The 133,921-nt window shown below is 64.8% G+C and overlaps 5 protein-coding genes and 3 long non-coding RNA genes across 20 annotated transcripts; 6 read left to right on the top strand and 2 right to left on the bottom strand.

Moving 5' to 3' along the window:
• Positions 1-9,799: 9,799 nt before the first annotated feature.
• On the top strand, positions 9,800-12,311 carry PSMG3 (proteasome assembly chaperone 3). 2 transcript variants are annotated; one of them, XM_058711155.1, is made up of 3 exons: positions 9,800-9,931; positions 10,974-11,213; positions 11,798-12,311. In XM_058711155.1, the coding sequence occupies exons 1-3, from the start codon at positions 9,896-9,898 to the stop codon at positions 11,948-11,950; spliced, it is 429 nt and encodes a 142-aa protein (XP_058567138.1). In that variant the 5' UTR covers positions 9,800-9,895; the 3' UTR covers positions 11,951-12,311. The 2 variants fall into 2 exon arrangements, with proteins under 2 accessions (XP_058567138.1, XP_058567139.1); XM_058711156.1 differs by lacking the exon at positions 9,800-9,931 and adding an exon at positions 10,684-10,740.
• A 2,723-nt stretch (positions 12,312-15,034) lies between these two features.
• Positions 15,035-26,967, top strand: TMEM184A (transmembrane protein 184A). Of its 3 annotated transcripts, none has more exons than XM_058711145.1 (9): positions 15,035-15,912; positions 20,497-20,697; positions 22,837-23,002; positions 23,397-23,487; positions 23,597-23,672; positions 23,754-23,845; positions 24,601-24,770; positions 25,323-25,517; positions 26,162-26,967. In XM_058711145.1, exons 1-9 carry the CDS (start codon positions 15,907-15,909, stop codon positions 26,395-26,397), a joined length of 1,233 nt encoding a protein of 410 aa, XP_058567128.1. In that variant the 5' UTR covers positions 15,035-15,906; the 3' UTR covers positions 26,398-26,967. The 3 variants fall into 3 exon arrangements, with proteins under 3 accessions (XP_058567128.1, XP_058567130.1, XP_058567129.1); XM_058711147.1 differs by lacking the exon at positions 15,035-15,912 and adding an exon at positions 19,429-19,581; XM_058711146.1 differs by lacking the exon at positions 15,035-15,912 and adding an exon at positions 19,639-19,900.
• Positions 26,968-31,586: 4,619 nt separating this feature from the next.
• Positions 31,587-41,905, bottom strand: MAFK (MAF bZIP transcription factor K). 7 transcript variants are annotated; one of them, XM_058711149.1, is made up of 3 exons: positions 41,705-41,905; positions 33,578-33,657; positions 31,587-32,052 (listed from the first exon to the last, which is right to left on the bottom strand). In XM_058711149.1, exons 2-3 carry the CDS (start codon positions 33,611-33,613, stop codon positions 31,618-31,620), a joined length of 471 nt encoding a protein of 156 aa, XP_058567132.1. In that variant the 5' UTR covers positions 33,614-33,657; positions 41,705-41,905; the 3' UTR covers positions 31,587-31,617. The 7 variants fall into 7 exon arrangements, with proteins under 7 accessions (XP_058567132.1, XP_058567135.1, XP_058567131.1 ...); XM_058711152.1 differs by lacking the exon at positions 41,705-41,905 and adding an exon at positions 40,307-40,952; XM_058711148.1 differs by lacking the exon at positions 41,705-41,905 and adding an exon at positions 37,574-37,970.
• LOC131501277 (uncharacterized) lies at positions 38,011-40,149 on the top strand. Its single transcript, XR_009256735.1, has 2 exons — positions 38,011-39,423; positions 39,525-40,149. It is a non-coding gene; the product is annotated as an uncharacterized LOC131501277 (long non-coding RNA).
• On the top strand, positions 40,986-46,980 carry LOC131501275 (uncharacterized). Its single transcript, XR_009256733.1, has 2 exons — positions 40,986-41,127; positions 43,251-46,980. It is a non-coding gene; the product is annotated as an uncharacterized LOC131501275 (long non-coding RNA).
• Positions 46,981-53,674: 6,694 nt separating this feature from the next.
• Positions 53,675-64,342, bottom strand: LOC131501276 (uncharacterized). Its single transcript, XR_009256734.1, has 4 exons — positions 64,185-64,342; positions 59,703-59,827; positions 58,999-59,315; positions 53,675-54,658 (listed from the first exon to the last, which is right to left on the bottom strand). It is a non-coding gene; the product is annotated as an uncharacterized LOC131501276 (long non-coding RNA).
• A 42-nt stretch (positions 64,343-64,384) lies between these two features.
• INTS1 (integrator complex subunit 1) lies at positions 64,385-94,360 on the top strand. The gene is made up of 47 exons (XM_058711144.1): positions 64,385-64,704; positions 65,248-65,538; positions 67,831-68,027; positions 68,114-68,251; positions 68,516-68,675; positions 68,831-68,936; positions 69,049-69,235; positions 69,331-69,476; positions 69,572-69,713; positions 70,606-70,782; positions 71,307-71,415; positions 72,024-72,144; positions 72,498-72,575; positions 73,130-73,287; positions 73,829-73,925; positions 76,962-77,053; positions 77,218-77,278; positions 78,202-78,399; positions 78,651-78,780; positions 79,047-79,226; positions 79,312-79,461; positions 79,873-80,052; positions 80,156-80,260; positions 81,290-81,457; positions 81,542-81,653; positions 82,662-82,823; positions 83,512-83,658; positions 83,991-84,089; positions 84,327-84,451; positions 85,110-85,364; positions 85,860-86,019; positions 86,283-86,423; positions 86,658-86,823; positions 86,949-87,072; positions 87,743-87,873; positions 88,390-88,477; positions 88,562-88,788; positions 88,879-89,002; positions 89,808-89,941; positions 90,327-90,519; positions 91,118-91,245; positions 91,578-91,690; positions 92,289-92,402; positions 93,312-93,382; positions 93,685-93,776; positions 93,928-94,037; positions 94,133-94,360. Exons 1-47 carry the CDS (start codon positions 64,647-64,649, stop codon positions 94,246-94,248), a joined length of 6,561 nt encoding a protein of 2,186 aa, XP_058567127.1. The 5' UTR covers positions 64,385-64,646; the 3' UTR covers positions 94,249-94,360.
• Positions 94,361-104,029: 9,669 nt separating this feature from the next.
• Positions 104,030-123,721, top strand: MICALL2 (MICAL like 2). 4 transcript variants are annotated; one of them, XM_058710169.1, is made up of 18 exons: positions 104,236-104,375; positions 110,452-110,535; positions 110,897-110,945; positions 112,780-112,921; positions 113,797-113,984; positions 114,795-114,910; positions 115,292-116,068; positions 117,647-117,903; positions 118,917-119,010; positions 119,730-119,890; positions 120,257-120,430; positions 120,911-120,975; positions 121,055-121,175; positions 121,265-121,355; positions 121,479-121,552; positions 122,270-122,384; positions 123,107-123,153; positions 123,503-123,721. In XM_058710169.1, exons 4-18 carry the CDS (start codon positions 112,837-112,839, stop codon positions 123,595-123,597), a joined length of 2,460 nt encoding a protein of 819 aa, XP_058566152.1. In that variant the 5' UTR covers positions 104,236-104,375; positions 110,452-110,535; positions 110,897-110,945; positions 112,780-112,836; the 3' UTR covers positions 123,598-123,721. The 4 variants fall into 4 exon arrangements, with proteins under 4 accessions (XP_058566154.1, XP_058566151.1, XP_058566155.1 ...); XM_058710171.1 differs by lacking the exon at positions 110,452-110,535 and having other exon boundaries at positions 104,030-104,375; positions 115,892-116,068; XM_058710168.1 differs by lacking the exon at positions 110,452-110,535 and having other exon boundaries at positions 104,030-104,375.
• The last annotated feature ends 10,200 nt before the right edge of the window (positions 123,722-133,921 follow it).

The following is a 133,921-nucleotide window of genomic DNA, read 5'->3' as shown; positions in this document are numbered from 1 at the left end:
ACTTGACCACAGGCGGCCACCATCGGAGCTGAGACCAGAGCCAGGTCTCCAGACCCTCGGCTCAGGGCCCCTCCCCCCAGCCCGCCACCCCCTCCCCAGGCAGGAAGGAGCCTGGATGTTCGGAGAAGCACAAGGGGGCCCCGGGCAGGAGTGGCCGACCCCTAATGAAGCCATCTCACCGCCGTAACAAAGACCTCGTGTGCCTCCAACGACACTTAGCAAATCCAGGCACAAATAAATAACCCAAGTCAAATTGAATTAACCTTCAACTGATCAGCACAGCTAAACAAATTATCCCGAGGCCGAACGAGATTAAAAGGCCTGGCGCAGACTGGGGTCGTGCGGCGGGAGGGTTCATTGGGCTTAACGAGTTTAAGCCCAACCCCTGTGTTCTTTTCTCTGGTTCCAGGGCACCGTGCTCCCAGAGTGCAGCCTTTCGGGGGGCCGTGGCCCCTGGGGGGCTGCAGAGGGAAACCAGAGTGGGAGATGTCCCCTAGTTTGCAAGAGGCTGCTGCCAGCCCTGCCTCCCTCCGCTCACTAGAGGGCAGGAGAGGTTCTTCTGACCCTCCATGGGGAGGCAGGAGCCAGGAAGGTGAGCGGCCCGCCTTCGAATGCCCCAGGCACCGCTGCACCCCCAGAGCCCCGGGAGTGGGTACACATGCGGTCCGTCCACACCTGGGCACGCGATTCAGCCTTAAAAACGAAGGAAGTTCTGGCACCTGCTCCAACATGGGCGGACCCTGCAGACACCACGGTGAGTGACACGATCCAGACACGGGAGGACACACACTGGGACCCACTCACTCGAGGTCCCGGGGTCGTCAGACTCACGGACACGGGAGGACGCGCACTGGGACCCACTCCCACGAGGTCCCGGGGTCGTCAGACTCAGGGACACGGGAGGACGTGCACTGGGACCCACCCCCACGAGGCCCTGGGTCGTCAGACTCACGGACACAGGAGGACGCGCACTGGGACCCACCCCCACGAGGTCCCGGGGTCGTCAGACTCAGGGACACGGGAGGACGCGCACTGGGACCCACCCCCACGAGGCCCCGGGTCGTCAGACTCACGGACACAGGAGGACGCGCACTGGGACCCACCCCCACGAGGTCCCGGGGTCGTCAGACTCACAGACACGGGAGGACGCGCACTGGGACCCACCCCCACGAGGTCCCGGGGTCGTCAGACTCAGGGACACGGGAGGACGCACACTGGGACCCACTCCCACGAGGCCCCGGGTCGTCAGACTCATACACACGGAGGAGACGGTGGGGCCAGGGCTGGCGGAGCAGGTGTGGGTCCGTGCGTAACGGGACAGAGTCTCAGTGTGGGGAGATGGGACGTTCTGGAGCCGGACGGTGGGGCGGCCGCACAGCAGCGTGAATGTGCTCGGTGCCCCTGAGCTGCTCACTTAGAAGTGGTTGAAATGGTAAGTTTTAGATTTATTTTACCACAATTAAAAATTACCAAAAAACAGTGTGTGGCCCGTGAGCCAAGAAAGACAGGTGGGTAAGAGCGAAGGCAGCAGGAGGCGAGGGGCCGCGGGGGCTTGTCCGCTGGGGACGGAGGGCATGGTGGGGCCGCGGGGAGGGGGACCGTGGGGGAGACGCCGCAGGCAGGGGCTCTAGGCGAGGCGGGGGCGGCAGTGACCGATGTGCACGGAGAGGGGGAACGGGAGCAGGGCTGACCCCGTAGGGCGCTGGGTCCCCTGAACCTCCACCTACACACCTGGGTACCTGATCCCTTTTCCCTGTGGCTACCGGGAAGGTCAAGGCTAATCTTGAGGCCCAATAATCGTGACCGTGGGGAAGGCAGAGGCCAGCGTGCACCCACTTTGCTTTCATTATGGCCGTGACTGTCTGGTGCAGCCTACGATTCCTGCTCCTGATATCGGGTGCTCACGGTTCGGCCTGAATTTTAACCCTACTAACTGTGCGCACCTGACGCCCCCTGGAGGATCACAGCGGGCCTGCGCCCTCTCGCTACCCTTAGCGCCCAGTGGCACCGGGTCTGGCCCTCAGGACGGGCTCCGTGGGTGCCCGTGACATAAATTACACCTTCAAGACCTTTGTTATTAGGTGACTGTACCGCTGGGGAAGAGAGACATCCAGATGAGAGAGAGACAGAGGCAGACAGAGACAGAGAGAAGGGGAGCAAGAGGTCCAGACGGGAACAGAGACAGAGTGACAGAGAGGGAGGTGGCTCCCGGCAGGATCAAGGGCGCGTGGGCGGGAAACGCCTGAGGAAGCAGCGGCCCCTCATCCCCCGTGGGGAGCGAGGACGAGGACGACAGGGCAGGACGACCTCACATCCTTTACTCACACAGGCTCCGCGGGCCAGAGCGTTCTGTGGCCTCTGCTGCCCCCTAGTGGTGCTAACCGGTAGCACAGGCTCCCCCCGCCACGGCCTTCCCCGGGTCTGGGGCGGCAGCCCTCCCTCCCGCCCTTTCCCTGCCAACAAGCGACCCAAACCCCTGCTGGATTCAACTCGGAGCTGCGGGTGCGTCTACAGGACGCAGGTTTCCCTGCTACGAGGGCCGGAAGTACACATCCCTCCCCGCCTTCTTTCCCGGCTATAAGAACAAAACTGCTGGCGATAAGAGTACGAAGAGCACATCCGTATGTGAACGTGGGAAGTCCCACCCAATCTACACCCGCTGCCGTCCCAGAATGACCTCCAGGACAGTGTCACGCTGGGCCCTGCGTGTCCAGGGCCTCTGGGGCCGCCGCACCCTGTCCTCCCCCACGGCTGCGTTCCTAGGGACCCCTTCCTCCTTGCAGCCCCCTTCGAAATGACTACCTGCCCTGTCCTTGGGGGTGGCGGCGTGCCTGTGTCACCTGACACTCCTGCACCTGCAGCTATGGGCCCCTTTTCTGTCTCGTCTCTGCATCCAGAGAGCCCGCCAACCAGCTCCGAGCAGGAGGTGCTCATCAGGACCACAACACCTGTCTCTCCTGCACAGATAGATGGACGGGGTGGACAGACGCATGGATGGGTGGGCAGGTGGTCAGATGGACAGACGGGCGGGCAGATGGACAGACAGGTGGGCAGATGGACAGATGGATGAACAGGTGGATGGATGGGTGGGCAGATGGACAAATGGACAGGTGGGCAGATGGACAGATGGGCGAACAAACAGACGGGTGGACAGGCGGACAGACACACGGATGGGTGGACAGGCAGACGAATGGATGGATGGACGGGCAGACCGATGGACAGATGGGTGGACAGACGCACGGACAGGTGGACAGGCAGACAGATGGATGGACAGGTGGTCAGATGGACCGATGAGTGGACAGATGGACAGGTGGACAGGTGAACAACTGGGCAGATGGATGGACGAGTGGACAGATGGACAGGTGGACAGACGGGTGGGCAGATGGGTGGACAGATGGACAGATGGGTGGGCAGATGGGCGGATTGGTGGGCGGATGGAAGGGTGGGCAGATGGACAGATGGTGGATGGATGGGTGGGCAGATGGATAGACAAATGGATAGGTGGGCAGATGGACAGATGGGCGAACAAACAGACGGGTGGACAGGTGGACAGACACACGGATGGGTGGACAGGCAGACGAATGGATGGATGGACGGGCAGACCGATGGACAGATGGGTGGACAGACGCATGGACAGGTGGACAGGGAGACGGATGGACAGGTGGTCAGATGGACCGGTGAGTGGACAGATGGACAGGTGGACAGAGGGACAGGTGAGGAGATGGACAAACAGGTGGGCACATGGGTGGACAGATGGACAGACGGGCGGGTGACAACAGTACTTTCAGAGCACAAGGAGGCGGACACCAGAGCTGTGTGGGTGGCACTACCTGGGCGGGACACAGCAGCGCAGGTGTGGGCGGGAGCCCAGTGCACCAGAGCTCTAAGTTCGCCAAGCGGGAGCCCGCCCTGGGCCCGAGGTGGGATTCCCCATCAGCGCCGCTGGCCGGGGGTGGCGTCTGTCTGCCCGGATTATTTACTCACTCTTTTTTACGTGCAGCCCCTGAAGTCCCCTCTCGAGGCACGGTTTCACGCGCGCAGACAAATGCAGTCACGGAAGCGCGGCCGCGGTCAAGCCACAGACGTCCCGCCGTCCCCACCGGAGCCTGAGCTGCCCCTGACCCCCAGCTCTGCAACCGCTGATCTGCTCCCTGTGCCTGGAACCCGGCCTTTCCCGGAACACCGGATGCGTGCAGTCACCTGCCGTGGAGACTTTGTGCTTGGCTTCTCTCACTCGGCGCCCGGCCTCTGAGATCCCTCGGCGCTCTGCACGTACCGCTAAGCAGTTTATTCCTTCTGAACACAGGGGAGCGTCCCATCGCCACCCGGCACCACTTTGTGGGTTCGGGGAAACATTCGGGTTGCTTCCACTCTACAGAAAGCCTCTGTCAACGGTCCTGTGCCGGTTGTGTGAACCAAGCCTCATTTCTCCTGGCTGAGCTCCTAGGGACGGCCCTGTGTGGTCACGTGGCAGGTGTATGTTTGTGTGTTTATAAGCCTCCGCGAACCTGCCTCCCAGGGGCCCCGAACCGTCCTGCGTTCCCACCAGCAGGGCAGGAATGTTCCAGGGTGTTGCGGGTCCTTCTCCACCGTGCCTTCGGGGCTTGTTTGGTCTCGAACAGTCTAGTAGGACTTAGTAACATCTCGCGGCGGTGATCAGTTCCTCTTGGACACACAAAACCACAGACACCTGGATGCAAACATCCTCAGAACGCCGAGTCCAGCCTCCCAAAGGAACACAGACAGCGCTGGCACAAGTCCCGGCCCCAGTGACCGCCGGGTCTCAATTCCTCCAAAGGAAGCACACTGAGCACCGCCCACGGGAGGCCCTGGCGTTCCTGGAAAGCTCCAGTGGTCAGAAAGTCCTCGAGCCGTGACCCATGTGCCTTCTTGGAGCCTCCACGTGGCACAGCCCCCAGACACAGGACGGCTGGGCAAAGCGAGGCCGCCTCCCGCCTTCCCAGCCCGTTCTGCCCCGTCCCTGCCGGGACAGAATCTGCCCAGGCCCTCCCTGCCACTGCTCCTCTGGGCTGCCTCTTCCTCTGCGGACCCTCCCCGCTCCCCGTGCTGCGTGAGCTAAGAGTGGGTGGGAGGCACCTGGGGGCCACCTGGCCAATTTGCCCATTTAACAGATGAGGGTTTGTAGGTGGAGGCCCAGGGAGGGGAAGGGAGTTGTCTAAGGCCACAGGTTAGTGCCAGAGCCCCGGGGCAGGGCTCGAGATCCCTGGCTCCATCCTGCCCCTCTGCCCCCTCCCGCTCCGCGCCCACCCGGGCCCCTCAATCCAAAGCTTCGCACGCCAACTTGAATTTGATCCGATTCAACAAGCACGTTTTCAGGCCCCCTGACGCGCAGCACTGGCGGGAGCAAGGACGAGCCTCCGTGCACGCTGGCAAGATTGGCCGCGGGTTCAACGCGGGGCGACGAGACCGTGTCTTCGCCAGGGGAAATAACTTCTTAAAATATTGAAAGAAAGGCTTTCAGAAATTGTACACGGATTAAGGTTTCATTTATTAAAGAACTAAACAAACGCGTGCCAGGCAGTTTTCCGGATTTCTAATGAGGGCGGAAAGGCTCGCTCCTCGAACGAAAACGTTGCGATATCTGAGCTCGACTCAGTTCGGCAGAAAACAGAGCAACGTGCTGAACTCTCGGTTCTGTGCCGTGATGGAATCGGGTCCAAAAACAAGGGATTTTCTTTGTGTTTACTGTGCGGTGTTAAATAAAAACACTCCCGTCAACACGAAACTCCAAAGCTGGGGACTTCCTTAGGCCAGACAGCCCCTGCCGGCCCTGGCTGAGCCGAGGCTACACCCAACAGGGAACACCACCGGCCTCTGCAGGAAAATAACGATTTTACTTCTTACCCTGTGCTGCAGGCATTTCAGAAATGGTCTTTAAATGCTCCCTGGGAAGAAGATTTATTCCCTTTCCAAAGGAACCGCTCCCTGGATCCTTATAAACTGGACTCAGTTTTAATGGTATTCATTAATTTCCCTCGGGAAAAATTTGAATTTCACACAGACCCGGGGCTTTGTTTTTGTAATAAAATATATGCGATTTTCAATTGGTTGCCTTTAATCTTTTTTTTCTCCAAAGGCCTCAGCGGCATGTTTCTTATATCCTGCCTCCACTTGGATAATCCTGGTTTGGAAAAAATTAATTGTTCATTGTTTTTCTAGATAACCGGGTGCCGCTAAAGGTAATTTCCGTCTTATAGAGAGCCCTAATTAGAATCGCTTCCATTTCTGTGCTGTTTGTTCAAGGGTGTCTGTGACCGTCATGCTAGGGACACTGTGCCGTACCGGCAACGGCCCCGGGTCGCCGTCGGGCCTCCCAGCTGGGGCACCAAGAGGGCAGTGATAAGCTGGAGTTGAACGCCAGGGCCCATTGGGCAGAGCGTCCCCAGCCGTGGCTGCAAGGCTGCCAAACGGAGAAAGGGCCACAGACAGCCTCGAAGGTGGCCGTGCCCACGTGCCTGTACATTGGTGTCTTGACAAACCACGGCCAGCTTCTCCGCCACCTCGGCCTTTCTCCGGGGACGGGATCGTGGCACGAGGGCCTCACGGCCCCGGCGTTGACAAAGCCCATGTAGATATCCCCAGACCTGTCTCAGGAGGCATCAGGGGACCGGGGAGATGGGCTAACGCTGTCACCCTTCCGCATCAGCGCCCCCCAAGCACCAGCAGTGCGGGGAGCTCGGAGCCACCGACCACGTGAGGTGCCGTGGATGTGGTGTCACCAGCTGATTCCAGTGATCCGTGAAGGGAAGGAAACCTTGCACACCTGTGCGTGTCAGGCCCTGCCCCGGGCCCTCCTGCCACAGGGCCTCGTTTCACCCTCCCAATGACTGGCACGTCTGGAAGGAACAAAACCCTGCCACGCGTGGACGAGCCTTCACAGCACGGTGCTGGGCAAAAGGACCCGGCTGTGAAAGGCCACGTGGAATACGAGTCCCCTTGCGGGAAATGTCCCACCTGGCCAATCTGCAGGAACACAAAGTAGGTGAGTGGTTTCCAGGGGCGGGTTCTAGGTGTTTCATGACCTCCAAGATGATTTCTTCTTTGATGCGCATCGCTGGGAAGTATTTTCTAACTCTCGAGCACACGGGGAGCTGTTTTTACATTAACTGCTTTTCAAACAGTGACTGGTGCAAGGACGGGCACGTGAGCCAGGCTGGTGATTTCACTGGCACGCAGGGACGGCAGCCTCGGAGCCGTCCACGGAGCCCATCTGTTCCCCTTGGGGGCAAGAGACGGTTTCACATGGCGTCTGCCACCTGCCTGAAGGAATCCTAACGGACACATCCGCCCTCTGCGTCCCCGGGCCCTCGTGGGAGACTGGCCGAGACCGTGAGAGGAACAGTCATCTATACTGATAACACGGCTCCACCTACGACCACGTCTCCCCAGAACCCGGAGGCTCTGCGGGACCCTTGCTGGGGCAGACCCTGGGGGCAGCAGGTTGGAGAGCCTCCCACAGGTTCAAGGGTGGCCAGAAGCACCTCACCTCAAACGAGAGGCCCTCTGAGTCCCAAAGACTGGTGTGCACTGAGGCTGTTCCTTGCCCGGCATGGAGCAGCGGGATGGTACTTACTTAAGGATGGGAGAACAGGTGGTTAATAATAAATGAGAGGGGCGCCTGGGTGGCTTGGTCGGTGGCTTGAGCGTCCGACTTCGGCTCAGGTCATGATCTCGCGGTCCGTGAGTTCGAGCCCCGTGTTGGGCTCTGTGCTGACAGCTCAAAGCCTGGAGCCTGTTTCAGATTCTGTGTCTCCCTCTCTCTCTGCCCCTCCCCTGTTCATGCTCTGTCTCTCTCTGTCTCAAAAATAAATAGACGTTAAAAAAAATTTAAAAAAATAATAAACGAGATGAATAATACGTAAATATATAAATAAAGTCATAGCTAACTTCATAAAGCTCCAGGGGATCCGTGCACACGAACCTCGCTCAATCCTAGGAGGCAGGCACAAGTGTCAGCCCCATTTTTAAGCTGAGAAACTGAGGCGGACAGGGAAAGTTGCTCAAAAGCACAAAGTGAGTAAGGGCCAAGGAGGCAGACTCTGCGGCCCGAGGTCTTGCCCATTCCGGGGTCCTGAGCGTGGACAGTTCAGGACCTCGTGCTGGCAGGCTGCGGAGGGAGCAGAATCATCCTAACACAGAAAGTTTCACTAATGAATTGACCCTTTACAAAACTGGGCTCCACTTAAATACCCCTCCCAGTGTGGTTCCCGAACCCCTCTGTCTCCCCCAACTCTCTCTCACGCACACGCATGACGTTGAAAGTCCTGGGAACCCGGCTGTGAAGCTGTGGACGGACGGCACAAGTCAATTGCACAGTCAGTTGCAAATCTCAGGAACAACCCAAGATTCCAGAAAGCCCGTGAATGGGATACTAGGGGAGGTTCTGATGGCTCCCAGAGCTGCCAGTAAGTGCGGGAGGGCCTGGCGGTGCCCTGGAGGCTGCGACAGGACAGGACGGCACTCCAACAAGGAGTGACTTACGGAAGGATTAGGAGAGGCTCTTGGGGAAATTGAATGGGCCCCTGCACAGCACGGCAAACCAATCCTCTGCATAACAGAGCTGGGAACATCGCTACCAAGCAATTAGTTGGAAAAATCAGGGCCCCGCCAAATCAACACCGATTCTTTGCTCGTTCTACACATTAATGTACAATTGCGTTCACAACCTAAAACTCCTTGAAGAGAAGGCGAATTCAAGACATTTCCCACTTTCCCCATTTTTCAAGATAAATTCTCTTTTGCCCCATTATGGACCCTATTACTACTTGCTTCTTGTTTTAAGTGAACTCCCCTAAGGGACCTTTCTTTCCAGTTCAATTATGGCCTTAAACTGGAGAACAGTCAGCGGCAGGCAATGAGGTCATCCCCCATTATCCTAGGTGCAGAAGTTCTTCCCACACGTCCACTTGGGCCGCCAGGAAGCCCCTCCGTTTACTTCGTATGCAGTTCGTATCCAAGATCCAGACCAAAAAAACAGCCAACTGACGAGCACGTAAGCATTTGCTTAACAGCGTTAACACTTTGTTCTTCCACATCTTTTATAGAGGTGAGAACTTGGAGTTGGGTTTTTCCCCCGCGGGGCAGGGGGGCGGGGGAGGATATCAGACTTGTGTCCATTTGCCTACAGAGAGAGGCTGCATGAACAGGTGAATAACAGTGAATGGGTGAATGGACCTTTTGAAGGCTTCCCATGGCAAAGCAATGCCCCTGCGATTTGCTTTTGGGGTGTGCGTGGGTGAACGTGCATTTAAATTTAGACCCAACAAAAACACTCTCCTGAGAAACTGATATCCTTCCCCCTTTTGGAATATGGGAACCTTGAAAGTCAAAATCTTTCCCTCTGTGACCTGGCTGCAAGAAAGCTCAAAAACAGATTTCCTTTTGATTTTTATTTCTATTTTGATAACGTTTTGTATACATGCTTTTTATGTTAAGCCACCAGAAGTTGTTTTCAAGGTGTATGCTTCATTTGACTTGACCTGGATTGTACAGGAGTCAACAAATCGGGAGAAAAAGGAAAGATTAGGGATGCTGACATTTCCTAGGGGACTCAGTGACGTGGGCCCACTAGACGGAGGGGACACGCTCCCTGACCCCGCCGGCAGGGCAATGGACAGTAAGTATGGGGTTCTGAAGAGACGTTAGTCCCCTGAGAAAAAGTCTCGAGGCTCTAATCGAATCACTGCAGTACCGGTCAGTGCGCGACTCCCCCACCCTGCCAAGAAAACTTCCAGCTTGGGGAAAAAGAGGAGTGGCGGGGGCTCTCAGAGATCCTGGGGAGGGGCCAGAATTCACCCGGCCACAGGGGCCACATTGGTCCCTCCTCTTCCCCTATACCCGGGCATTCGAGCCCTGAGACCAGTACTCAAGGGTGATGCAGGCCTTACCGGCTCTCCGACCGCGGCCTCGGGTAAGGTCCCCGAACCAGAACGGCCTGCTTACGCGACAGGGATGACAGCGCTCTACCACGTGGCGCTAAGACTCCGGAGTTACCGCACAGGCAGCACTTAGCACAATGCCCGGCACCCACTGCGGCCTCGTGGATGCTGGCCTCGGGGAGTGGGGGGCAGATGGGCCTTTGATAGGCCGCCAGCATCCCCGGAGGGCTGGGGACCCCCTGAGAGTGGGGTGGAGGGTCCGCTCCATCCCCGGAGACCGCCCCCGCTGAACACCCTCCCGACCCCGCCGACCCCCCCCCCCCCGCCCCCACAGACCGCCCCGAGCCCCGCCGACCGCCTCCGCGGCGCCCCCACCCTGACCCGGGCCTCGCCGAGGGGCCTCCGCGCCGCCCCGCCCGGCCAGGGTCAGCAGGACGCCCCGGCTCGGGACTGGGACGCCCGCGGGCCACACTCGGAGCCCTTGACGGCCCGCTCTCGGCGTCGGCTCCTCTCCCACAGCCCCCCGCCCCCGGCCGCCACGCGGGTCCCGCAGCCCACAGCCAGGCGAGCCCCGACCGCCGAGCCGCAGGGCTCCCCCGGGACGGCCGAGGACGCGCAGCCGGAGCCCCGCAGGCCGAGGGCCGCAGCCCCCTGCCCCGAACACGCGGCCCCTCTCGGGAGCGCGGAACCCGGCGGCTCCGGGACGCGCAGGGAGGCCCGCGCGGGACCGGAAGCCCGCAGCCGCACTTCCGGCGGGCGCGCGGGGGCGAGCGGGCGGCCGCCCCCCTTGCCCCCCCCCCCCCCCCCGTCGCCCGCGGGCGTCACTTCCGGGCGCGGCGCGGTGAGCGCGGGCGGCACGGCGGGTGGGACGGGTCGGCGGGAGCGCGGTCCCCTGCTCGAGCCCGGGAGCGGCGCCGGTCCTCGCCCGCCGCCTGCCCGTGTGCGTCTGCGGGCGGCGCCCCGGCTCCAGGGGAAGCCGGTGGCCGCGCGGACCCTCACCTGCCAGGGCGCGTGCGCGCGGCCGTCGGCGCGCCGCGGGGACGCGGTCTGATTCACTTATCCGTTCTAACGTAGAAGTGCCCCGGAGGAGACCCCGCCATGGAAGGCAAACCTCTGCTGATGTCCCGACAGAGGACGGAAGTGGTGTGCGGGGTCCCCACCCAGGTGGTGTGCACGGCCTTCAGCAGTCACATCCTGGTGCTGGTGACCCAGTTCGGGAAGATGGGCACCCTGGTCTCCCTGGAACCCAGCGACGTGGCCGGTGACATCGGCAAGCCGGTGCTCACCACTAGAGTCCTTCTGGGGCAGGACGAGGTATAGTGGCCGGGAAGGGGTCCCCACGCTGGGCGCGGGGGGGTGGGGGAGCGGGGACCGCGTCTGTGGCTCCGTTTTGTCAGTAGGCAAGTCCCCCTTGCCCCCCTTCCCCCCAGCAGCGACAGCCTTTCCTGGTGCCCGTGCTTGGTGGCTGCCTTTCCCAGCCCGTCGGGACTTTATCCAGCAGACGAGCAGAGACACTGATTTTGTAGTGAGGGTGCCTCGCCTTCATCTTGACCCTGTCACCGCGGCCTGGAGGAGCGAGTGGCTGTTCCTGTTCGGTCTGAAAGATGGCCTGGCAGATTGTACAGACCCCTGCCCCCTAGCCTGGCAGACTCGTCTTTTGGGAGTCCTAGATTAGAGACAGCCAGCAGGCACCCGGGCATCAGAAGGCACCGAGAAAATAAGTATAATGGTGCGTGTTTAGCATTTTGTGTAGGACCGGAATGTTCTGGAGCCTCCTCGAACCCTCAACTGCTGCCGCATCACACCGGGTGGGGGTCTGAGGCTGGTGCAGAAGCCAGGTGGGTTCCTACGGGAAAAGAGACTCGCGGTTCAGATGGTTTCTGTCGTTCCTTCACCAGCCTCTCATCCACGTCTTTGCAAAGAACCTGGTGACGTTTGTGTCTCAAGAAGCGGGAAACAGAGCGGTGCTCCTGGCCATGGCCATGAAGGACAGGAGTGTGGAGGGGCTGAAGGCCCTGAAGGAGGTGATCCAGGCCTGCCAGGTGTGGTGACCACGCCTGCTCCTCGGCGCGGCCAAAGGGAGACCCCGACATGCTCTCGATTCGGAGGCCCTCCCCTGGCCGGTCCGCAGGAGGAACTGTCTGGCCTGGGTCCCCGGAGCCGGAAGAAATACACACACCTCAGGCGGACTCTTGATTGGTTGGGTCGCTGAGTTACCCGCGGTCCGGTGGGAGCACAGCCGTGCAATGTGTCTTGGGGGGCTTGTGAATGGTTCTCAGCAGGGTCCGGGTAGTGGCGTTTATTTGAGAGGCGAAAGAGGAGTCATCAGGTAAGAGTCCTGGTCCTCCACACGCGGGGGCAACTGTTGGAGGACGGCTGTTTCTAATAAAAATAAACGCGTACCCTAAGCGACTTCACCATCCTTCTTAGAAGTACTGAGAAGTTTCAGTCACGTGGCGCGAGTTCGGTTCCGGGTGCGTCTGGCGGGAGGAAACCTCGTTCGGCAGGAAACACAGTGTAGTTCACACTCTGCACACGCTCACCCCACTCCTCTTCCTCTGACTTCGCTGAGCGCGTTCGCGTTGCTGGGCAGCCGTTAACTTCCCTTCTGCGAACACTCCCCACGGTCCTGCTGGGCGGCAGTCGCTGCGAGGGTGTGGGGCACAGACCCCAGCCTCAGGAGCCGGGGAGCTGTTCATGTCACCCCACGGGCCTGGGGCCAGCCACGGTAGGGCCGCAGGCCGCTGAGTGCCCAGGGAGGGAATCCTGAATGCTGGGGGAAGGCTGCACAAAGGCCAGGAAACAGAAGTCCAGCATGGGAGGGCACGGCTGAGCCCGGGCCCCAGGGCCCCAGGGCGTTGGGGCTGGCAGAGCCCGAGGGTGGGGAGGGGGCCAATGGCAGGAGCCTCTGGTGCTGAATGCTGAGGCCTCTGAGGCCTTGGGGCTTGAGTCAGGCGGGTTTGCCTTTTGGAAATCATCCCAGGAAGCACCTCCACAGGCGGGCGGAGCTACGGGGTGGGGCCTTTGTGCGGCTGGGCCTCTGGGAGGGCATCTTGGGACCCACGGGGCTCCCCTCGTCCCCCTCCGGCCACAAGGGCACGTCACTGGCCACACCAGAAGCTGGCAGGTTAGATGTTCTGCCGTGTGAGTCTGTCCCACAAGCTAGAAGCTCGCGGGAGAGCGAGCGAGGGCTCAGGATCTGCAGGCAGAAACCAGCGGGGATCCCTGTGCGCCCAGGATGGCCTTCTGGGGTTGGGGTGGGGGGGGGGGGGATTCTGAAACAGAAAGTCTTAACCTGAGAAACCCTCCAGGGCGGGCAGTGGAAAGACGGGGCCGAAGCCTCCGGACCAGCGTGAGTTTGCCGAGGGTGGGGCAGAGGGAAACCTCGAGGGCTCTTTCCCTCGGCAGACGCTGCCCATGCAGGGCACAGACTGGCCGAGGGAATCCGACCAGACTTCCTGGAGGCGGCACCGACTCCTAAGCGGGGAAGGCGCTTCACTCACCTGCTGCTACGGGGAGCCTGAGTGACCAAGGTCCCTCCGCCCCCTCCTGGTGCCTGCACCTGTCAGGGACACGGGGGGGGGGGGGGGGGGGGAACTGAGGCAGGCCCATCCCTGGGAGACACGGGACTCCTTTGTGGCCGGCTTTGCCCCCCTTCCTGGTCTCGGGCAGCCGTGTCCCCAGCCTGACCCCCAGAGCAGGAGCAGGGGCCTGGTGTCCTCAGGTCAGCACTTGGGACCAGTGGTTACCCCACGCCTGTCAGTGTCTGCCCTGTGGAGTCATGACTTGTCCCGTTTAACAAGCAGGGAACCTGAGGCTTGGGCAGGGTCCCGTCTGAGCCCGGGTTTCGGATCTGCAGCCTCTGGCTTTCTGTTTGGTCCCTAAATGCACAGCAGCAGGACTCACACACGTGCTGCTTGGCACCGTGGCCAGGCTCTGGGGCCCACCCTTCTGAGCCCTCACTCACACTGGAGGGAGGTCGCCACCCTGGTCACCCACGTGTGCCAGAGGGGGAAACCGAGGCGGGGTCACGTGGCCGCCCTGAGACGAGGCAGGGGCGCGCTGGCGGACGCGGGCTGGGGACACGGGGCGGTGCCGGCCCTCGGCCGCCCATCTGGACGGTGGACGTGTAATGGAAACCAGGCCCCCAGCACCTTCCTCAAGTCATCGACAGCGGCCCGAAGCTCGTAAGACACAGACCGACACTCGAGGCTCCCGGCCCGGAAGCCGCCCTGCCGTGCAAATGCAGGCACGTGACTCTGCCCTTTGCCGCGGCCGCGCCCTCCCGGCTGCGACGATTCTGGGGGAGAGGGACGCACTCGACAGAGACCGCGAAGCCTCGGTTTCCGCAGGCGGGGCTGTGTGCTCCGCGGACGTGGACGCGGGTGGCGCTTACCCAGCGGTCAGACTGCAGTTCGGCCTTGCAGTGATTTGTGGCCCAGCGTGAATCATGATCTTCGTTTCGGGCCAGTTTGCCAGCCCCTGCAGCCCAGACTGCCAGACGAGGCTCCTTTGTCAAGGCCGTGCCCTTGGTCGACAGGGCGCGATCTGGCCGGCCCAGCGCCACTGAGCTGCACGTGGAGACCCCCGGGCCCCTCCCTCGCACGCCCCCCCTGTTCCTTAGAGGACGTGGGGGCGTGGTTCCAGCTCCGAGCCAAGGGCAGGCAGGTGCCCTTGGGGGTCAAGAGAAGCCAGGGAGGGCGGCCGCTGTCTGCTGTCACCCCGAGCTGCTTATCCAGGGCTTTGACAGAGCCCCGGTCCCCCCTAAACCAGGTAGGACAACTAACTGGGGGAATCAGACGCCGCTCGCGAGACCGGCTCTTCCGTTAACGCCCCGCAGTGAAGTTGGAAACCAGGAGGGGGGCACGCGGTTAAGTGGCCAAGACGATGCCCGTGAAATCCGAGGGCCCTGAGTGCCCAGGGGACGACGGCAGGGAGGCGCTCTGCCCCGCGGTCTGCTAGTGCACATCCCAACAGGAAGCACGCAGACGCGGTCGCGGGGGGTGAGGACTTGCTCATGGGAAGCGAGGACGCATCAATCCCTGAGGTCTGTGACAGGATGGGAGGCCCCGAAGCCCCCGGGACGGGGTGCAGGGGGGCTTTCGGGAGGAAGCCCACGTCTGGGGACATTTTGATGGGGACCATGTCTCTGTGGGCCCCAGGAAGCCCAGGCCAGAGGCCAGAGAGCCGGGGGCCGATAGTCTTAGGGGTCCACGTCTCTGGAGGAGGTGTGCTGGGACCCCTGCGCTGGGCTGCTCAGGGACAGGAGCCCATCCGTTGTGAAGGCAGGTGGGGACCCCGCGGGCCACCTCGATTCCTGGGCCTTGCGATCTGGCGGGCCAAAGTAGGGAGGCAGCTGGAAGGAGGGGAGGGGGAGAGACGCTGAGAGAAACAGGGGTCTCCGAGAAACCACAGGAAGTCCCAGGCCGCGCTGGCTCCCGGGCTGTGCAGGCCCCACGCTCAACCTGCACACGACCTGGGAGCACACGGACCCCTGAGCCCCCTTTGCAGCCGGGAAGACCAAGGCTCAGGGCTGTGCAGGTGAAGCCAGTGGGACTGGGGCCACAGCATCACCCCATTTAACCCCCACTGCACCAGAGGAGGTGGGCGTCAGACTCCTGCCCACACAGACTAGCGATGCAGCCACGGGGGTCAGTGGTCCCAACGAGATCCACACCCAGATGGCAGGGACCTTGAGGCCAGCTTGTGGCCCCCGCTGGACGGTGGCAGGGCAGAGCAGAGGGTGTGGCCCCGGGCGGCACCCCAGCAGGCAGGGCCGGTCCGGCAAGGTGGGCAGGCAGCAAGGAGGAGTTTTCTGGGTCCAGGAAAAGGCCAGGACTTCCCCAGAAGCAACAGCGTCTCAGACCGACCCTGGCTGCCGTGGGGAGGAATCGTGGAGGTCCGGAGGCCTCACCGTGAGGCTGGACATCCCGGCCACCCCTCCCCGGCCTGGGGCCCCGCCACCGAGCTGCTCGAGGGGCCCGGCCGGACAGCCGAGGGAGCCGCCATGGAGGTGAGCTGTGGGCCCCAGTTCACGGGAGGGGTGAGGGGTCCAGGCCGGGGTCCCATTCACTCCAGTGGGGCAGGGGCTCTCAGAGAAAAACGCCCACACCTTGAAATTCTGGGAGTCCCAGCGTCTGTGCCCCACTCCTTCTCCCCTCAAGAGGACAGGGCCCGGCCAGGCCCCAGGATGCCACCTGGTAGCCAGAAAGGGTCCTCAGGCCAGCACCCCACCCCAGCCCCGCATAGAGACGGAGGAGGGCCTCCAGGTACACACCCAGGACAGCCAGCTACCTCTGGGGCAACAGGCAGGTACAGGCAGGCCCTGGGCACACACGGCTTCTCTCTGGGGACGGAGGCGGCACAGAGGAGGGGGCCGCCAGGGAATGCGCAGGAAGGACGGGGGAGCCCCAGAGGAAGGGAGGGAGGCCCCCAGATCCCACGCTGGGGTCCGTCCCCCGGGGCTGACTGGCCCAGATGACGAGAGAAGCCTACGGCAGGCGACCTGGCTGGCAGGACAGCAGGACTGAGACGGCCGTCCTGGGCTGTCTTGGGCTCCAGCGGCCTGTGGCCACCTCCAAGAGAAACAGGTGGCAGGGAGCCCGGGGCACGCGGGGGCTCCAAACACAGAGGGAACCGAGGTTCAGAGAGAACCAGGGTCTGCCCAAGGTCACGGACACAGAGAGCCGCGCATCAGAGTCCCACCCCGGTGCGTCTGACCCAGGGCCCTGGCCCAGGTCAGGAGCCAGCGTCCTGGAGCCTCCCTGCCCACCCAAGTGTGTAAGGGGGCCCGGAATGAGAGCTGGAAGGACCCGCCACCCCCATCCCTCCGTGGCCCAGAGGGAGGGAAAAGTGGCTCGGGGCCCCGGCTAGTAGGTCCCTTCCACAGCCAGAGTGATAGGGCCACAGAGGCCCCACCGCTGCCCCACTTCTCCCAGCTCCCACACAAGTGGCTTAAAGGCCCGAGCACCCAGGACCCTTGGCTGCCAGGGGCCCCAGTCCAGTCACCCCGGGCCCCAGGCCACGGTGGGTATTAGTTGAGTCAACGGCCGCGTGGGCTGTAAGAAAAGCTCGTGGCAAACCCTGTCTGCCACTCCCCGGGCGCCAGCAGGGGAGGGCCCCCGGGAGAGTCAGAAGACTCCGACGGGGCCACCCTGGGGGGAGCGAGGTGTCTCGATGCCCCCACCGCCGTGCCCCAGCCCTGCCTCTGCCTGCCCAGGGGTGGGGGTGGCGGGCAGGGAAGGGGCCGCGAGCCTTCAGTGATGTCCCCAGGTGGCGGCCCGTCTGAGAAGGGGGCTGGCCTGGCAGGGCAGGTGAGGAAGGAGGTCCAGGGCCAGCAGGAAGGCCAAGGAGGCACGGGCCGTGGGTCATCAGCGGTGAAGGGCAGGTGTGGGGATGAGGGCTCCCAGGTCTCAGCCGCCCCACAGCCCAGCCAGGACCTGCCGGGAGTCCAGGCACCTGGTCACTGTAGACAGGGGTCAGAGGCCCCGGCTGCCCGGATCTGGGCAGGCAGGTCTGTCCTGTGACAGGCTCGGTCAGCGTCCAGCCCCAGGCAGGGAAATCAGGCCTGGCCGGCCCACCACCTCTCCTGAGTGTGCGTGGACCGTGACACCCGCGGCCAGGGGTGGGGCCACATTCAAACAGCCCCACGGGCAGCCAGGTGGCTGAGGAATCAGCCGTCCTGGCCCCCACGCCCCCAGGGCCGAACCCCAGCCCCCACCCGGCTCCTTCCCCTGCCGCCCTCCCACGCCCCACCCACCCAGGCTCCTTCTCTCCAGGGAGAGCCCTGGGGCCGGACCCTTTCCCTGAACTGAGAGCAGGCCGAGGGGGGTTGTCCCAGGCCCCCACTGACGGCAGGTGTACGACAGGCCGTACCCCAAGGAGCGGCGGGAGAACTCAGACTCGTCCGCACAGATGAGAAGGCAAAGGCCCAGGGGGGTGAAGGTCTCTGCTAAGGTGACCGCCCAGGGCATGGGCAGAACAAGGCCCTGAGGGCCGGGGCTGCCCCCTGAGCGACAGGTCAGGACCCGGAGAAGGAGGGGAGGGGATGACCCCCACCTCGCAGGGTCCCAGGCTTCTAAAGGGCACGCATGGCTGGCGCTGGTAGGAAGGCCCCTGAGTACAGCCATTTCCCAGAGTGTGCAGGAGGAGGCCCTGGAGTGGGGACCCCTGGAGGCCTTCCTGGAGGCAGTGGCTGAACAAGAAAACTTGAGGGCAGACCTGGCCTCCGCCATCAGAGCGGGGGTGGCCTTGGGCAGAAGAGGATCCCGGACGCCTTGCCCCCACCTGCTGCTGTGCCCCACAGCGTTTCTGCCTTTGAGAAGGCGGCGCGTGGAAAGTCCCTCCGTCTGGGTCCAGGGTCCAGGCCTCGAGCCTCCCCAAAGCCAGGCCCTTCAGTGCCCTCCCAGAGGCCTGGGCCTGCTGACTCCAGCTAGGAAGTCCTTCTGACATCTAACCACAGTGCCCCTGCTGCATTCCCAGTCACTCCAGCAGCAGCCTGGGAAGGATGTAGGCCTGTTTCCCCGCCTGTAGCACGAGTGGGTTCCCCAGGCCCCTGCCAGCCCCGTCCATGTCCCAGAAGCTGAGTCTTCTCCCTCGAGGATCCCCAAGCTATTGTCACCAGGGGCGATGATGGGTGCTACCTCCAGAATTGCCCCATAAAGATGACAGCCACGTCCACGGCCGGCAGCACCACCCTGCACACAGCGACGGACGCTCCTGCGGGTCCCGGGGCACCGGCTGGGAGCTGGCATCGAGGGATCAGGGCACACCAGACTGCCTACCCCCCACGTCCGGGGATGGGCACGGCAGCCCCTGTGCAGGGGGTGGGGGGGGCAGCACAAAGCCAACAGGTGGACAGAAGTGCAGGTGGGATTTGAAGAGGAGACAGGACCGAGTGGGTGACATGCGAGCCTGCGGGACGAGGGGACGGCTGGGAGAAAGGTCGGTGTGGAAGGTTCCAGGCAGTGCTCAGAGGAGGCCCGCTGGGGGTGATGCGGAGTGGGGGGCAGACTCAGGCAAGGCCTGTCCTCGGGGGGGCTCCCCCGGGGCTGGTGTGTGCAGGGGTGGGGCCGCAGACACGCGGATGAACCTCTCTGAGCCCCCCACCCCTACATCTAAAAGGGAACGGTAATTCCAACAATTCAGCCCTTGACCCCATCGCCCAGGTCTGCGGGGAGCATTAGGTGGCACAGAGGACACGGACGGGGTGTCCCCATCACGGGCACAGAGCAGGCACTTGGTCCTGGTACCCACGGCCCCAGCATGAACGCGTCTGCGACCAGAGCATGGCCCCGACCCCGACGCCCCCTCCGGAGACACAGCAGAGACAGCTGTTCCCCAGAGGGCCTCTGGGCTCAGGGTTGAGCCCAGGGCAGCAGAAGCCAGGCCCCCCAGCGAGCCCAGTGACCTGTCTGTCCCCCTCCACCCCTCCACCCTGGAGTGTTTCCAGCATACCTGTGGGGGACAGGGTGAGATTCTCACAACGCAAATTCACCCATCCTTGAAGCAAACCGTTTCACCGCATTGAGTGCAGCGGCCTGCCTACCTCGGTCCACAACTTTGTCATTGCCCCACACGGAAACCCGTGGCCCCATGCAGCCCACGCCCACCCCACCCACCGAGACCCCTCCTGGCCGCCTGGGGCCCGGGCAGGAGCCACCTGACTGGCTGGCACAGGCAGGTGAGGGCACCTGGCGGCCTGTAGGATCCTGGGAGCCAGCTGCCGCGGGCCAAGATAGAATGTCAACTGTGGGGGGAGGGGACAGGCCTCAGCTCCTCCCACTCCTGCTGGGCCCCTCCCTGCAGGCAGCAGCTCAGGTGGGCTACCCTGAAGAGGAGGCTGAGGCCGCCCCTCCCCAAGCCCAATACGGCCTCCAGATAGCAGCCCTTCCCCACCCCCGTGGGGCTGCCACCAGGGCCACGTGGCCACACAAATGACCAGCCAGGCTTCCCTGGAGGCCGGGCCTCCCAGGGCCGGGCCTGAGCTTCCTGCCTGAGAGGTAGGCGCTGGGTCGCTACGGTGGGGCCGGAGGGAGGGGGAGAGGCCCGGGAAGGCCTGGGTGGGAGAGGGGGAGGTGCCCGGTGCCCCAGCTGGCCGGCAAGCAGCTGGAGAACTGGCATCCGGGGCCGGCGAGCGGGCTCGGGGCAGAGAATGGCCCCGCAGCAAAGCTGGGCACCCCGACAGTCCGGCAGGTTCCGGGGAGCCGGTGGGTGCCGGGCCGAACTCCCCATCGGCTGCCGCGAGCAGTGCTGTCCGACTCCACCCCGGGCAGCCAGGGCAACGGGGGCTCCCCCACTTTCCCAGACACCTCCGGCCCCTAACGTGTGGGGTCCCCGCAAACCCGAGCAGTGGAGGCGGGCACCACCCCAGGGAAGGAGGGCGTCCCGGGCCCAGGCCTTGGAGCCGAGTTCCTGTGCACGGAGCTGCCCAGGGCTGCCCGGGGTCAGGGGAGCGGGCCAGCCGGTCAGACTCCGGCTCCGCCTGCGGTGACGGCTGCCCCCTCCCTGCCCCCGCTCCCTCCTCCCCGGGCTGCTCCCAGCTGCCTGGGCCCACCTTTGCCCTCGCTCCTCCCCGCATCCTCTCTCACCTCTGCAGATGACTAACGCCTCGGGGCTCCTGGGAACATGGCCACGGCCCAGCCCCGGGCCGGCTGTGCCCCCCGTGCCCGCCGGGCCGCAGATGGACCGCATGGGGAACAGCTCCCAGGGCGCCTCCCGGCTCTTCCTCACCACCGCGCTGGCCCGCGGCATCTCGGGGGTCTTTGTGTGGACCGCCCTGGTGCTCACCTGCCACCAGGTAAACCCTCCCCTCTGCGTCTCTGGGTCCCCGCTCTCCGTGGGATGTGGTCCTGGCTGGCCCTGCTGGCATCTGGGACCTCCAGCCATGAGCTTGGGGCAGACATCAGAGGCGGCAGCAGGCCAGGGCACAGGGGCAGGGGAGGGGGTCTGGTCCAGAACGTGGCGTGTGGGAGCCAGGGATGGGAGGTCTGTGCCAGGGACAGAGCTGGGCTGGGAGGACAGGGGGTAGGGGGGCCGCCCCCTCAGATTCAGGGAAGCAGAGGAGCCCCCGGCCCCAGGCGGTGACAACCCCCAGCAGACAAGGCAGCCCCCCCAGAGGGGGAATGGCCACGCCCAGCAGCGAGGAAGAGCGGGCGCGGGCAGCAGGTCTTGGGCCTGAGCGCAGGGGCGGGGCAGTGGAGAACGGACATTCGGGGAGGCACCGGGGCGACAGCGAGGTGGGAGGCCAGGGAGCCGGCCGTCTGGGTAGAGGGCACTCAGGACGCAGAAGAGCGGAGTTTGGCTTTCAGCCTGGGGGGTGTGGGAGCCAGAGAAGGCGGTGGGGGGGTGGCTGGGGGGCGGGGGGCAGTGCCGAGAGCAGAGCTGGCCTGCAGGGTAGTGCAGCCGGCATTGGGGGAGGAAACAACTGGCGGGGGCTCCGGGCCAGCAGGCGGGGGGGGGGGGGGTGGCCCAGAGGCCTCCAAAGCACAGAGGGGTGAGCAGACTCCCATCTCGATGAGAGCTGCCTGCTGTGTGGCCTCAAATCACCACAATACATGATAGACACAAGGGTGTGATGGGGGCCAGTGGAGCACAGTGCAGCTGAGAGCGGCAGGGGCCATCAGGGAGGACAGCCTGGAGGAGGCAGTGTTTGCACGGCCCCTGGACAGGTAGACCGCACGGGAGGGTGGTGCCTACTCCTCGGTGGAGGAACGGTGTTGGGTCTTGGGGAGGCTGTGATTTATAGAGCAGAGAGCAGCAGAGTCCTGGGTCCGGGTGTCCGGGTCTCTGCTTCGCCGTCTGCGTAACCCTAACCTTCTGCAGCGCTGGCAACTGTGTGTGTGTGTGTGTGTGTGTGTGTGTGTGTGTGCGCGCGCGCGCGCGCGCGCTTCCTGGGTCCCCACCGCCTAGACAGGGCAGTCAGGGACCCCCCCTCCCCACCATGGAACGCAGCTCCCGTCCCCGCCCACACTGCCAGGCCCCCGTAGCTCAAGGGCAGCTAGACTCTGCCCTTCCAGAAACCAGAAGGACAGAGGGAGACGCAGCCTCTCGCTTTAAAGACGGGAAGGCAAGGCCGGAGAACACGGGGAGTACTTGCCAAGGCCACCCAGCCGGGCAGCGCCAGCACCGGGCAGAATCCACGGCTCCTACTGGCTGGTCATGCCGGGCCCCTCCCACTGCGCCAGCTGGGAGTGAGGGACTGATAAGGAGCCTGTCCCCCGCCCCCGCCACTCCCTGCGGGGTCCGCATGGGGCTCCACACACAGCCTCCCCGTCAACTGCCCTCTCTCCGCCTGGCACTCAACGGCACCTCCTCTGGGAAGCCTTCCAGAGGTGCTGTGGGACCACAGCCAGCCCTGTATACCCAGCGCCCTGGTGCATCTTCCTCGTCAAGACCCCGTCACTGGTTTTTCACGTCCTCACAGACGACGTGGAAAATCCGGAAAGGTTTATCGATAAACAGTGATCACCGTCGTGGAAAGACAGGGATCTTTCCTTCTGGGTCTGCCCTGCGTTTCCAAGGCGTGCGGGGCCGTCCTTGGTTTGTCTTCTGGTGTTTACTCGGCACCTGCTGGAGCACGTCCCCGCGTGGGCATCTCGGGACGCCCCCTCCGCTGGCTGTGTGGGGCTCCTCTGGGGCAGCCTGGCCCCTCGGCCGCGTATCCGCTCCGAGGGACAAATCCCGGAAACGGGTCAGGGCCCCGGCCCCGGCGACGGCCCGCCACGCTGAAATGCCAAACTGCCCGCCCAGGGGCCACGGACGGCCCCTCCCCCAGGGAAATTCTCCTTGGACGAGTGAACACACGAGTGCGTGCGTGCGTGCGTGCGTGCGCGTGTCCGCTGAGAAGGGGCCGCCGCGCCTGGCGAAGTCCTCGCTGCTGCCTCCCACCGCCCCTCTGGCCCGTCGCGCCCACGCCTCCCTGGCTCTGTCCGCCCAGATCTACCTGCACCTGCGCTCCTACACGGTCCCCAACGAGCAGCGCTACATCATTCGCCTGCTCTTCATCGTGCCCATCTACGCCTTCGACTCCTGGCTCAGCCTCCTCCTCCTGGGGGGCCACCAGCACTACGTCTACTTCGCCTCGGTGCGTGACTGCTATGAAGGTGAGCGCCCCCTGGCTCCGGGGAGGGCCCGAGGGACGCACAGCCGGCTCCGGAACCCCACCCTCCCGGGCCGGGAACCCCACCCTAGGGGGCGGGGAACGGCTCGGTCCAGCCCGGTCCAGCCCGGTCCAGCCCTGCGGGAACCGGCCGCCTGACGCCTGACGGTCAGGATTCGGGATGCGAGGGCGGGGTCCAGGCCCTGGGTGGGGCATCGCTGCCTCAGTGACCGATGAGGGCTCCGCCCGCCCTGGGGTCACCGGGGATGGCGTGGGCTCCCAAAGCTGAGTGAGGGTCCTGGGCGTGGGCACACAGGGGGTCAGAAAGCCCTCCTGCAGCCGGGCGTCCCCGGGGAGCCCAGGCTCACTGCCGCCCACCCTGCCCTGCCCCTCTGCAGCCTTTGTCATTTACAGCTTCCTGAGCCTCTGTTTCCAGTACCTGGGGGGCGAGAGCGCCATCATGGCCGAGATTCGGGGGAAGCCCATCCGGTAAGCCTCTCGCCCCGGAGCCCACGGGGGTCCCTCCACGCCCAGGGCAGCAGGGAGGGTCTGGGGACGCGTCCTCCCGGAGCCCTGCTTCAGGGACTGGTCACCCCAGGTCAAGCTGCATCTACGGCACCTGCTGCCTCCAGGGCATGTCCTACTCCATCGGCTTCCTTCGCTTCTGCAAGCAGGTGAGTGGGGGTCTTGCCTGCCTCTGCCCTCCCCTCCCAGCCACCGCCCTGAGCGCCCCCACGCTCCCCTCCCCCACCCAGGCCACACTGCAGTTCTGCATCGTGAAGCCCATCATGGCCGTGGTCACCATTGTCCTGCAGGCGTTCGGCAAATACCACGATGGGGACTTCAAGTAAGGCCAGGCCGATGTGCCTGCGGGGAGGGGGCGGGCCCGGCCTGGTGGGGGCACCGTGCTGGGCGGAGGCAGGCAGGGCCTGGGGGAGGGCTCAGCCCAGGGCCAAGTCCCCATGTGAACGGACAGGCCTCGCCCTCCTCTCGGGAACCCGCCAGGGCAAGGCCGTAGCAGGCAGACCCACGTGTGCCAAGGACCCCAGGACCTCGCAGCCTGCAGCCGGCCCACCCGGAGGAGAACGAGGCGGGGGGGGGGGTTAAGGCACTCAGGCGCGGGGCGCCGCCGGGGACCTCCCTGGTACCAGGAGCCCTGTGCCAGGTCCACGCCCACGCCAGCCCGTGCACACCCACAGGCACACACAGACCCAGCTCACATGCTTATGCGCACACAACACTGACTTGTGCACGTGAACACACACCCACAGGTCACACCAACATGCACACACATGTTCACATACACCCACCCGTGTGTCCACGAGGTGGAGGCCCGCTCCCGCAGGCCATGCCCAGGTGGACAGAGGAAGAGAGACACGGGGTTTCACAGGGAGAAAGGCTACCTCCTCACTGCTGTGGGGGGCACCCCAGCTCCCTCGCTGTTGCCCTTGGGTACCGTCCGCCCGCCACGCAGGGAAGGTCCAGGTCTGGGTCACTGTCGGTGCCCAGGCTGGAGCGCCTGGACCAGTGATACGGCTGAGACTGTGGGGAGGGCACGGGGCAGGGTCCTGCCCTGACCCCCGACCCCTGCTCTGGCCCCAGCATCCACAGTGGCTACCTCTACATCACCCTGGTCTACAACGTCTCTGTCAGCCTGGCCCTCTACGCCCTGTTCCTTTTCTACTTGGCCACGAGGGAGCTCCTGCAGCCCTTCGAGCCTGTCCTCAAGTTCTTCACCATCAAGGCCGTCATCTTCCTCTCTTTCTGGCAGGGTGGGTGCGCTGTTGGGGCAGGGGCTGGAGCCCAGAGCCTGTCCCAACCCCATCTCCGCCCCGGTTCCCCGGGTGCCCTTAGGCCTGGCCTCAGTCTCTCTGGTTGTAGCACAGGTCAGTACTACCGCTCCCTCAGCCAGAAGCCACACAGCCCCTGGCGCAGGGGAGACATCGAGTCCCTGTCCAGTAGGTCTGGCCTGTGGTGGATGGAACGGACAGGCAGAGGCCCTGGGCCAGGCTGGGGACACTCCCAGACCCCACTCTGCAGAGGCGGGGGTGGGGGTGGGGGGGTAAGTGTCAGGCGGGCCCCAGCTCTGGGACCAGGGAGGTCAGGGCAGACGCTTGGGGAGTGCCCAGATGGCCACCGTGCTGAGACCCTGGCTTTGGAGGCACCCCTCCCCGTGAATGTCAGCCACCCCCCAACCCCCACCGTGGGACAGGACCACACGGATGGGATGTCCCAGGGCCTGACCCTCGTCCCCTCTGCAGATCCCGCTGAGCTCACAAGGCCCGTGTAGGGCGGGTGCCTGAGCGGCTGTCACCACCCCCCAGGGATGCTGCTGGCCATCCTGGAGAAGTGCGGGGTCATCCCTGAGGCCCAGGTCATCGACGGGAGCAAGGTAGGGGCCGGCACGCTGGCCGCGGGCTACCAGAACTTCATCATCTGCATCGAGATGCTGTTTGCCTCCATCGCCCTGCGCTACGCCTTCACCGTCCAGGTCTATGCCGAGAAGGAGAGCTCGCCAGGTACGCGGGCCCCACGGGGGGTGGGGGTGTGCCGAGGGCCTGCAGACGGGCCCAGGCAGCCCCGCCTGCCTCTGGCCGCACCACATCTCTGTCCCGCCCTCCTGCACGGGCCCAGGGGATGTCAGCAACACGGCCAGGGAGACAGCCCCATCGGAGGCTAGACGGGTGCGGCGTCTGCTCCTGGCCCAGGGGCAGCGAGGTGCACGGTTCCGAGCTCGGGGTGAAATGGCTGGACGGGACGTCTGGGCCCCAGGGCCCCGGGCATCCCTAGCGAACGACGCTCAGCGGCAGAGATGGCCTGTGGCCGCTCCAGCAGCCTAAAGTGACAAGTGTGAAGGGCTCACTGTAGGCCGGAGAGAAGACAGGAGCCAGCCTGGGCGGCTTCCCCCTGTGGCCCCTGGGGAGTCCCGGCTGGGACAGTCCCAGGGTAGAGGAGCCAGGCTGGGATTCAGAGGTCCTGAAGTGCCCCCTACTGGCCGAGCCCGGGGCCCGGGGATGCCAGACCCCAGCCCTGGGCAGCCCCGAGGCCGGTGGGGGCAGGGCCGTGTCCCCAGGGCCCAGGCCCCGGATGGGGGGCGGCTGGGGGGTGGGGGGGGAACAGCTCCAGAGCGCCCTGGCCCCACCCACGTGCTGTCTGCCCCCAGCCCCCGAGGCACCCATGCACAGCATCTCCAGCGGCCTCAAGGAGACCATGAGCCCACAGGACATCGTGCAGGACGCCGTCCACAACTTCTCACCCGCCTATCAGCACTACACCCAGCAGGCCACTCACGAGGCCCCGAGCCCTGGTGCCCACCCCAGTGTGGCCGGAGGCTCTGGCGGCCTCAGGAAGAGTCGCAACGTGGAGAAGAGAATGCTGATCCCCGCAGAGGACCTGTAGGAGGGCCACGGGGGTCCCCGGCCGCCTGCCTGGACCAGGCTGCCCAGGCCTCTGGGAAAGCACAGGGCCCCTCACCCTCTTGCCAAAGGTGAAGCCCCTCCTGGGAGCCCTGATGCCAGGCCGGTGGCACCACTTCCCAGCCTTCCTCCCGCCAGCAGGCCCGTGGCCCCAGGAGAGGGCGCCTGAGTTTATCTGACGAACCAGGAACCCACCGGGCTCGCCTGGCCGTCGTGGGGCTGTCGTGAGGCAGGCACTGGCAGGGCAGGGGCGGATGGACGGACCTCACTCTGGGCCCTGGGAGAGCGAGGCAGCCCCACCCTGAGGGCGCTGGAGCTGTAGGCGCTACGGGCCAGTGGGGGCAGGGGACTGGGCTGGGCAGAGGTGCTTTGCACCCCCTCCAGCCCTGGGGATTCCTGAAAAGCCCCCACCCGGGCAAGGCGTGCCTGATGAGGCTCTGGGAGGCGCCCAGGGCCACCTGCACAGAACCTTCACCCTGGGCAGCCCGCGAAGCGTGTGGGGCTCCTGGGGGCATCACCTATTTATACATAAACAGCCTGCGTTTTCTAGTGACTCCCGTGGCCTCTGTTCCTGCAGGGTTGGCACCCGGTGGGTGGTCACGGGAGCCCCACTGTGCTAAGTCTGGGTGTCGGGGCAAGCGTCCCGGGCGACGCTCAGAGCAGGGCAAAGAGCTCACGCATGGATGGAGAGCCCTGCCCTGTGGCCCCGAGAGACCCAGGGTCGTGCTCACCTTCCTCCATAAGATGGGCCTCCTGCCAGCCCCGCCCTCGGTGGGTGGATGAAGGCCACGGACGCAAGCCCGGAGAGGGCACAGGGCGCAGACCTGGAGCCTGCCTTCCTTCATCCTTCTCTCTTCCTGTGCGCCAGGCCAGCACCCTGAGAGACACAGGCCCTGCCTTCCAGAAGCTGTGACATGCCCGAGCGGCCTGGGAAACATGAAAGAGGGGCCAGAGGCAGCCAGTGGGGTGGGGAGGCCTCCGGGAAGGCCTGTGTCTGGGAGGGGGTGTGGGCAGGGGCCCGCGGGTGTGGGGAGCCAGGGCCGCCGGCAGGGCAAGAGCGGCCTGGTGGGCGCCACCCAGTGACAACTTCCCGACCCGTCACCGGGGAAAGAGGGAAAGGCGCTGAGGGTCCAGAGACCCCGCAGGGCAGGAGTCAACTACCAGCATGGGCTCACCCCACGGCCTCCTTGCTCCCTAGGCCTGGAGACACGGGACTCAAGGCCACAGCCTCTCCAAGGGCCCGGATGGGCTGCCCGACAAGATAGGCCAGGCTGCCTCCCCGAGCGAGGCCCCCACCCGCCTTATCATGCCCTCTGCAGTTGGCGGACCAGAGTCCGCCCAGCTCGGGCCCCACAGGCTGCAGTCAGCAGGTTTGGGGACAGGCGTGGCGCCTCCTGCAGAGACCTGTGGACCACGGCTGGAGGCTGTCTGGAGGAGGCGAGACACGGTGCCAGCCCCACCATGAGCGAAGGAGGGGGCTGCCCTAGAGGCCCGTGCCTGGGAAGGGCCACCCCTTTAGGGCCCAAGGTGCCTAAGGCTATGTGCACAGGGTAAGTGGGCCAAGACCCCCTTCAAAAGACCAGACGCACTGCGGGCTCCTGGCTGCAGGGGCGCCCTCGGGCCAGGCCTGTGCACTGGGGGCAGCCTGGTCAGCTTGGCACTTTGGGGTGAGGGGAGTCCACGTTTACCGAGCACCCACTGTGGGACCACTTAGTCTTCACGACAGCCGCAGGGAAGGTGACGAAGGCCCAGAGAGGTTAAGCCACTTGCCTGAGGTCAGAGCCGGCAGGAGGCAGACCAGCTTCCCAAAGGCCAGCTCTCCCACCTGTCCAGCCCCTACAGACACCTCTGCCCAGACCAGACCCCGCTTCTCCTGGACACCCACAGGGGAGCACAGAGCCTCAAGGTCAAAGCCGCTGCAACCCCCTCACTGGCCTCGTCTGCCAGGGGGGAGCTTGGGTGCTCTGGAGGAGGAGCGGAAGGAGGCACGTCTCACCACCTAGGACAGCAGGGCCGGCTTCCGGTTCTGGGCCCCACCGCACAGGGCCAGGAGCGGCCGGCTTATCTAACTTATCCTGGCCTCCGTGCTCTTATGTGGGAAATGACCCCGACAATCCAACACCAAGGAGGCAGGCTGGAGACGTGGGTGGCCAGGGCGGGGCAAAGGGGTACCTCTTACTTCCCAGGGGCCCGGAACAGGGCTGGGGTCCATGCCTCCCCAGCTCATACCCACAAGCTTGCTGCCAGCTGCGGTCACCTGGCCGCCCCAGGGCTCTCGCAGGAGGCACAGGCCGGGCTTCGGGGGCGTCTGGCTTAGCCGTGGGCCATGGTGACCCCATCGTGCTGGCACACTCGGCCCCCTGCCGAGTTCACAGAAGGGAGCGCTCGGCTAGAAAGGGGAGGGAACGGGCCCTCCGTCACTCAGAGGTTAAAGCCAAGGCGCTGAAGCACCCTGCCCACAAGTGACTGCAGGAGCCACCCTGTCAGCTCAGGCAGAGGTGTGGCAGGAGGGCTGGCGGGGCTTGGAGACCCTAAGGCCGCACCCACCAGCCCGCCCTCCGTCAGCAGCTAAGGCTGAGCTCGGACACGTCTACCCCTTGGAGGAACAGTGGGAATGGAAGACCGGTGAGGAGGGGACAGCGTCCCCAGAGGATGGGCCCTCCACTCCACTTACTTTAGGCCACCAGGCAGGGCACCTCGCTGCCCACCCCGGGCAGGACGTCTTTCTCCCCACCTCCAGTAAGACCTGGCCTGAGACGGGGGCACAGGCCACCGGGGGGGTGGGAGGGAGCAGCCCCAGCTGGAGAGGGAGGGCTGCCTAAGGGCTGGGGGGCTCCTGGTCTCGGTGGATGGGACCCTCAGGAACGGTGCCCACCATTCAGAAGGCCAGCTGGCAAGCTCTACCAGCCTGACCCCCTGCACGCACCGTGGCTGACCGGACGGACCCCGCAGCCAAGGAGACCCATCGCAGGGGAGGGCGACCGGGTCGGGGGCTGGGATGGGGGGGGTGCAGCGGCCCAGCACATTCACGGCCCCTGCACTCGAGGACTCGGCCCAAAGCACCAATCACAAGACCAGGCGGGTCTGAAACCAGAAAACTCTTTATTGCAAAGGTACAAAAGCGTCACAGCAGAGATGTACAGCAATAAATTAGGTGGTGGCCGTGAGGGGACAGGGCAGGCGCAGGGCACGTGTCATACGGACAAGGACCACGACGTGGGGTCTCTTCTCAATAATTTATACCATGATAAAAGCAGCACAAAAATAAATATTGAAATGGAATAGCTGAGTGACCAAGGCCAGGAAATGGGAGGCCTTGCCCCCTGGGAGGACAGAGTCTGCCTCCCTCGGGAAGGACCCCGAGTCTGAAGCACAAGAATCAGGAAAACAAACCCAAGGAACAGAGATCCTTGCCTTTTAAATAAAACAAATCCATATATTAAAACGGGGACAATGAAATCTCAACGAGCTGAAAGGAAAGGCACGAGAGAATGCTCCGGTCTTCCTTCCCCGGCCCCTGGTCCCCAGGAGCGGGCAGGCATGGCGAGGTGCCCCGGGCGGTGACAGAAGCCCCCTCCGGGCAGGGGCGGGGGCGGGGGGGGGGGAGCGGGGGAGAGGGCATGCAGGGCGCCAGCACTCCCGAGGGCAGCAGGCAGCGGCGACAGCCCCCGGCCCCCACCCCCCTACTCCAACCGCAGCTCTGCTCGATTAGGGATTTACAGTAAAAACAGGAAAAAAGTTACGAAAAATCTGTACGATAAAATGTGTATATAATTTTATATATATATATACTTTTCTCTCTTTTAAATATTTCCCCGTGGTCCTTATTGATATCCAATGTGGATTACCTACCATGGCTATGGTATCGACAGCTTTTTTTTTTTAATTTTTTTTTTTTTACACACTGGGCCTTTTGCTCCTTAAGGATCCAGCACGCCCCAGACCCCTCACCTTCCCCCAGGACAAGGCCAAGGCCGAGGCCGCACGGCAGTGCGGCCGGAGAGACCCAGACGTCTTCCGTAGGGAGCTCTCCGGCGTCTGTCCCGCCCAGTCTGCCTCTTCCTGCACAGGGGCCTTGCAGCTCGCTGGGGGTCTCCCTAGGTGGCGGGGGACAGGCCAAGAGGAAGCCGGGAGCCCCAGCAAAGGTCACCGAGGTCATCAGGGGCTCCAAGCGTCAGAAAGAAAGAGCAGGTAAAAGTTTCAGGCGAGGAATAAGCACCAAGGTGGCCGCGTCCCCTTGTCCTCTGCACCGACAGACCACCCAGGAGCCCCCACAAGGCTGGTCCTGGCCCGGTGCCTAGCGTCACCTCCTTGGCCATCACACCCTCCTCACCCTCGGACTCCACCGGTCACTCTGGCAGGGGGACCACAGCCCACTCCCGAGGCCGCCGCCGACTTCCCACCTGCCCGGCAGGGATAGCTCCACTTCCGCCTCGGAGCCTGCCGGCCCTCCCTGCGCAGGGCTCCCGGCCAGCTCCCCGCAGCGGACCTCCCCGGGGTCGCTCCAACAGAGGGGAAATTCCCGAGTCCTCGTGCAACTCTGCACGTGTACCCCGGAGGCCCCCAAGGGACCACCCGGACCCACCCGCTCCTCCGAGGCCCCGTGCCGCCGGCACGCGGGTGTCACGGCAGGCGCGCTCCCGGGCGCGCGCGCGCGCGGTCCTAGAGCAGCACCCCCTCCCTCTGCCTCGCGGGGCGCGGGCCTCTGGTGGGGCTGAAGCAGGGTCAGGGTGCTGTTCGTCACCGGGGACAAACGGCTCCTCCCCAGGCACCCAGAGCTCAGTCAGGGCAGGGAGGGGGTGCCCGCACCGGCCGCTGGACCACGACAGGCCACTCTCGGGAGGGGTGGCAGACAGAGCCCCTCCCATCCGGGCCACAGGGCCGGCGACCTTCTGAGGACCTTCCCTCCATACGCCCCGGCGCCCCCTGGCGCAAGACACGCGCCCCCGGGGACCTTCTGGAGAGCGCCGGCGCCGGCGGGGCCCGGGGGAGGGCCGGCTGTGCGCGTGCGTGCGTGCGCGTGCGTGAAGGCGTGCGGCCCGCGGGCTCGCCAGACCCCATCTGCGGCCGCACCCTCGGCCTCGTCCCCGCCGGGAGTCTGCGCTTCGACTGGGGCGTTAAGGGGTCCATGCGACGCGGACCCTCCGGCGGGCACCCCCCCCCCCCGCCCCGCCCCGCCCGCCCCCCTCCCGGCGGCGGGCCACTAGGAGGCGGCCGAGAAGGGCACGGAGGCGGAGGAGACGTCGGCGGACTTGACGATGGTGATGACGCTGGTGGTGGCCACCTTGGTGGGGGCGACGGGCCCGCGGGCCACGGTGCGGGCGAAGGTCTGCAGGGCCTCGTACTTGGAGCGCAGCGCGTCGAGCTCCAGCCTCATGCTGCTGTTCTCCCGCGCCAGCTTCTCCACCTCCTGCTGCAGCTCCACCCGCTGCCGCTCCAGCTCCTCCTTCTGCGTCACGCGCTTGATGCGGCAGCTGGCCGCGTAGCCGCGGTTCTTGAGCGTGCGCCGGCGCTGCTTCAGGCGGGCCACCTCCTCCTTGGTGAGGCCCCGCAGGTGCTGGTTCAGCTCCCGCACCGACATGGACACCAGCTCGTCATCGCTGAGCACCGGGGCGTTCTCGCCCGCCTCCTTCTTGACCTGCGGGGGCCGCGCGGCAGGGCGGTCAGCGCGGAGGAGGGGGTGGCGGGAAGGGCCCCGGAGGGTGGCCCGGCGTCTGCCCGGGAACGGAGGCCGCGTGGACGAGAGCCCGGTTCCGGGCAGCAGGAACACCCGGAGGCACCCTCTCTGCCTCCCAAGCCGGCCCTCACGCCTCCGTCGGGGCGGGGGCCCTCCTGACGTCACGCCCGCGGCAGAACGCGGGTGGCTCCCTGACGGGGAGCCCCGCTACGCCTGCCTGTCACCTGGTTACCACCTGCCGTCCAGAACCTGCGAGGCTGTGGCCCACCCGTGCGCAGCCCTCTGTGAGTCTCCAGTGCCTGGTGCGGGGGTGACGCAGGCAGGTGGGGGGGGGAACCCAGGCAGGTGTCCAGGGCCAATGCAGGCAGGTCAGCAGCAGGGGGGGGGGGGGGGGGGACCCAGGCAGGTGTGCGGGGCCGACGCAGGCAGGTGAGCGGGGGGACCCAGGCGGGTGAGTGAGGTGGGGTGGGGGGTGACCCAGGCAGGTGAGCGGGGAACCCAGGCAGGTGTCCAGGGCCAATGCAGGCAGGTCAGCAGCAGGGGGGGGGGGGACCCAGGCAGGTGTGCAGGGCCGACGCAGGCAGGTGAGCGGGGGGGACCCAGGCGGGTGAGTGAGGTGGGGTGGGGGGGGACCCAGGAAGGTGAACGGGGGTGACCCAGGCAGGTGAGCGGGGAACCCAGGCAGGTGTCCAGGGCCAATGCAGGCAGGTGAGCAGCGGCGGGGGGGGGACCCAGACAGGTGTGCGGGGCCGACGCAGGCAGGTGAGCAGGGGGACCCAGGCGGGTGAGTGAGGTGGGGTGGGGGGGGACCCAGGAAGGTGAACGGGGGCGACCCAGGCAGGTGTGCGGGGTCCACCCAGGCAGATGAGCGGGGGACCCAGGCAGGTGAGCCGCAGGGAGGCACAGCAGCCTGTCCTTCCACACCCCTCGGACAAAGTGGGGCCTCGGAAGGGGCTTCGACGTGCATGGCCCACGAATGCACGGAGGTCCCCTGTCCCGCCAGACCCAGCTCTGTTCCCAAGACGAGACAGCCGACCCGGGAGCCCACGCCAGCCTCAGAAGCTGGGAGGGCCCGGGGAGGCAGCACGCTGGGCTGGTCGGACCCGGCCCCGCGAGCAGGAGTGCCGAGGTTGACACGCGCCCCGCCGGTGGTACTGCGGGACGGAGGCCACGCTGCCCACCCCTGGGGGCCGGGGATGAGCATGTCCTAGCAGGCAGGGATCCACACCTGCCACTCCCCCCCAAGGAGGCCATCCCCCCTGGACGCCAGGGCCCACATCTCCTGAGGCCACAACCCCCAATCCTGTCCCCAGCTCCCTGGCACGGCTCTGCTGGCCAACAGCCCCCACCCGACTGCAAGGGACAGGGCCTCCCTCTTCACACTCAGGGCAGTCTTGGGAAAGAGGGGCTGCTGGGGCCGGAACGGACCTTTCCCAAGCCTGAGCCCGAGGCAGAAACGGGGTCTGCCCACCCCCACCCCACTTACCTTTAATGCCTTGTTTGGTTTGGGATTAGTCGTCATAACCTGGGCACAGTCACCCGAACAGAAGGGCTTGGAAACTGGATCTAGAAAATCAGACAAGAAACAGAAATGAGTGAGGTGAGGTTCTGGCCAGGCTGGGGACGGGGCCGGCTGCTGTCGCACGTGACCTGAAGCAGGGACGTCCCCACCACAGAGATGCTCCAAGGAGGCTCGGCTCCTCGGTCCACGTCCCCCCGAAAACAAGACAGGAGGCAGCCGGGACTGAGGGGGCTCCCCGCAGGGTGGGCATCCCGGCCACGCTGCCCAGTCCAGCATCAGCCCACGAAGCAACCCAGACCCACCCCGGCCCCCACGCTGGCAGCCACCCGCCTGGGGGGCACCGGGCCCGGGCGGCCACTGCCTCCCGTCCGACTCCCCCTAAGCTGAGCCGCTCGCACCCTCGAGGCACGGGACGCCACGTTGAAGGGCCAGAGCACACGGCCCCAGAGCCCCCTCCCGAGAACGGCCTCACCCGGCACACGAGGAGCACCGCTGGCCCCCAGGACGGCACCCTGCCCGGGCAAGAGCCCCCGTGACTCCTGACCTGGTCTGGCTCCAGAGAGGAAGGGCCCCTTTGGGGAGCCCCTGCGTTTGCCCAGCACACCCCCAGGGACGGGTGCAGCCCCACCCTCCCTAGCAGACCTACCTCCGCAAAGGGCACTGCAGCTGTGACATCACCACCCCCGCCTAGGCTGCCCTACAGCCCTGACCTGAGGCCCGCAGGATCCCGGAGGTAGGGGCCGCTACTGCGCGAGCTCACCGGCTGTCTGGCGGGAGCCGTCCCCGCCGCCCGCCAGCCCCCCTCCCTCCCCGCCGCTGCCCGCCCTTCTGGTTTTGGCGTCTGCATTGTGTCACACATTCTAATCATTCATGAAAAAGCCAGCCAAAGCATCCCAAGCATGATTCCCCTCTGATAGTTGCCATGGCGACCTTGGGAAGTAGCCAGCCCCTGATGGTCGTCATGGAAACAGAGAAGCCCACAGCAACAATGGCTTTGGGCAGGCCGGTGCAGACATCACAGGTTGTGGGACAGTAAACAAACCAGTGGGTCCCGGCGGCTGGGGTGGGGGGCGGGAGGGCCCGGGCTCTAGACGTGCTGGCACATTCTGTAGCTGGCTTAGGAACCAGGGTCCACGTTCCAAACGCCAGGCAAGGTGAACTGAGCAGAGAGAACATCAGAAAACGCATGGGGGAAGGGGGGGAACCCGGGCCCCAGAGACGGAGCCGCACCAAAGCCTTCACCCTGGGGTGAGTGGGGCTCGGGTGGACGGTCTCCACCCCTCCTTCGCCCACAGCCCCAGGACCCTTGCTACAGCACAGCCTAGACGCCACGCGCCCCCAACAGCCCACCTGCCTCCCACTAGCAGGCGTCTCAGGTCTCAGCACCCGGGCCACCGAACCCCCTGGTTCACTGTTGCCTCTGGCAACACGGCCACTGTCCCAGGCACTGACGACGGATGATGGAGAGCAGGACAGCAGCAGGGCCGGGGCCAGGTGCACCCTCAGGAGGCTTCTGGCTCCTCCGCGCCACCCACGCACACGCAGGAGGCAGACGCACTACAGCGTGGGGTGACCCCAGCAGGAAGACAGGAGCTGCTTCCTGACAGCGGCCTGACCCCCAGCATCTGCAGGGGCACGGCGGGCCTGATGAGTGCCCCTCCCTCCAGGTCCCGGGGTCAAAGCCATGCTAGAGAAGCCACCTGGAGGGCCAGCAGGAGCCAGGCGGCGGGGAGAGCCATGAGAAACTTTTCCCCGGGAGCAGGAGGGGGTGGCCGGGTGTCATTCCAGCACACGTCAGCCAGCGCACAAGGGCCTGGGCCGCCAGGGCATAGCTGTGTGGTGAGTCACGCCTGTTTACAGAGCGAGGAGCTCACATTCCCACAGACCCAAGGCCCTCCCACCCTGCACGGACCGCCCAGCCCGCCCGGCTCCAGCGGAGGAGGGACCTCCGCTCAGACCCCCGACCAGACAGGGGTTTCTGTGCCTCCCCCCCCACCCCCCCCCCCCGCCCCGCCCATGACGGGCCAGCTCAGCCAGGACCCCGGGCCACAGCGCTGCGTTCAGGGCAGGTACGCCCCGCCCCCTCTGGGGACCTGCCCTCCGTGACCGCGCGAGGCGGGGAGGCCCAGGTAAGCAGGAGCTACACAGGACTGGACTCTGCGTCCTCCCCTCCACACAGACCTACGAGGGTTGGCTGGCAGGTCTGCAAGGTCGAGGTCACTTGGGGAAAGCCCTAAGTCCACCAGCTCTGAACCCACCTTGCCCAGCTGCCTGGCCTCCTGCGGGCAGGACACAGACAAGAGCCCAGGCAGAGACGGGAGAAGCGGGACCCCCGGGCCGGCCTGGGCTCCAAGCAAGGAGGGATGCCTTTCTGCGGGAGGGCGCCACGTGGGGGTCTGACCTCCGGGGACTTCCTGCAGTTCTCAGACCTTCTGTCCAACAAGAACAACGTGAGGCCTGAGAGAACAGGAGTAAACGTAGACACGAACCTGGAGAAAAACCCAGCAAAGCTCTTCTCTCTGTGGGCCTTACGCTCTTCCTCTGGAAATGAGAGCCTCAGAACCAGGGGCCCCAGGTTCTGTCCACCTCGCAAAGGCCTCGGCGGAGCCGAGCAGGTGACTCAAGGAGACGCCCTGACTGGGGGGGGGGGGGGGGCTTCCCTCTCAACCCCCAGGGCTCCGGGGGCCTGGACTGGCACCCTCCAGAAGCCAGAGACCCCGGGCCAGGTGAACAAGCCCCAGGCAGGAGCAGACACTGCTCCACGGCCCCGCGCTCGAAGACACGACCCCCCACAGCCTTGGGCGGACCAGGTCTTGGCTCCTGCCCCCTGTTCAGGCAGCCGCCCCGCAGGAAGTCTCCGCCGGCTGACGGAAAGCAGGAGTGTCCCCCCCCCCGCCTCGAGAGGCGGCGCGTAGACCTGGGCTGCAGGTTCAGGGGCCCGGCTCCGGGAGCGCAGGGTTGGCCCCGGCTGCCCTTCCTGCGAGACCTCGGTACGTGGACAGTAAGGGCACGAGGGCTCACCTCTACCCAAGCCACACGAGGTACATGCAGTAGTGACCCGAGGTCGCTTCCTGCACGAAAGGCAAAAACCCGGCAGCTTCTGGAAACAGTCTCAGAGAGAAGTTTGGTGCTTGTGACGGTGCGTAAAACAAAGGATTTTAAAACAACTGCCCTAAAACGTGTATTTATAAACCGCTGCACCTCGGGCCACCTCCACGGCCACCAGAGTGCACACAGGAAGAACTGTGTTCTGAGACTCGGGGGGGGGGGGGGGACCCAGCCGGGGTGAGAGGCCACAGCCTGAGAGGCAGGTGCACCAGCCACTCGGCCTCCCTCCCCTCCCGCCGCAGGCCAGACGCCCCGTCGCCGGGTAAGAAATCACCCACCCTGCCCCCGGCAGCTTCACGAGGGGTCGCTCCGGGGATCGGGCCCCACAACCATCGGTCACGGCAACGCCAGCCGGGCCGTGCACGCAGCCCGCGCTCTCCGCCGGCTCTTCTGAACTCCGGTCAAGTCGCGGGAGCGGCTCAGTGGCCGGAGCCGGTGGGGGGGTGGGGGGGCCGGGAGCGGGTGGGCCTCCTCCGTGCCCGCCTGCCTGTCCGTCCGCCCAGTGAGAGCACGGACAGTCTCCCACAGCCCTCCAGAAGCTTCTGGTCAAAAAGTCTGCGCGGTCAGCACTTCTAACTTGGAACACCTTTCAGGCGACCACTTCCCCAACTAAAGAGGTCGGTTTTCAACCCAACGCCAGAAATTTGCTCTGACGCGCCCCTACACGAGGTTAAGGCAGAGACCGCTCTAAAAGACACGTGCCAGCAGCCCGGACGGGGCCCGGCTCTGGGGACGGCACGGTTGAGAGTGAGGGAGCCGGTGCCGGCCCTCCCTCCCGGGGCCCACGAACAACGGGACCGCCCTTCCAGAGGCCAGGATCTCACCCCCTCTACCCCCCCAGCAAACGTGTACCTCTCGCCCATCGTCTGACGCAGCTCATCTGGGGCGACTCACGGCCCCGGGTCATCCCCACTGTGCTCCGGCCTTCGCGGGGCTGGACCCAGGCTCAGGGCCCGGGGGGGACGCTTTCTCCACCGGTAAAGCCAGGTGGCTGACGGCAGCAATGGCCGCAGCCAAACGGCCCTGGGTCTAGATGGTGTGGCAGAAAAGGGGGTTTAGAGTCTCACCGGGCTCTTAGGTCGGTTAGACCAGCCTAGACGGGGAGCTTCACGTGCACAGGAAGCCACAGCTCCGGCACCTAGCAGGGCGGGTCTCAGAAAACACCTGTTCCCGCTCAGTGTGGAGTGAGGGCGCCCACCGCTCCCCGGCCGGCTACACCCGGCCCTCCCAGAGGACTGTTCCACGCCGGCTCTCCCAGGCCTCCCAGGGCGGCGGGTCCAGGGAGGGTGGGGGGCGGGGCAGGGGGCAAACAGGCAGAGAGGAAAGGGGCTCTGTCCTGGAGCACGTCTGCGCTCCCCCGATGGGTGCAAACCCCAAAGGCACAAGCCACGCTGACGTGACCGCCTCTGTCCCAGGGGTGCCGCGCGCCCCTCCTGCCAGCGCCACAGGACGCACCTGCCCCGCGAGCAAAGGTCAGCACGGCCAGCGCGCCCCATACGCTGACGCCTCACCCGACCGAAGACGGGCCCCAGGAGGACCGGGAGGGCTCCCACGCCCCGCCCACCCCAGACACTGGGTGTCCGTGTCCCATCCGGCTCCCTCAACGTCGGGGTGCGTCCTGCCCCTCATCGCCGCGCCCCCCCCCCCCCAGCCCGGCCCACACCCAGCCTGCAGGCCGGCCCTGGCCGGCCGCCCTCCGGCAAGACACGACTGTCTGCCTGGCTCGGAGGACGTCTGGTCACCTTGTGTTTGCGGTTCGAGGAAGCTGTGTCATCCTGGCTCTGTCCAGAGGTGACTCAGGCATCTGCCAGGCTGACAGCGGGCCGAGCGCCTCACCTCCCCGGCCACGCCCTGGCCCCCCACTCCTCTGGCCCCCCTCTGGGTGGTCCTTCTGTCTCTAAGCTCCCCTTTGGGGTTCTGTTCGCTCCACAGCTGCCCAGGGGTCCCACCAGCCCCCACCTCCACGTGCAGCCAGGCTGAGACAGCTTGCATGTCTGACAGCCCCCAGAGACGTGTCCTGTCCTCACACCCGCCCTCCTCCTGTGTCTCCAGCTCAGGTGATGACCCGTCACGCCGTTCACGCAGCAGTCGCCCCCAAGACCTTGTCCCTCCTTCCGTGGCCACCTGCTGAGTCGGGCCTGCTGGACTTGGCCCTCCAGGACTCCCTGGCTCAGGCCCCAGCTTCTTCCGTCTGGACCGCGGTCCCTCAAACTCAGCGCCTCAAGGTGGTAGAAAAACCCCCTGCTTGAAGTCCCTCCTGAGCCCCTCACTGCCTGGACCACCTGTTGCGTTCCAAGCCTCCCCTCTGTCTGTGCTGGGCTCCCACCCTCCTTCCCCAGCCCTTGCTTCACCGAAGCCCCCTCCTGCTCTCCCTGTGGTAGGCAGACACCCTCTCCAGAGCCTCCATCGAGGGCCGTGCCCAAAACTTGGTCCTGATCTTTCCGTCCAAGGCTCGCTTCCCTTGCTGGATGGAGGGCGGGGGACATTCTCACCTACACCTGCTCCCCGCACCCCCCGGCCAGTGAAAGGCACGCTGCCTGGGGACATGCGTCAGCACCGCACCCGAGGGCAGCGGGGTCTGGGCGCCCCACCTCAATACCTCTCCAGCCTCCCCTCATCCAGGACAGCCGACAGGCAGCACAGAAAAGCAGGCAGGGTGCCACCCCAGACCCCGGATGTTAGACTCCGCGGCCGCAGGCCAGGTACCGAGGCCTCGGGCTTGGTGTCCTTGGGTAAAATGGGGGGGGGGGGGGGGGTAATGTGTGTGACACGATTCCTACATTCATTTCTACCCGTCCTGAAGTTCTATGATTTGAAGACAACACTTTCAATTTCCTGAAACTGCAAGAAAGAGGAAACATGACGGACAAAAAGCAAAAGTAAACACAGGAGCAGCGCATCTTCCATGAGCAGGGAGCAGGGAGGCGGGGAGCAGAGGGGAGGGTGAGTCACTGTTTACTGCTCCGAGGAACAGCCATACAGAGAACGCTCACAGCTGCCCGGGTTCCATTTCCCGTGTGGACTGGACCCTAAGCCAGAAAGTCCACTCCAGAAACCTTTAGACTCGGGAACAGCCAGGACGCGGGCAGGACTTGTCCGCCGCCTGAGATGGTAAACAGACTCTCAGCTACCGGAGCCCCGAGAGGGACAGCGCGGTGGACAGGGGCGCGGAGAACCTCTGGAAAGCGGCCTCGCTCAGCACAGCCCGGGCGCTGGAGATGGGGCTGGAACGCAGCGAGCCCCGGAACCAACTTCCCCGAGGAGCCCCGATTCAACTCCCATTTTTAGCAACCACCTTGAAAGTGAGTGAGGCTGAACTTGGAACGCGTCCCTTAAAGTCCAGCTCCGTTCACGCGCGGAAGGCAAGTGCGCTCCGGAGAGAAGACTTGCTTTGTGTTTTCGAGTTAGTAAACTTCAGTTTGGAACCAGGAGAGATCCCCTCGTTAAGTTCTAAAAGCAGACCCCCTCTAAGGAGCTCAAACTCAAGCATTCCCACTGGTTTGCCCTGGGAAGGGAAGTCCTCCAGAGATGTCAGCTACCCGCAAAGCGCAAAGCGAGAGAGGCTGGCCAGTGAGTCTCACCCACCTGCACAGCCCACCGTCAGCTTCCGGACCCCTCCCACCTGCTTAGACGGACGCTCTTTAAAGAGCCCAGCCCCAGAAGGCGGCAGATTGAGACGGCCCGGCACACGGCTGCGCTTTATCAAGATACCTGTGCAGTGAGGGCTGTAAGGGCAAATCCTCACCGAGGCCAATAAGGGAGAAGGGGCAGGAAGAAGGGACACCCAAGCCACGCTTGCGGGAACCCACTGACTCTATCTGCTGTGTGGGGCGTGGGTGTTGGAGACCAGGGAGCTTCCCGGGCCGGCACCTGGTGAGGGAAGGTGGCCCGATCTTCCACACTGACAATTCATTTGGCAGGGGAGCACTTCTGCCCCGGCCGCGAGAGCGGCACGACAGGTAAACAGCAGCATAATCATTAACACAGCTCGGAGAGCAGGAACTTCCAGCGGCCCCAAACACCAACTCCACCAATGTGGAGTCTTTGTCAAAAGACGCCACAACACGTGGCGAGGAGCAGTACGATCAGAGACAGCAGGCAGAGCGGTTTCCTTTACCTAAGGGAGACCTAGGTGGAGAGAGACACCTTTCCTGTACCCTCCCCAGGCTCCCGGAAAGGTGTGCGGAAGCCGGCACCCTGGCACACTGTGTCCCGAACGCGCCAGGATCACAGAGGAACCCGACTTAGAGGGTTCACAGCGGTCCGACTTAGAGGAGATGGAGCCCCCCACTCACCGATGAGAAAACTGAGAACCACGGGGCTCGGGAGAAGGGACACGTTCGCCCTGTCCCCCTCCCCACCCAAAGCTTCCACATCAGGGCCTCCCTCCGGGGAACCCCTGGCAGGTCAGCTGCTCAGAACGTGACATCGGTCATGAGTCCCCTTCTCCTTGCCCTCCCGCCCCCTCCCCCGGAGCGCGGGTGGAAGCCACCGCCGGGCAGGGCAGCACCGGCTGAGCCGGCGGAAGCACCCAGGTGGACGCGGCCGGGTGGGCCCTGCGCGACCACGCGCTCCCCTGCACGTGGCCGTGTATTTTCGCCCCCGCCTTCCCGCCTCGCAGCGGACCTCCGCGCGCTAAAGGCGAAGCAGGTGGGGAGGGCAGGGCAGGGGCGCCGGGCCCGCAGGAACGTCCGGGCTCCCTAGGCCGCCCCCCCGGGGTGGAGGGGGGGGGCACCGCCTCCGGCTCGGACAAGGGGCGGGCGGGGGGCGGGGGCGCGCTCCCGGGCCCGAGAAAGAAAAGCCCCGGCCCGCGCGGCGCGCTCGCGGTTGGGCACCTGACGGCAGGTGCGCGGGCCGGGGTCTCGGGGTCCCGCCCAACTTCGCCGCGGGTCCGAGGCGCCGGTGACTCAGCGGCGCGCGGCCCCGACCCGCCCCCGCCCCGGCCCCCGGCCCCCGGCCCGGCCCGACGCGGCCGCTCCTCACCTGGCGTCGCGCGGGGGGGCGCGGGCGCGCGGCGGCTCCTCGCGGGCACGCGCTCTCCTCGCGCTCGCGCTCACTCTCGCGCTTCCTCTCGGCCGCCGCCTCGGCCGCGCGCTGGGGCTCCGACTTCGCGAAGAACAACAAGTCCCCCCCGCCGCCCGCCGCCAGCCCGCCCGCCCGGCTCCCCAGCATCTGACACCGCTTCCGGGATCGGCGTCGGCGCGCGTCACGCCGCCCCGCCCACCGCGCGCCGCCGCCCGGCCCGCCCGCCCGCGGCCCCGCCCACCGCGCGCCGCCGCCGCCCGGCCCGACCCCCGGCCCCGCCCATGGTTAGGCCCCGCCCCTAGGCCCCGCCCCTCGTCCACCGCTGCCCCGCGCGCCACCCGAGTCGCTGTTCCGGATCCCGCAGTGTTGCGGCTGCGGGAGCCGCCGGCTCGCCGCCCCCGCGCCTGCACCTGTGCCCACAGGTGTCGTGCGCCCCGCGTAGTGACAGTCCTCCGGTTGAGGAAGCCTGCCCGGGAGCACCCCTGTTGCCCACAACGGCGCTCCCTGGCCTCGTTGCTCTTCTCCCTGAGCACCTACTTCCCAGGTGGCCGGGCGCGCAGGCCCTCAGCCCCATCAGAGCCCTCGGGAGACAAAGGGAGTCGAGCTGGAGTACGCTCGCTCTCCGAGGACAGGGCGCTCGACGCTAGGGCCAGCCTCAGGGTCGCGGTGTCTATCACAGGAGATGAGTGAATGCATCACAGTGCCCACCACCCTGTCCGAGGGCAAGCAGGCCCTGCAAATGAGGGAAGGGCACCTGGCATTGCCTCCACCCCGGGCCTTAGACATCCCCAGGAATTTCTCTTTGGATAAGGAGGATTCTTCTCCATTATAGGAAAGACAGCAAGGTAAAATGGTGATAAGTGGCTTTGACCTACGTCCTCTGTGAAAGTCTCAGAAACTCAGGAGCCTGGGGAACGGTGCCCAGCTGAAGCCCCAGCTCATGGTTTCAGTGGGGAAACACAGGCCCAGCAAAGGCAGGCATGGAAGGATGTTCTGGTCTCAGATCAGGGCCCAGCTCCTTCAGGAGAGAGCAGCCTGGTCCTGTCCCAGGTGGAGGACAGAGCTGGAGAGAGGACCCCACTGTCAAAATCCAAAACAAACAGAGACCAACCTTGCAAACTCCCTGAACAGACACCACCAGTTTGGTCATACCAACGAAGCTGAAGGTAGCGGATTTTGCAAGGCTAAGTTGACCCAAGTCATTTCTTGCTGTGCCTCTGAAAATCAGAAGCAAAGCTTACTCTTTTCCGAGGTTGATGTGAAAGGGCCACTAGCCAATTCCTTCGCTTAGGAAAATTCTGATATGAAAACCAATCCCTGTGGAGAATGAACACTGTGCTTTCCCACCATAGAAGCTGCTCTTTAAGGACACCCCCCTGAGCCCCATTCCGTGTTTTGGTTTGAGTGTTCCTGGATTTTCCAACTGTCTTTTTGGTGTATACACAACAAACTCAATAATGACAGCTTTGGCCATTCGTTGGTTTTATTTACTTCTGTTACATAGGGACTTTTGACGTTTCATGGTGTCAGAAGTGGGATTCAAACAGAAGACAGCCCCCCCACCCCCACCCCACACACAGACCCCGAGGCTGCTGAGCAAACAGACCCTGGCACCCACAGAGCCCACTGAGCTCACCACTTTCTTGTCGACCCTGAAGAGTGAAGGTGAGTCTCTCGAATCTGAGCTCTCTCTCTTAGGTTCTAAGCTGCCCAAATTTATTGTGCATGCCTGCTCAGATGGCCAGTGTTTGTGTGCAAGACTCTCTATTTGCATCCTGTAAGGACCCTTTTGGAGCTGTGTTTTGGAGTCATTTTGTCCTTTAGCAGCTTCTGTTTGCCAATCAAAGAATGCATTCCATTTTCTCTCTCTTGTTTTTGAATAAGGTATGAAGGAGATGGGTTTTTGTTGTTATTGTTTTGTTTTGTTTGGTTTGGTTTGGTTTTGGTTTTTCTTTTTTGGGGGGGGGGTAAGGGAGAAAGGAAGTAATTTTGTCTTGAATTAAAATGAGTGTTCCAGAATAAGAAGGGAAAAAGATAGGACAAGATCTAAATGGTTAACGAATGTTGCAGGTTTGTGGAAAGAGATCTTGAAAAAGGAATTTAATGTGAAGTCAAGCTAAGATTGGAATGGATTTATTTAACTTAAAAAAAAAAAAAAGGATTTTAGGAGAGCCTGGCTGGCTCAGTCAATGGAGCATGCCACTCTTGATCTCGGGGTTGTGAGTTCAAGCCCTGTGTTGAGCGTGGAGCCCACTTAAAATTAAAAAAAAAAGGGGGGGGGCGCCTGGGTGGCTCGGTCGGTTAAGCGTCTGACTTCAGCTCAGGTCACGATCTCGCGGTCCATGAGTTCGAGCCCCGCGTCGGGCTCTGGGCTGATGGCTCAGAGCCTGGAGCCTGCTTCCAATTCTGTGTTTCCCTCTCTCTCTGCCCCTCCCCCGTTCATGCTCTGTCTCTCTCTGTCTCAAAAATAAATAAACATTTAAAAAAAATTAAAAAAAAGAATTTTAATATCAAAAGTACATGGTACAAAATTAGAATTTGGTTTCTGCTGTTAAAATCACATTTTTTTTAGATTGTCAGTCTGCCCCTAACAAGAAATTGTAAACAAAGGTGTTTCTGTACTTTTAATGTATTTTGCCTGCAAAGCAAAGATTCTGTATTTTTTGAAAATAATTTCATGTGCTTTGTCCTTACCAAGTCTTGGATTAGGTAGGAAAATAACTGAGTCCTCTGTATTAAAAGAACTGAGTTTCATTTTTGCAACTCTGTAACTTTCTGTACCTGCCTCTGAAATTTTAATTGTCACTTGGTAGGAATGAATAACTAAGTACTTTACTGTTTTCACAGTGAACTCTGATCCTGTTTGATCACGTGTTTTAAACCTTTGGATATTTTTGACAAATTTCTCACATATCAAATTCTAAACGAAGTCCTTTTGACCCCAAACGAACTTTGGGATTTTAAAAAGGATCCCTAGACTATCTCAAAAGATTTGTTCCCTCTTCTTATAAAAGAGATGCTGAACAAATTATGTTTTGTTACATTCCATGGGAAGCATTGTCAAATAAAAAACGAAGTCTTTAGCTGATATCTGTATAAATATATGTTAGTAATATAAGCGTTCCAGAATTTCTATGAAATTCTTAAAGTCTGACATGTCTTGCTATAATGTTATCAGTCATAATTCAGGTTATTGTTTTAAAATGTATGTCACATAAAATAACCAAATTTCTGGGGCTTCTGGGTGGCTCAGTCGGTTGAGTATCCAACTTCAGCTCAGGTCATGATCTCAGAGTTCGTGAGTTCGAGCCCCACATCAGGCTCTGTGATGACCTGCTTCAGATTCTGGGTCTCCCTCTCTCTCTGCCCCTCCCCTGCTTGCTCTTTCTCTCTCTCTCTTTGTCTCTCTCAAAAATGAACATAAAAATTTTTTTTTAAATAAGAACCAAATTTCCTTGTCAAAGGCATTATAATGAACTCTCACTACATCTTTAACCATGGCCATTTATAAGCCTTTTGCCATTTACAGACACTTACTGTTTTATTCTGATGCTTTCACAAAAAACGTTCCTGCAAAAATGCTTCCTTTACAAAGACATTCATGGGAACAACCCTAACAAGCAGTCCAGAATGCAGGTTCTCTGAAAACCTCAAGACCATAGCACTGAACTGAGTGAGGATTTCTGAAACTTTAATGGAAAACTGATTGAGTCATAAAGCCGCTAACTCAAGATGAAGCAAAACAATTTTGTTAATTACAAAACACTGAACAAACTGATAGAGATGACTGTAATTTGGACGACTTCATTTACAACGTTGCTTGTTCTTTAATGTCTTGTTTTCCAGATGTAAAGGATCCTTTTTCTCCTCTGTCTGAAGTTATCTATGACTCACAACAGTTTGGTAAAGTGTATCTTTGCAACAAAGGTTGAAACATTTTTCTTCCCCCTCCCCCCATTCCTCCAGAAATTAGAAACTCTTATTATTCTCTTTTTAAATTGTTTTATTTTTTAATTAAATATTCTTATTTTTCATGACAATATGTGTGTTTGCATAAGTTTAAAAATAATCTGTTCTCCCTATAACAAGACAAAACTGGCTTGGCTTCCTGGCCTGGAGATGCTTTTGAAAGTCTAATCTGAGTTCCTTCATGAAACATTCCAGCAAAGTAGATTTAACAGCACCTATAAGGGGGCGCCTGGGTGGCTCAGTTGGTTAAGCATCCAACTTCGGCTCAGGTCATGATCTCGTGGTTCACGGGTTTGAGCCCCTCTTCAGGCTCTGCCTTGACAGTTCAGAGCCTGGAGCGTGCTTCGGATTCAGAGCCGGGAGCCTGCTTCAGATTCTGTGTCTCCGTCTCTCTTTGCCCCTCCCCTGTTCTCTCTCTCTCTCTCTCAAAAACAAATAAACATTTTTGAAAAGCACCTATGTGATCAATCACTATTCCTGTGTACTTATGTAAATAATCATACCAAGTATTTGGAAACAGTCTTAATTTGCAAGCAAATTAGTTTTACTGTGGTTATCTTTGATAGAAATCGGGATGATTACAGAGAGAAAAATAGGCTTCGATAATTAATCTTTGTGGATATCAGATTCTAGTGCTGTTTCTTGTCTCTGAGATTTTGTTTTCTACCTGTAATCTGGACTGGATCCTGAATTCTTCCAGTTTCCTCCAAAATTTGGCTAGAATTTTCCAAACTAACATTTCCAATTCTCCCATTCTCTGGACTTGGAATCTTTATGAAACTAAAACCATCCTTTGCCCAACGCTGGACAACTCGATGTCAACTTCGGAGAGCTCAGCACAACAGCTCGTGTGTGGACAGCGACCCGTGCCTGGGGCCGTGTGACTGCTTGGAAAGATCCCCAGGCACATTCATGCCGCAAGCCAGAGAAACAGGTCAGATCACCACTGCCCTGCTCTCGCCTCATCTGAAGAGTCTCCAACCCCGACGTCTGCAAACTCAACTGGCCACTCTCCAAACTCAGAAACTGAATTTGTAATTTGCTTGAAGTATTAACCTTTTTCTTTTGTTGCCGTAGAAATCTCTGTCGTTAAACCACCTGCTCGCTTGCGTCGTATAGAGACCTGATTTAGATGGAGCCCAACTGAGGCACTGGCCAACACCCTCAAGTTCACCCTGTCCTAAGCAACTGTTGGGCGATGCGACTGTTAAGACATTATGCATGCTTTTGAAAAATAACTTTAAAAAAATATAACCCATTTAATGCATTTGAATTATGACATCTTCGCTCCTGGGAACCTCAGCTCCGGGGAACTTTTCAGTCCTCGGGTATTGCTGCCCTTACTGTCATCATGCTGGCCTCTCCAGTATCTTGTACACTCTCCAGGGTTTGAAATGCGGTAGGCAACTCCTGGTGTGCCGAATGGTACCCATTAGGACCAATCCCCTGGATGAAATCAACAAGAACCACAGAAATGACGGAGACTGTGACCACGGCCCTTGGGCCTGAGGACTCAGCAAGTCTGAAGGTGAGGGAGCCCCACTGACAGAGCCACCAGAAAGGGGACCCCTCTTTCAAAATCCAGAACAAACAGAGACCCACCTTGCAAACTCCCCGAACAGATACCACCAGTTTGGTCATACCGACGAAGCCGAAGATAGTGGATTTTGCAAGGCTAACTTGACCCGAGTCATTTCTTGATTGTGCCTCTGAAAATCAGAGCAAAGCTTCCTCTCTTTCCCGAGGTTGATGTGAGAGGACCGCTAACCAATTCCCTGCTGTTTAGGAAAATTCTGATACGAAAACCAAACCCTGTGGAGAATGAACACTGCTTTCTCACCATAGAAGCCGCTCCCTAAGGACACCCCTCCCCCCCCCGCCGAGCCCCATTCCGTGTTTTGGTTTGGGTGTTCCCGGCTTTGCCAACTGTCTTTTTGGTGTATACACAACAAACTCAACGATGACGGCTTTGGCCATCCGTTGGTTTTATTTACTTCTGTTAGGTAGGGATGTCTGGCGCCTCCCAAGTCACGTGGCCCACCAGCCCATCAGCGCCACCCCCCTCCCCAGCACTAGGATGGGAGGCCGAGCCCCTTGACCGTTCCTGGGTCCGTCTTGCAGAAAAAGCGAGCTGCCTTAACGAGGCTGCACGTCTGAGTTCCGGACGAAGAGCGGAGGAAACTCGCCAGGGCTCTGGGGGCGACCACAGGCCTCCCGTGGGCACGGCTGCACCTGCTGAAGGGCGTTCAAGAGCCTCAGTTGCCTTGTGGGGGGGATTCCAGGAAACAGGCAGGAGAAAGTGCCAGGAAGTTTGTGGGCCTGTGGTCCACGGTTAGCGCCGCAGAGTGGCTTGGTATTCAGGAAGCCGCCCGGAGAAATGGGCCTCTTCCTGAGCGACCTCGTTCTCACTGGGCGTGCCGGGCCTCGGGGGCTAACCGGGCACACGGGTGTTTGCTGACCGCCTCAACACCGGCCCACCGCTCCAGGGTCGATCCCCCACCCCCGCCCCGACGTCCCCCTCGGATGTGCAAGGGGCCTCCTCAGAGGAAAGCTGGGGCTGCCGGCCCCTCGGGTTGTGAACGATTTGGTTCCTCGCGTCCACTTTCTCCTATCTGGACCTCAGCGTCTTCTAGAACGTTTGGTTTCTGAGAGCAGCTCCGAGGTTCTCCCACATCAGCTCCCCGAAGGCAGGAAGAGCCGGACCCTGGGCGGCTGGGACGAGGTGGAGGGTGCAGGTGTGACCCGGGCACTCCTCACTGCACCGTCCTGGCCTCGGTTTCCCCAACTGTAAAACGGGCTCAGTAAAATAGAAGGAAGGTGGGTTTTTCAATGAGTCATGTAGAAACAGCGTGACGACCATTTACAAAAAGAGGTCCTCACCGCACATCAGTATTGTACATTTCCAATGGACCAGAGACCTGACGGTCTTAAGAAGAAGCCGTTAAGTGATGAAAACCTTCTGGAAATGGGCTGTGGAAACGCTTGCACAACGAGAACGTACTGGGTGCCACTCAGCTGTGCGCTTAAAAGTGGTGAAAATGGAAATCTTGGGGCGCCTGGGTGGCCCAGTCAGTTAAGCGTCTGACCCTTGGTTTCAGCTCGGGTCATGATCTCACAGTTTGTGAGTTCATGCCTCACATCAGGATTTACAAGGACAGCCCGGAGCCTGCTTGGGGTTCTCTCTCTCTCTCTCTCTCTCTCTCTCTCTCTCTCTCTGCCCCTCCCTGCTCTCATTCTCTCAAAATAGGTAAATAAACTTAAAAAAATAGTAAACCTTATAAATATTTTCCTGCAATAAAAAATGAATTTAAAAAAACATTAAAATATTTGCAGAAAACACGAATGACTCCTTAGAAAACTTGGGAGCAGGAAAAATGTTTTTAAATCACAATTAAAGACCCAGGCCCTGGGAGTGCCTGAGTGGCTCAGTCGGTTGAGCCTCCGACTCTTGATTTCAGCTCAGGTCATGATCCCAGGGTCATGGGATCAAGCCCCACATCACCATGCTAAGCATGGAGTGTGCTTAAGATTTTTTTTTTCTCTCTCTCTCTCTATGCCCCTCTCTCCTGCTCACCTGCTCTTTCTCTCTAAAATAAACCCCCAGACACACTAAAAAAGATTTAAGGCAAAAATCACCATAAGCAAAGTCACAACACAAAGCATACACTAGGAAAAAATATTGACAACCCACATCACAAAGGTCTATCTCCCTAATTTACAAAAGGCTCCTAGGATTATAAAAGGAAGCGATAGAAAGGGGCAGAGGATATGAACAGATCCCTCAGGAAAAAAACATAAAATGACAAACACAGAGAAAGCTGGGTGTGATCAGAGTGGTGCACGTTAACACGGTATCCAAATCCCATTTCGCAGCCATCAGAATCCAGAATCAGGCGTCGCCGTCGGGCAAGGCGTGGGGAGCAGGCGGCCGCGGCCGCCGGTGGGGGTGCAGGAGGGGAATCCGGGGGCTCCTTCCCCGTGGACCCTGCCCGTCCCCAGACCCGGCCTCCCCCCTCCCAGGGGCTGGCTGCCACAGGCGCACCTGCTCACGTGTGAGACCTGGGGCGCGCGCGGCTCATCGCGGGGGCGCCGGTCGTGACAGCAAAAGGTGAGGCGGCCACGTCCTCGCTAAGGGATCGGCCAGGTGAGCGGCGGGACGCGGGCACCCGGGCGCCCCACGCGAGGCACACGCCAGGTCACGTGCGCGGGCGCGTGAGTCTCGTGAGCGCCGCGTGAGTGGGTGGCCTGCGCCACCTGCGGCGCCAGGAGGGAGGGAGACCCCCGTGTGTCCGCGTGTCCGTCTGTACCTGCCAGGCGGACGCCGCAGGAAGGACAAGGTCAGAACGAGCGTCTGCCCGCACCAGATAAAGCGCCCGTCGGAGCCCCCGGGGAGCCCCGGCGAGAGGCGCCACCTGCCCCTCGACCAGCTGTGCGCGCGGCCCCGCCCTCCTTCCAGAGAATCACACGTTGGCAGCGCCGCCCGGCGGACTCCGGTGGCCCTGGCGGAGGTCCGGGGGAACGGGAGGGACCCCGAGGCCCCGAGTTTGACTCCTCCGGCGGAAGAGGAGAGGCAGGGGCCAGGCCAACTCCAGCCCCCCCGAGGGGGCACCCTGGCCCCGGAAAGGTGGGGGTTGGGCCTCGGACAGTCGGGCCTGGGGGACAAGGTAGGGCGGGGCGGGCCGGGCCCTCTGGGAAGTCAGCGGGGCGGGGTGTTTGCGCCCCACGCCCTGTGAGGGGGAAGCCTTTGCAGGCGGATGTTTGCTGCCCCGGAACGGATGAGTCATGCGTCAGCGCAGGGCAGGCGGTGCTGGTGCTCGCGATGCCCTTTCCTCGGCCCTCCCGGCCACGACTGCCCCCGGAGGATGAAGCTTGGCAGGGGAAGCCCCCCTCCCCGCGCCCGGGGAGCCGGCAGCTCTGCCTCGGCCGGGGTCCACCTGCTCTCAGGGCCCGTCCTCAGCCTCGCTGCGGAGTGTCCAGGGCCTCAGCCCGTCCCCCCGCGTGCGGGTCCCACCCGTTTCCCTGCACCGGACCCCCCCCCCCCCCCACCAACCCTGGGTCCTCTGCCAGGAAGCAGCGATGGCTACCGGGTGACTTGGGGGTGGCCGAGAGCCGCCGTCTGCTTGTCCCCGGCTCACTTCTGGGGTGGAGGACTGGGTCGGCTGGGCTTGGGGAGGGGCCGGTCTGGAAACCATCTTTCTTCTGCTGGTGGGGGGAGAGGGGCCCCTCCCTCACCGCAGATCCCGAGGGAGCAGAATTTGTCTCCCCGGTGCTCCCCTGGCACGGGGCGCCTGTGTGGCCTCGGGCGGGACGCCCGATCTCCGAGCCTGCCTCCACGTCCCTAAACTGGGAGGAGGACTGCCTGAGGGTCAGACGCAGCGAGCTCTTTGTAAGCTGCCGAACGCTCCCAAACGAAAAGACCCCCGTCGCCAGGATGATGGTATTGATGAAGTAATAAAGTTGACATCCATTCGACACTCTGAGCGCAACCGGGTCAAGATTCCTGAAGAACAAACTTCTCCCGACCCCTCCCACCTGCCCCGGGCGGCAGGTCCGTCCTCTCTGCAGTCCGGCGAGGTTCCTGCTGCCTCCTGGTAGAATCTCCAGCCTGGTCGGCTGCCAGCAGGCCCCTCAGACAGAGAATGGTCTGGCACCGACGTGACTAGCGGGACGTGGAAGTCTCAGCGGGACAGCCATCTTCGCTCACCCCCAAACGACCGCAACGGTATCGATGAGCAGCCGCGGATTCTCTCGCTCTCATGCCCCAGACCCCGGGGGAGGTCCTTACTGTGGATTCATCAGACCCTTCCGAGGAGCCGGGCAGGGGGCTCTGGTTCCGGCGAGAGGCCCGGACACAGGCATTTATTCTGGTCTTGCCAAACGGAGACAAGCTGCGTGTCCACGCCGGAGGGCGTGGCCCTTACCGGGGCCGGCCGGGAGCCAAGCTCCGTGACCACAGCAAGCTGCACCTTCTAGGGATGCCGGGACGGTGCCTTCCCACCAGGAGCCTGGCCAGACCTTCCCCATGGCCTTGGCCGACAGAGGACGGCGGGCGTTACGTCCGGCATCGCGAAACAAATTGTCGCGTTTTCCCAAACGCCAACCATTTCTCCCGCTCTCCAGCCCCGGCTGGGCGTCGCACGATTCAGTTCTGTCTCCGCTAGGCACCGGCACAGAGCACAGGTGAGGCGCTCCGTCCCCAAGCTGCCCCCATGTCCCCGGACGCCAGCGCAAGCCCCGGGTCCCCAGGCTGCGCCCGTTGCTGCCCGGCTGACGACAGATTCAGGGTCAGTAATTCTCTGCGATGGAAGCCATCACAGTGCTGCTCACGACGTGAGAGCGTCACGCGTAGGGTGACAGCGTTACCGTAAAGGAAACAAGGCAGGAACAGTCAGAGGAGGACACGCATCAGAGGAGGACACGCATGGACCAGAAAAGAGAAGAGGGACGAGGGCCTTTGCGCCCTGCCCAGGCACATCCTCCACATCCTTGGGTTTGCCCATCGCCCCGGAGCGGCCGCCTCCGCCCCCTCCCTGGGGGCCCAGGCCTCTAATCACGCTGGCCACGGTCACGGCCTTCCCCCGCCCCCGAAGCTGATGGCCCCACCAGTAGTCACCTCCTGAGTGCAAACTCAGGTAAGGTCAGGGCGGGCTCATCGGGGATGACAAAAGAGGTTCCCACCATTCGGGAAACACCAAGGCTTTTAGGAACCCGGGGGGAAGACGGACGTATCTTTCTTATTTTAATGCATCACAGCGCAAAGCAGCTCTGGGAACCCAGAGCCACGTGGTGCGGAAGCCCGAGTCACGAGCAGGTGAGCAGGGACGCTCGAGGACGAGAAGCACCCAGCCGAGCCCCGTCGACCTGGCCGTAACACATCACAGCAGAGGATCCAGTGGAAGCGTCGGTTGTAAATGATCGATACCACGAGAAACGCCAATCTGCACCTGACGTCAAGATGCCAAGATCTGGACACTCCTTTCTGTGCCTCCACTGAGCCCGAGGTCACTTTGGACCCGCCCCAACCTGGGACACCTTGTCCCTGACCAGAATGTCGGCACCGAAAGTCAGGGCGCAGGACGAGTGTGTGGTGGCACTTTTCTGCGAAGGAAACACGGGCTGCGGCTGCCGTCAGGACACCGCGTGGAATTCCTCGGACGTTTATTTTACGTTATTTATTTACTTTTAAGAAAAGCGAAGGAGGGTCTTTTTCTCGTTTCAAACCTACTAATATGCTCTTTGCAGAAAACTTGAACCCCAAACAAGGAAAGAAAACCACCTGTAGCCCCCCCCCCCGCCCCCAATAGGACAGCGTTGGGGACACTTGGAGGGCTTATAGGGACAGTGAGACAAAGTGTGAAGTCAGGTCTGTGCTGTGCAGGGCAGGAGGGCTGCAGTCACTGCTCTGGGTCCCTCCCACCCCACCCCACCCCACTCCCACCCCACTCCCACTCAGCCCCCGGACCAAGAGAGAAGGAGGGGGCACAGGCCGAGGGACTGTCATCCCCTGAGGAGATGCCGCACCTGGGGGACGAGACTTTCCCCATCCATGCCACCTTTCGGTCCTGCCTGACGTGGGCTGCGATCTCTACCCAGCCCCATGCCCTTGGCCTCTGCCCTCCCCACCCCCCCCCCCCCACTGCTGACCGGTCACAGGGTGTCCCCAAGAGCTCCCACCAAAGAAAGCCTAGGGGTGCCTGGGGGGCTCAGCTGGTTAAACGTCCAACTCTCGACTTCGGCTCAGGTCACGATCTCACGGTTCGTGAGTTCAAGCCCCGCGTCGGGCTCTGTGCTGATAGCTCAGAGCCTGGAGCTGCTTCCGATTCTGTGTCTCACATTCTCTCTGCCTCTCTCTCTCTCTCAAATAAATATTTTTTTAATTAAAAAAAAAGAAACAAAGAAACCCTACGTCCCCTCTTCAGCTTCAGCCTTTCCAGGGGAAACTTGGGAATGTGGGTGAGGTGCTACCTGGGAGTATGTCGCTGGGCTAAGGGATTCCCTACTCCTCAGTCCACGGCCCTGCTTGCACTGGTTCCTAAACTGTGGCCCCCAGAAGCCCCGGGGCCCACAGAGACAAGCCATGCAGAGGGGCCCCGGGAGCACCCAGCTTTCATCTGCCCTGCCCTCCGTGGCTGACACGAGTGTGCCCCCTCAAAGGCTTGCAGGGGTGGGGAGATCACAGCCGGCTCCCCTGCGTTTTCACTCCGGAGCCCAGAGCTGGGCGGCCCTGAACTCAGCCTCAGCCTGGGTCCCGGGAGTGTGGGTTACGCGGGGTGGGGTCTCCAGAGCACGAGCTCCTGAGCCCTGGGACATCAGCGTGTGACGTCGAGGGCCTCTACCCTGACCCTAATTGAGGACAAAGGGAAACTGAGGCCCGGCCAGAGGGGCACAGTTGCCATGGGACCAGGCGCGTTCCCCGCAGCGACTCTTTGCGCACTCAGGGTCCCGGAGAAACTGCTCTCTGCCACCACCAGTGTTTCCTCCCGGCAGCACGTTTGGGTGCTAGGTGCCCGGACCCCAGTCCTGCTTCCTCTACCTCTACCCCCCCCCCCCCCCAACACTTGGGAGTGCCCGCAGGTGAGAAACCCAGGACTCGGGGCCTCCCGGGGTCAGAGAGCTCGGATTCCCGTGCCTGTTCCTGCGGCTGCTTGCTCCCTTCCCGTGACGGGGGACTCATTTCCTCGTGAGCCAGCCCGTTCTATTTTCAGACAATTGTTGGAAAGTACTTCCCGCCTCCAGCCAGAGGCTGCCTCCCCGGAGCTTCCGCTCGCTGCCCGGCCGAGTCTCAGATATCACACCGCTCGGCCCGGCTGCCAGGGCCCCGGCCTTCCTGGGCACTGGCAGAGCGCGGTCCCTACGGCCCCCTCGCATGCAGCCCTCCAGCCTCACCGCAGGGGCGTCTCGCGGGCGGATTCCGGCGTCCCGTGCTCTGCAACGGACTGTTCGCTAGCAGAGGAAGTTCCAGAAACCTCCGCCTGAGTGTAGACGGGTCTCCGAACTTGCCCCAGCCCCCCCCTCCCCCCCAGCACACGGGCATCTAGGTCCTGATAACCGCTGACTCATGGCTTTGAGACTCAGGCACCAGACTGGTGGGGCTTCCGGCAGGGGTGAAGCAGTTTCTAAATTTAGTGGACGAGGTAGTTGGGAACCGACCAGCGCCCCGGGGAGCCCTGGGTCTCCTCTCCCCGTCCCCCCACCCTGAGTGCCGGAAAGGGCCAGGCCGGGGCTGGGGCTGGGGACACTGACCGGCTGCTTCCTGGCCCGGAGGCAGTTAGGCCACAGGCAGCTGCGGCCCGCCACTCTCCCCGTCTCCCCTGGGGGGCTGGCAGGTCCCTGTTTACCTCCGTCCCTCCCTCACCCTGCAGCCACCCAGCCTGGCATTTCAGCTTCTGGGAGGAGCTGCCCGTCTGGTCCCTGATGCAGGGAATGCCCCCCCCCCCCCCGGCCTTGGTGTCACCCGAACCACCAGTCGCCAGGTCAGGGCAGGGCCAGGTGCAGGTACGGTTCTTGCCATGACCCTGGGACGCGGTAAAAATGAACGCGTCTGCCCCCCTGACCTGCCCCTCAGGCCTGTGCCGGCTCCTGACGCTCCTGGCTTCCCTGACCAGGACCTCGCTCTGTGGGTGCTGTTCCTTGGTCCTGGCGGGTGGCCCTTGGATGCAGCAGGAGGCCGCAAGGACAGTGGTGCAGGCCGCCCACTGGGGGACGAACAGCGGTTCAGCAGTGACAGGAGGTTGTCAGGTGCCAGCTAGGTCCAGGGGCGTTGGGGCCGTGGGTGTGGGGGCGAAGGAAGAAGGCCACGTGAGCAAAGACCGGTGATGGATAAAGGCAGCTATGGGAGGGGGGCTCTGATGTAGGAGTGGGGGGCTCCTGATGTGGGAGTGGGAGTGGGGGGGGCTCCTGACATGGGAATGGGAGTGGGGGGCTCCTGACGTGGGAGTGCAGGGGTGGGGCTCCTGTCGTGGGAGTGAGGCGGGGGGGGGCTCCTGACGTGGGGGGGGCAGCTCATGATGTGGGAGTGGGGGGGCTCCTGATGTGGGGGGGCTCCTGACATGGGAGTGGGGGGGCTCTGATGTGGGAGTGGGGGGCTCCTGACATGGGACTGCAGGGGGGGCTCTGACGTGGGGGGGCTCCTGACGTGGGAGTGGGAGGGGCTCTGATGTAGGAGTGGGAGTGGGGGGGGTTCCTGACATGGGGGTGCTCCTGAGGTGGGAGTGGGGGGCTCCTGACGTGGGGTGGCTCCTGACGTGGGAGTGGGGGCTCCTGACGTGGGGGGGCAGCTCCTGATGGGGGAGTGGAGGGGGCTCTGATGTGGGACTGGGAGTGGGGGGGCTCATGATGTGGGGGGGGCTCCTGACATGGGGGGGGCTCCTGACATGGGGGGGGTCCTGACGTGGGGGGGCAGCTCCTGATGTGGGAGTGGGGGGGCTCTGATCTGGGAGTGGGAGTGGGAGTGGGGGGGGCTCCTGACTTGGGGGGGGGGCTCCTGACGTGGGAGTGGGAGGGCTCTGATGTGGGAGTGGGGGGCTCCTGACGTGGGACTACAGGGGGGGCTCCTGACGTGGGGGGGCTCCTGACATGGGAGTGGGGGGCTCCTGACGTGGGACTGCAGGGGGGGCTCTGATGTGGGGGGGCTCCTGACGTGGGAGTGGGGGGGTCTCTGATGTAGGAGTGGGAGTGGGGGGGTTCCTGACATGGGGGGGCTCCTGATGTGGGAATGGGGGGCTCCTGACGTGGGAGTGGGGGGGGCTCTGATGTAGGAGTGGGAGTGGGGGGGCTCCTGACATGGGGGGGCTCATGATGTGGGAGTGGGGGGCCCCTGACGTGGTACTTCAGGGGGGGCTCTGATGTGGGGGGGCTCCTGACGTGGGAGTGGGGGGGCTCTGATGTAGGAGTGGGAGTGGGGGGGGCTCTGATGTAGGAGTGGGAGTGGGGGGGGCTCTGATGTAGGAGTGGGAGTGGGGGGGGCTCCTGACATGGGGGGGCTCATGATGTGGGAGTGGGGGGCCCCTGACGTGGTACTTCAGGGGGGGCTCTGACGTGGGGGGGCTCCTGAGGTGGGAGTGGGGGGGCTCTGATGTAGGAGTGGGAGTGGGGGGGGCTCCTGACATGGGGGGCTCCTGATGTGGGAATGGGGGGCTCCTGACGTGGGAGTGGGGGGGCTCTGATGTAGGAGTGGGAGTGGGGGGGCTCCTGACATGGGGGGGCTCCTGATGTGGGAGCGGGGGGGCTCCTGACATGGGGGGGCTCCTGACGTGGGAGTGGCGGGGGCTCTGATGTAGGAGTGGGAGTGGGGGGGGGCTCCTGACATGGGGGGGCTCATGACGTGGGAGTGGGGGCTCCTGATGTGGGACTTCAGGGGGGGGCTCTGACGTGGGGGGGCCTCCTGACGTGGGAGTGGGGGGGCTCTGATGTAGGAGTGGGAGTGGGGGGGCTCCTGACATGGGGGGGCTCATGACGTGGGAGTGGGGGCTCCTGATGTGGGACTTCAGGGGGGGGCTCTGACGTGGGGGGGCCTCCTGACGTGGGAGTGGGGGGGCTCTGATGTAGGAGTGGGAGTGGGGGGGCTCCTGACATGGGGGGGCTCCTGATGTGGGAGCGGGGGGGCTCCTGACATGGGGGGGCTCATGACGTGGGAGTGGGGGGCTCCTGACGTGGGACTTCAGGGGGGGGCTCTGACGTGTGGGGGGCTCCTGATGTGGGAGTGGGAGTGGGGGGGGGGCTCCTGACATGGGGGGGCTCATGACGTGGGAGTGGGGGCTCCTGATGTGGGACTTCAGGGGGGGGCTCTGACGTGGGGGGGCCTCCTGACGTGGGAGTGGGGGGGCTCTGATGTAGGAGTGGGAGTGGGGGGGCTCCTGACATGGGGGGGCTCCTGATGTGGGAGCGGGGGGGCTCCTGACATGGGGGGGCTCATGACGTGGGAGTGGGGGGCTCCTGACGTGGGACTTCAGGGGGGGGCTCTGACGTGGGGGGGGCTCCTGACGTGGGAGTGGGGGGGCTCTGATGTAGGAGTGGGAGTGGGGGGGCTCCTGACATGGGGGGGCTCCTGATGTGGGAGCGGGGGGGCTCCTGACATGTGGGGGCTCCTGATGTGGGAGTGGGGGGCTCCTGACGTGGGACTTCAGGGGGGGGCTCTGACGTGGGGGGGGGCTCCTGACGTGGGAGTGGGGGGGCTCTGATGTAGGAGTGGGAGTGGGGGGGCTCCTGACATGGGGGGGCTCCTGACGTGGGAGTGGCGGGGGCTCTGATGTAGGAGTGGGAGTGGGGGGGGGCTCCTGACATGGGGGGGCTCATGACGTGGGAGTGGGGGGCTCCTGACGTGGGACTTCAGGGGGGGGGCTCTGACGTGGGGGGGGCTCCTGACGTGGGAGTGGGGGGGCTCTGATGTAGGAGTGGGAGTGGGGGGGCTCCTGACATGGGGGGGCTCCTGATGTGGGAGCGGGGGGGCTCCTGATGTGGGACTTCAGGGGGGGGCTCTGATGTGGGGGGGCCTCCTGACGTGGGAGTGGGGGGGCTCCTGACGTGGGAGTGGGGGCTCCTGATGTGGGACTTCAGGGGGGGGCTCTGACGTGGGGGGGCCTCCTGACGTGGGAGTGGGGGGGCTCTGATGTAGCAGTGGGAGCGGGGGGGCTCCTGACATGGGGGGGCTCCTGATGTGGGAGCGGGGGGGCTCCTGACATGGGAAGCAGCAAGAGCAGAGTCCAGAGAGCAGAGCCCCACGAGGCGCCGGCACGTGGCAGCCAGGGACACACGCCCACGCTCCCCCCCACACAGTCGGGCCACATTTGGAAGCGGTCTTTGGCGGTCTGAGTCAGGTGAGGGTCTGCGATCACCCTGGATCCGGGCGGCCCTCGGCCACTGACAGGACAGGGGGAGACACGGACGCAGAGGCCACGGAAAGAGGCGGCAAGGGCTGGGGATGCCAGCTCCTCCCTGAGCGGCCACGAGTGCCAGCTGCCTCCGGAAGCCGGAGGGACGCAGAAGGACCCTCCCCCGGAGCCGGAGGGGGAGCGCGGCCCTGACACCTTGACCTCCGACTCGGGCCCCCTGCACCTGCAGAGAATCATCCCCCGCGGTTTGGGCCTCGGTCTGCGGCATGTGCCACGGCAGCCCCGGGACGTGACACAGTGCGTCTCAGGGAGGCACCCGTGCTGGCACCCACGGGAGGCCGTGGAAGGCAGACCCCTGGGCCCGGCCCGGGCCCCTGCACTCGGTTCTGGGACGGGGCCGCCTCAGTGTCCCCCGCGAGCCCTCCCCCCCCCCCCCCCCCCCCCCCCACGAACCATGGCGGAGTCCGGGGTACAGCTTCGGTGGCGGAGGCAGTAGGAGAAGAGCAGCACGGCCTGCCCGGGGAGGGAACCTGGAGGGCTTCTCGGAGGAAGGGGTGGGGCTGGGAGGTTTTGAGGGCGAAGAGGGGCGTGTGTTTCCGGGGATCCTGCAGGCAGCACGCGGTGGCGGGTCCTGGGCGGGGAGATCTGCAGGACCTGGGCAGAGGCGGTCCCCCTGCGCCCGGACCCTGGGACCCCCCCCCCACGGGCGAGCTTCTTCGTCAAAGAAAACCGCCTCCGGGGTGGTCAAGCCAGAGCCTGCGTCTCCAATCCTGGGTCAGAGGTCAGAGGTCGGGCACAGCCCACTTTCCGCCGGCTCTCGCCAGCCGTCCCATCTCCCCCCGCACGCGGTTGGCACTGGGCAGAACGTCGGCAGACTCGGGAGTCTGGCTCTGCTTTGGCCCTTCTTGCCCTCCTCCCGGCCCCTGCCGCCCGCAACGGCCCAGCTCCGCCCGCCCGGGGAAGCCTGGAGGAGGCTCTTCCCCTACGCTCCCCGGGGCAGCCTGGAAGGGCAGGTGGGGAAGCTGGCAGCCGTCGGCGGTGGGAGCAGACGCTCAGCCCCAGCCCCCTGCCCGGGGCTCGCCCGGCACCTGCCCCTCTCCCGTGACCTGCTCCCCTCCCCGTCTCTCCTCCCACCCTCCCAGCCCAGCCGTCTGTACCAAACAACCTCCACACTCGGTGGCTTCGAAAAGTAAGGACGAGCTTCGCTCACGATGGAGTCGCGTCAGCAGACGACAAGCCAGCCTCGCGGGACCCCACTGTCCAGATCTGGAGTGTCTTGTGCCTGCGATAAACAAAGATAGTGAAGGATTGAATCTGCTGGATGAGGAATCCTCGAGTCCATCCTGAGGGGAAGGTCATGGGCCAGCGCTGCGGGCAGGGGTGGGGGGGGAGGGGAGGGGAGGGCAGCTCTCCCCGACATAGGACGAGGACGGGGGAGGACGAGGCAAGCACAGAAGCGCCTCCGGCCAACTGCGGTCGTCGTGACGGCGTCGGGCACGGGTCAGCAGGGAAGCTGAAACGGAGCGGCTGAACGTTTGGAGGGTGAAAGACGGGAGAAATCCAGCAGACACCCCTCGAACCAAGTAATCAAGTTATTGCCAGGAGTGAGATAAGTTACACTTAAGGTCACGTGCCTACTGATGGGGAAGAAGTTAGCGTCTCTGCACTGTCCTTGCCAGAAATGTGTAACCTGAGCCTAACTGTGAACCAGCAGACAAGCCCGAATCGGGGGGAATTCTACACAGTAACAGGCCTGGACCCTTCCAAAATGTCAGTGTCGGGGCACCTGGGTGGTTAAGTCCGTTGAGTGTCTGACTCTTGATTTCTGCTTAGGTCACGATCCCAGGGGGGTGGGATCGAGCCCTATGTTGGGCTCTGCACTGAGCATTGAGCCTGATTGGGATTTTCTCTCTCTCTCTCTCTCTGCCCTCCTTCCCAGCTTGCTCTCTCTCTCTCTCGCGCTAAAATTAAAAGAAAGAAAGAAAGAAAAAAAGAAAGAAAGAAAGAAAGAAAGAAAGAAAGAAAGAAAGAAAGAAAGAGAAAGAAAGAAAGAAAGAAAGAAAGAAAGAGAAAGAAAGAAAGAAAGAGAAAGAAAGAAAGAAAGAGAAAGAAAGAAAGAAAGAAAGAAAGAAAGAAAGAAAGAAAGAAAGAAAGAAAGAAAGAAAGAAAAGAAAGAAAGAAGCCAATGTCGTGAATTACCCAGGAGGGCTCAGGGACTATTCCAGAAGAAAGGCTACAAGGGTGGGGGTGGGGGGATAGGGCCATGGAACGCAATGCAGAATCTTGGATTGTCTCTGCCCTAAAGATATTGCTGGAACAGTGGATGGGGCCTTGATAAAGCCATAGATTAATGAAAAGCATTGCTTTGATGTTAATGTCTTGATGTTGACAATAGTCCGGTTATTGTATAAAACAGCTCCTTGTTTTCAGGAAATACACACTCAAGCGTTTACGGGTGAAGAGGAATCTTCTGCTACTCATTCTTAAATGGTTCAGGAAAAAATTGTGAATGGATGGAGAGAAAGGGATAGAGCAGAGACAATGTTCTGGGATTCAGGATGAAGGCTGTCTAGTACTCGGTACTCTTCTTGCAAATTCTGACAACACGTCCCCCGACTTGTTTTAAAAGATTCTTTTTTTGTTGTTTATTTATTTTGCGAGAGAGAGAGAGAGAGAGAGAGAGAGCATGCAAGCGAAGGGGGGGCAGAGGGAGACAGAGAATCCCAGGCAGGCTCTGTGCCATCAGTGCAGGGCCCGATGTGGGGCTTGAACCCACGAATCGTGAGATCATCATGTGTGCTGAACCCAAGTTGGACACTTACTGAATGAGCCACCGGGGCGGCCCTCAAATTTCATTTAGGCTTCAGGGGCTTAAAAGAACAACGGTCACCACCTTGCTCGAGGGTCTGCACTCTGGGCAGGGCAGCAGCGGCAGTCTGTCTCTGCACCCCCCCACCCCCCCCCGTCAGGTGGCACAGTGGCTGAGTCACAGCTTGGAGCTCAGCAGGAGCGGCGGGCCATCCCAGTGACGGGGAGGGAAGCGGGCACGGCAGGCTCCAGAGCGGGCACAGAGGCTGGGGTCTCAGACAGCTTTGTTTCAAAACCTCACTGCCCTCCAAAACTATGTAACTGTGTGAGAACAAGGAAATGCTAATCAGCTGGATTGTAACAATCGTTTCGCACAGCGTACATATATCAAACGTCGCACGTCATACCTTAAATACCCACAAATTTTGTCAATTATACATCGGCGAGGTTGGAGACAAGTAAGTTTTTTCTGGCTCTTTTCTCGATAACTTTATTGGGCTACAAACCATAACATTTACCGTTTTGAAGTGTGTGATTTGGAGGTTTTTGGTGTTTTCACGCGTTGTGCGTCCAGAGCCACCCTCAAATTCCAGGCGTTTCTATCACCTGGAGAGAAACCCTGTGCCCGCTCAGCAGCACCCCCCCCCCCCCGCTGCCCTCCCCACCCCCAGCGCCCACTAATCTGCCTTCCGTCTCTGGGGATTTGCCTGTCCTGGGCTTTTCATATCAATGGAACCAGACAATGTGTGGTCTTTCTTGCACGGCATGTTTTCGAGCTTCTTCGTGCCGTGGATGGTGCTTCCTTCCTTTTTATGGCTGAATAGCATTCCACCATGGGGACAGACCACTTTCTGTTTATCTGTTCATCTGTTGCTGGACATTTGTTTCTACCTTCTGCCTGCTGCGAACAGTGTCGCCGGGAACATGGGTGTGCAAGGCGTTTATCTGAGCACTTCCAGTTCTCTGGGGTGCACGCTCGGGAGCACTCTGGCAGGGCCCCGTGGCAGCCCGGCCCCTTCCCACCGCCGGGCCACATCTTGGCCAGCACTTGCTGGTGTCTGTCCTCGCCGGGTGCAGCGGCCGCCCTTCTGCTCTGAGCCCTACTCCGTGCCCACGCTGAGGACCGAGGACCGGGCGGTGACCCTGTCCTCCCAGCCCACGCACAGGGCGCCGGCCCGGGGTCCTGGCGTTCCCGCAGGGCAGGGATTGAACGTGGGGGGCTGCGGGCAGGTGTGGCTGGCACACCGCCAGGCCTCCGGCGGCCTCTGCACTGTGAGTGTCACGGCCACCTGCTGGAATGAGGGCCCACGTCCCTCTCCCACCCCAGAAAAGCAGGTGCGCTCCTGCTGTGGGCAGAAGGAGGGCTTCGGACGGGGTCTCGGCTGTGGTGGCTACGGCGTGGTACCAGGTGGGGGCCAAAGAGCAAACATTTCCTCATCATGGTTCTGGAGGCCGGGAGTCCAAGATCCGGGTGCCGCAGCCCTGGTGTCTGGTGGGAGCCCGCTTCCCGCCTTGCAGACGGCGCCTTGTCGGGTCCTCATCTTGGGGGGCTGGGGAAGGAGTCGGGGAAAAGTCTCCCAGCTCCCGGCGCTTCTTGTCACGGCACCAATCCCAGGACCAGAGCTCCACCCTCCAGCCCTGGCCCTTAGAGCCTTCCCCTGCTGAGGGCAGGGCCTGGGCTGCCAAGCTCCCGGGACCTGCCGGCCGCTTCCTGGGGCCCGTGGTTCTGAGTAAGGACAACGACCACGGCAGGGAACGTGGCGCCTCTTTGGGGGGAGGGGGCGCTACAGGGCACCGGGCACCTCCCATGGGCTTTCTTACACCCTCCACTGCCCTTGGCAAGGTGACCCCACTGCTGCCTCCCTCCCCTGGCAGAAGGGCCCCCACTGGCCACGCCAGGGGACATGGCTCTGGGCTCCCAGTAGCCCCCCCCCCCCCCGTGACAAAGGATCCTCGCTCGTGCCTGCTGTGCCCATCGGTTCTACCAGCCACCGCTGACAGAGGGACCCCCGGTGGGGCCAGCAAGGCCCCTGCCCCCTGCTTTAGAGCATGCGCTAAACGGCTTGCAGTGGTGTGCCCTCCTGTGTCCCTCTGAGACACACGTGGGGACCCACATCCATTCCTGTGAACGTGACCGTCACGAGGGTGGGCCCGTCTCCCCCGTCTGGTCACTGCCCGCCTGCGGACACGGCTGGCTACGCGTCCACACTGACTGACCGCCCTTTGCAGGTCTTCACCTGGGCCCCACTGCCTCCTCCTCCCCTGAGGCTCGGCCCTTCCCTACCTGCAGTCGCCACCGAGGAAGGTCCCTTAACTGCAGACCGCTGCTTTGCCAAAGCTCAGGTCCGGTAGGAGCGCCGCGCTCGGGGTTCCCACGGCCTGTCCCTTCACGCCAGGCCGCCCACTCTACAGAGGAAGGCACCTGACTGGCCAGTGAGGCTATGGGCCGGGCAGTCGCTCCGGCTTCGTCCCTTCGTGGTGCAGGGTGGGGCTGCGTCGGGAGACCCGAGGACCGCACGGTGACCCCTGATAGGAGGGGGGGGGAGGGGGGTTCCGGCGCCACGGAGCCTCACTCCGGGAGGGTGGACACGTCCTCTGCCTTCAAAAGGCCTGGGAGAGGCAGCAGAGCCCCACTGTGCAGGCGGGGAAACTGAGGCTGGGATCCCCGCTGCAGACGTGCCCATTCGCAGCCCTGGGCTCCCTCTTCGACCCAACGCGGGCATCCCAGAAACCTGGCCTTTGACAGCCAAACGGGAGGGCGGGACCCTGAAGGTGCAGCACCTCCGGTTCCGAGTCCCCGCGACCCCCTCCCTGAACCGCGTCACCCTCACCTGCAGAGGGCACGTGCCACTCAGGTCGCCGGCAGCGAGGCTCGGCCGGCCTCCCGCCGCCAGAGGGCGCTGCAAGCACCGCGCAGGCGCCTCCCGCCCAACCCGTGCTGTTTTGCTTCCGGTTGTTCTGGAAGTCGTGGTGCCGAGGGTGGCAAGGGTGGCTTCCGGTTCCGGGACGGCCGCGGCTGGGGCGCCGAGGCGGTTCGCTGGGCGGGTGGTGTGTGGGCCGGGCCGCGGCTGCCGGCGGTACCGATCCCTCCCCGGCGGATCCGAGGCGGGGCCCGCGCGGCCCCCGAGTCGCTCCGTCCTGCGGGGCCGCGGCCCCTTCGCCCGCAGGCCCCAGCCCCGGACGGCCCCGGGCGCGAATGAATGAATGAGCGAGCGAGGGGACGGCGGATCGGCGCCGGCCTTCTCCTCGGGTGACACCGCGGCGGCGAGGAGCAGCGCGGGGAGGGGGACAGAATGAACCGGGCCAAGCCCGCGACGGTCCGCAGGCCCAGCGCGGCGGCCAAGCCCTCAGGTGTGGGCTTCTGCCTGCGGCCCGGGTTCCCGGGCGTCGGGTCTGGAACGGTGTCCCTGGGCGGATGGGCCGGCTGCGACCGCCTCCGGGAGGCGGACTCCCTCTCGGGCCACACCCGAGGCTGCAGAGAAGCAGCTGAGGATCTCGCTGGCCGGGGGCGGGCGGCAGCACGGGCCGGAGCCGGGCTGCCTAGCGCCGTGGCCGGGCGCATGTGACCGTACGTCTCGGTGCCTCGTTTTCCTCCTCTGCAAAGCGAGAGGACGGGCGCCTGTGTCAGAATCTTGTTGGGATCAAGTGAGCCGACGCTCCCAAAGCAGGGGTCTGGTCTGGTCTGTAGTAAGCACCGCGTGACTGACCGCACCAGACCCTGCTCTGCCCTGGGCTTGCTGGCAACTGGTTTCTTGCCTGCCTTGCAGCTCGTCTGAGCCCCTCTGAGAAAGCGGGAGGTTGGAGTCCCTGCGCAGCATCCTCTCCCCGCCCCCCCCCCCCCCCCCCCCCCCCCCCGTGTAAAGGTGCACGTGTCCCCATCTCCCCTCTCTGCAGGGCACCCTCCGCCGGGAGACTTCATTGCTCTGGGCTCAAAGGGTCAGGCCAATGAGTCGAAAACGGCGTCCACCCTGCTGAAGCCTGCCCCTTCCGGCCTGCCTTCGGAGCGCAAGCGGGACGCCGCAGCCGCTTTGGCCGGTGCCTCAGCGCTGACCGGCCTCACCAAACGCCCCAAACTCTCCTCCACACCCCCTCTGAGTGCCCTGGGGCGCCTGGCTGAGGCTGCAGTCGCGGAAAAACGCGCTATCTCTCCATCGATTAAAGAACCGTCTGTGGTCCCGATCGAAGGTAAAGCCGGTGTCCGGACTTGGCGGAGAGCAGGCCCCACAGCTCGTCTGCCAGGGGCTCAGGAGAGGCCACTTCCAGGCTTAGCGTGGGTGCGGCACAGGCGGAAGGGTGGAGAGGAGTCCTCTGCGAGTTTGTTCCCCAAAGCGCTTCTCACGCAGGCGCCTCCACCCACCTCGAGCCGGCGAGCTCGTGACGGGGACGGAGACCGGGAAGCATTAACGAGGGCTAGGGCTTGGCACAGGGGGGTCTCGGGCCCCGGCGTGCTGCAGGAGCAGGTGTCCACAGCGGGCACGTTGCTGCAGTGAGCCTCAGCGGCCTTCTCTGAGGTTAGGGTGACCCACGGTTCGGGATCCTTACCCTGAAGCACGCCCAGCTTGTGCCCGTGCGCCGTCTGCTGGGAAGCGGATGGGCTTCGCTCTCTCTGCTCTTCAGCCCCTCTGCGGGGCTGGCTTGGAGTATGACTGGCCGCACTGCCAGCCACTATCCTCCGTGAGCAGCTTCTGTCCTTGGCTCGCCTCCGCTCTGGGCACTGGGGGTCAGCAGTCACCGAGGCAGACCAGAGGGGGCCCTGTGTTCTGGGGAGTCCCCCTCTGCCCGCGCTTCAGTGATCCTCGCCAACGGGGCAGGAAACGCTACGACATTAACGTCAAGAGAAAGTACGTTCATTCTGTAATTTACAGAAAGGCTTTGAGCTGCGCGCATCTGAGATCGCTCCTGGTTTTCTGTGCCATATTCCCACTGATTAATTTTAGCTGCTCCATGAGGCCACGTAGATCAGACCCGTCAAATAACCAGCCAGCCCCAGGTTTGGAACACACAGGTACTCACGTGACAGTGTTGGCAGAGAGAAGCCTCACGAGGGAACCGTAAGGTGGAGGTGAGCCTTAAAGGCTGGCTAGGATCTTGACAGGTGCTCGAGGATGTTGGGGAGTAAACCGCCAGGCAGAGGCCCGCATTCCGGAGAGGAAAGCGTGCCGGGAACGGGCTAGGTCCCGGCAGTGCACGGGGCGAGAATCGAGGCTGGCCGCCGGAGAGGTGCTTGTGCCTGATTCGGTTGGCGGTAGGGAGCCCTGGGGCATGGGGAGCAGAAGGCACAGGTGGGGCTAGCTGCGCTTTGGGAGACGAGTCAGGCCTCCAGTCCAGGCCTGAGCCCCAAGGCGCCCTCCCCTGGCAGCGAGGGCAGGCGGACACTAAAAGCACACAAAGGGCTGGGGCTCCTGCCCGGGCCACGGCTCTCCCAGTTAGTAGCCGTGCGTCTCCCGTAAACGGTGGTTCTGGAGAGCAGGTGGAATGCGGTGTGGAAAGCATATCCTGAGCGATGAGGCACTTTGCAAACAGGAGGCCGCACATAGCTGTGTGTAGCCCCGGGCGTGGGGGACGTCAAGGTCTTCAGCAAGTCTGGCCCACCTGCCCTGCCTGCTCGTCCGCTGTCCTTGGCCCGCGGAAAGCCTTCAGTGAATATCACTGACTCTGTCCTCGTTCGGTGAACTCAGCAGTCGACACCAGCGCCTCCCTGTGTGTGTTTGCGTATTTAAAGACGACCGGAAGGATCTCTCTGGTCAAAGCAGACGGCAAGGGGGAGCGGGAGACACCTGGACCCGAGCGATAGCGAGGCGCCAGGAGAAGGCGTGGTGGCCCCAACATGCTTTCGGGAGGCAGGCTAAGCGAGGCCGCCGCTGACTGTGCGGGGAGGTTGGTGCTCGGAAAGAGGGAAGGACTGAAGACATGGGGGACGTGAACACGGGGGACAAGGTCAAAACCCAAAAAGGGTGCTTTGCAGAGACTGTTAAGGCAGAAACCTCCCTGCAGGCCAGGTCTGGGGAGAGGGCAGAGGCGGGGTCAGCGGCGGTGGGAGGAGACACCCAGAGAAGCAGCCGCGGTTAGGAAAGTCGACAGTGCGAACCGCATTGGGTCAGTCAATTGGAAGACTTAGAAAAAGTGGGCTCGTTTCTAGAAAAACGTATTCTGGGAGCGGGTAACTCCAGGGTAGCCGTGTGGGACGTGGTAGCCAGTCACCTGGAGGTGACGGGGCCGGTGCTCTGAGGCTGTGGGGCACTGTCCCTGCTGCAGGCCGTCGATGGCTGGGTCGGCCCCGTGAGCCCAGCGGGTCCTGCCCTGCTCCCGTCCTGGCGGTTACTGTTGTCCTTCTTGGAGAAGGGGCAGCCACAACACAGCCCTGAGACCCCGCTTGCTGGGTTTCAGCCCTGTCGTCCTGTGTCTTGGCGGGGGGACCCAAAGGTGGGTTCTGCTTGTGGCCGACAGCCCTGACAGAGCCCTTCCTGTGCCTGCCAGTCCCGCCCTCGGTGCTGCTGGACGAGATCGAGGCCGCTGAGCTGGAGGGCAACGATGGCCGCATCGAGGGGGTGCTGTGTGGGGCCGTCAAGCAGCTCAAGGCCACCCGGGCCAAGCCAGACAGCGCGCTGTACCTGAGCCTCATGTACCTGGCCAAGATCAAGCCCAACATCTTTGCCACAGAGGGTGTCATCGAGGTGAGGGCTGTGGGTGGGAGGGGACGGGCCCCGGCGCCCTCCTGCCCTCCTGCCCCCCTCCCCTGACGACACGCCGCCTCCTGCAGGCTCTGTGCAGCCTTCTGCGTCGCGACGCCTCCATCAACTTCAAGGCCAAGGGGAATAGCCTGGTGTCCGTGCTGGCCTGCAGCCTGCTCATGGCTGCATACGAGGAGGACGAGAACTGGCCTGAGATCTTTGTTAAGGTGAGGCCGCCTCTTCTGGGAGCTCAGCGCGGCTCTGGGAGCAGGAAGGGGCAACACTGAGTGTGCGCTGGCCGGAGGCTGGATATCTAACGGCCTGGGGCGTCTCCCCTGTGCGGGCCGCCGCGGGGTGGGGGTGGGGGGTTCGCCCTGGGAGCCCCCCCCCCCGCCCCCGCCCAGGGAGCTGGGACATCGGGGGAGCGGTGGAAGGCAGGCAGAAGCGAGCTGCCCGCTGGGGCCCGGAACGTGGACTTGTGTCACGTGCAGGTGTACATCGAAGATTCCCTGGGGGAGCGGATCTGGGTGGACAGCCCGCACTGCAAGACATTCGTGGACAACGTCCAGACAGCGTTTAGCACCAAGATGCCCCCCAAGAGCATGCTTTTGCAGGGGGAGGTGGGGCGCAGCGGCGGGGATCTCAGTGCTGGTGAGAGACACCGGTGGCCGGGCTGGGGAGAGGACGCAGTTTCCGTGAGGGAGGGGCTGGGGTCGCCTCCCTCCGCAGGACCCGGCGTGGGCAGGGGTGGGTGCTCGTGGGACGGCTGGGGGGAGGGGGGGTGTCCACGGTGGCTCTGTGTGCAGGCGGCAGCCCTCACCCCTCGCTCACGGAGGAGGAGGACAGCCAGACGGAGCTCCTCATCGCCGAGGAGAAGCTCAGCCCCGAGCAGGAGGGCCAGCTCATGCCCAGGTAGGCGCCCCGTGCGGCCCCCGTCGGCAGGGCCCGCGTGCGGCCGGGAGGCAGACGGGGTGGGCCCGTGAGGAGAGCCGGCCCTCCTTCCTTCCTCCCCGCTCTGGCCTAGGTACGACGACCTCACAGAGAGCGTGGAGGAGTACGTCCTCGACATGCTCCGCGACCAGCTCAACCGGCGCCAGCCCATCGACAACGTCTCGCGGAACCTCCTGCGGCTGCTCACCTCCACCTGCGGGTACAAGGAGGTGCGGCTGATGGCCGTGCAGAGGCTGGAGATGTGGCTCCAGAACCCCAAGGTGAGGGCGGGGAGCCCCGCTCCTGGGCTCTGTGGGTGCCGAGCTGTGTGCGGGGCTGACGGGGACCCCCCCCCCCCCCCACCACGTCCCCGCAGCTGACCAGGCCGGCCCAGGACCTGCTGATGTCCGTGTGCATGAACTGCAACACGCATGGTGTCGAGGACATGGACGTCATCTCCCACCTGATCAAAATCCGTCTCAAGCCCAAGGTTCTCCTCAACCACTACATGCTGTGCATCAGGTGCGGCCCTAGTGGGAGCGAGGAGGGCGGCGGGAGGGCAGGGTGGGGGGCGGCCGCGGTCCGCCTCAGGGCCCCTTGGCTCGGCTCGTGTCCAGGGAGCTGCTGAGCGCGCACAAGGACAACTTGGGCACCACCATCAAGTTCGTGGTCTTCAACGAGCTCTCCAACGCGCGGAACCCCAACAACATGCAGATCCTGTACACAGTGCTGCAGCACAGCTCGGAGCTGGCGCCGAAGGTAGGGCGCTGCCTGCGGGGCGGCCTGGCGCTCGCGGGCAGGAGAGCGGCCCCTGGCGCGGGGGCTGCCTCGGCCCGGGAGCCCCACGCCGGACTTGGGGCCTCCGGGCTGCACGACCGGGCATCTGGGTGGAGGTGGCGGTGTGGTGCAGAGCCGCGTGGGAGAGAGCCCCGGAAGGGGACAGAGGGCCCAGTGAGCCACGGTCGCTCCCGATCTCGGGTCAGTTCCGGAGCGGGTGCGGCCGTGTCACGGGACTCTTCCTTAGAAGCTGAAACCGGATTTGTTCCGGAGGGGGCGACACCGAGGCCTAACAAACACAGCCGTTTGCAAGCGAAGTTCCCGTCCGGCCACCCGAGGGGTGGTCTCTCCCAGTGGGGCAGGCGTCTGTGGCGCTTCGCAGCTCTGCGAGTCCCTGGGATCCCAGGGTGCTTTGGGAGAGCGAGAGCAGTGCTGTTGTTAAGGGAATGGGCTAGGCTTGGAAACAGCTGTGCGCAGGGTGGCCGGTAGGCGAGGCCCCTGTTGTCACGGCCGCTCCTTCGTCCTCGTGGCCTGCGGTGCGGCGTGAGGGGGGCTGGGCCGGCTGAGCCAGCGCGTTGGTCCCTGAAGCTCGGCTGCCACGGTGGGGACCGCGTCTTGGTCCATCCCCTCGTCTAACGAGGGCCGGCCCCCTCCAAACTGGCTGCCGGGACAACTAAAGATGTGTCCCCTGCCGTCCTGCTGTCCGTGTGGCGCCCGCTTGTGCCCGTGCGCTCCCGGGAATCGGGCGGGACTTTTTCTCGGAAGGGTTCTGGGAAGCTTCCCGCAGGACGGAGGGAGCCCTGAGAGCAGGCCTGGGGCGGAAGGAACCTGACGGCGGTGGGGAGTGACCCCACGTGCCCCTCTCTCTGCGCAGTTCCTGGCCATGGTGTTCCAGGACCTACTGACCAACAAGGACGACTACCTGCGGGCCTCGCGGGCCCTGCTCCGCGAGATCGTCAAACAGACCAAGCACGAGGTCAACTTCCAGGCCTTCTGCCTGGGGCTCATGCAGGAGCGCAAGGAGGCCCCGTACCTGGAAATGGAGTTCAAGGTGCCTCCGCCGTCCCCTCGGCTCCCGCGCGCGGCCACCTCTCGGGCCGTCTGTGGTTGGCGCCCCGTGTGCCCAGCGGCCGGCCCCAGAGGGCAGCACGGGTCACGTTCTGTGCCTGGCCGCATGTGGGCGACCTCCCGGCTCGGCGTGCGGGCGGGTGGGGGGGAGCCGAGGGGCAGTGTGCCCAGGAAGCCGGGGCCGCGGTGACGTGTTAGTGAGGGGGCGGGTGGTCTGCTCCAGGGAGACTTTAGACTTTGGGGGGTGGAGAGAGATGATGGGGAAGAGGAGGATGGGGGCAGGTGGCAGAGGGCCTCGAGGGCCACGCGGCAAGTTGGCAGCTTCGTTGGCTGAACCTTCTTCCCGCGTGTGACCCGGCCCTGGTCCCCAGACCTCCTCCCGCTGGCCCTCGCAGGGCACAGGGTCCCGGGGCGTCCTCTGTCCTGGCCGCCTGTGTGCGGGGGGCCTGAGCGAGGCCCCCCGGGCACAGGCCCTTCCAGAGCACAGACCTTGCCCTGTGCTTGCAGGAGCGTTTTGTGGTGCACATCACAGACGTGCTGGCGGTGTCCATGATGCTGGGCATCACGGCCCAGGTGAAGGAGGCTGGTGTCGCCTGGGACAAAGGGGAGAAGAAGAGTAAGGACCCGAAACAGGCCCGACTCCGCTCGGGTCACGGGTGGGGACAGCAGGGTGGCAGCGGCCGCTTCCGCGGCTGCAGGCCGTCCCCCGAGGCCCAGCAGACCTGCCCCAGGAACCCTGGGGACCCGGGGGCTTCCTGGGGGCGGCTCCCGGAAGCTGCGCCCGCCTGGTCTCTGGTTGGGTCGCCTGCTCGCTCGAATTCCGGTCTCCCTCACTTCGAGCGTGCCCTGCGGCCAAGGACGGGAGAGGAGCGGGGCGGTGCTGGTGAACTGGGCCTGGTTTGGTTCGTCACGAACCCTGCTGGAAGCCTGGTGCAGACACCTTTCCGGTGATTGATTACCTTAGTGAGGTTGTGAAGAACTCGAGGGGTGAAATCATTTGGAATTTGAGATCTCGTTGAAGTTTTCTTCCACGTGCTGGAGGCTCGTCCGGTGCCCCCTGCGGGTTCTTCCAGCCGCATCGGGGTGTCCCGTCCACCTCTGTGTCCCCTCCGTAATCCTTGGGTGGGTGCGGCTGGGATGCTCCGAGTGTCCCCCAGGCCCGCCTTGAACCCGGCCCCTCCAGCTGCCGTGCAGGCGGGCCGTAATCCCGCGTGTCCTTTTCAGACCTTGAGGTGCTGCGCTCCTTCCAGAACCAGATCGCCGCGATCCAGCGGGACGCCGTGTGGTGGCTGCACACCGTCGTCCCGTCCATCAGCAAGCTTGCCCCCAAGGACTACGTGCACTGGTACGGGCCCGGCTCACTCCGCTTGGACGACGCTCCGGAAAGCCCCGCAGCCCCTTCCCTGGGCTCAGCCAACGGGAGCCAGCTGTCCCTTGAGCGGGGGGACACGGGCTCGCCTGGGGGTGTCGGGGCTCAGGCGGAGCCTGCCGCCGTGAGAGCAGAGGCGGGGTCCTGTCTGGCCAGCCTCGCTGCGGGGGGGGGGGGGGGGCTGCGGGAGGCTCTGGAAGACGCCACGGGAGCATCCGCCTCGAGTGGGCAGCTTCCGCACCTGCGGGGGATGTGTCTTTCTGGGGCCTGGCGGGGTGGGGGGAGCTCGCCGGGTCCCCGCGGCCGGACCGCTCGTCTGTCCCCCGCAGCCTGCACAAGGTGCTCTTCACGGAGCAGCCCGAGACCTACTACAAGTGGGACAACTGGCCACCCGAGAGCGACCGCAAGTGAGCATACCTGCTGTGTGTGCAGGGGGGGGGCTGGGGGCGGGGCGGTCAGCCCCAGGAGGACCACGCAGGTGGGGCCCCCTCGAGCACACCCTGTGCCTCGTCTCCTTCCGGATCCCCAGCCCCGGCGTGCTGTCCACTCCCAGGGGGCCAGCCGGCCACACTCCCCGGGTCAGTGTCACGGCCCCGTCTCCCTGGGTCCAGGGCCACCCTGCCCTGTGTGTCCCCCGTGCCCCAGCTGTCTTCACCACTGGGCCCCCGCTGACCCGTTGGCTTGCTCGTCCCCTACCTCCCGAGCCCTGTGCTCTCCTCAGGCCGCACTTCAGCGGGTGGTGGGCGGTGCCCTGCGTGTTTGTGCCACCGGGGGCGAGGCGCCTTCTCCCATTCTTCCCTGGCGCGGCCCGGCCTCGCCCACAGGGGCCTCCAGAGCGAGGGGACAGGGGAGGGGGTGGCTGCCCGCTTCCCTGTCCAGCCGAGCCTCGGAGCTGGGGCTTTTCCTTCCCGTGGGCACGTGCAGCCCCCGCCGAGCCCACCCCTGCCTGCTCTGCCCGCAGCTTTTTCCTCCGCCTCTGCTCGGAGGTGCCCATCCTGGAGGACACACTGATGCGGATCCTGGTCATCGGGCTGTCCCGGGACCTCCCGCTCGGGCCCGCGGACGCCATGGAGCTTGCCGACCACCTGGTGAGGCGGGCCGCAGCCGTGCAGGCCGACGGTGAGGGTCCCCGCAAACTCTGTCCGGGCCCCCCCCCCTCGATGGCGGCCTCCACCGCCCCGCTCGGGCGGGCCTGCCTCCACGGTTGCAGCCAGGCGTCCGCTCCTCCCCGTGGCCCCGGGCTCGCCGGACCCCACCGGTCTCTGGAGTCGGGGATCGGGCAGAAGGTTTGCGCCTTCCGTGGCGATGTACCGCGTGCTGCTTCTGGAGCTGCCCTGGGACCTGCACACGTTGTCTGTGTGATGAACCGAGGCCCCGTGCAGGCCGCCACCGCGGTCCCACGAACCCCGCTCGCGAGGCGGGCGCCCCTCTCGCTGCCGCCGGGCCGGCGTCTGACCCTCGGTGTGGCGGGCAGGCCCACGGTGCCCAGGGCGCCCGCGTCAGCCCCCGCCCGCCCTCGGCTTCTGGAGAGCTAGCCCCCGTCTGCGGGCTGTCTGTCCGTGGCCCAAACCCCGTGCCTCGGTGGCACACCACCACATCCCCCCACCGCCCCCGGCACGCGGACGGGCTCCTGAACCTGTGCGTGGCTCTCGCGTTTCAGATGTGGAGGTGCTGAAGGTGGAGAGGATCCAGCTGATCGACGCGGTCCTGAACCTGTGCACGTACCACCACCCCGAGAACATTCAGCTGCCCCCTGGGTACGGCGCCTCCCCCTAGCCGGGCTCCCGTCCGCCGCCCCCCCTGCGCCGGCCCGTCCGGCCTGCAGACGCCCGTGAGGCTGCACTGCCCCGAGCGGCCCCTGCCTCCCTGCCTCCCTGCCCGCGCCTGCGCCCCGGGGACGCGCTCCCCTGCTCTGTCTGTGTTGCTCTGTGGTCGGCACGGACGCTCCCGCCCTGTTTGCTGACGCGCCTGCTCTTCCGCGTTTTCTCACGTGTCTTCTCGAGGGATCGTCCGCGTGTGTTTCACCCGCTTCGTGTTGCTGACGTGTTGGTTTTAGTAAATTCCCGGGATGGGCCGCCATCGCCACAAGCCAGGCGTAGAACGGCTTTGGCCCCTAAAAGCCCGTACCCAGTAGCCGTCCCTGCCCCACCCCCACGCTGCCTTAGGCAGCCACTGATCTGCCCTCTGTCCCCGTGGCTGTGACTCTGGGGACACGTCACGTAAACAGACGCACACGTCGTGACCTTGTGCGTCCCGCCTCTGTTACCGGGCAGCCTGTTTTCGAGGTTCACCCGTGTCGTGACGCTCAACCTGGGAGGCGCTGCTTCGGGTGGACGCCGCGTCGTGTTCACCACCGTCGGGCGGTGGGCTTGCGGGTTCTCCCTGACCGCTGCCAACGTGCCAGCCACGTTCCTACCCGAGTGTTCGTGCAGATGCGTGTTTCCGGTTCTCTTCCTGGGGGCTGCCTTACCTTTCCGGGGAGCTGCCAGGCCTCGCGGATCTCCGTTGCCAGCAGCCGTGCCTGCGGGCTGTGGTCCCGCCGTGTCCTCGCCGAGCTGTCAGCTGGCGCACGGTGGCACCGGGAGGTGGTGTAGATCCACGCTTCCCCGACCACCCGGGGCGTCGAGCCTCTTGGTGCGCTCGTTGGCCGTTGGCACGTCTTCTCCGGAGAGGGGTTACTCGGGTTCTTTGTCCGTTATTGGGTGTTTGAATTTTTGTTGTTGGGTCTTGGGAGTTCTTTACGTATCGTGGACCTAGACCCTGAACAGGTGACCTGCTGGTGGTTTTTCCTGTTCACACCGTCAGCAGTGTCCTTGGAGACACTAGGAGACGGTGGCTTTTAATTCGGGGAAGGTCTAGCTCGTCTGGTTTTGTTCGTTTTTTTGTACTCTTGTGTCATTTCTTTTTGTGGGTAACTTTATTTTGAGACAGAGAGTAAGAGACTTTTGGGGGGGGGGGGCGGAAAGCAGAAAGGGAGACAGAGAACCCCGAGTAGGCTCCACACGGTCAGCACAGAGCCCGGAGCGGGGCTCGAACTCCCGAACCGTGAGATCGTGACCTGAGCCCAAGTCAAGAGCCGGAGGCTTCACCGACTGAGCCACCCAGGCGCCCCTTACGTGTCATTTCTCATCTGGGATCGGGAGGATTTGCTCTGTTTTCCGGTTTCTTTTTTTTTTTTTTTTTAATTTTTTTTTTTTTCAACGTTTTTTATTTATTTTTGGGACAGAGAGAGACAGAGCATGAACGGGGGAGGGGCAGAGAGAGAGGGAGACACAGAATCGGAAACAGGCTCCAGGCTCCGAGCCGTCGGCCCAGAGCCCGACGCGGGGCTCGAACTCACGGACCGCGAGATCGTGACCTGGCTGAAGTCGGACGCTCAACCGACTGCGCCACCCAGGCGCCCCTCTGTTTTCCGGTTTCAGGTCTTGAATGTAGGCCTTGGATCCTCTGAGTTGGTTTTGTGCGTGGAGGGAGGCAGGGTCGAACTCCATTCCGCTGTGGGTGGATGTGCACGTGTGGTGGGCCTGGGGCCTCAGCTCTGTCCCGCACAGGGATGCCCCGATGACGTGGCCCCGCGTGTCGCTCTGCTGCCACGTGGGCTTGGAGCCCTTCCCAGGAAACCGTTGCCCCACCCGGGGTCACAGGCCTTTCCTGTGTGTTCTCCTAAGAACTTCCAGGTTTTAGCTCATAACGCTCGGGTCTGCGACCGTCCTGAGCTGATGGCAGTGTGGTGTCAGCGACGGGTCCGACTTCCCGCTCTTTCACCAAGACGGCCAGTGGTCCCGGTGCCGTTTCTCGAAAAGACTGTCCGTTCTCCCGTCGAAGGTTTGGTCGCCCTTGTCGACGATCGAGTGACCACAGATGTGTGGGCTCTCCCACGCGTTCAGGCGGTCTGTGTGTCTGCCCGTGTCGGTAACACCCTGTCATCGTTCCCGTGGGTTGTGCTGAGGCTTGACACTGGGAAGTAGGACTCTTTCCGCTGTTCTTCCTCAAGACTTGTGGCTGTTTTGGGCCCTCGTATTTCCGTGTGAATTTCCAGGTCAGCTTGTCTGTTGTCAGAGAAGAGCCATCCGGGATTTTGGTGGGTGTTGCTTTGAACAGGTAGATGACGTCGGGGAGCATGGCCACGCTGACAGCGTCTGGTCCACAGACGTGGGACGTCTTGAGTATCTTTCTGTTGCCGATGTTATCGGTCGTACGTGGGATTCGCTTCTTTGTGTCTTGGGGTGCTGGTGCGCCCTGCTTTCCGACCTGATCGCTGTCCATCTCCCCGAGTCGGCTTCTCGGATCTGCTCCTTTCTTAACGACGATTGTGCCGTTGCGTCACCTGGAACGTTCTGTCCTGTTACTTGAAAGAACCGTAGTTTAGTCGTAAGTGTGTCATAAGCATGACATTTTAGTCACAATGACGACTTCACGGTCTGTTCAGTTGGAGACCAGGGTTGTTTCTGGCTCTCTGGTGGACACAAGATGAATGCTAACTAACACTGAGCTCTGCCGTCGCGACTGCCCTCGTCCCCACATTGTAGACGGGATGCCGGGACTTGGCGATGTGTGGGACCTGTCCAGGGGCTCGGCCCCCGCGCGGGGCTCCCGGCAGCGTGGTGGTGGTCACAGTGCCCTTCCCGAGGATGCCGGTATGGCGGGAGGACCAGACCCGGGGGTTTACGATCTTTCGTTTCCTCGCTGGTCAGTCAGGAGGTCGTCTCCGGGCCGTTCCACCCTGGGCAGGACCCATTCCCGTCACTGCCTTGCACAGCCGAGAGCGAGCCATGGGTGTCCTTGCGTTTCAGGTACCAGCCCCCGAACCTGGCCATCTCGACCCTCTACTGGAAGGCGTGGCCCCTCCTGCTGGTTGTCGCGGCCTTCAACCCAGAGAACATCGGTGAGCCTCCCCTCCCTGGCGGGCTCGCAGTCGTCCCAGCCGGCTGTTGCTCTTTGTTCTTGTCGGGGCGTCGTGCTGGGGACCTGCAGCAGAGCCAGGCCGGGACCCAGGCGGGGCAGCGGGGCTGCGGGCTGGCCGCCACCTGCTCTCCTCTTGCTCCCTAGGCCTGGCCGCCTGGGAGGAGTACCCCACGCTGAAGATGCTCATGGAAATGGTGATGACCAAGTAAGTGGGCTCGCGCACCGCTGGGGCCAGGGCCCCATCTGCGGGACGCTGGGAAGCAGAGCCGATCCCGGAACCCCGACTCGCTCCGAAGCGTGTCCTCTGTTGCACGGCCACTCGGGTTTCCTTCTCTTGCGGGCTTGAGTTTCCGAGTCCGGGCCCGCGAGCGTTAGCGTCCCCTCCCTGCCGTGGGCTGAGGAGGGAGTAGGATTGAGGCGGGGCCTTGGCGGCCGAGGTTCTCCAGTGACGGCAGCGGGGGCAGGCCAGCTGACGGCTGGTGGCACACCAGGAGCCGGTGGGGGCGTGTGGAGACAAGGGACGCGGTGGACCAGGTGGTTTAACGGTTGCAGACGTGAACACGGCCTAGGGTCAGCTTGGGTGACCACCGTGTACGCACCATGGTACGCGGTGACCAGGTGTGTGTGGCCCATTCTGAGGGGTTGTCCTGTGGCCGGTGTGGGGGCCCCAGGGACAGATTTGCCGCGAACGGCCATCACAGGTGGTGGGTTTGAGCTCACCACGTGTGACAGCAGGCAGCTCGTGTATCTCAGAAAAGCCGCAGGTGCTTGTGGGAGCAGCCGGTCCACCTGCGATGCCCGTGGGCTGGAGACGCCTGCCCGTGGGGAGGGGATCTGGCGCAGGGTGAGCGGGTGTCCAGGATTCTGACACCCATTGGGCCTGATTCTGGAGGTGGCCGGTGTGCTGTCCCGTGGAAGGAGAGCGGGTGGCCGGCGTGGGGGCTCCCTCCCAGAGGCCAGACCTGGCGGCGTTGCCGATGGCCCGGCCAGGCTCTCTGATGCGCTTGGTGGCCAAGGTCGTGCACAGGGCGGGGGCCTCGTGAGCACCCGCGACCTTCTGTGTGCGCTGTCTGGTGGCCGCGAGCCTCAGATGGGCAGGGCTCCGGGTTCTTCCTGTCTGGTCCCCAGTAACTACTCCTACCCGCCGTGCACGCTGACGGACGAGGAGACCCGGACGGAGATGATCAATCGGGAGCTGCAGACCTCCCAGCGGGAGAAGCAGGAGATCCTGGCGTTCGAGGGCCATCTGGCAGCCGCGTCCACCAAACAGACCATCACTGAGAACAGCAGCCTTCTCCTGTCTCAGCTCACCAGCCTGGACCCTCAGTACGTCGCACCCGGGTCCCCAGGGTGGGGGCGAGACCGGTGGAGCAGCTCCTGGGCCTCTGCGTGGCACCGGGCCCTGGAAACGCCCTGCCTGGAAACGCTGACCGCGCTCAGCGGCTGGGGGCGGGGCGGAGGGGCTGTCTGGCCCTCGAGGGGAGGCTGCTGTTGGGCGGGGAGGGAGGTTGCCGCCCTTGCTCCCGGGTGCCGCGCCAGTGGCTCCCTGACACGCTCGCGTCCTCGGGGACCTTCAGGGGACCCCCTCGGAGGCCTCCCCCCCACATCCTGGATCAAGTGAAAGGCCTCAACCAGTCCCTGCGCCTCGGGCACCTGCTGTGTCGGAGCCGAAGCCCGGACTTTCTCCTCAACATCATCCAGAGGCAGGCGAGTTCCCCGCGGCCCTGGGGTGGGGGGTGGGGGATGGGGGTGGGGGGAGGGGGAGGGGGCCGGGACCGCGGCTCCGGGCTAAGTGAGGCCAGAGCCAGAAGGGGGCGCCCCGGGACACGGGGGCCGCCCGGGGACGCGTCCCCTCCGCGTGAGGCGGCTGCCCGCACAGCCGCACAGCCGCCGGGAACCACGGCCTCGGGAGGGTGGGGGCCAGCGGACGGGCCGCCGGGGGCGCCGCTGAGTGTGTCCGTGGCCCTGGCCAGGCCTCGTCGCAGTCCATGCCCTGGCTGGCCGACCTGGTGCAGTCGAGCGAGGGCTCCCTGGACGTGCTGCCGGTGCAGTGCCTGTGTGAGTTCCTGCTGCACGACGCTGCCGACGACGCCACGTCCGGGGAGGAGGAGGAGGAGGGCGAGAGCAAGGAGCAGAAGGCCAGGAAGCGTCAGGTCGGTGCCCCCGAGCGCCCCCGGGCCCGCCGCGGCCCCGCGCACGGCCGCGCGGGCCCCTGAACGGCCCCCCTCACCCCCGCAGAGGCAGCAGAAGCAGCGGCAGCTGCTGGGCCGCCTGCAGGACCTACTCCTGGGCCCCAAGGCCGACGAGCAGACCACGTGCGAGGTGCTGGACTACTTCCTGCGGCGCCTCGGCTCTCCCCAGGTGGCCTCCAGGGTGCTGGCCATGAAGGTGCGGCACGGGGAGGGGCCGCTCTGCTCCGCCCCTGCTCCCTGGCGCGGCTTTGTCCCTGGCGCCCCGGCCGGCCGGCCGGCGTCTCACTCACCTAGGCTGCGGCTCAGCCGGTTTCGCGTCGAAAGGGTGGCAGCGGTGAGGTCGGGAGAGGCAGACCCTGTGTCCCGCTGGCCCGTGATCCCTCCCCGGGCGCCGACGTGAGCTCCCGGGAGAGACTTAGTGACGGAGTAGCGGTCTCGCCGCCTCTTGCGAGGCGTCGCCCGACTTTCCAGAGATGCGGCTCCAGCTGCGGCCTTCTCGTCGGTTCAGGCGTCTCTGACGGGACGCGGTGTCTTTGCCAGCCAGGCCAGTCCCGCCCCCGGGGGCTTTGAGGGAGCGTGTCCGGCCCACACACGCGTCTGTTCGCAGGGCTTGTCCCTGGTGCTGTCGGAGGGCAGTCTGCGGGACGGGGAGGAGAAGGAGCCCCCGATGGAGGAGGACTCGGGGGACACAGAGACGCTGCAGGGCTACCAGTGGCTGCTCCGGGACCTGCCCCGGCTGCCCCTGTTCGACAGCGTCCGGACCTCCACCGCCCTGGCGCTTCAGCAGGTACGGGTGCCGGGACGCTGCCGGGCGGCTGAGGGGCGGCAGTGGCACGAGCGGGAGCGGGGGCTGCCCCGCGAACGAGCTCACGCGACCACCCCTCCCCCAGGCCATCCACATGGAGACCGACCCGCAGACCATCAGCGCCTACCTGGTCTACCTGTCCCAACACACGCCTGTGGAGGAGCAGGGCCAGCACAGCGACCTGGCCCTGGTGAGGGGGTGGGACGGGGCCCTGCACCTGGAGGTCGCGGGGTGGGGGGCGGCACAGCCACCTGGGCCGGGGTGGGGGGTGGGGGGCGCTGCAGGAGCCCAGCCTGCTTCCCAGGGCTCTTCTGCCCAGAGCAGGTGTCAAGGGTGTGAGGGTTCAGGTGTGTTTGCGGCCAGAGAGGCCGTGGTGCTCATCGAGGCCTGGCCGTGTCCCTTTGTCCCCAGGCCGATGATGCCCGGGCCGTGCAGATGGGGTTTGCCTGCCCACCACCCCCCCAACCACCCCCCAGGGAGCACTTGCTCAGGGAGGGAGGACGGGGTGCCGGGCCAGCCCATCTGTGTTCTTCTGTGTTCTTATTCCCTGCAGGGAGGGTGGTGGCCCAGGGTACGGGCGTTTCCTCCTCCCCTGCCCTTTCTGGAGGGCCTTCTTCTGACCTTGCTGTCCTGTCCGCCCACTCTGGCTCCGACCTCGGGCGGCTCCCGTGGGCCCGGTGCTCTGTGGGATGAATGGGTGCAGGGAGCAAGGGCACGGGCGGGCAGCTAGGGGTCCCTGGAGGTGGGGTTCTCCCCACGTGTGGGTTCGTCGTCGAGGGGCCAGCCTGGGGACCGCTCGTGGCCTGTGTGCTGCAGGAAGTTCACGCTCCCGCCCAGGGCTGGTGTCAGCGTTTCCCCCTCTTTCCCTCCCCCCCTCCCCCCCCCCACCCCCCCACCCCCCCCTCGCCCCGCTCGGAGCAGGAGCACGGCGGGTGGTGACGTCCGTGACATCTGGGTCGCCGTCTGGGTCGCCGTCCGGGCCGGTGGGCGTCTGCCTCGCTTCGGTCCCGCCCTGCCGTTCCCGGCCCTGCCTGGTGGTTTCGTCCCTGTGTGTGCACGCGGGCCCCTCCCTCTGCTGGTCCCGGCGACCCCGACCCCGGCCGGCACGAGGCTGCGTGGGCTCACGCGATGCGGCCTCGCGGTGGGCTGGCGTGGCGGCGACGAGAGACGGCGGGGCCGGCCCGGGAGGCCCTCTGACGGCCGTGCTCCCCGCCCCCAGGATGTGGCGCGGCTGGTCGTGGAACGCTCCACCATCATGTCCCACCTGTTCTCCAAGCGCTCCTGCAGCGCCGAGTCGGACGCCGTGCTGGTGGCCCTGCTCTCCATCTTCTCCCGCTACGTGCGGCGCATGCGCAAGAGCAAGGAGGGGGAGGAGGTGTACAGCTGGGTAAGGCTGGCGGCCCCCTCCCCGGCCCCCCCCCCCCCCCCCCGCGGCCCCCCACCGCCCAGCCAGCCGCCTCCTCTCCTGCAGTCGGAGTCACAGGACCAGGTCTTCCTGCGCTGGACCGGCGGGGAGACGGCCACGATGCACATCCTGGTGGTCCACGCCATGGTCATACTCCTGACGCTGGGGCCGCCCCGCGGTGAGTGGCCTGCGGGGGGGCGGGGGGGCGGGGGGCGGCTCCCGGCCTCCCTGCCTTGCTCCTCGTGCCCCTGAGCCCCAGCCCCGCCAGGCAGGGTCGCGCAGAGGTGGGGGGAAACACCGCTGCCCCCGCCGGGGGCTCTGGGCGGGGGTCCCCGCAGGGTGAAGACGGGACCGTCTCGCTGACCCAGAGTTTCGGGGAGAGCGCTCCGGAGCCCCCGCGTGGCGGGAGGTCTCCTGAGCCGTCGAGCTCCTCGGATTAAGAAGCCCGGATCCCTGGCGCGTCCTCGCCACCCCGGCCCGTGGCCTTGCGTCATCAGGACGTGATGCCCGTCTGTGTGACCAGGCCTTCGCGGCCCAGCCAGGGAAGCCCGCGGTTCCCGGAACGGGGAGCGTAAACCCGGGGCTGCCTGTTGAGCAGACGCTCACCGCGCTGCCCGCGTGCTGTGTCCAGGGCCCGGGGACCTTCTCTTCGCGCCTTTCCGGCCAACTGCCGCGGACTGTTCTGGCGCGTCATCGCGTGTGGGCGTGGAGGGCGGGGACGGGGCCCCTTGCTGGGGTCAGTGCCGTGTGGGCTCTGCTGGGAAGGCGGCCCCTGTCAGGAGGGCAGGAGTGTGTGGGCCTTGGGCAGGGAAGGGAGGCTGACCCTGTGTCAGCCCAGGGGCGTCTGCGGGGCCTGGGGGCGGGAAGGGGGCGGGAAGGGGGCGGGAGCCCAGGGACAGCGCCGGCCGAGTCTCACACAGCCCCCTGCGGCAGACCGGCCGGCCTCGTGGTACAGTCCGCGCCCTCAGCTGGAACGGGGTCGCGGAGATCGTGGGGTTTAGACCAAGGAGGGGCGGGCACGGTGCGCAGGCCGCCCCTCCCGTCCCTCCGCACCCTCCGTTCCCACTTGGGGCTCTTCTGGCCCTGGCCTCCTGCCCTGGGGGGGGGGGGGGGAGGGGTCTCACCGCGGAGCTCGGGGTGGCCTGGCCCAACCGTCACGCTGCTCGCCACGTCGTCTCTCCCGAAGCCGGGGACGGCGAGTTCCAGGCGCTGCTGGACATCTGGTTCCCGGAGAAGCAGCCTCTGCCCACGGCCTTCCTGGTGGACACGTCGGAGGAGGCGCTGCTGCTGCCCGACTGGCTCAAGCTGCGCATGATCCGCTCCGAGGTTCCTCGCCTGGTGGACGCGGGGTACGGGTGGGCCGGCCGGGCCCGGGGGTCTGTCGCCGGGGTGGCCCGGCCCCCCCGCTGTGGCGCGCCGGGGAGAAGACCTTGGCCTCCAAGGCTCGGGGCGTTCGTCACTCAGCAGGTGCCCACGGGGCTCCTGGTGTGCCTGGAGCTGTGCTGGGCTTTGGGGCGGGCGCCACGCTGCCCCTGGCCGCCAGCCCCTCACAGTCGGCGGGAAGGCCAAGGGCCTCTCTGGAAGCAGGCGGTGCCAGAGGACAGAGGGAAAGCGGCCCGGGGGTTTCAAGGGGAGCGGGAAGGGCCGGGTCCTCTGCGCTGGCTCTGGAAGGATGCGGTGGGGGCTGGGCGGCCTGCCGGAGGCTGTTCCCAGACGAGGCCACAGACGAGGCCAGCGCGGCGTCTGGCAGGGAGCGCCGGGCAGGTGGAGGGCAGCCTGGGAGGCGGTTCAGTGCGTAGCGGGGCGAGTCTGTGACGCGCAGGGAAGGACACGCTGTAAGGAGCCGCAGGGAGCCAGGGATGGTTGTAGAGGGCTCAGGGGTGAGGGGAGGGGGCGCAGGGCCGGCACAGTGCCCCGGGTGGCGAGCTGCGGAAGCCGGTGGTGAGCCTCCTCGTGGGGAGAGGCTGGGGCTTCAGGAAAGACCCCGCGGGCCGGGGTGCCGAGCAGGAGGGGCACCGAGCGAGCGTCCCTCTCAGCCTTGCAGGACCTGGAGCCCCAGCAGCTGCTGCTGTTCGTGCAGTCCTTCGGCATCCCTGTGTCCAGCATGAGCAAGCTACTCCAGTACCTGGATCAGGCGGTGGCCCACGACCCCCAGACGCTAGAGCAGAACATCATGGACAAGAGTGAGAGCCAGGCACCCCCCCCCCCCCCCCCCCCACCGTGTGCGACACACCCCGGCCGAGCGTTAGGGGGCGGCTCCGGGGCGGGGCGGCACTCCCGGCAGGAGGTCCGGCCTGGAGTCCAGCCGCCCTGTCCCAGCAGGGCCCGGGTGTCAGCGCCTGCCGGGGTTGGAGGCGGGAGACGCTGCGGGGTGCACTCGGCCCCAGCAGGCCCTTCGTGAAACGTCCCGCGGCTCAGCTCTGGGAAGCTCGGGCCTCGGGAAGCCGGGGCGTTGGGCGGGGGGAGGCGCTTGCTCCCGCGGGCGCGGGGACGTAACCTGGCTGCTGGCTCCCAGATTACATGGCTCACCTGGTGGAGGTTCAGCACGAGAGAGGAGCGTCCGGAGGCCAGACCTTCCATTCCCTGCTCACGGCCTCCCTGCCTCCCCGACGAGGTACTGCCCGACCCCGACCCACACCCCAGCACGCGGACCCGGGGCAGGCTCGTCCCGGGCGGGTATCCGACATCCCGCCTGAAGGCCCTGCTCCTCCCGGGCCTCCGCAGGCCTGAGTGAGGCGGGGGGCGTGGGGGGCGAGGGCCCCTCCGCAGGGCCTGCTCTCGGGTGCCGGGCCCGCGCTGGACGCCAGCTGGGAAGAGTCATCCGCTGAAGCCCGTTCCCCTTTCCGCGCAGACAGCGCCGAGGCACCGAAACCCAAAAGCAGCCCGGAGCAGCCTTCGGGCCAGGGGCGGACCCGGGCTGTGACCCAGGTGCGGGTGCTCGGCCCCGAGGACGACTTGGCCAGCACAGTCCTGCAGGTACCGCCACCGCCTGGGACGGTCTCTCCAGAAGCGGGGCGCCCCGGGCTGCCCAGTCCTTCCTCCCGCCCGGAGAGAGGGCCGCTACCCCAGAGCCCACACCCAGATGGGGAGGGCTCCCCGGAGCCAGCCGCCCGGGTCAGAACCGCGCCTCCCTCCCCGGCGCTAGACGACCCTAGCCCAGCCGCTTGGCTTCCCGGCCGGAAAGGAGCTGGAAAACCTACCTCAGGCGGGTTGTCTGGCGTGTTCCACTTGAGACTGGCTCCGGGGGTCCGAGCTCTGAGGGCCGCCTTGCCGTGTTGCGCGTGGGCATCGCTCGTGCTGTGCGATTTCGCCCGCCAGAGCGGACGCCTCTCCAGGGCCGCGCACCGTCGTCTGTGCTCGGAACGGTCCTGGGAGCGCATGCTCCCTGGCCGCTGCCGCCGTCGTACTTCCTGCCCCCAGGGCTTTCCCCGTTGCGGACACGTGTGCGCACGGCGAGCCCCGCGAGCCCGGGGCCTCCGTGCCGTGTTCTCGCCTCCCCGCATGGCGACGTTCCTGCGGAAGGCTCGCGTCTTCCTGGACGCACAGGCACACGCACTCTCTCTCTCTCAAGCCGGCTGCTTCTGCTCTCCCCCACCGGCCTGCCCTTGACGCTCCCCCCTTCCCTCTGCTCCAGATCTTCCCGCTGAGCCCGGGCCCGCGGTGGCAGAGCTCCAGCGCCCGCCCCGTCGCCCTCGCGCTGCAGCAGGCCCTGGGCCAGGAGCTGGCGCAACTCCGCCAGGGGAGCCCCGAGCTGTCCGGCGTCACGGTGCGCCTCCTGCAGGCCGTCGCCACCCTGCTCGGCTCCCCGCACGGCGGGGCCCTGGTGATGTCCATGCACCGGAACCACTTCCTCGCCTGCCCTCTGCTGCGCCAGATCTCCCAGTACCAGGTGGGCGCGTGTGCGGCAGAGGCCTGGCCCGCGGGGAGTCACGCGGGAGGGCTGCTGCACGCGTTCCGGGGCCCGGGGCCTCGGCCTTGAGTCCACCCTGAGTCCTGGGCCTTCCGCAGAGCTGGCCCCGGCCTTGCCCACCGGCTGCCCTCACGCTGTCCCTGTGCGGGCCTTCGTCTTCGGCTTCCCAGGGCAGGGAGGGAGCTGGCGGCTGCAGAGCCGGGCGTAGAGCCCCACGTCTGTTCGGGGAGGCGCCCCAGTAAGCCGGGGGGGTGGTTACCGGTCCACGTCTGTCACCCCGACTCGGTGACCCTGCCGAACTTGCTCGTCTGCCCGCGTCCACGCGTGCTGCCACTCGTGTGTGCGCCCGTGGGGCGTTTCCTCTTCCTCCCCGAGCCGCAGCCGGGCCGGTTGCAGACGGGAGAATGGCTCGCCGGCTGTGCGGTTTGGAAGGGTCGGAGGTCCCGCCTCTGAGCTGCGGCTCCCCCCCCACAGCGCTGTGTGCCGCAGGACACCAGCTTCTCGTCGCTCTTCCTCCAAGTGCTCGTGCAGATGCTGCGGTGGCTGGACGGCCCCGCGGGGGAGGGCGGACCCCTGCAGGCCCAGCTCAAGCTGTTCGCCGCCCAGTACTCGGCCCGCCGCAGGATCAGCGATGGTGAGGGCCTCGGGCTTGCTGCCCCTCCCCCGGGGGGCAGTGGGGAGGGCCCAGTCCGTTTGGGGGTGTCAGCCGTTGGGCTGTGTGGGCCCTGCGTGGGCGTCAGCGTGGACGTGGCCCAGGGATTGGAAAACTGGGGCTGTGGGGAACAAAGCGGGAGCCTTAGCGGGAAGTGGAGGCGGGGAGCCGGGGAGGCAGGCAGGCTGGGGAGCGGGGACGGGGGCCCGCGCCAGACCCCGGGTCACACGCGCGCTTCCCTGCAGCACGGAGCGGGCTCCTGCGCCTCGCCGAGGCCCTGGCGTTCCGCGGGGACTCGGAGGTGGTCAGTTCTACTGTCCGGGCCGTGGTCGCCACCCTCAGGTCGGGGGAGAAGTGTGGTGTGGAGCCCGAGCTTGTCGGCAAAGGTAACTCGGGGTCGGGCGCCATGAGGACCCCCAGCCTGGCTGCCGAGCCCAGAGGTCCCTCTCCTAGGTGCCCCCAAAATGGGGCCTGTGGCCAGGAACGGCGGTCTGCCGGAAGGCTCCTCCCCTGGCCGAATAGCCCTGGCCTGTCTGTCCCAGAGTCAGGTGGCCCGAGGCCCGCCCATGCCCGTCCCCGGAGCTGGAGTGACGCGGAACACGCTCTTTTTCCCCCTGCAGTCCTCCGGGGCCTGATTGAGGCGGGGTCGCCCCACCTGGAGGAGCTGCTGGCTGCTCTCTTTGCCACCGCGTCCCCGACCTGGAGGCCCGTGGCCGTGTTGAGCTCCCTGCTGCTGCAGGAGAAGGAGCCCCCAGCCCCGGGGGAGCCTGAGGCCGACAGCTGCAGGTGGGCTGGGGGGGCTGGGAGGGCTGTGGCCTGCCCGCGCCACCCCCCACCTCTCCCCACCTCCCCCCACCCCCCACCCCCGCCCCAGGCCAGCCGTTTCTGACCCGGCCCTGCATTCCCTTCAGCCCGGAGACCGTGCAGCTGGGACCCTGCTCCGGGCTCCTGGTCGACTGGCTGGAGCTGCTGGACCCTGAGGTGATCAGCAGTTGTCCCGACCTACAGCAGAGGCTGCTGTTCTCCCGGAGCAAGGTGGGCTGCGCACGGACCCGGGCCGGCCCCCGCACGGACCGGCTTTCCCTCGGTCCCAGCGGAAGCCCAGGCCTGACCCTCGTCGGCCAGGGGTGGGGGGGGTGCCCCGTCCCCTGTGAGCAGTGACTGCAGCGGTCAGGTCGGGTTGCTGGGGCGGGCAGGCCAGAGTGGGACCGGCAGCGCGTGGCCCAGGGCCTCGTGCAGGGACGGGAGGCACCGCTGGTGAGCCTCATGGAGAGCGGAGCCCGGCCCCCCGCCCGGGATGGGTCCCCAAGGAGGCTGTGGGGCCTTGCGGGGCGGGGGCGGGGGCGGGGAGTCTCAGCGGTGATCACCCTCCTCCGTCCCCGAGCCTCCCGAGGTGCTCCTGCGGCCCGTGGCGGTCTTTGGACCAGCTTCTGAGGTTCTGGAGCAGGAGATGGGGATTTGGGCTTTGTCGTTCCTGTTCGCGCTCACCGTCCCCAGGAAGCTGGTCCGGGCCAGCACGTGTTCTGGCTGTGGCGACTCCGGCTGGACCCCACGTGGCCGGGACTGCCTCCCAGGCGGGGGCTCCGGGTCTCGCTGGGAACGGCCTCCTCCCTCTGCTTCCCGGCGGCTCGAGTGGGGCGTCGTCTGCTGACCCTACTCGGCAGAGGACGCCTGGCCGGTCAGCCCAGGTGTCCTTCCTCCGCAGGGCAAAGGTCATCCGGGCCCCCAGGTGCCGTCTTTCCGACCCTACCTGCTCGCCCTCCTCACCCACCAGTCCAGCTGGTCCACGTTGCACCAGTGTATCCGTATCCTGCTGGGCAAGAACCGGGAGCAGAGGTGTGCGTGCCCCCCCCCCCCCCCGCCCGCCCTCCCCCGAGGGCCAGGCAGCGTGGGGGCAGCATTGAGGGGCCTCTGGACATCTGATCCCGTGCTCCCCACCCCGCCTGGCTTCTTTGGGTGCCTGGGGCTCTTACCCGGAAGGGGGCCCTGCGGTGGGTCTCACCACCCTCGGGATACAGACACCCTCCCCCCGCCGTCCAAGTTTCCCTGCCCCGGGCGTCCAGCAGGGCAGACGGTCAACAGACAGAACGTCCTCTCCTCGGAGGGTGTCCATCCACGCCACGTGCAGGGGTTCCAGGTGCCGTTGGGTGGGCAGGGCCGTTGGTTTCGCTGGTGTGAGACGCGGCGAGGTCAGGTGAGGCGGGGTGGCCCTTACCTAGAGAGCTCATCGGGAGAGATGTCCGTGGTGCACAGCTTCCACCGCCGGTCACGTCCTGCCCTCCGTTCTCTTGTCGCGACGGTGGTTTGCATTCTGCGCCTGGAAACCGAGCCAGAGCTGCTGTGCCCTTGCAGGTTCGACCCTTCGGCGTCGCTGGACTTCCTGTGGGCCTGCATCCACGTGCCGCGGATCTGGCAGGGAAGGGACCAGCGCACCCCTCAGGCAGGTGTCGGGTGGGGCGAGGGGCGAGGCCCGCGCCAGCGCCTCCGCTCCGGCCTGGCGCTGACGGGCGGTCGCCGGTTGCAGAAGCGGCGGGAGGAGCTGGCGCTGCGGGTCCGGGCGCCGGAACTCGTCGGCCTGGCCGAGCTGATCCTGGCGGAGGCGGAGGCCAGAAGCCAGGACGGGGACGCTGCCTCCTGCAGTCTGCTCCAGGCCCGGCTGCCCCTGTTGCTCCGCTGCTGTCGCGGGGACGACGCGAGCATCGGGACGGTGACGGCGCACCTGACCGGCTGCATCCGGCAGTGGGGCGACAGGTGAGCGGGCCGCCCTCCCCGGCCGCGGGCCCCGAGGCTGCCGCCCGCGGAGCCCCGTGCGCCCAGCAGCCGCGCCTCGGTCTCTTCCAGTGTGCCGGGCAGGCGCTGCCGGGACCTGCTGGTGCAGCTGTACCTGCAGTGGCCGGAGCTGCGGGCGCCCGTGCCCGAGGCCCTGCTGCACAGTGGAGGCGCCACGGGCAGCAGCACCTGCAAGGTGAGCGGGGCGGGGATGGGGGGGTGGGGCGGGGGCGGGACGGGGGGTGGGGCGGGGGCGGGCCCCGGCGGCGAGTGCTGAAAGCCTGCCTCTAGCGGGGACGCTGCTTCGGGCCCCCGGAGACCCTCCCCGGTGAACGCCCGGGCCTGTGCGCTCCCCGGAGCCTCTGTCCGTGGAGCGGCGACGCATGCTGCTCGTGGGCCACCTTGCACTCCGCGTGGTCCCGAGAAGCGGGTGTGCTTGGCGTGCGCGGATGGCTCGCTCCTTCTTGGCCGTGGGGTCGTCCGCCGCGTGGCCGGACCCGCCCGCTCATGCCCCCCGCCCACCGTGGGCCCGGGGACCGTCACGCGGCACGGCCGGCCCGTGTGGTGTGCGGTGCTTGCCTCCGCTGCCTGGGGCAGATACGGGGCTGGGGCCCAGGCATCCGGGAGGCCTCCCGCCCCTGCCTCCGTGGTGGGATCTGTCACCTTCCCTGTTTTCAGCACAACGTAGGGAAATTGGTTCTTTCTAACCCTGTTGCGTTCGCTTTTTCGTACGTGTCGCTTTGCAGAGTTGAGATCGTGTTTTACGCAGCGTGTTGCTTTTTTATCTCAACGTACCACTTTGGCGTTTAGCCGAGGTGTCTGTTTTACGTGGAGGGTGACTGAATTCCGTGTGCGAGGCTGTCTGGAAGCTTTGGCTCCGGCCTGTTTGACGCGTCCCCAGAAAGCACAGGGGGACAGCTTTCCCGGGTCCGCTGCGTGGCCGGGGCCAGGTGTGGGCCTTCTGCGGGTGGCCCCTGGCCCTCACCCCACCATCCCCTCAGCTGGACGGCCTCATCCACCGCGTCATCACCCTCCTGGCAGACACCAGCGACTCAAGGTCGTCAGAGAACAGGGTGGCCGACGCTAACATGGCCTGCCGGAAGCTGGCCGTGGCCCACCCCATCCTGCTGCTCAGGTGCGGGCGCCCGGCTGCGCTCTGGGGGCCCCGGCAGGGCGTCTGGTGGCTCCTTGCGTCCTGCCTGTGTTCGGGTGGTGTAAGAGCGGGCTCTGCATCTGGAAGCTGCCGGCCCTCGTGGCCCAGTGGTGGCCTTTGGCTTCTTCCTGACTGAGCCGAGTCTGAGCTGGGAGGGCCCGGGCACAGCCCCGGAGGCTGGGTCAGGACACACGGCACCTCGTAGACCTAGAACCCAGTGGGACGGTCAGGGTGGCCAGTTCGGCCCCTCAGGGCGTGCCCCGGAGCTTGTTAGGGGTGGGCCCGGGTGTGGCCCAGGCCACCTACGGACGGGCGGGTTTCCTGTGGGGTCGAGCGGCCACCCACGAGCACCCTTCATCGCCCCCAGGCACCTGCCCATGATCGCCGCGCTCCTGCACGGCCGCACCCACCTCAACTTCCAGGAGTTCCGGCAGCAGAACCACCTGACCTTCTTCCTGCACGTGCTGGGGGTCCTGGAGCTGCTGCAGCCGCAGGTGTTCCAGAGCGAGCACCAGGGGGCGCTGTGGGACTGTCTGCGCTCCTTCGTCCGCCTGCTTCTGGTGGGTCTGCCGCCAGCTTGGGCCCCCTGCCTCTCACCGCTGGGCGGTGGGGCTCCCCCCGGGCCAGGCCCGTGTGTCCTTGTTCCTCCTCTGCCCACTGGCACCCCCACGGCTCCCACCACCTTCCGCCCGCTTCTGCCCTCACAACCTGGCCAGGCCTGACCTGCCTCCGTCCCCTTCCGCCTGAGGCTGTCCTGGGGCCTGTGGGAGGGCAGGGGTGGCCCGCATCACCGCAGCAAGGGCAGGGCCGGGCCCCCTACCCAGTGGCTTCTGCCCCCCACCCTGGGCACCAGCTCCCTGCTTCTCATGCGCCTGGGGACACAGCTCGTGTTCTGCAGCCGGGGCTCAGCACAGCCCTCTCTGCGGCCTTGCTGCCTTCCTGGGGTCTGTCGTCCATCTGCTTTCACGCTCCAGCTAGACGTGTGCCTGTCCACGCTGGCAGTTCACGAACGGCAAGGCCGTTTTGGAGACTTTAGCGTGGCGGCCGGCAGGCGGTGGCGTTGCTGGCGTCTGGGGGTCCGTCCTGAGGCCTCCAGGGCAGGTGTGGCGGGCAGGGTGGGGGCGCCGCAGCTGTGAGCACCCGGCTTCCGCTTTGCAGAGCTACAGAAAGTCGTCCCGCCACCTGGCGCCCTTCATCCACAAGTTCGTGCACTTCACCCACAAGTACGTGACCTGCAACGCCCCGGCGGCCGTGTCCTTCCTGCAGAAACACGCGGACGCGCTGCAGTGAGTGTGTGTGTGTATGTGTGTGTCCGGCCTGCACAGGCTCCGGCAGGTGAGGGTCCAGCCCAGCCGGAGGGAAGGCTGTGGGAGGGCAGTCAGTGCTCGGGTCGGGGCGGGGGGAACGGGGCGGGGGGGGTCCCTGAGGCAGGGTGGTGGCCGGGAATGGACGCTGCCTGAGGGTTGGAGCCCGGTGTGGGGAGGGGGTGGGGGGTGAGGGCTCGGGCCGAGTCCCACTTCTGTTCTGAACCCGCTCCCGGAAGCTCCTTGCCTCCTCCCACACCCTCCCATCCCGCCCCTGTGGTGTCTTCCTCACGGAGAACCTGTGTCCTCCCCAGCGACCTGTCCTTCGACAGCAGCGATCTGGTGGCTCTCAAGTCCCTCCTCGCAGGGCTGAGCCTGCCCAGTAGGGACGGCAGAGCCGACCGGGGCCTGGACGAGGAGGGCGAGGGTGAGTGGGCCCCGCAGGGGCGCTGCCGGGAAGGGGCTGGGGCTACGGGGCGTACAGGGGCAGCTGTGAGGGAGCGGGCGGGCCCCGTGCCCCTGGCAGAGTCCGTCACTGGGCTCTGAGCGCTCGTGCTGCCCCCAATTCCGCCGAATCATTTGGTGGAGTTTGTAGAAACCTCTGCCGTGGGGCCCGCGCCTGCCTTTATTGGGCGCCCGCTGGGTGCCAGGGCTGCGGCGGGGCGGGTCGCCACTCTAGCCTCGAAGTCACGCTCAGGCAGGTGCAGAGAAAACCCGCACTGGGTGTGGCAGGTGGCGGGTCGGGCCGGAAAGTGCCGTCTCCCGGGCAGCTCCCAGTGGGCTCGCCGCCCCCCGTTCAGTGGGTGCCCGCTGTGTCCCAGGCAGCGTGCTCACCCCGGGGCAGCGGCTGCAGCCTCCACCCTCCCGTGGGATTCCGCGGGTGCTTGGCAGGGACGGCCCCGCTTACGCGCAGGGTCCGGAGCCATGGCGATGAGCGCCGGCAGGCCTCACCTCCAGGCGGGTGGGTGCTCCCGGCCCGGGTGGCTCTGTTTCCGGCCTGAAGGCACCAACTTCCCGGCTTCCAGATGAGAGCTCGGCCGGCTCCCTGCCCCTGGTCAGCGTGTCGCTCTCCACCCCTCTGACCGCAGCGGAGATGGCCCCCTACATGAAGAGGCTCTCCCGGGGCCAGGCCGTGGAGGGTGAGTTTGGGAGCCTGGCTCCTGCAGACCGGGGCGGCCCTGTGGCGGGCAGGGGGCACCCATCGTGGCCCCGTGGTGCCCTGGGTCTGATGGGACACCCGGCCATCCAGAGGCGCGGGGTCCTTGCCGGAGGGGGGAGCCGGGCTCTTTCCTCAGGGGCTTGAGGCAGGGATGGGCCCCCCTGCCGGCGGCCTCACAGGCTGCGGACGCGGTGGAGAGCGGGGACCCTGGAGCCGAGCGGCACCCGCGGAGGGCAGGCCTGACGGGCCTGCAGGGAGCAGAGGGGTTGGGCGGCCGCAGCGGCTCGGGCTCCCGGGCACGCTGTGGGGCGGGTGTGTGTCTGGGCATCAGCCGACCGGAGCAGAGCGGGGTGTGAGGGGCTGGCCGCCACCTGGCAGCAGGAGTGTCTCGGGACGGCCGGCGACGGGCAGTGGGGACGGCGGTCCCAGTGCAGATCCATGGCCTCCTCCCTCTGCCGGACGAGGGTCGGGGGTGACGGGGGCACGGTACTTCTGGATGCTTCCTTGTCAACGGCGCCTACAGCGTGGGGTCATTGGCCTGAGGGAACTGGGAGCCGGGTGCTCTTCACCCTGAGGCGCTGGGGGCCTCCCAAGCTCACCAGGCACCAAGGGTGGTGTGGAAGGTTCCAGAGGGCACTGGTGCTAGCGTTCTGATAGGCTGCACCACGTCTGGAACACCACAGCTCTCTCTGTTGGAACCTGTGCAGAGACCAGACTGGGGACCGGCCAGGGTCCTGGTGGTGTCCTTGCTCGGCCCCTGCCCGGCAGGCGGGATGGGGGACGGTGCGGGCTGGGGCTCCTGCCTCTGGGCTGCATGGGCACACAGAGGTCCCGGCCCGGGTCCAGCAGCCGAGGCCTGGCCCTCACGTGCTCCCTCTGCCCACCTTAGATCTGTTGGAAGTTCTGAGCGACATAGATGAGATGTCTCGGCGGAGACCGGAGATTCTGGGCTTTTTCTCGGTGAGGGAGCTGAGGGCCCGGTCGGCCTTCTGTCAGAAGCGGGCCGCCGCGGGGACGGGGGCAGCCCAGGTGTGAGCCTGGCCCGGCCCCAGGTGCTCCCAGGGAGCGGGGAGCCCAGCCTCGCTCTGGGAACCTATGGCCGGCCGGCCGACGCTTCCCACCTCGTGTTACGAGGCCGTGGGGGTGGGGGCTTGGGGAGCAGGGTCCCCTGCCGACCCTCGCTGCTGTCGCTGTCCTGAGGCCGATGGCCGAGAGCCTGGGGACCGGCGGTCCGAGCTCCCGTCACGCCCCCACCCCTGCAGACCAGTCTACAGCGGCTGATGAGCTCTGCCGAGGAGCCGTGTCGCCACCTGGCCTTCGGCCTGGCCCTGCGCTCCATCCAGAACAACCCCAGGTGAGCCCCGGGCCTGCCCTGACCCTGCTGGCCGAGGGAGCCCCGGACCAGACTCTCGGGGGTCAGTTAACCCCTCCGGGGCCTGGCCACGGGCTCCAGGGTGGTCTTGGGCGCAGGGGGGAGGCGTCTGTCTGAGCGCGTGTCTTTGCAGCATCGCGGCGGACTTCTTGCCCACGTTCATGTACTGCCTGGGCAGCCGGGACTTTGAGGTGGTGCAGACGGCCCTCAGGAACCTGCCAGAATACACCCTCCTCTGCCAGGGTGAGTCCCGACCCGGCCCACGGGGAAGCGGGCGCTCTGCTTCCCACAGCCCGCTGCCCGTCGGGACCCTGACGTCCGTCCTGTGTCGCCCACAGAGCACGCGGCCGTGTTGCTGCACCGGGCCTTCCTGGTGGGCATGTACGGTCAGATGGACACCAGCGTCCAGATCTCCGAGGCCCTGAGGATCCTGCACATGGAGGCGGTGATGTGAGCCCGCGCGGGGGCCCGTCTGCTGGCCGCCCGGTGGTTCCGGGTCAGGGAGGGCGCCGAGCCAGCGCCGGGCCCGGCAGGGGCAGCGTCCAGAGCCCACGGCCCCGCACAGGGGGCTGGATTCAAATAAAACGTTGTGAATTACCCGAGTGTCGGCTGCCTGGTGCTCGCTTCCCTTGAGACGCCTGCGGGTTGAGCGGGGCGGGGAGGGGGAGCCCGCCCGCCCCCTGGCCCACCTGCCACAGCCCCTGCTCCCTGCTGTCCTGCTCCACCTGTCCGGCCCTGAGCACTTCTGTCGGGTAGGAGCCCCTGGGCCGAGGCTGGTCCCCTCGCTCCCCAGAGGGGCCACAGGCCCGGGACCCTTGGCTGAGGGCACCAGTGCTGGAAGCCAGTGCCGGCCGAGCCGCCCAGAGCGTCCCCACCCGCGAGTGTCCCCCCCCCCCCCCCACCCCGGGGAGCTGTGGGTGCTAGGCTGGGCGCCCTGCCCGAGAACGTGGCCCCAGGGGCGCTGAGGGGCAGGGCAGCGCCCCATAAAGCCGGCCCCACCCCCTTCATGCTTCTCAGCAGCACAGATACCGCCCCGCCTTACCCCTACCCGCTCCGGCTCCCCACCCCTCACCCCCTAGCAGGCTCCCCTGCCCGCTTGTGCTCCACTGGGGCCACCAGGGGGCGCCGTGGACTGGGGCCACCAGGGGGCGCCGTGGCTAACAAACTGACCCCAAAGCTGCTGGGCTGGGGTCAAGGAGGCGGGAGGCAGACGTCCAGGCCGAACCTCCGCCCCAGGAGGGAGACTAGCCCTGGGGAGTGGGAGAGTCGCCTCCTTGCCCCGGAAGCCCCTGTGCCCCAGCCTGGCCTCGCTTCACCCAGCGGACAGCGGCAGTGCCCCTCCCGGTGTGGAGAAGGCTGGCGTCCCGCCCCTTCTCCCGAGCCCCTTCCCGGAACCCTTGCTCCCAGCCCCCAGCCTCCCTGGTCCCAAGCTCCCGGAAGTTAGCATCCCAGCCCCCACCCAGTGCAGCCCTGAGACCCCAGAAGGGCGGCCTCCGAGGCGGCACCCCTCCCCCCACCCCGACCGGAGAGGACGGCCGTTCCGGCTGCTGGGACCCTCATGACCAGAGAGCCCCGTCAACAGCATGTGACCCGGGACCCCCCGCAGGAGGGCGGGACTCTCCCCTGTCAGAACCGCAGCACCAGGGTGTGCGAGGGATCCCAGGAGGCAAAGGAGGCTCTCGGGGGCAGTCTCTGGGCCCCCTCGCTGCCCAGTCTCACCAACCTCAGGGCCTAAGGTCAAGGCCCCCGAGGGAGATCAGGTCCCCTGATCCACCTGGGCTGCCTCGCCTCCTGGTTCTCTCAACGGAACAGCAGCGTCGGTGGGTTCTGAAACCTCCCGGTGGAGAAGCGCGGGAGGCAGGGGCTCCAGCAGCCGCGAGATTCCACCCTTGTCCCCCAGCGTGGCAAAGACCGAGGGTCCCCGCATGGGAGTGGGCGGGCAGGCCGGGCGTGCGCGGTGGCCGTGGAGGTGGGGCTGCAGGGGGCCTGGGCACGCCTGCAGGGCCCGTAGGGGACAGCGGGCTTCGAATCAGGTGTGCAGTTTCCGCCATCACATGGAAGGTGCTGCTGAGATGCTGGCTGTTACCTTCGGCACCGGTCTCCCCTCACCCGCCAGGAAACTGAGGCACTGGGGTGGGTGACGGGCCAGGTCTCTGGTGGGGCCCCGGCTGGGCTGAGGGAGTGCTGGGGGCTCAAGGGCGGAGTCGGTGCCCCTGACCCTGGCCGCACCGCCCGTGGAGCCCCTGGAGCGTGGAGGCCGACGGAGGCCAGGCCTGCGCCCCGGTGCGGGGGTTGGGGTGTCCTCCAGCCCACGGCTGTGCGGGGCAAGTGCTCCAGGGAGTGGAGGTGTGGGGGCCAGGTCACCTGCCTGCTGGGCCCCACCCCCAAGCTCCGGGCCCGAGTGGGCGGGGCTTTGTCAGCACAGGCTTAGTGAGACCCCTGAGCTCAGCCCAGGTAGGACCTCTGGGTCCTGCGCCCCCTCCCCCGGGTCAGCACCGCTGGGCTCGGGGCCTGCTTGCCGCCTGTCCCTCCACGATGGCAGGGCTGTGGCAAAGCCCCACGGCCCGCCTGTGTGCTCCTCCCCAGCCCGCAAACCCGGGCTCCCCGCGGGGGTCCCCTCGCGCGCGCACGCGCGCGGGCTCAGTAGCCAGAGGCCCGCCGAAGGCTGGACCGGGTTTGGGGAAGGGGATCCTTGGGTGTCAGGGAGGTGGCGGGGGGGGACAGTCCTGGGCCTCTCTGGGCCTCAGTTTGTCTCTAGCTGACGGGCTGCAGAAACCCAGCAAGAAAATGGAGGCTACCTGAGCCGAGGTGTCCCACGTGAAACACGTGGTGGCGGGGACAGGCGACAGGGCATCTGCTCCCCGATGAGGGGATCCTCCCGGCGTCCGTGACTGCTGGCCAGCGTCCAGGGGGCTGGTACCAGGCACCGTGACTGGGTGACTCCAGTGGGGGCGCCCGTGGGGCGGACGGTCCCGGCCCTTGCACACGCCAGGCTTTTCCACGTCCCCTGGCGACGGTACCAGCCACAGAGGCGGCGTGGGGGCCTGGCGTCCAGTGCGTGGGCCTGAGCCTGTGTTCACGGCACTGTCTCCAGTGGCCGCACTGCAGACTCGGGACAGCCGAGCCGAGGTCCGGCAGGTGCACGTGTGGAATCCGCGCAGGGGGGCGGGAAGGGGGGGCGGGGCCTGTGGTCCCTGCCCGTCTGTTCTGGGATCAGTGAGGGTCAGCGCTGAGCCCGGTATTGAGCTCCCCGTTGCAGGGGCCAGTGTGGCCCGGACAGCTCTGGGAGTCCACAGGAGTCCAGCCCCAGACTCTCGGCCCCCTTCAGTCTAGGAGAGAGGATGCTGTGCAAAGGCCGGGCTGGCCGCAAGGGCTGCTGGCCACTGGGCTTCCTAAGGCAGGTGGGAAGGGGTGGGGCCGGGTGAGGCGTTGCCATGGTGATGGTTTCAGGTGCTTCCCCCAACAGCTTCCAAACAAAACACCTGGTTTCATTTTCAGTCCCCGGGAAGGGGCGGGCCCTGACCCACAAACACGCCCTCGTCCTGCAGGCCAGGGGCAGAGAGGCGCGGGCAGCCCAGATCTCTCCCCACGAGGCTCCCCGGGGCCCGTGCCCCTGTGTTTCCCCGGGGAGGGCTGGCTTATGCCCCCATTTCGCAGATGAGGGCCGTGAGGCCCACGCAGGGCAGATCCGCTCCTGTCGAGGGTCAGAATCGTCTCTCCTATTTCCTTCCTCAGGGCACCCCAGAACTGACCCGGATAGGTCCAGCCGGGCAGAGGGAGGGTTACTTCAGGTGTCGGAGGGGGGGACCTGCTCCCCCGGGACCTGCTGGGAACAGTCTGGGGGAGGGGAGGCCTGTCCAGCTCCCTCACCAACCCGACCCCGGTCCCGCGCCCGGCCCAGGCTAGGCCCCCAGAGACCAGAGGTTGGATCCCACAAGGCCTATGCCAGGGGGAGTCTGGAAGGGTTCCTCGGAAAAGGTAGAATGTCACGTGGGTCTTGAAGGATGAACAGGAGTTTCTGAGGTGAGGACTCAACTTACCATCCTGCAGTTGGGGCCACAGGGTTCTCCTCCTCTATCAAGTGTGAGTGATGAGCCCACAGCCCTGGTTTTCTGCCGGTGCCCTCCTGGCCTGGAGGGGACTGTGGGGCTTCTTGGAACAAGGGCGGGGCCTGCACATGGTGGGGCGGGGGGGACATTTGTGCAGGAAGTGGCCTGGCCCCCACTCTTCCAGACGGAGCTCAGGCCCTAGGAGGAGCAGTCAGGGGGAGCCGCACACCCCAGAGAGGGGACCCGGGTGGGCGCAGGGCTTCCCGCTGCAGGGCCCAGGGTCCCTCTGACCGTCTGATGGCCGACGGCCACCTGCTCTGCACACCCGGGCCGCTGCCGCTGGCCTCCCGGGGATTCGGAGCTGGAGCTGGGGTTCTGTGGAGGGGCCGCTGGGTCCGAGACCCTCTGTTCCCGGGGCAGCGTGACAGTCAGATCGCAGCCACGAGGGCCTTTGCGGTGGCAAAGCGTGTGGCCGCGGGAGTCGAGGTCAGAGGCCAGCCCCGGGGGACCCCCGGCCCCAGGAGCTCCTCACCCCAGATCTGAGATCCCCCCGGCTGGAGCTCGCCAATCCTGCTCCCTGGAGGCCCCAGCCCGGGGATGGGCAACACCTGTGGCACAGAGCTTCCCGGGGTCTGACGCCAGCCCAGCCCTTGGGCTGTGGCCTTGGGCAAATCCCCCCACCCCCGCCCGGCTCCACACCTCTGAAATGGGCCTGCCGGTAACGCCAAGGGCTCAGGGTGGCCCTCGAGCAGCGTCCTACCCGGAAAGTGCTCAATAAATGACCTGTTCCGTGAACAGAGACGTGCCGTGATCCGGCCAAGGACGCACAGCCATCAGAGGCGGGGCCGGGCTTCCGTCGTCGGCCGGCCGGGTGCCGCTGCCTGGCCGCCCCCACCAGCCCCTGCGTGTGCTCTGTTTACCAGGGGCCGGGCGGGCCGGGCCTCATTACAAGAGGCTCCTATAAATGGCGTGAGGAGGATTAATAATGTATTTATAACACATCATCGTGGTAGCCGAAAATGATCTATAAATGTGCGGTAAATGTTTTATAATGTTTTTGTAACCCGTTATAAATGATAAATGGCAGACTATAGACGCTGGATCAAATATTTATAACGCATTGTGCGCGACGCCTGGCTGCTACAGTTCAGGAAAGCCATTAATAATAAAGTGGATGGAAATGTAAAAGTTACCGACATGCCCAGCAAAGCCATTTATAATGAAATGTAAAATTTGGCTGTTGGAAGCAACCCACGAGCCCTAGCCCCAGCACTGGCCAGGTTCTCCCGGAGCCCAGCAAAGGAGCGGGGTCATGAATTATTTGTGAAGTGTTCAGACGAGAATGTATACTATCCATAGCACGCCATATAAATATGCTATTAATATACCCAAGGCAGCATGAATTATTCATTGGGCCTAATTAATTAATGGGTGGCCCCTTAAAATGAGGTGTCACAGCTTCTAGCCCCCTCTCGCGCCTGGAGCCACGGGCATGGCGTTGGCCTCCACAGCGCCTGAGCGAGCCCCTGGCCGACCTGACCGTGGCCTTGGGAAGTGGGGGGAGGGACAACCTTGGCTGTTCTGCGAAGCCAGTATGACCCCCCAGCTGTCCTCTCCGTGCAGGTCGTACGTGAGTCCACTCCGGAGGGGGGGGGGCTCTGGCCACCTCTCCCCCACGAGGGTGCATCTCCTACTGCCATGATTGTGTGGCCCCAGGCAGGGAGCCCTATTTCCACGGGGCACCCCTGGCCCCTTCCTCCCTAAACACCCAGGGATGAGAGGCCCCGTGTGACCCTGAAGAGGTTCCATAGGGTCCCAGGGCAAACCAGTGTCCGAGCGAGAACTCCAGCCCAGCCTCGGCCCGCCCGTCTCACTCCGTGTTTCTTGAGGAAGTCAGGGCGCCCGCTTCTGTGAGACGTTCCTGCAGCAGGGGTTCTGTGGGCAGGTCGGCTTGGGAACCCCTGTGCAGCGTGGCCGCTCCCTTGGGAGTCCTGGGGTACTGCAGGACATAAAGGCTCTGAGAAGTCCTGCAGGGAAAGCTGCAGGGCCAGGGCACCTCCCTTTGTTCTCTTGCCTCCCACCCCCATTCCCTCTTGCCCGGCTTCTCCCCCTCTGCCCCAGAGGCTCAGGCCTGCTGTGTTTGGGCGAGTGACCCCGACTCTGTTCCGGCTTGGCCCATCAGTCCTGGTCAAATCGGTTTCTTGGGGGCTGAATCCAGGTGACGGGTCTAGAGCGCCCCGCCGCTGCGACCCTCCCCAGGGCCCTGCGGCCCACACGTCCTCCAGAAGCTAAGTGGACACACAAGCTAGGGTTGGCTTCTGGATTAAGATTAGTGATGCCTCTGGCCCTGTCCCTCCTCGTCCTCCCAGGGTGGGTCCCCCACCATCACCGAGAGAAGCAGAATGTGCTGGAAGCAGGAGGTGGGGGAATCAAGACCGACCGGCCCGGAAGTCCTGCCCCCGACCAGGGCGGCCACTCGGGCGGGACGCCGGCCTGTGCTGACCCAGACTCCTCGGGTCCTCACCCCATGTCGGGGCCTGGTCTTTCCGGCTGAACAGGGGGTTCCTTCTCTTGTGGAACCTCAGTTTCTTGGGCTGCAGGATAGGTATGCTCAGCCTACTTTATTTTTTTTTTAATCTTTATTTTTGAGAGAGAGAGAGAGAGAGAGACAGCACACTCTGGGGAGGGGCAGAGAGAGGGGAACAGAGGATCCAAAGTGGGCTCTGTGCTGACAGCAGCCATCCCGGTGTGGGGCTGGAACTCACGAACCTCGAGGTTGTGACCTGAGCCGAAGTGCGATGCTCAACCAGCTGAGCCACCCAGGTGCCCCCGGACCACTTTTAAAGGGTGCTGTAGGGGGGCGCCTGGGTGGCGCAGTCGGTTAAGCGTCCGACTTCAGCCAGGTCACGATCTCGCGGTCCGTGAGTTCGAGCCCCGCGTCGGGCTCTGGGCTGATGGCTCGGAGCCTGGAGCCTGTTTCCGATTCTGTGTCTCCCTCTCTCTCTGCCCCTCCCCCGTTCATGCTCTGTCTCTCTCTGTCCCAAAAATAAATTAAAAAAAAAAAAAACGTTGAAAAAAAAAAAAAAAGGGTGCTGTAGGGACACCTGGTGGTTCAGATAAGTGTCCGACTTCAGCTCAGGTCATGATCTCACAGTTGATGAGTTCGAGCCCCGCATCCGGCTCTGTGCTGACATCGTGGAGCCTGCTTGGGATTCTCTCCCTCTTGCCCTCTGACCCTCCCTTGCTCTCTCAAAATAAATAAACTCAAAAAAGTTTTTTAAATAAAGAATAAAGAGTGGTTCTATTCAAAGATAAAGTGGTTGTGAAAATTGATGGGCTGGAGGAGGGAGCCTGGCCAGCCCTGCTCCCTCCCCAGTTCCTCTGTGGGAGTTACACTCACCTTTCTGTAGTCCTTAGACCTTCATTCCCGCCTCAGGGCCTTTGCACGCACCATTCCCTGTGCCTGGGAAATTCTTTCCTGCCCTCCGACCACATCAGCTGTGCTTATCCTTCAGGTCTCAGCTGTCACGCTCCCTCCTCAGGGACGGCCCCTCCTGCCTTCTGAACCAAGACATGGCCCTTCTTTTACCACCGAATGAGTGGCACTGCGTGTCCCCTTGGACTGCCGTCACAGGTGCAATTTTGCCTCTGCTTGCCTACATGCAACGGAAGAGGAACACCAGCTGCTGTAACAAACATCCCCAAGTCCCAGCAACTGAGCCCAGTGCACGTTAACCTCCCCCTCGTCCAGAGACCAACACAGCCGTTCCTGGTCAGCCTAGCCCTGCAGTGTCCCGTGTGTGCGGCCAGCAGGCAGGGAAGATGGTTAGTCTGGAGGTATACATATCACCTCCATCAGCCAGAACTCAGTCACACGCCCCCCTCCCTCCGCACCTTCAAGGGAGGCTAGAAAATTGGCCCAGGCAGAGAAAAGAGTGAATGCAAAGGTCCTGAGGCAGGAACATGAGCCTGTCTGAGGGGTGGTTGTAGGAGGAGGACAGGTAGGAAAGACACCGGCTGGAGGGAGGGGTGGAGGGCCTGTCATAAGGACCGTGCTTTCCTCATGCGTCAGGTGGGGGTGCAGAGGAGGGCTTTGGGCAGGTGTGGCACACCCTCACCCCCGCTGTTACAGATTTTGTGTTGAGAATGGACTGTAGGTGGCAAAGCGGCCGCGGAGGCGCTGTTAGAGGGTTTCTGTAGAAATCCCGGCTCGTACCAGGTGGTGGCTCTGGCCGGTTTTCTGCTGGACTGCGTGTGGGCATCGAGAGGACAGGATGACAGGGGCACCCTGGGCTTGTGGCCTGATCAACTGGCAGGAAGGAGCCATCAACGACTGCGTGGCTGGCCATGGGTGGGGCCTGTCTGGGGTCCTGGAGGAGTGGCTGAGTTCAGGGAACCAGTAGGTCAGAGGCTCTGAGGCCAGAAGGGAAAGGGGGGGTGCGTGGGGAGGGTGAGGTCAGGGAGTGGCAGGGGTGATAAGGGCCAGGAGGCATGACAAGGGGCCTGGACTTTATTCCAAGTGCTGCACAGGTCAAGCAGGAAAGCGCCTGGCCAATTGGCTCTCTAGAAAGATCCCTCAGCTGCTGGGGAAGGGTGGACTATGGTGGCCAGAGGGGGGGCAGCAGGAAATGGGTGGGCTAAGGGGTGTGCTGGTTTGGGGGTCCCGGAGGGGAGCAGGGCTAATGGAAAGACATGATGTGCTCATGGGGACACTACACTGTCCCCAAAGGAGGCTGCGTGGTGACCGGCAAGGCAAGAGTGCAGCTTAAACTCCCGAAGACCAGACCTCTGCCCGCCCCCGCCCCCCACTTCCTTCTGAGAGAGGTGGGCCGCAGGCCTGTCTGCCCCTCCTGCACCCGCCGCCGACCCCTGCCGCCCCCGCCCCCACCGGCCCTTCCCTTCCTCGCTGGTTTTTCCAGTTCTCCCAACTGCTGCCCTCGGAGTCAGGAAAACCCTGTTCGTTCTAGGTTCCAGGACCAGCCACCCGTCTGGCTGAACCAGCAGGACATCGTCCTTTGTCCTTCTGCTGGGAAAGCCCCAGCGGGGCAGGGCCGGGCAGGGTCCTGACCGCCTTGAGCCCAGGGCCGGGAGCTCCCTGTCTAGCACCTGCTTGCACACCCCCTCCCCACAGGTTTCACTCACACTGTTAGGCAGCTGGGTGTCCACCCCTCCGGGCTGGGCCACAGGAAAGAGCTGGAACGCCACGTGTGGCTCGGGCCCCGAAGCCGTTTCTGCTCCTTCTAGTGGGCACAGAGCGGCCTCCCTGCAGCCCTGCCAGGGGCCAATCATGAGGAAACACCTTCCTTCCCGCAGGCCATGTCTGGACAAGCCTTGGGGCCTGGTGGCTGAGGTCATCTCACATTTCTGCTGCCCACTGTTTCCCGGCTGTCCATCTGCGAGGCCACAGCCAGGGCTCCACAGAGAATGTGGCCGGGTGACTGGGGCCCCCACAGGAGGTACCCAGTGGAAAGTCAGAAACATCAGGCCAGCATGACCCCCGAGGGGCGTGGAGCCCCGGAACAGCCCGGTGGACAGGCCCCAGGGGGCAGACTTGTGGGGGACAGCCCGCCCCGCCCCGCCCCCGCCAGCTGGCCTCGCGGGCACGCGCCCCTTTACCAGCCTCAGCTGCGCTCTGGAAACCGAGAGGCCGGGCTTCGCCTGGACCCCCGCCAGCAGGAGCACCCAGGAGGAAAAGTCCTCTGGAAGCCCAGAAACGCGAGGGGACCTCCCGCGCTGGGGTGGGGGCGCCCTCCCGGGAGGCCAGGGGTGCCCAGGGCCGAAGACTGGCCCGACCGCCCCACCGTTTATTAGCCTCAGTTTCCCCGTCTGTAGAGGGGCTTTGTCCTGCACTTCTCCACGAGGGCGGGCGGCGGGGGGTGGGGGTGTGTGGGGTTGAAAAGAAAGTCCGACGCCGCCCGGGAGCCCTGGAGGCCAGGACCCCGGGAAAGGGGTTGGGAAGGCGGGTGGGCGTGGCTCCGGGCGGGGGCGGGACCTCGCGGGGCGGGCCCTGGAGGGGGCGTGGCCGGCTCGAGGCCCTTGTCTGCGCTCGGGACTGGGTGGGGCGGGGCCTGCAGGGGGCGGGGCCGTGGCCCTTGGAGGCGGGCCTCGGGGGCGGGGTCTCGCCGGGGCAGGGGGCTGGGGGCGGGGCCGGCGGGGTGGGGCGGGGCCTGCCGGGGGCTGGCTCGGGCTGCACTCCCGCCGGTCGCGCGGCCGCGGCTCCTCTTCGTCTCCAGGCTCGGGGCCCGGGGCCCGGGCCGGGCTCGGGCGGCGGGTCGGAGCCGGGGGTCGGCGGCGAGGTCGGCGGTCCGGCCGGTCGGCGCGGGCGTCGGTCCGCGGCTCCGGGAGGCGCGGTTGGAGCCCCGGGCCGCCGGGGCGCGCGCGCTGCCCGCATGGCCGCCATCAAGGCGCTGCAGCAGTGGTGCCGGCAGCAGTGCGAGGGCTACCGCGACGTGAGCATCACCAACATGACCACGTCGTTCCGCGACGGCCTGGCCTTCTGCGCCATCCTGCACCGCCACCGGCCCGACCTCCTGTGAGTGCACCTCGGGCGGGGAAGCTGAGCCCCAGGCTGCTGGCGCCGGGGAGCGCGGGTGGGGGAGGGCGCGCGGAGCGGGGTCCTGCGGGCATGACCCGCCCGGTGGCCTCAGTTCGCCCGTCCACCAAGCGGAGCTGGGCCGGAGCCAGCCCTGCCGGCCGCCCCCGCTGACTTAGTCAGTCCGTGAGTCAGGCCGACGTCCGGACTCCGGCCACAGCCACTCCTCCCCGCGCGTCTCCCTGGGAAAGGGCCGGCGGGGCTACCCTTCTGCGCCGCCTGAGAGCCCTGCCGCCCCAGGGACCACTCACCGCATCAGGGAGTGGGTTACTCGGAGCTTCAAGGGCGCTATGCCCTTGACCCTGCCCCAGCAGGTCCAGGCACCTTTGGGAGTGCAGCCCAGGGGCGCCGTGGGGGAGGGGCCGACGCAGAGCTGGAAGCCCCAGACTTCCCCGGGTCTTGCCGGCAGGCCTGCCGGGGCACCCCAGGGTGACAGGGTATGAGATGGGGGCTGAGCTCCCATCCCCCGGAACCAAGGCACGTGGGCAGGGGAGGGGACTAGGGCGACTCCCCAGGGAGGGTCTTGGAGTGGTGGCTGGCACTTGTTGCTGGACCTTGTCCCCACCTGGGACTCACTCCACCAGTTATTCACTCAGCAAACGCTCCGGCTGGGCTGCTGGGACCTGGCTTGCTGGGACAGAGCTGTCCTCAGAAAGCCACCTGCCTCCTGGAAACAAATGTTTAAAAGCATTCTGAGAAGTCGTGGCTGGTTCCAGGGGTGGCTCGGGTGCGCGTTTGCCAGGGAGGTCTCAGGGTTGCGAGGGGCCAGAGGTAGCTCCTCAGTGAGGCCTCTCTCTGTACAGATAGGGAAACTGAGGCCCAGAGACGAGACACCCTTGTTCAGGTCTCAGAGCACATCTGCAGAGCCAAGGCTGGCACTTGGGGCTCCTCCCCCTCACCCAGCTGTAACCTGTAGTCCCAGGCACTCTACCGGGAAGCTAGTCTTGAGAAAGAGGCCTGCACGTATTTCCTCCTCCTGCCCAAGGTTGTGAAAGACATTTGTGGAGCTTCATGGGGAGTCGCCCCATGTGGTACTTGGGCAGCAGTGTGTGCCCCCTGCCCAGGGATGTGCCTGGGGGCAGAAGACGTTGGGCAGTGAACACCCTAAGCTGAGCTTTGATGGGGAGGTGGGCTGGGGATGGGACCAGGAGAGGAGGTGGACAGGCCGAGCAGCCCCCCCCCCCCCCCCCCCCCCCCCGGGTACGGGCAGGTCCCTGGTGAGGCTGGCTGGGGACTGAGCCCAGGCAGCCTGGAGGTCCGCACAAGTCTGCAATTGTAGGGAAGTAAGGTACGGCCGTCTGCTGGCCAGGAGCCTTGGGACCACATCACAGGTATAACTGGAGAGTTGGGGCTTTTCGGAGCCCCTGGAGCTTCTGTCTGCTTCTAGCAGTGCTGGTTCGGAGGCCCGTGTGTGTGTGTGTGTGTGTGTGTGTGTGTGTGTGCGCGCGCACACGCGCGCGGGGCACTTGAGCCTGTCCCAGCATGCACTGCCTGAGCATGAGCACAGGCTTGTGCACGTGGGTGTGTACCACGCTGGCACAGGCAGGCGTCATATAACTGTTCATTTAACCGTTAATGAGTTTCTGCTCTGTACCCTGCACTGCATACTGAATACGGTGGACTTGGCCCCTGCCTCAGGGAGTGGCATTGAGGGCGTCTGGTAATCTCAGTTACTGCTGCCTTGGTTAAGGTCCATCTGTCCCCACTGGGCTTTTAGTTCCAGGAGGGTGGGACGTCTTTTTTGTTGACTGCTCATCCTCAGCGCCTGGAACTGTGTCTGGCACGACAGGTGTGCGGTGGGTATGAGCACAGAGTTGGTACAGACAGAGCTATTACGGTTGAGGGCTTGCACTTGGGACTCTGTAAGAGTGTGGCAGGCGTCCTGGCAAGGTGGGGGCCCTGCAGGTCCCTGTGTGCAGCAGGGAGGGGAGGAGGCCGGGGGTGCAGGCAGGGGGGTAGCAGTAAAGAAGAGGTGCCGGGTGCCGCCCTCCCAGGGTCGCCTCCAGGGCCGGACTGGGGGCGACCCCCCCACCCCCATGCTCCCCATCCTTCGGAGACCCTCCGGCGGCAGCTGACTTCGCCGCCAGGAAGTCCTTCCCTGCGCCTCACGTCCAGCCTTCCTGCTGCACAGAAGCGGCTTCCTCCCTGTGGCCTCCTCGGAAGCAGCTGTGAAGGAGCCGGGCGCCCAGCCAGACAGGTGGCGATTGTGCTGCGCTGACGCTAAGTCCTCTTCTGCTTCTGCCTCCGCCCATGAGATCGTGCGGCCCTGCTCCGGGAGGCACGTGTGACCTGTGGTGGCCCCGCGGGGACACCAGGAGGCGAGCATGGGTTGGGGGGTGGGCCCACCCAGCGAGGCCCCACTGGGAGTTAGCCGGGCAGCACCAGCCCGGGCCCCTGGGGTCTCTCATATCGGCCTCAAGGGAGCCCGCTGCTCTGCCCTCGGGTCTGTTTCCCTGGCTATGCCGACCTCTGCCCAGCAGGCAGGTGAGCGCAGGAGCTGCCCGGGACAAACAGCCCCCTTCCCACCTTGGGGCAGAAAACCTGTAAGGGCTGGGCTCCTGCCCCTTCTGGGCTGACCAGAGGGGGGCCGAGGGCTTCAGGGGACAGGCAGGAGGCAGGGGTGGCAGCTCCCGCCAGGGAGGAGGGGCAGGAGCCCTTCCGGGCAGCAGGCACAGGGCTTCTGTGGGCTCCTCCTCCTGGGCCGTCTGTAGGGGGAGCGGACAGACCAGGCCGGTGTGTCAACAAGGCCAGTGGGGGCGGGGGGGGGGGGGGTGTTCCTGCTGCACACTCGCTGGGCCTCCCAGACCCTCAGGCCCATGGGGAGGGGCACCTGGTCTTTTCTCCAGGTCCCTCCAGCCTGGGAGGCCGATGTTAGGTGTCAGGGCTGGAGCACAGCAGGGGCTGGGGGCTCTGCCCCTGGCCATGGCAGGGCTCCCTGAGAACCACATGCAGCCCGGAGTCAGGAGAGGCCCCCCACACAGATGCTCGGAGACACCACTGTTTCTCTTCCTGGCCCGGAGCGGAGGGTGGGCTGGGCCCAGGCGGCCGGGCTGGCCTCTCCTCCCACGCCGGCCTCCTGGCCAGCAGAAAGCCTCCTGGGGACAGAGGCCTTCTGTTCCCCAGCCTGAGGGCCTGCTTCCCGGGCCCCCGCCACCACCTTCCGGCCAGACTCTCCAGAATGGACACAGCAGGGGCTGCGGGCACCCTGTGACGCCCCACTCAGGCCACCGCAGAAGCCCCAGGGCTGACTCTCTCAGATGGGCCCTGCCCTGGGCCAAGGTTGGGGGTCAGGGTTTGCTCCAGCCTGGCAGTGAGGCTGAGGTGTCTCACTTGCCCACTAGGTGCAAGGAGGGCGGGGCCTGGGCCCTGCACCCACCCCAGACTTTCTCCCTGGGGCCTTGGTACCTCGTCACGTCCCATGTCTCCCCGGGCTGTGCACTCTACCGCAAGGTCTGTGTGCCCAGCGTCTCCCTCCCCACTGCCGTGTGGCTTCTGTCTTGTCTCTGTCCCTCTCCATCTCTGTGGAGACAGACACATCTCTGAGATGTGTCTCCCCTCTTCCTGTCCGCTCCCCTTCCCACTGGGATTAATTCCAGATGTGCTGAGGGTGCCTGGAAAAGGCACCTTCCCAGCCCAGCGCCCACCCCCCACGTGGTTGCGTTTTGTTCCAGGAAATAAACAGCGTGAGGTCAGCTCTCCAGGAATTTGGAAGGGGGTACACATTCCCAAGGGCCCCAAAAGCCCGGGGGCCGGAGGCTGTCTGTCTCAGCAGTGTGAGGTCAACAGTGTTGGTCAGATGTGGCCAGGGGAGGGCCCGTGCCTCAGCTCTCTGGGCCACGCCAGGCCAGGCCAGGGCTGGACGCATGCTGGCACCTGGCACACGGCCGACAGGTCAGCGTTTACACGACGCCCACATAGACCCAATGGGTGCGTTCACTGGCTCACATTGAAAGAATAGACGCCTCAAAAGCCCCCTCGTTTGGCAAGCATTGGAAGAACTCATTCATCAGAGAGCATTTATAGTGCACCAGCTGTATGCAGGTACCTTGGAGTTTTACCAGAAAGAACCTGAATTCAAATTACAGGAGTTTGACTCAAACGTGATCTAACTTGGGGAGTGCCCTGGGCCGCAGCCGCCTCGCCGAGGGCCAGCGAGGGCGAAGCTCGTGCATGCTGGTCCAACAAGGCCTTGCACACAGATTGGCCGCCTTCCGGAGGGTTGGCCAAAGCTGGGCTGTCTGTCTGTCAGGCCTGCCCTAGGAGGCTGAGTCAGGTGCCCGAGGGCAGCCTCCTCCTGAGGCTCTAGGCCTCTCCCCCTTAGCTGTGGACGGCCATTGTCTCCCCTTTGTGCGAGTCTGTGTCCTGATTTCCCTTTTTATAAGGACGCCAGCCATTTTGGATAGGGCCCACCCTCCTGACCTCATTTTAACTGGATTCTGTCTATAAAGAAGACCCTGCTTCCAAAGAAGGTCACATTTTGAGGTTCTGGGGATGAAGACTCCAACAGATCATTTTGGGTGGGGGGCACGGTTCAGCCCTTCTCAACAAGAGTCCTCCCCGCACCCCCCCCCCCCCCATGGCGGAAAGCTGGTCACACCGGGCTTCCTGAGAGGGATGGGCGTGGTCTCTACTTGGCTCTCTCTGAAGGGGTTTGCAAGGCAGCTCAGTCCAGAGATTTCTGCCAGCGCGCCGGCCCCAGAGCTCCAGGCCAGGCAGCCTCAGGGACAAAGGCGATGCCGGCTGAACCCCATGCTGCGGGGGATGTGAGCTCATGGGGCCGCCAGCCAGAGGCAGAGAAGTGTCCACTCAGGGACCTGCAGGGTGCCTGCAGGGAGGGACCCCGGTGGGGTGTGTCAGGCAGGGAAAGTGTGTTCCAGCCGCCCAGAACAGCGTGAGCCAAGCTTGGGAGGCTGGGAGGGCAGGACCCTCCGTAGAGAGCTTGGTTCAGGAGGGGTGTGAAGGCCATGAGACTGGCCAGGGTGGTCCAGCCCCACTGTGGAGGCCTTGAGGGCCCAGGGAAGCGGCTGGGACAGGGTCCTGAGGGTGGTGGCCCTTGAACTTGAGTGGGAAGGCAATTCTTTCTGCAGCTTCAGACCCGCACCCCCTTGACCTGCTCAGCGGGGGCTGGCACCACTATTGTGGGCACCGGGACCTGCCTGGAGTGCTGAGATGCTCACTCAGGGTCCGGGGAAACAGAGGGCCCCCACGACATCTGCCGGATGCAGCCACTACAGCCCCCTCCCCAAGGCAGATGCAGGGGGCAGGGGACCTCCTTCTCCTGCATGTTTGGAGACAAAACAGAGCTTGTGACCCTGCCCTCCTGCCACAGGGGCATCTTGCTGAGACACGGCCGTTTGGGTCAGTGACCCGGGGCAGGTCTGGAAAAGAGATTGAACTTTCAAAGGGATGGGGTGGGGGAGGGAGGGAAGCCACTGAGATTGGAGGCCGGGGCCTGCCAAGAACCCCTTGGGGCGATGCATGGAGACGGGCCCTCCAAGCGCCATGGACACTGGTGGGACAGACCCAGGGTGAAGCGCTCATGTGGCCTCGATGATGAAGCAGGAGGCTGCCATGCCCGCCCCCTCTGGCTATGTCTATTTGGAGATAGAGCTGCCCGCCATCTCGTCCTTGCACAAAAGCACCCTCTGTGCTCACGGGGTGGTCTTAGCATCTGGAACACGTTACCTGGGAGGTGGTCCAAGCGGAAACAGTGAGGTTTCCCCAAAGCCAGCCAGGGTGATGGACGTGGGGCTGGAGGCCGGCAGGGGGGTCCTCCTAGGAGGGAGGTGGGCCAACGGCAGCCCCGTCCCGTCCCTGCCACGTGGCCCGGGGCCCTGGCCCTGCTCTGTTGGGACCCGCTGCAGCCGGGCCCCCCCAGCCTGTGGTCAGAAGCTGCTGTCCCCCTCTCAGATGGGCACCGTGGCCTGAGAGAGGAGAGGGCTCCCCCAGGGTCCGACGGTGCAGCCTGGCTGAGTTGGGAGGCAGATTTCAGCCCGAGCCCTTCCCCACACCACAGGGCTTCCCGAACAATCCAGTGCACACTGAAGGGGCAGAACTGCCATTGAGGACCCCACAGACGGCAGAGAGGACAGACAGATGGGTATTTGAACGGCCCTCCCGAAAACGTCAGCCTGCATCCGGCTGAGCCCCTGCTGGGCCTGGCTGTATGTTCTGCTCTGAGCGACCCTGCAGGGGTGCAGTGGACTGAGATGTGCCCGTGTGGGTGTAGGCACCGAGTCCCGGGCCAGCCTGGCCCTGGTGCAGGGCTTGCCTGAGTGTCTGAATGTTGGCTTTGCTCTCGGTCTCTCCAGGAAGTCCCACTATCCAGGCTGGGCCAGCGAGCCCATTCATGGCTGCTGTGTGGCCTCACTCCTTCCCAGCTGCCGCTCCTGGCCTCGGTTTCCCTATTTCAGCAGGATCACCTCTGAACTGCTTTGGACACCTATATTTTTGTCTTCCAGAAACTTTGATGCTCTCAAGAAGGAAAACATTTATGAGAACAACAAACTGGTGAGTGCCCCCTGTTCCTGACTCAAAGCTGGCTTGGTGGGCCTGCCCTGTGCCGGCACCCAGGTCCCGTGGACCACCCTCGGGCACCTCCGGGGGCAGCTGTGGTAGTTGCTGCCAGGGCAGATGAGCACATGGAGACCGGAGGCGCGCTGCCGAGTTCCGCAGCCGGTCCTGAGCCGGGTGACCCCAACCTCAGAAATAGCCTCCAGTCTGATGCCCAGGCCCTCCTGGCCCCCTTTTTCCTGCCGGGGAAGGAAGGGGTTGCGAGTAGCTGAGCGGGGTCCAGATGTGGCTCTGGGAGGATGCGGCCCTTGGCTTGGCCCTTCCCCACCCTGTGGGGACCAACCGCCCTGAGCTGGACTGTCAGACTGGCCGCCAGGGTCTCGAGCACACTGCCTGTCGCCGCTCTCTGCTGGCCGGCCAGGCCCTGCCCTGTCCTCGCCTCAGTTTCTCTGCTGCAGAATTAGCCCCATTATCTCGATGGGCTGACGCCCAGAGGGGCAGGCAGACGCACGCCCTGCGGCCGCGGGTCCAGAGCTGGCTTTCCAGCGGGGGTGACGGACGGAGCCCTGCAGGTCAAAGCTGTGTGTCCCATGCGGTCCCTGCTCGCTGGTGGACGATTTCAATTTAAGTTTAACTGAATTAAGAAGAAATAAGATGACAACTTTAATTTCTCGGCAGCACTGTCCACACTTCAAACATTCCCATTGGACAGCTTGAAAGAGAGCTGGTCCATCGTCACAGAAAGTTGTGCTGGGGCACTAGCGCGCGTGTGCGGGAGTGAACAAGTTGGGACAACGGAGTGGAGGTGTATGCCGCTGTGGTCTTCATGAGCGGGGCAGGGCAGGCCTCTGCAGTGACAGTGGGGCCCTGTGGACTCTTGGAGGAGGGGTGGGCCTGGTGGGGGTACTGCCAGGGGCCATGACCGGAACAGAGTGGGGGTGTGGCTGGAATGGAGGGGGCGTGGCCAGAACAGTGTGGGGGCGTGGCCAGAGCAGAGGGGTGTGGCCAGAACGGAGTGGGGGCGCGACCGGAACATAGTGGGGTGTTTGGCTGGAACGGAGTGAGGGCGTGCCCAGGACGGTGAGGGCGTGACCGGAGAGGGAGGAGGGGGTGCGGCCGGAACAGGGTGGGGGCGTGGCCACAGCAGAGGGGGGTGTGGCTGGAAGACTGAGGGCGTGGCCCGAACCGAGCGGGGGTGTGGCCGGAGCAGGGCAAGGGAAGCACTTGGCTTCCTCCCTGGGGGCTGCTGTGCTGGCTGCGCTCGGGGTCTGCAGGGTCTATGTTGACAGTGGGGTGGGTGATGAGAAGACGCTGGTGGCAGCAGGAGGAGTCAGATTTGGGGTGTATTTTGAAGGGGGGTCAAAGGAGATTGGAGGTCTTTGACCTGAGTGTGGAGGGACATCACCGCTGGGTGGGCTTAGGTCTGGGAGGGCTCAGGAGCCCCGTTTCGGACACCTAAAGACCCAGGTGTCACCCTCAGACTTTGCAAGGGCGTCACAGCAGTTTAGGGGAAGGGTCCAGATGGGGACTTGAGGGTTGTCAGGTGAGGGATGGGCGTCTACAGGCAGGAGATGCCAGGCTGGCCAAGGCTGAGACCCACTCCCCAGCAACTTCAGTCCTGTGTGGTCGCACTATGATCCCCATTGTACAGACCGGTAAACTGAGGCTCAGGGAGGTCATGTCTGAGCAGACCTTGAACTTCGAACCCAGAGCTTTCTGGGCCTGATGGGGTTTCTGGTCTCCTTCCGGGAGGAGCTTGGTGGCCTGGCTGAAAGGGAGGGGGGGATGTCTCCCAGCCCACCCATGCTGACTACTCCCACTCCCACCCAAGGCCTTCCGTGTGGCCGAGGAGCAGTTGGGCATCCCGGCCCTGCTGGACGCTGAGGACATGGTGGCCCTGAAGGTGCCCGACCGGCTGAGCATCCTGACCTACGTGTCACAGTACTACAACTACTTCCGTGGACGCTCCCCTAGTGAGTCGGGGCTGGACGCCTCCTCTGCCAGCTCAGCACCGGCCCCCAGCACTGCCCGGCGGGGGCGGGAAGCGGGAAGCCAGTCTGTTCTGGCACCCCTCTGGGGCTGCACATGTGGAGCCCCCCATGATCCCCATGCTTCCCCTCAGGGGAGCACGGCCCTCCATCGTGCTGCTGCAAGGGTTGAGCCAGGGTCCAGGTGTCCCCGGCCCCACACCCACTTGCCCACTGAACGCATGAACCCAGATCCTGCCTGTCCTTCCCCTCTGGGCCTCGGTTTGCCCATCTGCACCCCTGAAGCCTATGCCCACAAATCTTGCCTCAGGCGGCTTGGCGGACCCCAGGGTGGGCTCCCGGGCCTGACTCCAGAGGCCCTCACCGCCCCCCCCCCCCAACCCCCCACATTTGGCCTTACAGACACCAAGCTAACCCTGGCCGGGTGGGTCCTCCGGGCAGGGTCATGGCCGGGCCCAAGGGAATTGATTCCAGCTGCTTTATGCACCCTGAAGCTCAGCCACTGCCCTCCCCCCACATTCCTCATCCAGCCTTAGAAATCCCCGGAACAACTCTGGGCACAGGACCAGCCCCGCCTTGATATTTCCACTTTGTGCAGAAACAGAAAAGTCCCATTTCTCCCGACCCAGATCAGGGCTCTCAGAGCCAGAGGGAGGGGCCCGGGTGAGGCCAGGCCCCTGCTGGGAATGCGCACTTGTGGTTGCTGGGGCTGCCCCTCCCAGGCCCCCAGAACAGCAGGAGCTGCCCCTCCCGACACCCCCGGCTCCGGGCCCCGTGTTGGGCACTGGCATCTGCAGGGCACCCAGAGCAGGGGTGGGCCCAGATGACTTCAGAGCCTGACCCTCTGTGTCTTGTGCCAGTTGGGGGCATGGCCGGTATTAAGCGGCCCCCGTCGGGCTCCGACGAGGAACCGTCTGGGAAGAAGGCCCTGCCCCAGCTGGCCGGACCCTCACCCACCCCAGCCCAGGGCCGGCCACTGTCTCCAGCCAGCACAAAGCCCGCCACCCAGTGGAAGGATGGGAGCTCAGAGGGCCCCCTGCGGAAGACTGTAAGCACCCCGGCCCTGCCTTCCTTCTGGCTCTTGGGAGCTCTTGGGACTGAGGGTGGCCTCTCCACCCTGGGCACCTGGGATGGGGGACCCTTGGGTCCCTGGCACGGCCTTAGCTGCTGTTTATCAGGAACCCACCGGGATTGACTCCACGAGCTCCTTCAATCCTGTGTGGTCGGGATATGATCCCCGTTGTACAGATAGGTCAACTGAGGCCCAGGAAGGTCTAGGTCTGCTCTGAGCAGGGCTAGAAACTTGAACCCAGAACTTTCTGGTTCCTAAGCCGTTTCTGGCCTCCCAGGTGGGTCAGGAAAGAGCCCTGGGTGTGTCCTTCCTGCCTGTCCAGCGCTTTAGGGTGCCCCCACTTTCAGAGGTGGGGACAGAGGACGAGTGACATGCTGTGGTTGGGCGCCCCCTGCTGTCCAAGGGACTGGAGCAGCCGGCGGCCGCAGCCTTAAGATTGCTGGGGGGGGGGGGGGGGGGGGGCCGGGCGGAGCAGCAGGAGGGCCCGAATCTGTCTCCTGTTCCCCCAGACCCTCGAGGTCAGGCCCCAAAGCCCCTCTCCTTGGGCCGGGCTGCAGACCCTGCACTTGGGAGTCCAGCCGGCCTGGGCATGGGCCATCCTGGCTGCGCCTGGCAGGCAGCTATCCTCGGGGCCTCAGCCCTCTGGTCCAAGCAGCGGGATCTTCTTGCCGCGGATGAGGCAGCCGTCGGGAGGGAGGGCTGGGGCACGCGACCTACGCCGGCCTGGGCTGGGGGCTCAGACATGTCAGCTGCCCCCTCCACCCCACCCCCCCCCCCCCCACCCAGGGCCAGGCCTCGGCGGGCAGCTCCATCAGCAGCACCTGTGGGGTCTGTGGCAAACACGTGCACCTCGTGCAACGACACATGGCTGACGGGAGGCTCTACCACCGGAACTGCTTCAGGTAGGGCCTGTGCACGTGCACGTGCGTACACGCGCACATTTGTGAGCACGCGTGTGTGCCGGCCCGCGTGTGCGCGTGTACATTTGTGCACGTCTGCACGCGTGTGTGCGACTGCACCTGTGCGTGAACGTACATACGTGCACGTTTGTGAGCCCCTGTGTGCCTGTGTGCTGACGGGCACAGATGCCTCCTGGGTATCTGAGCCCCCAGCAGGATCCTCGCGGAGTCTGTGACTCAGAACGGTCGCTGTGCGTGAGGAGGGGTGTCCGCTGGATGAGCAGACGCCGGGCTCCGTGAGCGTGCGCTCCCGGCAGAGTGTGTGGTGGAGAAGTGCACGCCGGCCCGGAGCCTGCTCACGGGTCCTCCTCTGCCCTGCACCAGGTGTAAGCAGTGCTCCAACACGCTGCACTCGGGGGCCTACAGGGCCACCGCCGAGCCCGGCGTCTTCGTGTGTTCCAGCCACCACCCCGAAGCCACCTCTGCAAGCCCCACGTTGCAGCGTTTGGCCCCCCGACAGCCCAGGGCTGTCGCCTCGGACTCCAAGCCTCCCAGAGCCCCATGGAAGGCCCAAGAAGCAAATGGGCACAGAGACACGGGGACAAAGGCCAGGCCGGCGGCCTGGGAGCCTGTGGTGGGCAACTCAACTCCCAAAGGTGTCGCCCCCACTACGACTGAGCCTCGGGCCACCGCCTCCTCCCACGTCCACGCAGGGAGCCCAGCCGGGTCCTCGGCGGGCCCGCTGGGTGGCAAAGCCAACGTGCCCGTGGCCAACAGTTCCCCGAGAGGGTGGTCGTCGCTGGGACAGGACAGGGCAGCAGTCGGCCCCCACCCTGCCGCGACCCCCAGTGCCCCAGACTCTCGCCCAGCCACGCCGCAAGGCCGGGTGACCCCCCAAGGGGCAGCCCCCCAGACCAAGCTCAGGTTGGGCCCAGTGTCTCCGGTCCCGGCAGACACCCCAGACTGGACCCCATCGGCCTCCAGGACACAGCAGGCCCGGGAGAGTTTCTTCCAGACGCCCACAGCTGCCCCCAGCCCAGCTGGCAGGGCCCCAGCTCCCGCGGATGTGCCTTCTGGGGACGGCGGCAGGGAACAGGCACTGAGCTTCCTGCAGAAGACCCTGCCGGGGCTCAGGGACACCGGCGCTCAGGAGCCTGGCAGGTGGGTGGGGGCGGGGGCGGGGGCAGCCAAGGAGGGTTCCAGGCCTGGCCTGGCTGTAGGACTGACTGTGGGGCTGTGTTCCCCAGCCTCAGTTTCTTCAGCTGGGAAATGGGGAAAATGAGATGGGACCCAAAGTGCCTGGTGGTCGGCAGGAGGGGGGCGTGCCGGACACGCTCTTGGGGGCCGCCACCTGGCACATCCTGAGCCCCACCTGAGGACCCCCGATGGGGAGCCAGAGGCCGTGAGTGCTCGTGAGTGGTCCCGGTGTCGAGTCTGGCCTCGGCGGAGCTCAGCCCCCCCGCCCGTGTCGCACACCGGACACAGCAGGCTCTGACGGGTCAGACAGTCCCTGCGGTAGTTTCCCGAGGCTGCTGGGACACACACCACACGCTGGGGGCTAAAGCAACACAAAACCGTTCTCTCCCAGTTCCTGAGGCCCGAAGGCTGAACTCCAGGTGGGCGTTCCCCGCGAGGGCTGGCGGAGGTGGGGGGGGGGGGGGTCCTGCCGCCTCTTCCAGCTCCCGGTGGCCCCGGTTCCCGGCCTGTGGGCACACGCTCCCTCCTGGCCTCCAGGGCCACCTGGCCTTCCCTCTGTGTCCGTCTTCTACTTCTCTGTCTCTTATGAGGACACCCCCACTCTAATCCAGGATGACCTCATCTAAACTTGATTCCATCTGCAAAGGTTCTCTTTCCAAATGAGGCCACACTCTGGCCTTCTGAGTAGACCTGAATTTGGGGGGGGCGCCACTCACCACACGACGGTGGCCTAGCGAGTGAGGGGATCGCGTGCCAGGCTGGCTGCTACCGCTGTGCCCGCCGCCTTGTGCTGACCCTTGTTTTGGGGGGAGCATTCTGGCCCCTCTGGATCAGCTGGGGGTGCCCAGGGAGGGTGAGCCTGCCCCCCTGCTGCAGGCAGGGGGATGTCCGGGCACCTGGGGGCCAAGGCTGCTTGGCCGTGTGAGGGCTCTGCGTGGGGGACCCCCTCCTCCTGGCTGCCCTGGGCCCAGAGAGCAGGGGGGAGAGAAAGTGGCTTCAGAGGGAGAACAGGGCACAGAGCAGCTGCCCTGGCTGGAGGAGGCGCCCAGCTTGCCGCCCTGGGCCCTGCTCGGTGCCCGCAGCCCTGCTCCCTGCACGCAGGTGTGCCCCAGGGGATGCAGGGCGGCCCAGTGACAGGCAGCCCTGTGGAGGCCTCGAGCGTGTTGCTGAGGGTGGGGCTAGGCAGGCCCGGCTGGTCCACGGCTCTGGGCAGGGCGCCCACAGTGAGCCCCAGGTGCCTCTAGGCAGGTAGATGGAAGGGGGGGCCTGGGGGGGCTATCCCACGCCCCACGAGGGGTGTGTTTTGGGGTATTTTAATCTCAGCTGATGCCGAAATTAAACAGGAAGGTAGAATCAGGTGCCGCTATACAGCTGTGTCAGAAGTGGGTGCCCTTGGCCTGTCCCTCGGAGGGGCTATCTCCCTCAGGAGGGTGGGCATTAGGAACCAGCTGCCAGGGGAGGCTGAGGGGCTTCTGCCTGGGAGGCATGGTTGGAAGGGCTCCTGGATTCACCTGTGCCTGATGCCTCCTCTCTCACCTGTAGGCCCTCCCCAGTCACCTCCCCTGCTCTGAAATCCTATACCAGAACGGAAGGGCCACGAGCAAGTCCAGCGGCCAAGCTGTCACGGCTGGCATCTCCCCAAGCCCTTAATCCCCCTGCGAGGACTGAGCCACCAGCCCCCCTAAGCAGAGGCACCACCTCGCGGGCTTCCCCGCCACCCCAGAGCTCGCCTGTATCCTCGGGGGCTGGCAAGGCGGGTGCTGGCTCCAGGCTGAAGCCGGAGGTCCCACTGGCGAAGGGTAAGAGCTCCCCCGATGCGGGCTGGGGTGGGGGAGCCCGGGTCTGCCACTGCGCTCCCCGGAGATCTGCCGGCTTCTGGCCTGGCGCCCAGGCTCCCGCTCCGTGTCCCCGTCGCTCACGCCGCTCCACAGCAGCCGCCGGCCCTCGCTCTCTCCCGGGTCCGCCTCACTCCAAGTTAGCGGTGGCAGACGCCCCTCGGCGTGGCGCGGCCAGACGGCCACCGCTCACCCGCCCCGCCGTCCCAGCCCGACAGCGCCGTGTCCCCAGTGACGGTGCGGGCGGGCAGGCAGCCACCGTGCTCCTGCTCTGCCCCGGCCACGGGGTCACCGCCTCCCACGAGGCTCTACATCCACGGTTCCCGAGTACGTCTTTCCTTCCTGCCCTGTTCCGACGATGGTGCCCTGTGCTCTGAGGGTCCCGGGGCCCCCTGGACACGGGGCCCCCTTGGACCGCATCTCGTTTCATGGCCTCACTTTCCTGGGCTGCTCCTCACGCTTTTTTGCGGAACTACAGAGGTGGCTCTCTTCCGGGCGCCTGGACGTCTCTTAGTGCTGCGCAGTGAGCCGGGCTCAGAGAGCACCCCGCGCAGAGGGTTTTGCCGAGCTCGCTCCTTTGGCTGAGCCCCCATCATGAAAGCCACTCCGTTCTGAGCCAAGGGGGCCTGCCGACGGGCTATCACGGCTTAGCCACACGCCCGGCAGACGCACAGCTCACTCGGCATCCGCGGGCCTCACCTGGCCACACCCTCACCCATTTGGAAGCAGGGGAAGTTGAGGCTCAGAGAGGGGAGCGATTCCCCTGAGCACACACAGCACAGCTGGTCAGGCTTGAAGTCCTGAGCCCGATTCCCAGCCGGACTCCTTCCCGTGGGCCGGGCTGCTCTGTGTTCACCTGAGAGGGGACGGCTGCAGGCAGGTGGAGGCGGGGAGATCCAGCCTTTCCCAGCAGACCCCCCTTACCCGGAACACCCCCCCCCCCCCCGCCCATGACCTGTGTCCCTGCCCTCACCTAGGCCCCAGTGCCAGCCCCCAGGAAGGCCAGGAGGATGGGCCGGCAGGATGGAGGGCCCGCCTGAAGCCTGTGGAGAAGAAAAACCCTGCTGAGAGGTGAGGGGTGGGTGGGGCCTGAGCGGTGGCCTGTCGCCCAGGGCTAGCACCGGGCCTGGCACACGTCAGCAGACGCCTGCAGGTAAATGACGGCACATGGACCGACTGAGGCACCCATGGGAGGGGTCTGTGCACAGCCGCCCGGACCTCTCTCCCGTAGCAGAAGCCAGTTTGCAACAGCCCGAGCGAGGTGGGGGCCGTCACACCGGCCTGCATTCCCTTCATGTAGCTGGAAGGTTGGGAGGGTGGGCAGGGGGATGACAGCCATGGGCTGGTGGGTGCCCACCAGGCCTGAGCCCGGAGCGGGGAAGGGGCTCGGTTAGGACGGGGAAGGGAGAGGCTGCCGCAGCCTTCCTTGAACGAGGCCACGGGTACCCTGGCCAGACAGTCACACGCACCCACCCCGGGGGCCGGACGTGCCGGTCCAGGGTCACCGTGCAGAGTGGTCGCCCCCCGCGTAGTACGATGCCCAAGGGCAGGCAGCACACTTGGGGACCTGCCCCAGGGCGGGTGTCTGGGTCCCGGGGCGCATCAGCTGAGCACGTGCTCCCACCCACAGAGCTGGGTGCGTGTGTGAACACGCACCTGTGTTCTGCGGGTTCACAGCCGGTCGGGTGCGTGTGCTTGGAGCTATGCCGTGGGCTCCTTCCTGGCCTCCAGCGTGGGGGTGTGGGGGATGGCCCGTGCCCCCCTTGGCTGACCCCCTGCCCTCTGTCTAGGGGTCCGGAGTCGAAGGAGCCGCGGGTCCTGGGAGAGCCTAGGGCGGGCGAGGCACCCGGGAAGGTCCCTGGGAGCTCTGCGGGGCACGTCCACACCCCCCCGGCCCCTCTTGGGCCTGAGAGGACACGGGGCGCAGCGAGCCCTGGGCCCGGCCTCTCAGGTAATACTGGGCGGGAACCCGGCCCCGGGGTGCCCGAGGAGCTGGTGTGGGGGTGGCGGCCTATGCGTGCCTTTACGCTTGCACACGTGTAAGCGTGGCTGTTCCCGCACACTCAGCTGCCCCTGGATCCACATCCGGCCCCCCACACTTCTTCCTGTGTGACCTTGAGCGGGTCTCCAGTCCCCTGGGCTCATCTGCCCCTGTGCTGTCGAGGGTACAGACCTCCCTCCCTGTGTGGACGTGGGCACGGGGCTGTGAGGACTGACCCCATGTTGGCCTGTGGGGCCCCGGGTTGGGGAAGCCGCAGGGGGGAGGGCGACGAACCTGCTGGCTCGACACGTGACCCTGTCCCCTGCCCTCGGGCAGCCGCATCCCCCTCCCTGTCCCCGGCCCCGACCCCAACCCACCGCAGGAAGCTGGCTGTCCCTGCCAGCCTGGACGTTTCTGGAGACTGGCTTTGTCCTGAGCCCCGGAAGCAGGAAGCCGCAGCCGGGAGCTGGAAGAAGGAGAAAGAGAAGCCCCCTGCTCAGGACGCACCAGGTCAGCCCCGAGACACCGGCCCCCATGCTATCTGGGATGCAGAGGAAGGGGCTCATCTGAGGAGGGAGCGTCTGGTGGGGTTTGCAGGGTGACGAGCCCACGGGGCCCAGGACGGAGGGAAGGCAGCAGCCTGGGGCACGCCTGCAGCTCTGAGCAATGCAGGCGGGAGGGGCGGCCCGGAGCCTACGGGACCTGGGACCCAGCCCCCCCAGCACTTCCCCGCCATCGCCGACCGGACAGAGGCCCCGGCTCCTCCCGGCACCCGACTGGCCTGGCGATGATGGGGCGTTCGCTCTCGGCAGCTCGCCGGATGGGGTTGTCCGGCTGCTGACCCGGGGGCGGGTGGGGACCGAGGTCGGGCGCGGTGCACTTCTCACGGCCTGCTGGGTGGGGCAGGGGCATCCCGGGCAGGCGGGATCTGGGTCGCGTTGGGCCTGGCGCCCCCAGGTCCAGGAAGGAGACTTGTCTTGCCCTCTCCAGGGAGGCCCGTGAGCTCGGCCGGCGCCCCCACCCTGCCTGGCAAGGCAGTGACCAGCGCCAGCAAGGTGAGCGGGCCAGGGTGCAGGTGGGTAAGGTGCACGGCCCGGCCTCTCCGACCGCCCCTCAGCACCCCTCTGTCCCCAGCTGCACCCTGACTACGTGCCCGAGGAGATCCAGAGACAGATGCAGAACATTGCCAGGCAGCTGGACGCCCTGGAACTCAAGGGCGTGGAGCTGGAGAAGCGTCTGCGTGCGGCCGAGGGGGGTGAGCCACGTGCACGCCGCCCCGGGCCGGGCCAGCCCCCTCCCGCGTGCCCGGCCTGACCCGTCCCTGCCCCCCCCCCCCCCCCCCAGATGCCTCGGAGGACGCGCTCATGGTCGACTGGTTCCAGCTCATTCACGATAAGCAGCTGCTGCTGAGGCAGGAGTCGGAGCTGATGTACAAGTGAGGGGTCTTTGCCCGAAGGGCCCTCCCCGACGTGGCCGCCGCCTCCGGGTGCAGGCTGGGCTCAGGCCGCGGGGCGGCCGGCCAGGCGGGGCGGGCCTCACGCCTGTGTCCCCTCGGCAGGGCCAAGGACCAGCGCCTAGCAGAGCAGCAGCTGGACCTGGAGGGGGAGCTCCGTCGGCTGATGGCCAAGCCCGGTGCGTCCCGCCCACCAGCGGGAGCCCGGCCCGCCAGGGGTGGCGCTCAGTCCTGGCCGCGGGCACGGACGTGGCATTCCCAGGCCCCTCCAGCGGGCTGCCTGGGTGGCCACCCCTTGGGGGGGCTCATGGGTTGCGGTTATGGCACACATTCTGGAGCCCGGGGTCGAGTCTGTGCTCCCCCACGCCTGGCTGTGCGTCCTTGGCCGGGGCACTCGACCCCTCCGTGCTTGCAAAGTGGGGACGCTAGCCTCCACCGCCCTCAGCCGCAGCGACTAAGTGAGCTAATATGTAGGCGCACACAGCCCAGACTAGCGCGGCCTGTCGGTTTTGTGGATGGCGTGGCCGAGGGCCCGGGGCAGGGGCTCGGGCCCCGGCGGTCCCGACTCTGCCTTTCCTTGCCGTGGGATGGGGCAAGCAGCGCCAGGTCTCTGATCTGGCCGTTCTTCCACTCCTCCCTCCACTCGCCCACCCGTCCACCCGTCCATCCACTCATCTGTCCATCCATCCATCCGTCGTCGACTCACTGGTCCGCCCATCCGTCCGTCCATCCCGCACTGCCAGGAGTTCACTGCAGAAGGGCGGGCTCCGTCCAGTCGCTCCCGAGGCCCTCCCCCCACCCCCAGTGGAGGAGCCTGACCCTGAGGAGTGGGGACAGTGTGTCCCTGAGCAGGTTGGGACAGCAGGGCTGCCGCTAAAGGCAGGCTGTCCCTGCAGAGAGTCTGAAGTCCTCCCAGGACCGGCAGCGGGAGCAGGATCTGCTAAGCCAGTACGTGAATACGGTGGATGACCGCAGCAGCATTGTGGACGTCCTGGAGGAGGACCGGCTCAGGTGAGGCCGGGGTCTTGGGGCCCAGGCGATGGGGCGCTAGAACCCTGGCTCCTCCGTGCCAGGTCTGGACTGGCCACCTCGTGCTCGGAACCTCCCCCCCGCCCCACCGGCAGGAAGGTCCAAGACCCCGCCCCGCTGCAGGCGGGGGCGCTGAGCCCAAAGGCAGACCCAGCCTAGGCAGCCCGGCTCAGAGGTTCTCCCCGACAAAGCCCCTCGAGCCCCGTGTTCCCTGACCCTCGGGGCTCAGCGCCTGCTGACGGAGTTTCGCGAGGACGGAAACGTTCTATGCCGCGACTGGCTCACCGTGGCAGCCACAGGTGGCTACTGGGCACTTGCAGTGTGACCCGTGCAACAGAGGAGAGAAACTTACACTTTTTTTTTACTAAATGCACACAGCCACCTGTGTCTCCTGGTGCGGCGCTGGGCCGCCAGCTTCGTGACCACCCCGACGGGGCGTTTCTGTCCCCATGTGTAAACGAGGGGCCTGCCGAGGCCACGCACAGTCAGTGGCCGAGGTTCTTAAGACGCGTCCCTCTATGAGCTTGCCCCCAGGTCCTCCTGGGGCCCTTCTGTCCCCATGGCACGGGGGAGGGTCTGGACCCCGAGAGGGTCAGCCGAGGGGGCGGGGAGAGCGGCTGATGCAGGTGTCAGGTGGGCTCAAGGCTCGGGCGTGAGTCCGACAGAGGCCCGCCGCCCTCACTGCCACACCGCCCCCGTTTCAGAGAGCAAGAGGAGGACGAGGTGCTTCAGAACATGATCCAGAATCTGGGTAACTGTGGGAGCGGTAGGAGCCGGGCCTCCCGTGGGGTGGGTGCCAGGCCCCATCCGGCAGATGCGGCCTGAGGACAGAAAGGCTCACCCCAAGGGAGCAAGCTTCCCACCGCTCGGAGGAGCCCCAACCGGCAGCTCCTGATCCTGTGGTCGGGGCGAGGGGCGTGGCCGGTGCCGGGGGTGGGGCGGGGGGCTCTAAAGGCCGGCGCGTAGGTGGTTCCCACGAGGGAGGGCGGAGGGGCTGGCTTCCTACAGGCTCCGGGGGCCCGGGGAGGGCTCTGGTGGGTGGGAGGGAAGGGCGTTCTCGGCAGGGGCAGTGTCCTCAGTGTCCGTCCCCCCACCCCCAGACCTCCACAGAAGCAGCGGGGACCAGAGGAAGAACCCCAAGTTCCGCTTGTCCAGGATCTGGTCCCTGAAGGGCAGAAGCAAAACCCCTGAGTGAGCTGCCTGGCGGGGACGCAGGACCCTCGCCCTTGACCCGGACAGGGCCGGCACTGTGGGGGTGGGGACCTGGGCCACCCTGTCTGTGGGGTCTGAGCGGTCTCAATAAAGAAACTGACCACGTGGCCTGGCTCCCTCTCCTGTGCGCCACGGGCTCCCCGGGCGGCCTGGAGGTCGTGGCCGGCATCCAGTTCTGTGCCAGCGTGGACGTGTCTGTGGCCTTGAGCAGGCGCTGACCCTCCCTGGGCTGGCCTGGACCCTCAGAGATGGGCATTTAAGCTGCTTCCCGGCCCGGCTCCAGGGACAGGAGCCCGGCACAGAGCGAGTCTGTGCCAGCTTCACTCAGGTGCGGGCCCCACGCACGATCTCCAAAGCTCGAGATCTGTGACCTTGGCCTTTAGGGCGGAGGTGAGCTATGCCCTGGGCTGGAAGCATCATTGCTGGTGTCCAGCAGGGAGTGGGGCTCACCGCCTTTCCCGACCTCTGGCGGAGAGAGGGCGTGGCCAAGGCAGAGAAGGCTGAAGGGGCGCGGGTTCCCGGCAGCTCACCCAGAGCCCCTGCCCAGCACTGCCCGCACTCGGGGGACCCAGGCCTCAGTGTCCCCTTTTGTGTGGGGAGCTGGCGTGTGTCTGTGCTGTCCCCAGCCACGGTGGGAGCCCGCTGCGGCGGTCCTCGTGGACCCTCAGCAGTGCCACAGCACCAACACTCCCCAGCCTGGTGGCAGACGGGGTCGAGACCCCATGCGTCCCAGGCAGGACACAGCGGGGAGACCCTGCTGAGTAGGCCGGGGCCCCACGGGGCTCCCACTGCATCCTGTTGCCTTTACGGGGTGCTGGAGGGTCTCAGCCGGGGACTCTTGGGACCTGAGGTCAGGCTGTGACATGGGACAGGGAGGGTGGCTGCCTGGTACAGACACGATGCAGAGACGCTCAGCTCTGTGGCCGTGGGCCAGAGCCCCGCCCCCTCTGAGCCTCTGACGACCTACAGCTGGGCTGCACGCAGGCTGTGAGGACCGACCCGGCCATGGGGGTGCTTCTGGACACCTGGGCCGGCGGCAGTGTGGCCTCTTCACCACCAGGGGGAGGCAGAGGGCCAGCCAGCGGGGACGGGGCAGCGGAGACCCGGGGAAGCTGTGTTTTACAGACAAGGAAACAGGCTCAGAGAGGCCATGCGACCCCCCTGAAGCTACACAGCGTTAGGTGGGGCCTGGGCCTGGAGCCTGGGCCCCTCCCCCGAGGCTCAGGGAGCCCCTGGCGGGCTGGGGTGCGTGTGGAGTCTTTGAGACGGGGGTGGGCAAGGATTCCAAGGACGCCATGCCGTCCCCAGCCAGGACAGCCCGGGGAGGGGGGGCTGGGGGGACAGCTGGGGACACGCGCCTCAGGCGTCCCCGCAGGGTGAGGGTGTGCCCCTCCCCACGGCTGCTCCCTGGGGTGCCGGCCGGGCACAGGCTGGTGCTCGGCAACAGAGCCCTGCTGGTGGTCAGGCCTCATGCTCCCTGCCGGGGCCGGGGCCTGCAGACCCCGTGGACACTGTGATGGCAGGACACGCATGCACGTGACCTTGGGGACACAGGGCTACCAGGTCCTGCAGTGTCCATTCAGCCAGCGGGCAGAGCAGGAGGGGAGGCCCTGGGACGGCCACCCCTGGGTGGAGGTGGGGCCTGGCTTCACCAGGCCCCGCCCCAACTTGGGGGACCCGCCCAGACCCCACCCCCTGCCTAGAAGTTTCCGGAAGGCACAGCTAATGAGCCAGACGCAAGCCCACGTCTGCTGTGTGGTTCCAAGGCTGCGCTGTCTGCATACAGGAGGCGCTCAATACGTGTCTGGGCCTTTCTCTCCCCACACGGGGCCCAGAAAGACCAGTGTTCCCATCAGTAGACCTGGGGAGGGGGATGTCTTCGTGGGGGGGGCTCTTAAAGGTGGGCCGTTCCTGGGCTCCTGACACTCAGCGCACACACATCGTCAAAGCCTCTGAGGCCTTGTGGGTCCAAGGCTCGTGGCCCCAACTAACTGAAGGACGTTCAGGGCAGAAACCCATGGACTGAGGGCTGGCAGAGTACAAATCTGGGGGATCTCAGGGAGGGGAGTGGGCCGGTGTGGGGTGCGGGGCGGGGCTCCTGCATGCCCCGCCCACCCGGGAAGGCGGGGCTTGGGCTGGCCTCCCACTTCCCCTCCCCCGCTCGCTCTGTTCACAGGGCTCCAAGCAGACACAGCACAGGGCCTTTGCACTGGCTGGTGCCTCTGTCTGGAACCCCATCCCCCACAAGGATGGCTCCTTATTTTTCAGGTGTCTGCTTAGCCGTGCCCTCCTCAGAGAGGTCTCCCGAGCCCCCTGGCTCTCTGCCGGCCACCCCAGCAGGTTTTCTCACTTGGAGGTCACCTTCTGGACTTAGGTATTGGTTTTGTGTTCTCTAAGACGGACATTCCCCGAGTCAGGGAGCTCGTCTGTCCCTGGCACAGCTGTGTCCCCAGCACCCAGAACATGGTAGGAGTGCAGCAAGTGTTTGTTGAGTGAAACCCGTGTCCCAAGCGGGGACATTGGACCAGCCAGGAGCCTTTGCAGGCCTCGGTTTTCTCTCCTGCGCACATGGGTAGCAACGGTACCAGGAGAGAGGCCCTGCCTGAGCCCGGGGCGCGGTCACAGAGGCCCCACCCGGGCCTGGGGGAACCTGTGCTTCCCCGGGGCAGAGTGCCCACCAGGGGTCCCCAGGGAAATGGAGGGGTGCAGGAATCTGGGGGTGCAAGGTCTCTGGGGGGATTTTCTGGGGCGTCGCAGAGCTGAAGGCCTAGTCTCCCAGACCCAGAGAGGGAGCCCGGACCCGTCCCCGGCCTCGGCCCCCTCCCCACGTAGGGGTCTGCACAGCGCTCAGGGGACCGGAGGCCCAGGGATGCCAGAGAGGGGCTCACTGCAGCGACCCCGTCGCACACAGCCCCCTGCCAGGAGCGGAGGCTTCATATACAGCTCTAAATAACGGCGGAGGCTACGCCTCACCCCTGTAATCTCCACTGACTAGACCCAACCCTCCTCCCCCAGCCCCTGCCCTGGGTGGCCCCCCTGGATGGGGGTCTCCGTCTGTGATGGGTGAGGCTGCCTTGGCCCTTCCCGTGGACGGTATCTCAGCCCCTGTGACCCCCTCCCATTCTGGAGAAGGGGATCAAGGCCCAGAGAGGGGAAGGGCCTTCTCAGGTCACACGGCAGGGACAGAGGCTGGAGGGAGACGGGGCAGCAGGGCTGTCCTTGGGGGGGCAGGGCTAGCGGGCTGGGGTCATTGGGGCCACCTGGGGAGCAGACCTCCACAGAAACGGGGGAGCGTTAGGCGGCACTCCGTCACTTTGACACGAGGGGAAACCGAGTCACGGAGGAGTGCCCGGGGTCACATGTCAGGCGTGGCGGGCCCTGGATTTTGGTGCCCTTGGCCTTGATCTGGGAGGATGCGGGTGCGGCGACCCTGTCCGGCGGGGCCTGGGCGGGAGCCGCTATCACCCCGCAAATGACATCTCTGTGTGGACTTCATGTCCACCCCGTGTCTCTGGGGTCCCGGGAAGAAAGGGCAGCCCATGTGCTGCCTCGTGGGTCTGAGCTGGGTCCTCCCCACCCACTCACATCCCTCCTGGCCCCCCAGCCCCAGGGCCAGCTGCCCCTCCGTGTGTCCGCAGAGAAAGTCCTGCTGACCCAGCAGCCGGCCTCGCTGGAGCCTCTGGGCCCAGAGGCAAGAACAGAGCCCATGGCTCCCTCCCCCTGCGCCTTGGTCCTGCCCCGGGAGGGCCTCCCGCATGTGCCTCGCTTCCTGCCTGGGACTGTGCGTACTGCCGGTCGGGGTGGGGGGGGCTCATCAAGCCCCCAAAACGGGTTTCAGGGCATCCTGGAGCCCGGGGTGCCCAGAACACTTTGTGGGCCATACTTGTAAACTTGGGTCATGTCCCCAGGGCCCAGCAGCTCGTAACCCACGGGCAGGGCTGCGGCTGGAGGACTGGGGTCTCAGCCCCTCCTCCCACCCACCGTGCCACAGACCTCGCACCCTGCCTCGTGGAGGCTGGGACCTCCCTCCCTCTGAGGCTGCTTTGGCTCCCATTCACCCCCCAAGCCTCTAGAGCTTCGGCTGTTGGGGCCCTCCTGCCCCGGGCCCCCCTCCCCTGCCCCCCCTGGGGCCCTGCCATTGTGCTGGTCCACCTGGGGGTCTCCTGCTAGCCCTCCCACCCCAAGGCCGGGGTTTCAGAGTCTGCACTCACGAGGTCTCCCAGGTGGGCCGGAAACGCTGATGAAGACGGATGGCGCGAATGTGGCCCATTACGTTGTTAATAAAGAATATCACACACACACCTTAATCTGCAGCCAGCCTGACACTTTACAAAGTACATTAGGATGTAATCCAATTGAAGCCGCAATATCGAGAACATCTTATCTTATCACAAATTGAAATTATATCATATTCCTCTTTCCTTAAATTAAAAAGCTAAAACCTTTCCGTTTGTTCTCACACGGTTGTGTAAAACTTAATCAGTGGTTTTAACAACATTATATTTCCATATGGGCCATTTCTATTCTCATTTCTTTATGAGGGAGAACTTTCTAGAAAGGGGTGATTGCATCAGTGGGTGGGGGCTGGTGCCTGGCGTGGTGGCTGGGGTGAGGGGTGAGGCTCCGGAGGGACAGGGCCGGCCTTTGCGTTTGTGTCACAGGAGACAGGGACGATGGGTTTGGGGTTCCGCGTGTCCTGGGGCTGTGGAACAGAGCGCCAGCTTGGGCGCTTCAGACAAGCGAGACTGACCCTCTGCCAGCTCCAAGGCCAGAGGTCCGAACTCAAGGTGTCAGGGACGCGCTCCCTCCCAGGGCTCCAGGGGAGGGTCCTTCCCGCCTCGTCCAGCTCCTGGTGGCCCCCGGCAATCCTGGGCGATCCTGGGCCAGTGGCCGCGTCACCCCAACCTCTGCCTCCGTGGCCACGTGGCCTCCTCCCTGCGTGTGTGTCCGTGTTCCCTCTTCTGTGAGGACACTAGTCCCTGGACTGCGGCCCTCCCTGCCCCAGCGTGACCTCAACTTAACCATCACGTCTGCAGAGTCCCTCCTTCCAAGTAAGGTCAGGTTCGCAGGTCCCAGGGTCAGGACTCAGAACGTTCCTGGGCTCCAGGGTCAGGACGTAGGAGGCTTGTGGGTTTTGGGATCAGGACTCAGAACGTTTGCGGGTCCCAGGGTCAGGACAAGGGAGGTTCATGGGTCCCAGGGCCAGGATGAGGGAGGTTTGCGGGTCCCAGGGTCAGGACTAGTATGTTCAAGGGTCCCAAGGTCAGGACTCAGAACGTTCGCGGGTCCCAGGGCCAGGACGTGGGAGGTTCGTGGGTCCCAGGGTCAGGACTAGTATGTTGGCAGGTCCCAAGGTCAGGACTCAAACGTTCGCAGGTCCCAGGGTCAGGATGAGGGAGGTTCGCGGGTCCCAGGGTCAGGACCAGTATGTTCGAGGGTCCCAAGGTCAGGACTCAGAACGTTCGCCGGTCCCAGGGCCAGGACGTGGGAGGTTCGCGGGTCCCAGGATCAGGACTAGTATGTTTGAGGGTCCCGAGGTCAGGAGTCAGAACATTCACAGGTCCTAGGGCCAGTATGCGGGAGGTTCGCGGGTCCCAGGGCCAGAACGAGGGAGGTTCGCGGGTCCCAGGGTCAGGACTAGTATGTTTGAGGGTCCCGAGGTCAGGACTCAAACGTTCGCAGGTCCCAGGGCCAGGAGGATGAGGCTCGCAGGTCCCAGGGCCAGGACTAGTATGTTCCTGGATCCCAAGGTCAGGATTCAGAACGTTCGCGGGTCCCAGGGCCAGGACGCAGGAGGTTCATGGGTCCCAGGGCCAGGACTAGTACGTTTATAGGTCCTACAGTCAGGACTCAGAACGTTCGCAGGTCGCAGGGCCAGGACGCAGGAGGTTCGCGGGTCCCAGGGTCAGGACTAGTATGTTCGCGGGTCCCAAGGTCAATACGTGGGAAGTTTGCGGGTCCCAGGGCCAGGAAGCAAGAGTTTCGCGGGTCCCAGGGTCAGGACTAGTATGTTCGCGGGTCCCAAGTTCGGGATGCAAAACGTTCACGGGTCCCAGGGCCAGGATGCGAGAGTTTCGCGGGTCCCAGGGTCAGGACTAGTATGTTCGTGGGTCCCAAGGTCAGGACGCAGGAGGTTCGCGGGTCCCAGGGTCAGGACTGGGAAAGTTCACAGGTTTCAGGGTTAGGATGTGGATGTATCGTTTCGGGAGACATGGCTCACCCCATAATGCACAGCATAGTCAGCAGGCTCCCTGAGGCCAAACACCCCTCTGTCAGGTGTGTCCCCACCTGGACTGTGCGTCCTAAAGGGGGAGTCAAAGACACACAAGTGTGACTGGATAGGTAATTCCCTCGGGGAAGCTGTGGGCGGTGCTGGGAGCCCAGCGGGCAGCTGTCCAGGGGTGGGGACAGCCAGATGCAGAGCTGAGGGTCAGTGGCTGGGCCACCCCACAGAACCTGGCCTTCTCCATGCTCCACTCCCAGCTCCCACAACATTCCCTGCCACTTGCTTTCGTTGCAATCCCGTCTGCCACTCTCTCCTAGGGCCCCGGATGTGCATCCAGGCAGACGCTGCTGCTTTTCCCCGTTTTGTTCAGATGTGTCCCCCTCCCAAGCCTAGGAAATGAACCATCCTTAATGCAAGCCAATCACGGCCATCCACACACATCCCTGATATTGGAGGCACCAGGAAGGTGTACCTTCTTCTGTGTGGGACATCATACCTACTTGGGATGCATGGTGCTACAGCAGCCACTTTGTGACCACGAGAGGGAATATGGCTGACGTACTGAAGATTGCAGAGCAGAACCGATGAAGACACATGGGTCTTTGATGACATCAGTGAGTGACCCACTGGATTATTCAGTCCTAAAACCTCTTTATCCTCTGGATTTCTTAAGATATATGTGCCCCTAGGGCTGTCATAACAAAGTGTCACAAACTTGGTGGTGTCTTAACAGAACAGCAATTTATTTCGCCCCAGTTCCAGAGGCTAGAAATCTGAAATCAAGGGTCAGCAAGGCTGCTTGCTTCTGAGGCTGTGGGGGTGAGTGTGTCAGGCCTCACTCCCGGCTTCTGGTGGCCGTGTCACTCCTGCCTCTGCCTCCATGGGCATGTGGCCTCTCCTCCGCGTGCATGTCTGTGTCTAAATGACCCCGTTTTATAAGGACACCAGGGACACTGGGTCAGGACCCACCTTAATGACCTCATCTCACCGTGATCGCCTGCAAAGACCCTGTGGTCTGTGCACTCTGAGGTCTGGATGGACGCGAACTTTTGGGGGGCACTACATCTGGGGTAACAATCCCCTCTGTGCGTAAACTTTTTCTCAGGCTTTCTGGTATTTCTGGATGGAAGCGTCCTAGCTGATGTGGAATTTCGTGCCAGGACTGGCGGCGTTATAGGTCACGGAACTGCGGCCGGGTCCGCAGTGGGAACCAGCCCTCCGGGCTGGGAAGTCAGTCATTGGGAGGCACCCACAGCAAATGACACCCAGTCGACCCCGCGGGACCTGGGTCCCGGACCAGACTTCATCAGGGCTGGGAATGCAGCAGGAAAACAGAATATCAGGAAGCGTGGACTGCTTCTTGTGGCTCTCGGTGTCGTGCAAGAGAGGAAGGTCTGGTGGAAGGTGGCCCGTGCGAAAGCTGCGGGAAGGAGCTCCGGGATCTGCGACGCGGGCGCTTCCGTCCGAGGCCAGACACCTAAGCCGATCGAGTGTCCCACAGGCTGGAGCCCGCCGCGGGAGGAAGGCCAGCCCTCCCGGGGAAGTGGCAGCTCTTGGCAGGGGTGAGAAGAGGGACAGGCTCAGCAGGAGAAAGCGGGTTTCCAGGCCCCCCGCGAGCCTGCCATGAGACAATGATACGATTACGGAAAGACGCCCGCCCCGTCTTTGCCGGGGGCACTGCGGGATGGGCATCCAGTAGGGGGCTCGGCTGGGCTTTCAGAACATTCCGGTCAGAGAAACCCAAACAATTCTGGTTCGTTAGCCGCCAGAACATGAAAGAAGGGTCTAGACTGGCTAATTCAGCGCTCACTGACCCCAAAAGGACATCAACAAAGTCCCGGGCCCCTTCCCTGCATCTGCCCCACCACTGTCTGCACGGTGGCTTCATCTCCCCTCATGGCCCCAAGCTGGCTGCTGTGGCACTGTGAGTCCCGAGTCCCGCGTGGGACCTGGAGCTCCTTGGAGGCAAGGAGCTGCCCCTGACCCACTTCCCGGCCTGTCAGGACAGCGGGGCCCCTGGGCTCGGCCACCGTCCTGATGGTCCCCCGCCCCCCACGGGGCCTGCATCGGCTCTGTCACGTGGTGTTCTCGCCAGCGAAAGTGAGGACGCGATGATAACGGCACACCCCCATACTGTGCGGCATGCGGGGCTGGCTTTGTGGGTGCGGGGTGCTGCTGGTGGCAGCTGATGGCTGGTGCCGGGGACGGCGGCCCCTCGGCAGGCGTGGGGGGCTCGGCAGCTCCCCATCCGCCTGTTCAGGTCTGCCTACCACCAGGCGGCATCCGAGGTCTGGAGGAGCACGGTCCCTGCCCCACCCCGCCTTCTCCCCGACCTCCCTGGCCTTCTCGGTGATGAGGGATAACCTAGTGGCCCGGGAAGTCCTACCGCCCACCCGACCACTGTGGGAGGCTGGGGTGTGGCCAGGGTCACTTTACCCCCTGGTCAGATGTGGGGCTGGGAGGGCTCTTTCCTCCTTCCGTTTGCTTAGGCTGACCTTTGTGTGACCCAGGCCAGAGCTCTCAGGAGGAGGGGATGAAGGAAGGGGAGGAGGGGGAGGGAGGAGGGGGAGGAAGGGGGATGGGGAGGAGAAAGGAGAAGCAGGAGGAAGGGGGGGAGGAGGGGAGGAGAGGGGGGAGGAGGGGAGGAGGGGGAGAGAGGACAAGGAGGATGTGGGGGAGGAAGGGGTGGAGAAAGGAGGAGGAGGGAGGAGGAGGGAGAGGAGGGGTAGGAGGAGGATGGGGAAGGAGGGGGAGGAGGGGCTGGGCCAGCCAGTAGCGCCCTGCTCTTGGCGGGGTTCCAGGCAGCAGCCAGGTAGCCGGCTGCACGCCTCCCTCCCTGGAAGTGGGGGACCCCAGGGGACCCCCGTGTCACATGACCCGTCAGCTGACAAAACAGGATGACTCAGCCGGCAGCTGTCGGCCCCCTGAAATAATGACAAAAACAATTAGCAATCCAAGCAGTAGCCTTTCCTTAATTATCTCCTCCGAGTTTAATTAACTAGCTAAATTATCAGCAGTAATGTAGGCATTAATTATGTCAAATTACAGTGTAAAACTCACAAAGTGTGGAAAATGTCAATTCAGCTTGGCTCACCTGCCAAGCGAGGGTGGCGACGGTGCGCCTACCTGCGCTCGGGCCTTCGGGCGCCGCGGGCGGCGTGGGGCCACCGGGGCGGGCAGGCCCGGGGCAGCAGCGGAGTCCGCCCGGGTGGACGGCGGGGAAGGCGTGGGGACAGGGTGGGCCGGGCCCTGGGGACACCCGGCAGGGTGGTGGGGACGCTTTGGCTGGGACCGAAGGAGGGAAGGGAACCTGATCCCGGACCAGATGGCCAGGATGCTGAATTATTAAATTATGAATATTAATACAAATCAGACACAAAAGAGGTAATAATTTTGCTGCCCTACAGAAATAATTAACATAATTTTGATAAATTACATGATAAGAGAATCTCAAAATTGAGGTAGATTTATCTTAATTAATATCTTGGACCGGCTCTGAAAGGTAAATTGTTCCTCGGGGGCTGGGGCAGGGGGAGTCCAGGGTGGGATACGGTCCCCGGCCCAGGTTTCTATTTGTCACGGGACTGGGGGAACAGGACGGGAAGAGGTGGGGACCCAGTCCGGCCCAGGTGCACTACGGTTTCTTAAGGGAGGGGGGCAGGCCCTCTCGGGGCCCCAGTTTCCCCTTCTGGAAGCCCAGCCTGATGCCAAGTTTTCCCACGGAAATTCACTGCTGTGCCCTGGGACACCTGCCCGCCAGGTGGGCCCCACGCCCACCTACTCTACCTGTACGCACGTGGTCGGGGAGGCAGGGGGCCTAAGGTGGTCCCAACAGCTCATCCCGAGGTTCTGGAGGGTCTGGAGGGTCCTTGTGCTCTCTGGGCCTCAGTTTCCCTTTGGCACAATGGGAGTTGAGACTATTGCCTGCCCATTTCCCTGCCGGTCCCCTGGTGACAAGGAGGGGGAAGAAGGTCACGAAACCAGAAGGGTCTCTGAAGATGGTGGACAGCCTGATGCAGCTGGCCTGACGCCCCCTCGCTCTGCTCCAGCAACGCCAGCCTCTCTGCTGTTTTCAAACGAG

This window comes from Neofelis nebulosa, chromosome 18 (assembly GCF_028018385.1).
Source record: "Neofelis nebulosa isolate mNeoNeb1 chromosome 18, mNeoNeb1.pri, whole genome shotgun sequence".
In the NCBI taxonomy this organism is placed as follows: Eukaryota; Metazoa; Chordata; class Mammalia; order Carnivora; family Felidae; genus Neofelis; species Neofelis nebulosa.
The sequence above is the reverse complement of the archived record's forward strand: the minus strand, read 5'-3'. Positions and strand labels throughout refer to the sequence as shown.

Bases quoted from the DNA above. Each gene is read 5' to 3' on its own strand.
- MICALL2 (XM_058710168.1), top strand. From the start codon at position 104,233: ATGGCCGCCATCAAGGCGCTGCAGCAGTGGTGCCGGCAGCAGTGCGAG. The intron at 104,376-110,896 runs GTGAGTGCACCT...TTTGTCTTCCAG, and splicing joins CGCCACCGGCCCGACCTCCT to AAACTTTGATGCTCTCAAGA. The intron at 117,904-118,916 runs GTAAGAGCTCCC...GCCCTCACCTAG, and splicing joins GGAGGTCCCACTGGCGAAGG to GCCCCAGTGCCAGCCCCCAG.
- INTS1 (XM_058711144.1), top strand. From the start codon at position 64,647: ATGAACCGGGCCAAGCCCGCGACGGTCCGCAGGCCCAGCGCGGCGGCC. The intron at 77,054-77,217 runs GTGAGCCTCCCC...CTTGCTCCCTAG, and splicing joins CTTCAACCCAGAGAACATCG to GCCTGGCCGCCTGGGAGGAG. The intron at 93,777-93,927 runs GTGAGCCCCGGG...GTGTCTTTGCAG, and splicing joins TCCATCCAGAACAACCCCAG to CATCGCGGCGGACTTCTTGC.
- MAFK (XM_058711148.1), bottom strand. From the start codon at position 37,628: ATGACCCGGGGCCGTGAGTCGCCCCAGATGAGCTGCGTCAGACGATGG. The intron at 33,658-37,573 runs GTACACGTTTGC...CTGATTTTCTAG, and splicing joins CGTCAGACGATGGGCGAGAG to ATCCAGTTTCCAAGCCCTTC. The intron at 32,053-33,577 runs GTAAGTGGGGTG...CGGCCCCCGCAG, and splicing joins AACCAAACAAGGCATTAAAG to GTCAAGAAGGAGGCGGGCGA.
- PSMG3 (XM_058711155.1), top strand. From the start codon at position 9,896: ATGCAGGCCTTACCGGCTCTCCGACCGCGGCCTCGG. The intron at 9,932-10,973 runs GTAAGGTCCCCG...GTTCTAACGTAG, and splicing joins CTCTCCGACCGCGGCCTCGG to AAGTGCCCCGGAGGAGACCC. The intron at 11,214-11,797 runs GTATAGTGGCCG...TTCCTTCACCAG, and splicing joins TCCTTCTGGGGCAGGACGAG to CCTCTCATCCACGTCTTTGC.
- TMEM184A (XM_058711145.1), top strand. The intron at 20,698-22,836 runs GTAAACCCTCCC...CTGTCCGCCCAG, and splicing joins TGGTGCTCACCTGCCACCAG to ATCTACCTGCACCTGCGCTC. The intron at 25,518-26,161 runs GTACGCGGGCCC...GTCTGCCCCCAG, and splicing joins CGAGAAGGAGAGCTCGCCAG to CCCCCGAGGCACCCATGCAC.